The sequence below is a fragment of the Haemaphysalis longicornis genome, unplaced genomic scaffold (genome assembly GCF_048455015.1).
Source record: "Haemaphysalis longicornis isolate Haplotype H1 unplaced genomic scaffold, Haemaphysalis longicornis Haplotype H1 scaffold_10, whole genome shotgun sequence".
Taxonomy (NCBI): Eukaryota; Metazoa; Arthropoda; class Arachnida; order Ixodida; family Ixodidae; genus Haemaphysalis; species Haemaphysalis longicornis.
In genome coordinates this window covers 59,681,084-59,825,262 of record NW_027526204.1, presented here as the reverse complement: position 1 = coordinate 59,825,262, position 144,179 = coordinate 59,681,084, and the positions used below count along the sequence as shown (strand labels likewise).

The 144,179-nt window shown below is 46.9% G+C and overlaps 2 protein-coding genes and 8 non-coding genes across 10 annotated transcripts; 8 read left to right on the top strand and 2 right to left on the bottom strand.

The window, feature by feature from the left end:
• Positions 1-72,471: 72,471 nt before the first annotated feature.
• Positions 72,472-94,592, bottom strand: LOC144159864 (uncharacterized). Its single transcript, XM_077691527.1, has 5 exons — positions 94,549-94,592; positions 92,523-92,646; positions 88,509-88,679; positions 82,632-82,745; positions 72,472-72,924 (listed from the first exon to the last, which is right to left on the bottom strand). The coding sequence occupies exons 1-5, from the start codon at positions 94,590-94,592 to the stop codon at positions 72,703-72,705; spliced, it is 675 nt and encodes a 224-aa protein (XP_077547653.1). The 3' UTR covers positions 72,472-72,702.
• Positions 94,593-95,205: 613 nt separating this feature from the next.
• LOC144159863 (uncharacterized) lies at positions 95,206-123,716 on the bottom strand. The gene is made up of 6 exons (XM_077691526.1): positions 123,623-123,716; positions 122,317-122,445; positions 111,689-111,742; positions 101,646-101,868; positions 98,959-99,115; positions 95,206-95,358 (listed from the first exon to the last, which is right to left on the bottom strand). Exons 1-6 carry the CDS (start codon positions 123,693-123,695, stop codon positions 95,206-95,208), a joined length of 789 nt encoding a protein of 262 aa, XP_077547652.1. The 5' UTR covers positions 123,696-123,716.
• Trnat-ggu (transfer RNA threonine (anticodon GGU)) lies at positions 116,365-116,437 on the top strand. The gene has a single exon. It is a non-coding gene; the product is annotated as a tRNA-Thr (tRNA).
• On the top strand, positions 116,829-116,901 carry Trnat-ggu (transfer RNA threonine (anticodon GGU)). Its single transcript has one exon. It is a non-coding gene; the product is annotated as a tRNA-Thr (tRNA).
• On the top strand, positions 117,757-117,829 carry Trnat-ggu (transfer RNA threonine (anticodon GGU)). Its single transcript has one exon. It is a non-coding gene; the product is annotated as a tRNA-Thr (tRNA).
• Trnat-ggu (transfer RNA threonine (anticodon GGU)) lies at positions 118,221-118,293 on the top strand. Its single transcript has one exon. It is a non-coding gene; the product is annotated as a tRNA-Thr (tRNA).
• On the top strand, positions 118,685-118,757 carry Trnat-ggu (transfer RNA threonine (anticodon GGU)). Its single transcript has one exon. It is a non-coding gene; the product is annotated as a tRNA-Thr (tRNA).
• Positions 120,077-120,149, top strand: Trnat-ggu (transfer RNA threonine (anticodon GGU)). The gene has a single exon. It is a non-coding gene; the product is annotated as a tRNA-Thr (tRNA).
• On the top strand, positions 121,005-121,077 carry Trnat-ggu (transfer RNA threonine (anticodon GGU)). Its single transcript has one exon. It is a non-coding gene; the product is annotated as a tRNA-Thr (tRNA).
• Trnat-ggu (transfer RNA threonine (anticodon GGU)) lies at positions 121,933-122,005 on the top strand. The gene has a single exon. It is a non-coding gene; the product is annotated as a tRNA-Thr (tRNA).
• Positions 123,717-144,179: the final 20,463 nt, after the last annotated feature.

The window sequence follows — 144,179 nt, the reverse complement described above, 5'->3', positions numbered from 1 at the left end:
ATTTGTAGCTATTTACCGCTCAGGAATGGCTGATATAAGGCATAAAATACTGGGAATCAACAATAATGACGACCTTTTCATTTCACTCGAATGAGTGAGACCACGTTTTAGCAAAAGCTGCATGAAAGCCGGGAGCTTGACAGATGCACTTGGTCCTTTCTACAACGTACACTATCAGCAGGCAAACCTAAAGGGATGAAACAGTATAAAGTGACCAATGTGTTATGTAAAGTGGCGATTGTCAAAAGCATGATAGAGATGAATCAAATATTGGCAACACGTATCACAATTTTTGCGTTGAGCATTTTCTTTTCTTGCTACACGCAATGTACAGGACATTAGATGTTCGGAACGAGCAGCTTTGTGGAGTTTTTATGTAGGTGAGAGGGCGAAGGTATTTAAGAAAATTGAGGGAATGCAGCAAGAAAGGAATGAACGAAGGAAGGAAGGAAAGAAAGAAAGAAAAAAGAAGGAAGAAAGGAAGGATGGAAGGGAGCAAGGAAGGGAGGGAGGGAGGAAGGGAGGGAGTGAGGGAAAGAAAAAGGAGGGAAGCAAGGAAGGAAGGAGTAAACAAAAATGAAGGAAGCAAGAAAAGAACAAAGGAAAGAAGCAAACAGGCAGGGAGGACGGAAGGCAAGATGGAAGGAACAAAGAAGGAAGACACTAGTCATGACAGAAAGGACGAACAGCAGGAGAGAAGGCGGGAAAAAGGAAAGAATGCAGGAAGAAAGGAAGGAAGGAAACAATGAACGAAGGCAGGCAAGAAAGAAAGAAGGAAAGAAGAATGGAAGGAAATAAAAAAGAGAGACCCTGTTATGCAAATGTTTTACACCCGTTCCAGCATGCTCAGGTGTCACGCGGCTTGTGCTTCTACACCTTCAACGTTTTTAATTCATAGTTTTATGAATCTTGTTCAGTTGCCCATTGCCCCTCAATGCTCCGGATTCCGGCCGAATCCCCCAAGTGTGTGCCAAGAAAAAAGGAACGACAGCTTTTGTTCTACACTGCTCTATGACACCGTTTGTAGAGCATTGTGCTGCTGCTGTGCCACCTGCGATTTATATAACCATCACATCAAACATGCGTTTTAATGACCATATAGCAGCAAAAAGTTTCCTTGCTGGATTAGTACAGCACTCAACTACAACAACGGCGGTTTTTCGCAGAATGCAGCACTTAGGGCTATCGCGTTAAAGCGCGTATTCGCTGCACTCACAGGAAATCGAAGGATAGGGCAAACTGGTCTTTCGTTTGCTTCCGGGCGTGTCTAATGAAGTGATCGCAGTCTTTTTCGTAAGGGCCGTCGAATGGGTTGCGGCCATCCTTGTACAGCGAGTCCAAGATGGTCATGTCGCACATGCCCTCGTACGGAAATTGAAGCGACTCGTCGAAGCCCGTCCCGTACACGCATATCACCGCCTCTTTGTCGAAGTGAAAGTCTGGAACAAAAAAGAGCCGGCCGCCCGTCAATCCCGCGAAAGTTTGATCGTATGAACACTGCAGCGGTCTTTTTAGGACCCTTTTTGTTGCTGATGCACATTACAGACGTTCCTAATTGTGTTCTCTTTTAACCTTTAAATGGAAGAGTGAATTTCAATATTCAATTTTTGTGTTATAAATTATTTAATTATAAAAGGATTCGGTTGACTTCTTTCCTAAATAGGTATGACCTAAAACGTATCTTCGGTGCCGTAATTGCAATTACAACTCAACCCCCATAAATTTGGTTTAGGCATTCTTTGTCTTCAAACGCGTTTATGTATCTTAGAGCACTGCACGGGCCTGATTTTAAGGCTCGCGCCCGGCCCGAGTCCGCTTCGCGAAGCCCGAGCCCAACCCGGGCCCGTAACACCTAGCCAGAGCCCGGTCCGGGTCCGGGCATTCATAAGTGAGCCTGGCCTGAGCCCGGCCCGGTAATTTATTTTTTTGGCCTAGGAATGGCCTGCACGTGTGTGACCAGGCCCGATCTTTGACGCTGAAGCAAGTTTGTTTATTATATTCCGGGCGATCAGACGGAGCATCTAGTCTGTACAAGCACGTCATAAACTGAAACGCAACAAATAAGGGTTTAAAAGTGCACGTAGTTTAGCTTTCACCGTCCGCAGTTCACGCCATATCGGCGTAATAATAGCTCGTATTCTTGCACGAGAGACATTATCACCATTGATTACCAGACTCTTGGCAACTTCACGTGGTTGTCTACGCCACAAGTTGGTATTGCTGAAATTTCTTGATCCGCGTTTGAATCAGCGAGTATGTACGCACATTGAAATACATCACCTGCAGTGGTTGTTAAGCGGTGGTGTTTCTCTGGCACGCGAGTTTGATTCCCGGCCACGGCAGCCGCATTTTGTTTGGTGCGACATCTAAAACACACGTGCACATACATAGACATAGGTTCAAAGCTCCAGGATATCGGAATTAATTCATTCCCCTACTGGGCATTCCTTGTAATCGTATCTTTGGTATGTTATACACCAAAATACAAAATCTTGATGCAGTACAAGAAATGTCATTAAAATTGCAGTATAGTGACCATCAGACCTAGCAAAACACGTTTTTAAAACAATGCATACAAATAACAGCAAGAAGCGCGTAACAATAAACCAAGAATATTCATTTTGATGCTCGTTTCTACACTTCACGTCTGACCTATTAACGGCCATGCCTATGAATTCAAGCCCGAGCCCGGCCCGGGCCCGCGGCATTGAGACCAGGCCCGGCCCGGCCCGCGGGCCGGGTCGCGCTTGGGCTTTCGGGCCGGCCCGGGCCCGTGCAGTGATGTATCTTAGCGATACACCTTTACACTCAGCGGGCTGTTGTAACCACCTTTGGACTAAAATTTCTGACAAACCTATTGGCCTAAATACGTTGAGTTTTTTAATATTGCCACTAATCGGGCCCATCATTCGCGAAGTAACTTTTTTCAGTGACCATTTCGCTCTAATAGCATCCTTACAAATGCCAGTTTAATCAAAGCTTTGGACGTACGTGACATTCCAAACCCTTGTGGTCACAGTCACTCTTACTCTTGAATTCGCTAACCATCGCGCAGATCACTTTATTCCCTGTAATTTTTGGCATCTAGGTTGTATTACAACCATGGAAGCCAATCTCTGAAATTAAATGACTTCGTTCCTCCTTCCACAAGGACCGTCGTGGCCCAACTATGCCACATAAGAGCTCAGCTACCCTGAGGCTGTGCTCCACTGTTCTTTTTACGGTATTTATATGAATTTCAATAGATCGTAAGCGCAATCAGGTTCGGTGAAAGTCTCGATGGTGGGATCAGGTACGAAAACGTGGTGGAAATTGGTGTACTGAGGTAGCACTCGATAAACACAGAAAGAGATCGTTGGGGGACGCATTTGTCTGCAGTGGACACAACAAGAATGATGATGATGATGAATTGTCTCCTGCGGTTGAGGGTGCCTCTTTATGTGTGGGCATGCCCATATGTACGTGCGTTTTTATGTTTGTCTGCCTCTGCATGTCTGTCTGTCTGGCCCTAGATATAAGAATTTCGAGCGAAGCTTTTAGATTCAGAACGATTCCTAAATACGAAATCTTGTTAACCCTCCATGGCAGCCAACATTGTTCAGAAAACAAAACAGGAGACATAAATCAGACACAACATAAATAAATAATTAATACTAGCAGTGATTGTGTATGTACAACGAGATGTTAGGACAATGTTTTTTGACAGTTAATAAAAATTGCGTTGAAACAATATTAAAACTACAAAAGACAAAGCCTCTAGCTCGTGACTGGAGCGTAGTCTTGCGTAGTCTTGCTACAGTGACTTGCCGCGTAGTCTTGATACAGTGACTTTCCGCGGTGACCAGTGATTGACACAAAATGGCGGTGTGAACGTATGTGTGTCTCCACCCTTGCGGTGGACGCGCGTGACTTGAGGCACTCTACCAAAGAAGGTAGAGAGTGATCATGCGGTTTTGAAAAATGCTGATGGGCCGAGAGCAGAGATGTAGGCAGAGATAGCATCGTGACTGGAAGAAACTTGGATCGAACGGGCGGGGAAAGCGGGAGTTCAGTCATCCCCGTGGGGTTGCTTCGTATGTGTGTTTGCGCTCGTGAGCCGCTCGACGGGAGCTTCAAGTGCTTGGTACGCCTGCCACATGACCTTCGACTTCTTAGGTTGAGGTGGTGGTGTACATCTACCGCATGGGGCCGTCGCAGGTTAACTCCCGATCAACAGAAGAACATTTTCACCACTGGACAAAAGCCTCACTAAAGAAGAAGAGCACATTCTCAGGAGATTACAGACAGACACATTACCCACACTGGCTAGACTACACTGCTGGTACCCCACGTTATATTCACGTTCTTGCCCGCACTGCCGGTAGAGAGCGGACGCGTGCCACACACTGTGGGCATGCCAGTACATACCAACAGTACACCCATTCACAAACACGTCAAGGGAGCATTGGGAGGTCACCCTGCTTAGCGATGGCCCTGCCTGCCAGCGATGGCTGGTAGAGAGATCCATAGCGGCGATGGAGGCCAGTGGAATTCCCGAATCGGGATAACCACCTTCGTTCCTCCCTCTTTTTTCTTTTCTTTTGAATAAAGATATTTTCAATCAATTAACTCGTGATCACGAGAACCCACCTGCTTGCATGCGTCTGTTCAACAAGTGGTGTGGGACGCCTACAGGGCTTTGCCCATCAAGCAGCGTCAAACGGGGGTTAAGAATAGGGAAGGTCGGTAGGAGGTGGCGAGTGGAGTAAAATATGGGGAAAATACCGGTTTATCTGTCCCAGGGTCAGTCGATAAATCGGACATATATATATATGTATATATATATATATGTATATATATATATAAATATATATATATATATTTATATATATATATATATATATATATATATATATATATATATATATATATATATATATATAGAGAGAGAGAGAGAGAGAGAGAGAGAGCGCGAATCAGAATAGGAAATGAGGGGCTCGTAGAAATAACACAGAAATAAGGGTTGGCAGTCAAGAAAACCTCGGAAAGCAAAGGGGAGGTTGTGGTAGGTCACTGAAAGAGATGACGATATATATATATATATATATATATGTATATATATATATATATATATATATATATATATATATATATTGTCACGAAGACAAGGACGATGCAGTTGTGTTGAATGAGAAACACGTCTATTGGAGCGAACTTGTGCTCCCCTAACAACTCAAAAGAATACAGAGGCGGCGAAGCAGCGGTCAACAAAGTGACTTGCACAGGCGAGTGTCGTCGAATCGAATGCCCCGGCGTCCGCACTGCAGGCTTTTTATCTTTTGGCGCGCGTGGTTCTCGAAACGTCGATTCGCATCGAGAACATAGTATATCCAAGAAGATTATTCTGGGCTGTTCACGTTAGATCGGAATGCTCTCTTTATCACAACAGATAACACATGCGGCACAGAAAGAAAGAATGGAACACGCGCTTCCCTTGGCGCAGAGATAACACAGACCGGCGCAGCCGGGCGGTAAAAGCAAAACACAAATAAACAAACCCAATGTATGGTTCGCGGCATTACCCCCCCCCCCCTCTAAGAGTGCATCGACCCGATGCTAACATAAGCGACAGTCCGAACAAATGAAAATAAAAGTTCGTCATCGTCCGTAGAAACGTTTTAAGCGAACCACGTGGACGACTTCAGGCCGCGTGCGTCGTCGTGATGTGCCGGAGTCACCATCGGGGATCACTTCGTAGGTAAGTTGGCCAACACGTCGTAGAATCTGGTAGGGTCCGAAATACCGTCGCAGGAGCTTCTCACTGAGTCCGCGTCGTCGGATGGGAGTCCAAACCCACACACGATCCCCTGGTTGGTACTCGGCGTCTCGGCGTCGGAGGTTGTAGCGGCCCGCATCCACCAGCTGCTGGTCCGTTATACGAACTCGAGCGAGCTGGCGGGCCTCCTCCGCACGTTGAAGATATCCGTGGACGTCGGCGTTGAGGTCGTCGTCTTCTACGTGCGGAAGCATGGCGTCGAGCATCGTAGTCGGCCTTCTACCGTAGACAAGCTCGAACGGCGCCAGCTGTGTCGTCTCCTGGATAGCCGTGTTGTACGCAAACGTGACATACGGGAGCACTTCGTCCCAAGTCTTATGTTCAACGTCAACGTACATTGACAGCATATCTGCTATTGTCTTGTTCAGACGTTCTGTTAGTCCGTTCGTTTGGGGGTGGTACGCCGTCGTTCTTCGGTGATCCGTGTTGCTGTAGCGTAATACTCCTTGCATCAGCTCCGCAGTTAATGCCGTTCCGCGGTCTGTGATTAGGACTTCCGGGGCTCCATGTCGCAGCACAACTTATCTTATAAAGAACTTCGCCACTTCTTGTGCAGTCCCCCTCGGAAGAGCGGCGGTCTCTGCGTAGCGCGTCATGTAGTCTGTCGCTACGACAATCCACTTGTTCTGTGATCGTGACATAGGGAACGGGCCTAAAAGGTCCATTCCAATCTGTTGAAATGGTCTCGATGAAGTCAAGCGGGTCTTGTCGGCGGCGTTTTTCGTCGCTGGCATTCACGGCAGCTCCGGACGTAGTGGGTGACGTCAGAGGTAAGGCCGGGCCAGTAGTACCTCGCCTTGATTTTTCCAATAGTGCGGGCTGTGCCCAGATGTCCGGAAGACGAGTCGTCGTGGCACGCTTCCAAAATTTCGTCACGAAGGTCCGCGGGGATGACGAGTAGGTAATTCGCTCTTGTTCCGGGGCTGAAATTCTTCACAAGGATGGAGTTTCTCAGGCTGAATGCTGGTAAGCTGCGTTTGAAGGTCCTAGGAACGGCAACGTTGCATCCCTCGAGGTACTCGATTATGACGCGTAAGTCAGGGTCGGCACGCTGCTGGGCGGCTAGGTCGCTCTCCGTCACGATCCCGAAGAACGCGCTGTCTTCATCAGAGTCTTGTGGTGGTGGGTCGACGGGGGCGCGGGACAGGCAGTCGGCGTCGGAGTGTTTCCTGCCGGATTTATAAACGACTGTAACGTCGAACTCCTGCAGGCGCAAGCTCCACCGCCCAAGACGGCCAGAGGGGTCCTTCAAATTGGCGAGCCAACACAGCGCATGATGGTCTGTTACAACCTTGAATGGCCTTCCATAAACGTATGGGCGAAATTTTGAAATCGCCCATATATTAGCCAGGCACTCTTTCTCAGAGGCAGAATAGTTTTTCTCCTCCTTCGACAGACCACGGCTAGCATAGGCGATTACCCTTTCGCAGCCGCTTTGCTTTTGGACAAGGACGGCACCCAAGCCTATATCACTGGCGTCCGTATGCATTTCCGTTTCGGCATTTCCGTCGAAATGAGCGAGCACGGGCGGGCTTTGCAGGCGTTTTTGCAGCTCGCCGAATGCTTTTTCTTGGTCGTTTTCCCAGCTGAAAGGGGTGCCATCTTTCGTCAAGCGCGTGAGTGGCTCTGCAATGCGTGCGAAGTTTGCGACGAAGCGCCGGTAGTATGCGCACAGCCCGAGAAATCTCCGCACGCCCTTCTTGTCTTTCGGCCTTGGGAAGTTCGCAATGGCTGAAGTTTTTGCCGGGTCAGGTAGGACTCCCGCGGCGTTGACGACGTGGCCCAAGAACTTGAGTTCCCCGTATGCGAAACGGCACTTTTCAGGCTTCAGCGTCAACCCCGACGTACGAATGGCCTCGAGTACAGACTCCAACCTTGCAAGGTGTTCGTCGAAAGTCCGGGCGAATACCACTACGTCGTCGAGGTACACGAGGCAAGTGTGCCACTTCAGGCCAGCTAGCACAGTGTCCATGACTCTCTGAAACGTCGCTGGTGCTGTGCACAGCCCAAACGGCATCACCTTGAACTCGTATAGGCCGTCTGGGGTTATAAATGCAGTCTTCTCTCGGTCTCTCTCGTCCACTTCAATTTGCCAGTAGCCGGTCTTCAGGTCCATCGATGAGAAGTACTTCACGTGGTAGAGGTGGTCGAGGGCGTCGTCGATTCGGGGGAGGGGGTACACGTCCTTTTTCGTGATTTTGTTCAGTCGCCGGTAGTCAACGCAAAACCTTAATGTGCCGTCTTTTTTCTTTACGAGTACGACGGGCGCAGCCCAGGGGCTTTTCGATGGCTGTATAATGTCATCGCTCAGCATGTCGTCGACTTGAGTCCGGATGGCTTCCCGTTCGTGTGAAGAGACGCGGTACGGTTACTGTCGGGTAGGTCGGGCTCCATCTTCGGTTATTATTCGGTGCTTCGCTAGAGGGGTCTGACGTAGTTTTGCGCTCGACGAAAAACATTCGCTATAGCGACGCAGCAAAGCCAATAATTTTTTCCGTTGTTCTTGCGGTAGCGCCGGATTCACGTCGAATGGCTGCGGGAGCTTGAATGTTTGTACGGGTGTGCGTTCAAAGTCGGCGACTGCGATCACATCACTTGCTTCTTGCGTTTCTTCGAGGAATGCAATTGCAGCTCCCTTGTTTAAATGCTGGTACTCTTCGGTGAAATTAGTGTCCAAAACGTGAGATTGGCGTTGCTTAAAGTGCGCAATGCCTCTTGCGACGGTGACACCGCGGTCGAGAAGCAACCTTCGATCACTCTCTACGATAGCGTCGATGTCAGAAGCAGCATCCTCACAGTAGACGGCGATCATCAAGCTTGCGCGGGGTGGCAGGGTGATGTGATCGTCGGCGGTCCTGACAGCAGCACGGTGATCGGGGTTCGGCTGCGGCGTCGTGGAGTGATTGGAGGAAAATGTTGTCGACTTGGTCTGCAGATCAATTATTGCGCCGTTGTCCGTCAAAAAGTCCATTCCGAGAATCACGTCGCGGGCGCAGTTAGGCAGAACGACGAACGCCGCAGGGTACGTTGTGCCGTCTATGGTGACGCGCGATGTGCACGTTCCACTTGGCGTCACGAGGTGGCCTCCTGCTGTGCGTATGTGCGGACCGTCCCATCTGGTCATAACTTTCTTCAGTTTAGACGCAAATGGTCCGCTCATTACCGAATAGTCAGCTCCCGTGTCTACGAGGGCGACTACGTCAAAGCCGTCGATGGACACCTTGACGTCAGATGCAGTCGTCCTCGAGTTCCGGGTTCGTCGGGGCGTCGTATCTCTGCTTGTACGTGTTGATGGTCGGGCACTGTGCATCGTCGTTGTCGTCGTCTTCTCAACGGACGTCTCGGTCAGGTCGAGTACGCGTCGCGCCGTGTAGCTGTCGTCGTGTACGGGAGTCTCGTCAGGGTTAGGTCGGGTCGTCGGGTTGAGGGCATGTCGTGAATCACTGTCTTCAGCGCGTCCTTGCGTCGTTGGAGGGTTTCTAGTTTTTCGCTGTAGAGCAACTTCACCTCCAGAAGTTGCCGCCTTTAGTTTCCCCCGCGTGGGCTGGGGGACCTTCCACGGGCGAAGTCAGCGTTGCTACGGCGGTTCGGCGATTGGTAGGGGTAGGGCGACGGCGAACGGTTGAAACGCGCTGGGCCACGGCTGGTTTCAGATAGATACTCGTCGATCTCACGTGGCCGTTTGCCAGGGAGAGGGCGAGGTGCGTCGACGGAGAAACCACGCAGTCCGAGTCTCTTGTATGGGCAGCGACGGTAAATGTGGTCGGCCTCTCCGCAGTGGTAGCACAGAGGACGGTTATCGGGAGTTCGCCATACGTCCGTCTTCCTCGGCGTCTGGTTTCGGGCTACCGGGGGTCGGGCGGGTGACAGTGGGCGGCGGTACGGCGGGGCCTCTTGACGGCGTGTTGGAGCAGGGCGGGGTCGACGAACAGCCGCGGAGTATGTCATAGCTTGTGGCTCTCGGGGTACCTCGGATGGCGTTGAAGTTCCAAACGCTTGTTGCACTTCTTCTCTAATCACGTCGGTGAGGGAAGCGACTTGGGGCTGCGGCGGCGTTGGGAGAAGTTTCCGCAGCTCCTCTCTCACAATTGCGCGGATAGTCTCGCGTAGGCTGTCGGCCGGGATCCGCGTGCTGCCAAAGTCGTTCGCATTGGCCGCGCCAACAAAGTTGCGGTCATACTGCTTAGCACGCATTTCGAGGGCTTTCTGAATGGTGCTGGCTTCGGTCACGAATTCGGCGACGGTTTTGGGCGGATTTCGGACAAGTCCAGCAAACAGTTCCTCCTTCACTCCGCGCATTAAGAAGCGCAACTTCTTTTCTTCCGCCATTTCGGGGTCCGCGCGGCGAAATAGCTGCTTCATCTCCTCAACGAAGATCACGACACCTTCGTTGGGGTGTTGCGTGCGCGTTTCCAACAAAAGGGCGGCTCTTTCTTTCCGCACGACGGTAGTGAAGGTCTTAGTAAACTCGCTTTTGAACTGAGCCCAGTTTGTCAAGCAGCTCTCGTGGTTCTCGAACCAAGTGCGAGCCGAATCTTCCAAGTAAAAGAAAACGTGCCGGAACGTTTCTGCGTCGTCCCACCTGTTGAATTTCCGGACGCGCTCCAGTTTCTCCAACCATTCTTCTGGGTCTTCTGCGGGGGCTCCTCGGAACGATGGCGGTTCCCGGGGCTGCTGCAGGACGATTGGCGACGTTGTTTCTTGCACCATGGTGTTGGTTGCAGCGTTCCTTTTCTTGGGCCCTTCTGGCATCAAACCGAACTCGGGCGGTAAATATAGCAGGCGGGGGCTGGCTCTTGTTGGACTGGCTTGGCGGCTTTTCGAGGTTGTAGTGGGCATGAAGGGTGCGTACCCAGCACCTTCACCAGATGTCACGAAGACAAGGACGATGCAGTTGTGTTGAATGAGAAACACGTTTTTTGGAGCGAACTTGTGCTCCCCTAACAACTCAAAAGAATACACAGGCGGCGAAGCAGTGGTCAACAAAGTGACTTGCACAGGCGAGTGTCGTCGAATCGAATGCCCCGGCGTCCGCACTGCAGGCTTTTTATCTTTTGGCGCGCGTGGTTCTCGAAACGTCGATTCGCATCGAGAACATAGTAGATCCAAGAAGATTATTCTGGGCTGTTCACGTTAGATCGGAATGCTCTCCCTATCACAACAGATAACACATGCGGCACAGAAAGAAAGAATGGAACACGCGCTTCCCTTGGCGCAGAGATAACACAGACCGTCGCCGCCGGGCGGTAAAAGCAAAACACAAATAAACAAACCCAATGTATGGTTCGCGGCAATATATATATATATATATATATATATATATATATATATATATATATATGACGAGACAGTAGTTCAGCAGAGATAGACATCCCGCCAGTAACGACCGAAGAAGTGCGGAAGGCTTTGAAAGAAATGAAAGGAGGCAAAGCACCTGGTGAGGATCAGATAACAGCGGACCTCTTGAAGGATGGCGGAGAAATTGTACTTGAAAAACTGGCAAACCTGTATACGCAATGCCTAATGACCGCAATGGTACCGGAATCTTGGAAGAACGCGAACATCATCCTAATCCATAAGAAAGGCGACATGAAGGACTTGAAAAATCACAGACCGATCAGCTTACTGTCAGTCGTCTACAAGGTATTTACCAAGGTAATCGCTAACCGAATCTCTGGAACCTTAGATTTCAGTCAACCTAAAGAACAAGCAGGGTTCCGTAAAGGTTATTCAACAATGGACCATATTCACACGATCAATCAGGTGATAGAGAAGTGCGCTGAGTATACTGAACCCCTATATATAGCCTTCATAGATTATGAGAAAGCATTTGACTAGGTCGAAACCCTAGCAGTCATTGAGGCATTACGGAACCAGGGGGTAGATGAGCACTATGTAAGAATACTAGAGGATATCTACAATGGGTCTAACGCTACCATCATCTCCCATAGGGAGAGCAGTAAAATACCTATAAGGAAGGGTGTCAGACAAGGAGACACAATCTCTCCAATGTTATTCACAGCATGCTTACAAGAAGTATTCAGAACGTTGGATTGGGAACAGGTGGGAGTAAGGGTTAATGGAGAATACCTCAGTAACCCCAGATTTGCTGATGACGTTGCCTTGCTAAGTAACTCGGGGGACGAATTGCAAAGCATGCTTTCCGCACTGGGCGAACAGGGTAGAACCGTGGGCCTGAAAATAATTATGCAGAAAACTAAAGTAATGATCAATAACCTCGGGGCAGCACAGCAGTTTGAGATAGGTGGCGAGGCAGTGGAAGTGGTAAGCGAATATATCTACTTAGGCCAAGTTGTGACCCCAGATCCCAACCATGAGGCAGAGATAATTAGAAGGATCAGAATGGGGTGGTGTGCAAATGGCAGACATTCTTAGATAATGAATAGCAGCATACCATTGTCGCTGAAGAAGAAAGTGTATGACAGCTGCATCTTACCGGTACTGACCTACGGGGCAGAAAATTGGAGGCTCACTAAGAGGGTTCAACTTAAATTGAGAACGACTCAGCGGGCAATGGAGCGGAAATAGATAGGTGTAACATTAAGGGACAAGAAGAGAGCGGAGTGGGTCAGGGAGAAAACTGGTGTTAAAGACATATTAGTAGAAATTAAGACGAAGAAATGGGCGTGGGCAGGGCATGTAATGCGAAGGCAAGATAACCGCTGGTCATTAAGGGTAACAGAGTGGATCCCTAGAGAAGGCAAGCGTTGCAGGGGGCGGCAGAAAGTTAGATGGGCAGATGAGATCAAGAAGTTTGCGGGGATAAATTGGTCACAGTTGGCACAGGACCGAGGCAATGGGAGAATAATGGGAGAGGCCTTTGCCCTGCAGTGGGCGTAGATAGGCTGATGATGATGATGATATAATAATGCATGTATGTATGCATGCGCGTATGCATGTATATGTATATAATTATATATATTGTAGTAAGCATGTTGCGCCCATGAGAACTGTGATGAGCATCAGCCACAACGGGCAAATCCCCCTACGTGGATATGCTGCGCCGGATGCCGCTTGAGGAAGAGGACGCGCTCGCTCAGGGTCAGTCTCGCGAGAAGCTGGTCGTTTCGGCTCACCCCGTCTGCATCGACGCCTCGTTCGTGAATAAACAAGTCCAGCCTTCTACCGGAACGCCGACTATCTCCTTTACAATGTTTGGTGGAGGTTGCGGTGCTGCTCGGGTCCCCATTTATCTACCCTGGAGCTGCGCAGCCGGACACTTCCCTCGAGGATGTCTCAAGGTACCCACCACGAGTCTCTACCTCCTGTGGCGCCCATCATCTGCCCTGGCACGGTCCGTTCACGGGATCCCCCCTTCTTCAACGGCACTGATGACCAGGATGCTGAGGACTGGCTCACAACCTTCGAACAGGTGAGCACCCATAACAACTGGGACGATAAACTCAAACAGAACAACGTCAGTCTCTCGTTAACCGGTGTCGCAGAGACCTGGTATAAGAACCACGGGTCTGATCTACGCACGTGGTCGGAATTCAAGACCGAATTTATCAAAGTGTTCGGCCGCCCCGCTGTTCGGAAACTGCGCGCTGAACAGTGTTTGCGCGAACGCGCTCAGCGCACGAATGAAACCTGTACCTCTTACATCGAGGACATCCTTGACTTGTGCAAGCGGGCAAACAACGCTATGACCGAAGAGGGCTAAACGCTTGCCAAGAGTTCGATGAACTTCGCAGAGAGCGGGCTCTCACTCGTAAGCCCATGGAACACGACCCTTCCCTTTGCAGCTTGGCATCTGAGGATAGGGGTGTTCTCTTGACCCAGATTCAACAGTTTGTGCGCGAAGAGGTGGCTCGTCAGCTTTCTCTCGTTAGCGACGTAGCGAAGTCGCCTCAGTCGGATTTAGTCTTAACCCTCAGGAGCGTTATACGACAACAAGTGGCTGACGCACTTCCAAGCACTCGACCGCCCAATTCCGCGGTAGCTCCAGTGGTATACGCCGACGTAACGCCGCATACTACGATGGCAGCTCCTTTGACCTTCGTCGACCCAGTGCCACAAAGGCCTTTCACCTATGCCGAGACCATGGCACAACCTTTTACTGGAACCATGCCGGGACCCTTCTTTGCGCCTGCTGCAAGCCCTGGGAGTCATGTCGGGGTTCAACGCGTCCGGTCCATGCGTGTCGCTCCGCATCCACCGTCTACATTCGCGAATCCTTGGCGCACGGTGGATAATCGGCCTATCTGCTATTCCTGTGGGATTGCCGGACATGTGGCCCGCTACTGCCGTCGTGGCATGACGGGCGCGCGCAACGCATCGTGGCCCTTACCCTACACACAAGCACCACCAATGGAGCACGCTCCGACCCGGCTGCCGACGACTGCTCCGTCTGATAACCGCGACTTCGTTAGCCTTCGTTCTCTTTCCCCACGACGTCACTCACTCTCCCCGATGCGCCGTCGTTCTTCCAATGTTGACCCGGAAAACTAGACGCCGCAGTTTCGGAGGCACAAACTGCGTCAACGTCGAAATGCCTAAGTCCTCATTGTTCGCCGTCCAATGTAATCGAAGTGTTTGTTGATGATGTTGCTACCCTGGCGCTTATTGACACTGGAGCTGCGGTGTCTGTTATTGACGCGAAACTTTGCCGAATGCTACGGAAAGTGACGACACCTGTAGGTGGTGTTACTCTCCGAACCGCTAGTGCACAACCGTTGGAGCCGCTGGCCGCATGCACTGCTCGAGTCACAATTCAAGGGGTTGTATATGTAGTCGAGTTCATCGTTTTGTCGGCGTGCTCTCACAACATGATTCTCGGATGGGACTTTTTGCCGCGCCACCACGCCATCATTGACTGTGATCGCGCTGAAGTTGAGCTGTTTCCGGAGGTAGAAAACCCGCAGGACGAGACAACCGCCAAGTTGCGTGTCAACGACGATACGGACGTTCCTCCTGGCTCATCTGTGCTTGTGCCGTTGTCGTGCAACAGCATTCCTGACGCTACAGTCGTCTTCGCGACATCCGGTCTTATTTGTGCTCGCAAAGGGTTGTCGCTGTCGTTCGCCGTTCTTGATATTGCAACTGGTGCCGGCACAATGGTTATTTCGAACCCGACGTCGTTCCCTGTTACACTTTTCCGAGGCGAATGCCTTGGCGTTGTAGAAGAAGTGCATGCCGGTCTAGTTTTCGGTGTATTCGAGGAATCGACGCCCGTTGGCATCACCGCGCTTGGTCTTCAGTCTACACCTGATGACACCCTTTTGAGAAGCGCCATTGACGACGACCTTTCTTCGGCCGAACGTGACGAGCTACTTACTCTTTTACACCGCTTCACTTCATCCTTCGACTGTTACGACACTGCTTTGGGCCGCACGTCGACTGTGTGTCATGAGATCGACACCGGCACGCACGCACCGTTGCGACAGCGACCCTGTCGCGTGTCCTCCACCGAACGGCGTGTCATTGATGAGCAAGTCGCGGACATGCTGAAACGCAACGTCATTCGACCATCCGAGAGTCCTTGGGCTTCTCCTGTGGTACTCCTTAAAAAAGGACGGTTCTATTCGATTCTGTGTGGATTATCGCCGCCTGAACAAAATCACGCGCAAGGACGTTTACCCGGTGCCTCGCATAGACGACGCGCTCGACTGCCTGCAGGGAGCCGAGTTTTTCTCGTCATTAGACTTGAAATCCGGCTACTGGCAAGTGCCCATGGCCGACGCTGATCGTTCAAAGACGGCATTTACGACACCCGATGGCCTTTACGAGTTCAACGTCATGCCGTTCGGACTCTGTAATGCGCCGGCCACATTCGAACGAATGATGGACAACGTACTGCGGGGCTTGAAATGGAAAACGTGTCTCTGCTATTTAGACGACATAGTCGTGTTTTCGCATGATTTTGCAACCCATCTCACACGCCTCAAACAAGTGCTAACATGCCTTGCCTCCGCTGGTCTGCAGCTGAACCTTAAGAAGTGCCGATTCGCTGCTCGAAAACTCACCATTTTAGGACACGTTGTCTCAAAAGACGGTGTCCTTCCGGACCAGGGAAAACTTCGTGCCGTGTCGGAGTTTCCGAAGCCAACCACGCTGAAGGACCTACGAAGCTTCATCGGCCTCTGTTCGTACTTCCGCCGCTTTGTACGAAACTTTGCCTCCATCATTGCGCCTCTCACACAGCTTCTCGGTGGCAGTAAAGACATTGCCGAATGGTCCCCCGAGTGTGAGAGCGCTTTCTTAACGTTACGGCGGGTCCTTACGTCACCACCGATACTGCGGCACTTTGACCCGAACGCGCCCACTGAGATCCACACTGATGCCAGTGGTGTTGGCTTAGGTGCTGTGCTCGCTCAACGAAAAGACGGATTTGACGAATATGTCACCCTTTGCCTTAATTTAGGGTGCACTGTCAGAAGATATGGGGAGTCGACTCAAGAGAGCCAACAAACCCCACCGAATCTACAGGGCACAGGTGACAAAGGGGGTGGCCGTCTGATGTGCGGCTTTCGCCGAACAGAGCGGCAAGAATGAGCAAGAGCCTTGATCGGAAAACAGCACAAACACTTATATTTAGACAGGCAAGTAATAAATACAAGCACGAGGTAGCAGATCGATAATGACAGACAACTTAGATGGAATTCAAATACAGGAAACAGTACAATTAGACAAAATGATACAAACAGGAGCGTTAACAAATGAAGATTACGAATCGGGGCAGTTAACTAAAAGAAAATGAACAGTTCGATGCTTATGAGAGACAGAGTCCCAGAATATTCACCGACCGGGCCGGACGATGCACCGCTGTCGGAGGCGAGTCGGCTACCTGGGAAGCGTGGCTTCACTGTAGGCCAGGCCATCCGAGACGATCACGGTCATTCGAGGCCCGGGAGCACGTTGGAGTCCTCCAGGGCGCGGGTCGCCGATGGTGTGATGTACAAACTGGCAGGTGCCGTTGTCAATCACGACGTCCAAACGCAGCTGGTTTGCTTAGGCGCGGCTTCTCTTTTTATAGGCGCGCCGGTGTGGAGAGGGAGAGCCCAACACACAACGCGCCCGCTGCCGTCAGCGAATAACTTCACTCTTCTCCCTTCTAGAATCATCGACGCTCTTTAGAACTGGCAAGGCCACGCGCACCTCCTCGAAAGTACTGGAAGCTTCGACGAAAGCGGAGCGGCGGCGGTTTTATTTTTGTTGTTTTCTTGCCGGCGTGCCGGCGGGTGATCGTATTACCGCCTCTTCGTTCGCGAAAGTTCCAGCCTTGTCTCGGGGCGAATAGAACTGCACTGAATGAATCGGACGAGTGTAAGAAGAATTAGGCGCTGCACAATAAATGAAAAATTTATACGGTACGTTTAGACGTCGTACGCTCGAGTTTGTGACACAGCCCCCCAGTTTCAGAATATTATGCAATAATATTCCCAAAACTCACAAAGTCGTGCGTACTCGTCGTTCACACGACGTTAGTGAACCAAAGAGGCTGTGCCTATTAACACAGAATGGAGTACAGCCCAATGTTCTTCAGAAGCATAATGACAGGTACAGAATTCGCGTACAAAACAGCGGTTTGGCGCAGATTTCTCAACAAATACACTTCCTAGGGACAACTCATAATTTTGAGCACAATAAAGCTCTAGCAGTCGACAACTGCAACGTTTACGAATGCCACCACTAGTAACGCCAACAATACACGGCCTGTGTACTGAGAACAGTGAAAGTAAAATTTACGCAAAACGCAACTAGTACGTGAATATACACTGTACAGCCAGAGTGACAAAATAAGTACAAGTTTCGCGTACAGTACGACAGAGAAACAATGCATACAACGTTCAAGTATACAGTACTCGACGTGAAAATACAACTCTGTCTTACACAATTCCACTGATATCCCACGTGCATACCTAAAGTTGCATTGTTCATGTTTAGCCCGTGTCTATCAGGCGCTTGCATAATTGCGCTTGCGGAATTCTTCTCTTCGGAGAAGTTCCTTCCCAAATGTCGCGCGAAGCGACAAACTCTTTCGTGACCGCCGTGATACCGGGTCCACAAAATTTCTTCAGTGTCTGGGCCTTCGTCTGACGAACGTCGAAGCGTCTAGGGACTTGGCCTTCCTTCGCCTTTCCTCGTGCAGTAACTGACCGGTGTTTCTTTACACCTGCTCGATGTGTGCAATGCCGGCGCACACGTTTGCTCCTAAGCTTGCGCCCAAACCTGCACTCTTTGTTTCGGCAGCCCGGCTGTTTTCCGAGTTTCTGAGGGCCGGTTTTCAAACGTTTGTTCTTTCCACGACCTTCGGCGCTTCTTTTATTTCTGTGCGGCTCCGTCCCAGGGGCCGCAGATTTTGAGTGCCGGAACCATGCTGGCTTCGCTTTTGCCGGTGCTCGCGTTACGACGAGCACGGCTTCGCCTCGATCCGAGGCATCGAATCGGGGTTCTTTCGAAACAGCGGGTGGCTTCTCTCCCACCGCTGAAGTCACAGGATCGTCGCCGACGCTTATGTACGGCGCGTTCCCTCCGCGGAGTGCGGCTCCACTTCGCACAGGGACCTTAACCTTGACCGAAGTGTCGGTCTCTTTGCTCCTCGAACTGTCAGCTACGCTCACGGCGCTAGTTTGCCCAGCGAGTTCGCTTTCTCGAACTGGGTCTTCCTGCACAATGAGCGTGCAATTACACGTGTCTTTCGGAAAGACAACGGTTTCCTCGGGCACTCTCCCCGCCATATCGGGTACCCTTTCGTCTAGAGGGTTCGGCCCCGACGTCGTGATGGCATCCACAACCGGGATGTTATCTCCATCCTCAAGCTCCTTATCACCTGTAGGATCATCGTCCTTCCAGGTCTGAAGCGGTGCGCTTTCGCACAATTCTGGAGGTATTTCCTCTTTGCTGATTGCGGATACTTCCGCCTCTTCGCTTCTAGAGATATCCTGGCGTTCCTTTAATGTTTCAGGGTTAGCACTTAGGTCACTATACCCTTCTCTCGCATTTTCCTCATCTGATGAGGATTCCGCTTTCAACCATCGTATCTCGAGTCGCTTTTTTAGAATCTCGAGTTCAGCTTTGCGTACTTTCTCTTCGCGCTCCGCTTTAACTCGCTCCCTTTCGGCCTCTGCCTGGCGGGCTTTCTCTTCTCGCTGCGCTTTCTCTCGCTCCAACTGAAGTTGCCTCTGAAATTCTTTCTCTCTTTCTCTTTCAGCCCTCTCGGCCTCTTCTCGTGCTGTTTGTCTTGCTCTCTCAGCCTCTTCTTGTGCTGCCTGTCTTGCTCTCTTAACTTTCTCGTTTTCTTCTTTTTCTTTCTCAGCTACCCACTTTCGTAGTTCGGCCCCTGACAGGCCCAGCTGACAGCCCAACGCTACGATTTTCTCTAAATCCATGATTTCAAATGTATCGCAATCTAGCCACAATACTCTAGCCTCTAGCTAGGTATTTCTACTCAGAGAAAGTTTACAAGAGCACCAACTTATGAAGGCAGTAGCAACCTATGCCAAAAAAGTTCCAGGCTCTTTCTCCTCCCTACCGCTCACATCCGACGTCCTGTCGCGGACGCCAGCAATTGTCACCCGCTTCCTTAAATTAGGGTGCACTGCCAGAAGATATGGGGAGTCGACTCATGAGAGCCAACAAACCCCACCGAATCCACAGGGCACAGGTGACAAAGGGGGTGGCCGTCTGATGTGCGGCTTTCGCCGACCAGAGCGGCAAGAATGAGCAAGAGCCTTGAACGAAAAACAGCACAAACACTTATATTTAGACAGGCAAGTCACAAATACAAGCACGAGGTAGCAGATCGATAATTACAGACAACTTAGATGGAATTCAAATACAAGAAACAGTCCAATTAGACAAAATGATACAAACAGGAGCGTTAACAAATGAAGATTACGAATCAGGGCAGTTAACTAAAAGAAAACGAACAGTTCGATGCTTATGAGAGACAAAGTCCCAGCATATTCACGGACCGGGCCGGACGATGCACCGCTGTCGGAGGCGAGTCGGCTACCTGGGAAGCGTGGCTTCACTGTAGGCCAGGCCGTCCGAGACGATCACGGTCATTCGTGGCCCGGGAGCACGTTGGAGTCCTCCAGGGCGCGGGTCGCCGATGGTGTGATGTACAAACTGGCAGGTGCCGTTGTCAATCACGACGTCCAAACGTAGCTGGTTTGCTTAGGCGCGGCTTCTCTTTTTATAGGCGCGCCGGTGCGGAGAGGGAGAGCACAACACACAACGCGCCCGCCGCCGTCAGCGAATAACTTCACTCTTCTCCCTTCTAGAATCATCGACGCTCTTTAGAACTGGCAAGGCCACGCGCACCTCCTCGAAAGTACTGGAAGCTTCGACGAAACCGGAGCGGCGGGGGTTTTATTTTTGTTGTTTTCTTGCCGGCGAGCCGGCGGGTGATCGTATTACCGCCTCTTCGTTCGTGAAAGTTCCAGCCTTGTCTCGGGGCGAATAGAACTGGACTGAATGAATAGGACGAGTGTAAGAAGAATTAGGCGCTGCACAATAAATGAAAAATTTATACGGTACGTTTAGACGTCGTACGCTCGAGTTTGTGACAGAATACGTGGTGAGTTACGCGAGCCGTACACTGACGAAGGCCGAAGTCAACTACTCCGTAACAGAGAAAGAATCTTTGGCTATTGTATGGGCGATCAGCAAATTTCGTCTTTACCTGTACGGTCGCCCTTTCGACGTCGTAACGGATCACCATGCTCTGTGTTGGTTATCGTCGCTGAAGGATCCCGCCGGCCGTCTTGGCCGCTGGGCACTCCGCCTTCAAGAGTACGATATCCGTGTTGTGTACCGATCCGGACGGAAGCATACCGACGCCGACGCTCTTTCTCGATCCCCGCTTGCGTCGGATATAGATAGCTTGGTCGCGGCAGACCACAGCCTGACCTCTCTCGCCATGACGGACATGGTTGCTGAGCAGCGCAAAGACCCTTGGGTCTCTTCGATCCTCGAATATTTGTTGCACTCACGGGCAGCTCCTGTGCCTCGATCGCTGCGCCGTCAGGCTGCCCACTGCTCTATTCATGACCAGCCCCTATATCGCCGGAACTACTTCCCCGAAGGTCGAAAATGGCTACTAGTGATTCCTCGCCACTTGCGCAAGCACGTTTGTACTACGTTTCACACCGATGCGCAAAGTGCTCACGCTGGAATACTCAAAACCTACGAGTGACTCCGACTCCGCTACTAGTGGCGCGGGATGTATACCTGTGTCGCCAAGCTTGTTCGATCTTGCCCAGACTGCCAACGTCGCAAGTCACCACCACAGCACGTCAGTGGCCCACTCCAGCCGCTGCCCTGCCCGGCGCGGCCTTTCGACCGGGTAGGCATCGATTTCTACGGCCCACTCCCAAGCACAGCCGCCGGTAACCGCTGGATCATCGTCGCCATTGATCACTTAACTCGGTATGCCGAAAAAGCTGCGCTACCGGCCGCCTCGGCTCGGGACGTTGCGACTTTCCTTCTACGCCGTTTTGTTCTTCGGCATGGTGCTCCTCGCGAACTACTGAGCGACAGGGGCCGCGTCTTTCTATCCGAAGTCGTGGAGGCCCTTCTAGCCAAGTGCCACGTGGTCCACCGTAAGAGCACGTCCTACCACCCCCAGACTAATGGCCTGACGGAAAGGTTTAACCGCAGACTTGGCGATATGATCGCCATGTACGTATCCTAGGACCACTCTAACTGGGACCTCGTTCTTCCTTTCGTGACGTATGCTAATAATACGGCCACGAAGGCGACCACAGGATTCTCGCCGTTCTTTTTGCTCTATGGTCGTGAGCCGTCCTGCATGCTGGATACAGTACTTCCGTACCGACCTGACGCCTCCGAGTACGCCCCACTGTCTGATATCGCTCGACACGCCGAGGAATGTCGCCAGTTAGCCCGACGATTTACATCGGAAGAGCAGCAACGCCAAAAGGCGCGTCACGATGACTCCATTACAGCTCCAACATTTACGAAAGGATCACTGGTCATGCTTTCAGTACCGTGCCCGGCTCTCGGTCTTTCGTCGAAATTTCTTTCTCAATACCAAGGGCCTTACCGAGTACTGGAACAAACATCACCTGTGAACTATGTTGTTGAACCCGTAACGTCCACCTCGGACCGCCGACGTCGTGGTCGCGAGACGGTTCACGTCCAGAGGCTGAAGCCATACTATGACCCGCTCGTCTTGTGTTCCCCGTAGGTCGCCAGGATGGCTCCTCTTTCCGCCGGGGGTATTGTAGTAAGCATGTTGCGCCCATGAGAACTGTGATGAGCATCAGCCACAACGGGCAAATCCCCCTACGTGGATATGCTGCGACGGATGCCGCTTGAGGAAGAGGACGCGCTCGATCAGGGTCAGTCTCGCGAGAAGCTGGTCGTTTCGGCTCACCCCGTCTGCATCGACGCCTCGTTCGTGAATAAACAAGTCCAGCCTTCTACCAGAACGCCGACTATCTCCTTTACAATATATATATATATATATATATATATATATATATATATAGATATATATATATATATATATATATATAGATATATATATATATATATATATATATATATACATTGCAGAACAGAAAAATACGGGACTCGGTAAAGACACATATCAAGGTTCCAGTCGCCATTGCCAGAGCTATTCAGCTTTTCCCGAAATATTTACTAGTGCCGAATGACGTGTGTCTGTCATGTTTTTTTGATACATTGATAAATAAGCGAAAATAGAAGTGGAGAAAAAATCCCCCGGTTTTTCCAGAAGCGGGAGTCGAACCCACATCTCCGCATAACGCGTGCGGTGCACTGACCATTATGCTATTCCGGCAGGCCTCAGAGCAGTTGTAAATGTTGTCACGGGCTCTTGCGTGCACATTGGCAATCCAGGTGTTCAGTTATGGCCAACCTCTCCTCCAGGGATACGCGCCACTGCCAAGCTGGTACACGGCCTTGTGAGAGAGACGACGACGACGCTGAGAGCCTTGCGCACGTGCGCGCTGTTCCTTCAACATTGGAGCTGCTTTACCTACCGGCTTGTATTTGTCTGTCAATACATTTTATTCGCAGAATAGCATAACGGTGAGTGCCCTGCATGCGTTATGCGGAGACGTGGGTTCGGCTCCGGCTTTCGGAAAAAACGGCGGATTTTTTCTCAACTGCTATTTCTCAAAATCTATATATATATATATATATATATATATATATGCGGGACGTTTTTAGATGGCATGTCGTAGGAAAGAAATCACTTCACTTACGACGGTTTCGGGCCTGAGATGATGACGGCTTCCTGCTCCAGTTGGGAAGAGCGATGTATTGTTCCGGAATATAGGAAGTGCCATCACCGCCTCCCCCGGTGGTGTCTTCTTCCGTGGGGTCTTCTTCCGTGCCTTTGCCTACGCAAACCGTGCGGTATGCACATCATCGATCAGTGGTCTGGGCGACTTTCGCGCCGTACATGCATCAACATTTGCACCTGTCAACAGATGAACAGTTCCCACCCAGCCTAGAAAAAAAATTGCTCAAGGCGGTGCCCCGGGGCACTGATTTGAACTTTAAGCGGTTAGCACATGTGCGGAGCGACGGGTTTCCGCACGCGCTTTCTCTTTCCTGACTCCGGTCTGTCAACGGACAGTAACACACATGACAGGCACAGGACCGATTTAGGAGAGGGTAAAAAACGCATGCCTGGTTTGCCGCACTTGTGTTGTGCCCTTTATTCTGGAGCGACAAAAGAATACAAATAATGTCACGCACACTCCACGCCTACACAAGATTCCGTTTTCCTGTCGTTCGACCATGACTGCTGCTTCGGTAGAAAGAAAAGCACAGAAGGAACACCGTCAAAGGAATATAGCATTCCGAAGCTGGCTATACTGCCGTAATGTTTCTTATGCTATCGCATGTGATGGTATATGCGTATCTCAAGAAACGATACGGAGGTGTGCTTTGATAGTGCGACTTATACAAGCTAGGAAGAGCCCTGTGGTGGCACCGCGCAACACGTGTACAGAAGTTTTAAACACACTTTTTTAGTACATGTACTCTTAGCGAAAAGACAGCCTTTTAAGGCTTCTATTCATTCTGAAATGATGTTTCGCAGCAATTCTTTCTGCCACAAAGATAACCGATTTACTCATTCGTCCTTCTTCGTATGGCATCCGTTGGGTATGAGTGAAACAGATTTTTTGCTGAGAACGCGTGGTGCATACCATCCTTGTCTTCGTCATCACAATCTTTAAAAAATATTCGCACGAAAGCACTGCTTTACCGTCGAAGCAGCAGGCTGTGCAGATGAATTTATTATTTTATTATTATTTTATTTGTAATTCCAAAAAAAAGTAGTACACTAGTAGTACTGTGTGTGTTGTTTTCCAAAGATTATTTTATTTTGTGAAGGCGTTTTTTTTTCTCCGGCGAGATTCTTGCCATCAAACTGTCGGAGTCAAATTTCCGCTCAATATGTGCTCAGTCCACACCTTAACCGCCTAGAGAAATAGGAAATCAAATGAAGGTGATGAGGTCAGTGTGCACCAGTGTATATTATTAATAAAATTCTAGCTTTAAATGCTATTTCCGCATGTAGGCTATAAGATCAGCCATTCTTTTGAAACTGTTAAAGCCCCTTTCAGCTGATTTCTGTAGCGATTGTTCTCAAGGCACTCTGCAAAGCCCGCCGGCAAAACTTTCACATTCATAGGTGACCGGTTGAAACGACAAAAGACTACAAATTTTGTCAACGCGCTAGCTGTAAGAGAGCGGCATCTTGTGTCTTGTAGAATTTCCTACTTTCCCTGCTCTGTGTACCGCGAAGCAACTAGCCTGAACCTCGACCCCAATAGGCTTTGTCTTTATTTCGCAGAGTTCGTGTGAAAAGTGCAACTCACTCTTTACAATACCAAGGAGAATGATCCCAATCACGAGGCATAAGAATAGTACCACAGTGCCGCCGATGATGATGGCGCGGATGGGGCAGCCACTGTCCCTGGGAAAATGATAAGAGAAGAAAATTGGCCGCGTACCTGCTTTCTTCACTATAAATTTGCCGCGAGGTCCACCACTGGAAAGTTCGGCGCTGCGAACGTTTTAACGTCACTTGTAGGATCACCGTTCCTATCTTGCTGTGTGGTTATGGCTTGCAGCACGTGGTTCTTTTAAACGCGCGTTCTAAAAGTATTTCGGGATTAATTTCCGTCGTTTGAAGTTATTTCTGAGTATGTCAAGGTCAGTGTTACCTCATGGGGACTTTATTAGCGTATCAACGGTGGTACATTATCCGCAAACAACCTGTGCGTTCGGTATAACAACCAAATCCGGTATAAGTGTACACTGCGGCTCGTTTCCCCAATCAACAAAGTAGACTACGACGATCGCCGAGTTAGGTTACTAGATTCCCTTTGTTTGCAGTACTGTATACAGCAGGAGCTTATCAAGCGTGTATTTCTCGTAGAAACGTTCCGCACACGCACCCGCCGTGCCTGCCCGCACGGTGGACAGAGCAGCTCGAACCGACGCACGTCGCGACAGTAACAACTTGTGGCCGCTTTTTAAAATCACAAAAGCCGTCGAAAAGAAGTTCTATATTGGTGAAAGTGGAAGTTAGTGTGGTGAGAAATTGTGCTAGGAAGTGTCATCAGGTGTGGCTTTTAAAACGTTGCTCAAATATCTGCCGCAATTTACGCTGAGTGGCCGCGGAGGTCGTCAGCGCAGTGTGGCGAGTGGCCGAAGGGTGGCGATACCTGCTCGCAAGAATCGGCCGAGTCGTTGGCAGGCATCTTGATCATCGATCGATATAAACGGTAATTACGGCGGATACAGAGTTCCACATAAAAAGGGGGGTGACAGTGCGTTATAAGTAGTGTTAGGGACTGTCATTCGCAACTGTAACGATAGCGTCGATGAAATATCTGCCGCGACGCTAAGCCTAAAGTTGCCAACATTCGATTACGTGCATACGGAGCCGGCTGCGAGCGGTTGAAGATCCCTCTCGTCGCGCGCGTCCGTGTTGCATTTGGGTTCCCTTAACTTCTTGGGGGCCCCCAACGCTCGGTTTGCCTACTCTAAAACTCGCCATTACCCCAGATCATTAAGAGCGTGTTTTGCCTTGCACACAGCCTCGCCTTCTGTGAGCACTCGCGAGTTTTGAAATTGATGCCAGAGAAAGGCAGGCTCAATTCCCAGACGGAGGTCCTAATGAAAACTAAACACAGCCATGCCAAAACCCGCTGCGAGGTGTTGAAAACTCGCGTTCATACCATTCATACATTTAGAAAAAGTTGTAGCGAAAAATAGACATAGCCGTGCGAGTACAGGCTACGGCAGTGATCGTTAATCAAGTACGGGCTCAACTATAAAAATATTGTAGGGGAGATAGGAACTGTTAAGCCGAACTGCAGATCATAGCAGCACTTTACAGGTGCGGCGAAGCAATCCGATCCCCGTTCTCGCGTAGTCATTCATTTACCAGGCAATTCGAGCAGTACGCACGCGGTGAGGTCACATGTGATCGACGCGTTTCCGGCGCTGTTACAAGGTGTTTCCCCGCCCGCACAGTCTCATACAAGTCCCGTCACAAGTATTTCACAATAAAATTACCGCGTACTTTTTTCGGCATCACGTGCATTGTCCTTGGAGTTAGCTGGCTACGCACGAGCTGTGGGTCGCGATGGTAGCAACTACCTAAAAGCGACAGTGTCGCCGGGAACACGCGAGTCGCTGATTGCTTGCCCAGATTGTTCGGTCTGCAGACCACTTTTTTGCGTAATTCCCATCAAATCCTCAAGAAGGGGGGAAACGGTGGCCACAACAAAAGAGCACATTGTCGCATTCGCACAGGAAATGTGTTGTAGCAGACAACACGACCAGGCGTCCTACATGTGACGTCACTTATAGGTGGCGCCACGGCATGTCCTCGAGGCCAATATCATCCAAAAATAATAGGCGTCTGCCATCTCTGCACGTGACCTGTTGTCCGCTTTTTGCTCACAACCGTCGCGCTAATCTCCCCCTCTCCCGCTTCTCTCGTGAAGAATTCAATGTATATTTGGTTATATAACGCACTTCACTTTTTCTGCCTTCGCACTGCTCGTGCATCAGTTTCTTAAGCTTTTGTTTCCTTTCTGCATTAAACCCCATAAGCGAAAGCTGCGTACCTATTGCGCTTGCCTTGCGCGCGCACCGTGCTGCGTCGGTCGTGTCCCACGAGTGCTGGCTAACACCACAAACTGGTGCGGAAAGGACACTCAGCTCCCTATGGAGTTTCGCTTGTCAGCCTGCCATATGGGGCCCACAATTAATCCCCGCAACGTTTCCTTGCTCCATCACACTTAATAAAATATTCTACACTACATATCTCGAGCGAGCGCCATTTTAACGCTTAGCCGCGTTGTTTTTTTCTTGTTATAGTTAAAACCAATACGACGTATATCCTTAAGTGATAAATGCGGGAACCACCTGTTAGGTACGTTCATTTTGCCTCAAAGGTGCCTGATGTTTTCTTTGCGGTAAATGATGGGGAAATGTATAACTTGTGCAGCACATTTTGCACTTTGGAACGGGTCACATATGTAAACTCATTGTTGAATCTTTGCAGCTTTCGTCTGGGAGGCTGAATCCAGAGACAGTCAAAGAGAGCGAAAGACCAAAAGTTTCGCTTTTGCGTAGCCCAAAATAAGCTATCGTGTCTGAAATCTCGTAGGTGGTTTCCTACATTTACGACCATTTTATAAGCGTTCTGAATCGATTTCTCTCCTCCTGCGGACAACGGTCTCGTGCCTTGACTTCAACCCACTGCTATATTACCGAAACAGGACCTTCCAAGTTACCTCATGCAAAACATCCAGTTTCATTTCTGCCTCTTGAGGCATCTCAATTCGTTCATTGCTTTCCACCCTCCTGCAAAGTTTTTTAAATTTTAAATATTTTTAATCGTGATATAGTCATAGCTCATTGAATGTAATGGTATTATGTTGCACCCCTTTCCAGAGCTGTGAGCAAACAAAGCTGGCCTCACATGGTTGTTATTTATAGGGACATTTTAATGGTATTACGAGTAAAGTAAGTTGAATGAAGGCGGGTATAAAGTATATAATTTGGCACGATACATATTTCACACAACCAGAACCACACTCGTGCCGCAGACCTTACCGCGCGGAAATCACTGACTGATAGCCTGTACATTTTGTTATCGGAAACCACGGCAATTTGGGTTGGATTGGTGTCATGGGACTTGCAAAAAGACTGGTTCTTGCAACAGAACAAGTATACAGGTTGTTTTCGAATTCGGGTTTAGGTTTACATTCATTGTGGGAATTTTGTTTCGTGAGTGGCAGCAAAGTACGGAGTGATCCCTGCTCCGTTTTGATGCATGCATCTTCAGTAATACTGGTCCATACTGGACCTTATAGACCTGAGGTCTAAAGGGGAGGTAGTGTCGTATCGGCCTCAAGGAACGTTAGGACAGCTGCCACAAGAATGAGTCCCCCATGATAGGTTCGCTTAGGGCCAACAGGTGCACAATAAATTTTTGCCAATCGACCAGGTGGTTTCAGAGGGCACGGAAACATTTGACACCAACAACTTACGTCTTCAGATCAGCAACTGCAAAACAAACAGAACTTGGATTAGCTGCCACTCAATACCAGCCTTGCGGACGGGCAATGAAATTGGCTACTTTAGTGAACGTCATACGGTTATAGTGAGATGGACTGAGTGCAGAGTATAGCCTTCAGAGATACAGTTGTAAAAGCGGCAAAAATATGACCTTACAGGTCGCCTCAATGTACGTATCAATGACCGTGTAATCTTCGTGTTGGATTGGGATGACTGGGTTGTCACGTAATTCAGAACAGTGCTGGGAATTGCGGTCCTGGTCACGGAGAAAGTCCCTGGGCAAGAGTGGTGGATCTATCCCATGGGGTCAAGCGAAACCGTGTTAGGTCCGCACCAGTAGGATATTTGTACTTTTTACATTAACAGTGCAACATGGGCTCTGAGATTGCGTGAAAATACACTGGAAGCCCAGCGACTGCCGGTCTAGTCTTCTGACTCCAAACTGGAAACGACAATGTTGTATCTAATAATGGCACCACTATGTTTCTTCGACTGGAAGGGAGCAGTCGTAACTACCCTTATTCTGGAATGCAGCATTGACGTACCTTATGGAGATTCATAATGCTAATGATGTTAACAATCCGAACAAAGCGGTTCTCAGAGAAATGTTTGTCTTACATTAGCCAAGGCTGTAAACCACTATCTGTAGTTTTTGGTTGGGGAAATCACATGTTTCTTCATCTAACCAGCCACAGCGGGCGGGCTACAGCGTGGGCTAATGTCAGAAGCATTTCCCTGAGAACCGCCATATTTGTTAGGATTGTTGATATCGTATATATTTTAGGTGGGGAAACCAGACGGCTCGCCTTCGTTACTGCTGGCATGTTGAAACAGTTCATAGCAGCCGGGGCGTTTACAGTGCGTCGAAAAGTGAGACGGGGGCATACCCTTACAAGTGTTCCGATGCTCCCACAGGCGAACATTATTCCATCGCCCCCATCTGTCCAACACACATCTCATAACAGGACAGCGAATTCAGGTATGCGACATTCTTTCAGCAAACACTAACCGAGCCTGTTCTGCGCCACAGCATTTCTCTTGTGGGGCAACCTTTCAACATAGACTATTTTCCAATTTAGGTATAAGTCTTTTTGACTCACTGTTTGGCAAAATAACGCATCAACCCCAAACCTGCCCGATATCTTTATGTCCTATGCGAAATGGCATGACGATATGCTGTTACAGCGGAATGTTTGCGTTTTTCTTTGTCTTGCTGCTGCTTCCTGGATACCTGTTTTATTTAATTTCTTCATGGCCATAAGAGCAAAGAAATGGTCGTGGAAACCTGCTTGGTTTATTGTATGTGGCCAGCTAGGCTCCTAACCCAGCTGTTGAAACAAGTCTGTATAACTCAAGAAATCCCCATGTGTACATTAATTTCTATTTTTACTACTTTTGAATTGCGTGTCAAATAACTCAACAGGGGCTTGCTGGACCTCAAAGCGTACGTACAGCATTAAGGACTCCTAAGTAAATGAAGGATATAAATTAAGGACACCTTAATACAAATTAAGGACACAAATTAAGGACACCTTACAAATAATTAATTATTTAACAATTAGGGACACCTAATACAAATTAAGGACACATTAAAAGCACAATTGTGGCTCTAAAATCATTCAGCTGCCTCAGCCAAGAAAGAAATCTTTACCAGCGCTAGTTGGTTGAACATACTGAATAATTTGATGCCCTGACTAAACTTTGTTTAGTTGGAGGTAAAATACACTGCTTTTACGTCAAAAAAACGTCAAACCAACAACGTTTGCGAACACTCACGTGTCCGTCTAAGAACTCCAGTTCTTTGAGGGATAATATGACCACCATAGTACTGATGCACTTGTTTCCCGTATTATGAATGAGGTATGCCTCAACAATCTCTCTTTTTGTCTGGTTTTGACCACTCTCAAAAACATGGCCTGTTTGATGAGCGGAGTGCAGTTTGCACCTTGGAGAGTGCAAGTTTTGCAGAGCTCAGATATATCGCCACCACCGTAGTTCTTTACTGCCCAACAGTTCTCGCCCGCTCGCCCTGCCGTTGAAACACCGGGCTATTTGGCCAATTTAAGACGTTACAACTCATGGGAATCTCATAGAGAAGTCCGATGGTGCATTATGCCTAAAATTCTCCGTGCTTCTTGAAGCACGTTTGCGGCTTCCTTTACGTCACAGGAATGCACGGGTAGCACACGTTGTTGGTTTAACGTTTTCATGACGTAAAAAGAGTATTTAACACAGGTTTTCACTAATAAAGTTTAGTTGGAAGTGCCGCCTTTTCTTTGTCTGCGTGTTTTCCTGGTCGCCACTGTTCAGCGCCTAAAATTATTCAGTGTGAGCCAAGATCTCTGTTCCCTCATTGACTGCATTGTGGTCACACGTTTTTTGCCCTTTGCGTATTCAGAAAGGTAGATTCTAGATGTGCTGTGGTGAGGTGCTTTTGTGTGTCTTAGTACACTACGTTTCGTGTGTTTATTGCTAAGAACTTCCAGTAAGTCAACCCAAGTGGCTTCTGTCTGTCTGGTTCTCAGTTTATTACGAGAGTGTTCAGACATTAACTTAGTGTTTCCGAAGGTACCGTAAGCGGTGTCCGCGTAAGTTCTATTTATTCATGAACTTTGCCTGAAACATGTCAGCGGAAAAGTATATCACAACTACTCGGACATTTTTACTGCATCCCTATAAAACACAGTGATGTCATCTTCATAGAACGCCGTGACGTATGTACTTACATTCTTCAATCGTTTGAGGCCACTCGACTGCAAGAAAATTGCTAATTACACAAAAACAAAAACACGAAAAGTTGGGCATGCAGGTTGCGTACAAGACCTTATGAAAGTTAAAATATGGGTAGTTTTTTAGGGCGCTTACTAATTTACGGGCATTGTTGAGCAGCTTCTCACACCCAAATACAGCGAAGTAGCACATTTTATCTGAAGAGTAGTATCCAAAGTTCGAGTTACAGTGCTTTTAAAGGAGTAGCTACAGCTATCTCCTGTGGGCGGAGTGTTCATCACGTTTTAAATGACGAGTGAGCGCACTATAAATACTGTCCCAAAGTTTGAATTTTAACGCTGCAGGTCAGCTAATTAGAGCTCTGACTGTGCGCTCAACACACAACTTCAATCGAAGCTGGAGAGAAAGCTTCAATTGCCCTCTCTGCAACGACCAGCGAGAACTTCATCAGTATACTGACTCACTCACAAGTGGCATGCCGGAGTGATCAGTGGGGACGCATGACTACACCAGGAAACTTTCTCAAAACCATTGCAAAGCTGCCTAAGATGCTCATCGCCGGGGTTCCTGGGTATGAATCTCCCGCTTCGCTTCTTTCGCAGACATACACCCAACCATGATCGGACTTTTGATATTTTCTGCTGCCATCAACACGAAATCACATCTTCGGTATTCAGACATGCTTGCACATTATAGCGCTGGCTGAAGGAAACTCCCGTCACTTCATCCTCTGTAAACCAGACGAGAAGCCACCACTCTCAGGCGATTACAGGCACATCCCTATCCCCACAGCACCATCCTCCATTCTACCAAATACAGTCAGTATCCTTCCCTTAAAATTTCTGTCCCATGCCCGGCACCGTGTGCCATCAGGTCTGTCATTGCCGACGAACTCAAAACCAACCCAGTATCCCCTCCCGCTCTTATGGGCAGTGCATTACTTGTCTGGCCAATCTTGAGCTTGGACACCAGCAATTGGCCAAAAGGGCCTGAAATCACGTTGCAGCCCGTTTTTCTTAGAGGCCGAACGAGCTTGACCTTTCAATTGAACGTTTTATCATAATGAATTTTCATTCTCCTGGCTCTTGCACGCAGCAGCCTTAATTGAATAAGCAAATAAGTCATTCGGAGTAGATGGCCATTCGCCAATGCCCATTGCCAAGATTCAGTAGATTCATTCCAACTGTTTTGTTAAAAATTCAATTTTCTTCCACTTCAGACCATTCCCGAGATACTCAGCCAGTTTCAGAGGCCACAGCAAACGTGAACAATATTATCAGCAAAATGATCTTCTGCTAACCAGTGCCAAGCATTTGGCAGATAGGGATGGTGCTAGGAAACCTGTGCCAACCATCTTCTGATTGATAAGTATTGACTAGAACAAGTTATTCTGCGATTACCAAATTAAGCGCGGGCTTGCTGAAGCAAAAATACATAGGTGTTTGAAGTGTCATCCACTTCTTGACAAGGACTTGAAGGACAAGGAATCTGACAGCATTATACATGGGTAAAGAGTTAGAAATCATGGACACCACAACAACTGCCAAAGCACCCGTGTTCTACGAGCTCCAGCTTGCCGGTGTGGCTTCTGAAATTCGATGTACTTATACAAGTCTGTATATCTGCCACACAAAGGGCACACGGATTTCCCGTTTCCAAGGGAACGGGGCAGAACTCCAGCATTACGCATATTAATCCATGGTTTTATAAAGCAAGGGAGCTCAGGGGCGCGTTACAGGCGCTGTAGCAGCAAAACGGCTCATAAATCTCTCGTTGCCTACTGGCTACAGTTGGCACATATTCACAGGGGTGAATTGGCCAACGCTCAACCCCGTGAATCATTTCCCTGGGAAACCATGATGACACAGTGTGAAAGTTTGCGAAACAGTGACAATTGTGGCCAAAATCCTGTGGTTCAATTGTTCCCGCCTTTTCACACACGCACGTGGACACAAGCGCATGGACACGCACCAGTCGTATCTAGAGACACAAGAGTTTAAAACTGCTTCGCATGTACATTGGCCTTCCAGGTGACATTGCCCGCACACCGTCAGTTGTAAATAAGGGAAGAGGAACGCCAACGTATTAGAGAGCATAGCTACGAGCCGCATACGTGTTTCCAGAAGCAAGCTTTCAGATCTGTGGTATAAAGAGATAATAAATAGGCAGCAACAAAAATGCTAGTTACTATGTTTTTGATTAGTGGGCGCCTAGCTGAAGACATGCCGTGTAGAGGAATTTCTTTTACTGCCCTCAGTTTCTTTTGATTCTTTTGGTTATCATTAATGTGTCTGTACATTACAGGAGGAACGAAGGTATTCGCCTTTGAAGCTACTTGTATGACTCAAACGCTGTTGCCACAGGATATTTGGGATAGCTTAAGGCATATACTATAGCTTGGTTTAACGTATACGGCTGTCCTGTAAATAAAGATAACGATTGGTTAGATGCTTCAGCATCACAACTCCTGAATGAACAGCGTTTACCCAAAATAAAAAAAGCTGCAACATTGACAATCGCCATCACGAATGACTCAAACGCTGTTGCCCCAGTTTATTTGGGATAGCTTAAGGCATATACTATACCTTGGCTGATGGTATGCGTCTGTGCTTTAAATCAAAATAATTATTGGGCGGACGTTTCAGCCCCACGACCCCTAATTGGATAGAGTGCGGTTAAAAAGTCAAAAGCAACAACCTAGACAGTTGTGATCTCGCATGACTGAAACGCTCTTTCCCCATGATATTTGGGGTAGTTTAATGCATACACTATACCTTGGGGCACAGTATACTGCTGTCCTGCAAATAACAATAACTATTGATCCCATTTTTCAACCCCAGAACCACTAAATGAAGAGCGTGTACCCAAAATGGCAAAAGCCACAACCTAACAGTTGTGCTACGCATGACTCAAACACTGTTCCCTCATGTTAGTATGGACAGCCTAATGCATATACTATACCTGGTGTGATGGGATACTGCTGACCTGTGAACAAAAATAACTTTCGGTTAGGAGTTTCAGCCACAGAACCCCAAAACGAAAACTGCGTGTACTCAAAATGGCGAAATCCACAACCTAGACAGTTGTGCTCATGCATGACTCAAATGCTGTGGCCCCATATTATGTGGGATAGCTTCATGGCTATACTATACCTGGGGTGACGGGATACTGCTGACCTGTAAATAAAAATAACTTTTGGTTAGGAGTTTCAGCCACAGAACCCCAAAACGAAAACAGCGTGTACTCAAAATGGCAAAATCCACAACCTAGACAGTTGTGCTCACGCATGACTCAAATGCTGTGGCCCCATATTATGTGGGATAGCTTCATGGCTATACTATACCTGGGGTGACGGGATACTGCTGACCTGTAAATAAAAATAACATTTGGTTAGGCGTATCAGCCCCAGAACCCAAAAACGAAAACACCGTGTACTCAAAATGGCAAAATCCACAACCTAGAGTTGTGCTCACGCATGACTCAAATGCTGTTGCACCATATTATTTGGGATAGCTTCATGGCTATACTATACCTGGGGTGATGGGGTACTGCTGACCTGTGAATAAAATACCTTTTGGTTAGACGTTTCAGCCCCAGAACCCCAAAACGAAAACCACGTGTACTCAAAATGGCAAAATCCACAACCTAGACGGTTGTGCTCACGCATGATTCAAATGCTGTTTCACCATATTATTTGGGATAGCTTCATGGCTATAATATACCTGGGGTGATGGGATACTGCTGACCTGTGAACAAAAATAACTTTCGGTTTGGAGTTTCAGCCACAGAACCCCAAAACGAAAACAGCGTGTACTCAAAATGGCGAAATCCACAACCTAGACAGTTGTGCTCACGCATGACTCAAATGCTGTGGCCCCATATTATGTGGGATAGCTTCATGGCTATACTATACCTGGGGTGACGGGATACTGCTGACCTGTGAATAAAAATAACTTTTGGTTAGGCGTTTCAGCCCCAGAACCCAAAAACGAAAACACCGTGTACTTAAAATGGCAAAATCCACAACCTAGAGTTGTGCTCACGCATGACTCAAATGCTGTTGCACCGTATTATTTGGGATAGCTTCATGGCTATACTATACCTGGGGTGATGGGGTACTGCTGACCTGTGAATAAAATACCTTTTGGTTAGACGTTTCAGCCCCAGAAGCCCAAAATAACTGCGTGTACCCGAAATGTCAGAAGCAACAGCATAGACCGTTGTGCCCACGCATGACTCAAATGCTGTTGCACCATACTATTTCTGATAGCTTCACGGCTATACTATACCTGGGCTCACGATATACTGCTGTGCTATAAATAAAAATAACCATGGGTTAGAAGGTTCGTCACCAGAACCCATAAATGAAAAGCGTGTAGCCAAACTGTTAAAAGTAACAACCTAGACAGTTTTGCTCACGCATGGCTCAAACCCTGTTGCCTTATGTTATTTGCTGAGGCCTAATGTGTATACTATATCGGTGCTTCTAGTACACTGCTTTCTTGTAAATAGAAATAACTATTTATTAGATGCTTCACCCCCACAAGCCCTAAATGATGATGGTTGGATTTTTTGGCGCAAGGCCAGCTGGGGCAATGAGCACCAAACAAAGTATATAACAGAAATAGTGGCTACCGAAGACAGAAGAACAATTACCGGCAATGGTGATGGCTGGTGTACAGTGCCAGTTTTTATTACGCATTATTAGAAATGAGGTTTAAAAGGTCAACGATAGATAAATATTTAAAAACACCTTGTACAGAAACCATGGCATTGTCACCCAAAAACGAGGAAGCGTGTAGCGGAATCTGTTGTCTGTATAGTTCCTTGAAGTGTCCGTGTTTTGTGGTGTCGAGTGCCGTGCATGTGATTAGGAGGTAGGCTATGGATAGGCTCTCCCTACACCTGCTAAACAGGGGTCTTGGAGAGCTAATGAGCAGGTGTGAGTGCGTCGCATACGTGTGGCCCATCCGTAACCTGGCGAAGGAGACTTCCGTGTGTCTGTTGCCTGTGTCCGTAGTGTATGGTCCCAAGTGTGGTTTTATTAGGTGTAATTTGTTGTCTGCCTGCGTATTTCAGTCTACTTGCCATGTATTGCGAAGGTGCTTCGTGATGCGTGGTTTGAGGAGAGTGTAGGGTACTGTTGCTATGTGCAGTTTATTTGTAAGTACAGCAGCAGCAGCCATCGGAACCGCGGTCTCATTACCGGCTATCCCAGAGTGGCCAGGCACCCAACACATAGTCAGTTTAAGATTCGAGGCATATGCAGAGATAATTGTCTTTAGGACGACATTGATCACATAGTTTTTGGATGACTTTGTTATGATAATGAGACAGAGAGAGCGCATTGCACACAGCTGTTGGTGAGAAGAACAGAGGAAAGTTTGCGCATGCGCAGGTGGTGTGCAGACGCCGCGACAACGACGACAACTTAGGGACATACCCGAGAGCAAGAGATGCGTCGCATGTAAAAAAACGTCGGCAACGAAGAAACCTCAAAGAACACCAAAGGCAGCAGGAGAAGGCGATGTGTTCAGCGGGCTCCTTCCCGCGGCTTCAAAGTGTAGGTGTCGTGACGACAATAATCGGGAGTAGCGGGCAGTGTGCATCGCGTTATGAGTCGCAACACCTGCGGTCAAGGACACGCGTTGTGTCCCGCGAGTTTATTCGCGGACACAATGGCGGTGGCCAGCAGCAGCACAGCTCCGCGCGGGGATGAGCTGGGCGGCCGCAGCGCAGGACAACGGCAAGACAGCGGCGAACGAATAAAATAGCAACGGCAACGGCGAGATTTACGGGCAACTACGGAGGACAGACGAGCAACTAAGAGTCACCCATGAAAAACAAAGGGCGGCCATCGTAGCGATGGCGAAGAGGCAGGAGGAGGTCGAAAGAAGACTTAAGTACGTACACTCGCAACCGCACCAGCACCAGCAATGGCATCAAGGAGAGGCAAGGCCATAGGATACCTGGTGGCAGATCCGGTGCAGCAGAAAAGAAGGTACAACAATAACAGAAGAAACAGTAATAATGGCGGAGAAAAGCAGAGCAGCGTCAAGAAAACGGTGTGGCATCGCAACAGCTTGCGGTAGAGGTAGCCAGTGACGAATAGGAAGAAAATGAGGCATCTTAGGCGCATAAAAGAAACCGCTCAAGAAAAAAAGGTTAGCCTCGAAGCACCGCTCGGGAAATTAGACTGCGGTCGGTAACATCACGGAGGTGATGGAGCAGAAGTTGGAGGCAATACAGAAAAGGTTCTCAATATTTGAGGACACGTTACTGCAATGCGGGTTGATAGAGAACTTGAGCTCGATGTGAGAACTCGTTGAGCAAACGCTAAAGCCCATAGCAATAATCCTGGTGTTTGCGGTGCAGCTCGTCAACCACCCATATCTATAACACTAAGTGCAGCAACCATGTCATGACGGTCCCCTCGCAGAGTAAATTCGTGGGCGGCGACCCCATTGCGCACGATATTAAAATAAAATGGTCAAAGCCTTAACAACAAGACAGCTTTCTTCCAGCAGCATGTGTCAGGCACGGAAACGAAGCCAGACATCGTCATGTTACAAGAAAGGGTGGTAAAAGACCCGACCTTGCCTGGGTACAGGACCCACGCTGACATGTCCGTTGGGCGAGGGGTGTGTACACTGTGAAGGAAGGGCTTAACCGCCATTGCGTCATTAAGCATCAATTAAACAAGGGGAGAACAGCAATTGCGAGCAAGTGTGTGTGAGATCGCGCCGGGTAAATGCTGAAAACGCGGCGTGTTCGTGGTGAACGTACGCACGAACCTGAAGGACCACACTCACAACTTCAGGACCGTGATGAGAGTGGCGAGTAACCAAGACAAGGGACGCTGGTGGTGGCGGGCCACTTCAATGTCTTCCATCAAGAATGATACGGCCAAGGGCCATGACCATGATGTACGAAGGGAATCGCATGGCTCGGGCCATGCACAAGGCCGAAGAGATATTCCGCAGGGATAAGCTTGTAAGTGGCTGAGTTCCAAGTATCTAGCCGAAACGGGCGCCGAGCAAAACCCGGCGTGCGCGGGAGTTATGTAGTCGGTTTTCTGGAGATAGATCTACCTGATGCTGTCTCAATGTGCTTTTAGCAAATTCCTGCAAAAATACCATAGCATTTTTACATCAGGGTTTATTTGAAGGCTAGAGCAAGGCATTCAACACAGAATTTGATAAACAGCTTAAGTGGAGCGCGGAAGAAGCAAATCGGCTGGAATTGTGTACTTAAACCTTGGTGATGGTCGTGAAGGTTGCGTACAGCTTCGGTACTTTCAGGTCTTATGTGTTAGAGTGAGCGTCTTTCATTTTGTTTATATTTTTTAACTGCCGAGCGGTCGCCGCAATCTTGGCCAATCTCCTTAGTGCGTATGCGTGGCTTCAGAATCGTGCGCAGGGAACGCCTGGCGGTCGTTGCGAGGTATGTGCACACGAGCGATAGGAAGTTTCTTTTGTAACTACCCTACCGGGCACTCCCGACGATTCCGGGCGCTTATACACCATGAAAAACAGGCACACCCACTATCAGCTATCTACTCCGATATCTTAGCACACTATCGCCGCACCCACTGAGAATGCCCTCCTCCACAATCTGCACTCAACAATGAAGCATCTCGAATTTGGCGACGTCGCCAAACAAATATGTCGTACAACGTCACCAATATGTCTCATATCTCCCAAAGCCGTTTCACCTACAACTGCTCTGACTGCCGCACCCCAGCCACAACCCCCCACCTCGTATTCTTCTGACAACACCACCTGTCCCCACTCCACTCAGCTACTCCTGAGCAGTGGGAATGCGCGCCGACCGGCTCGGACCTGCAAGACCAGCAAAGTCTGATCCAGCGAGCCACCCGTGCAGCGGCAGCACGCGGCTACCTGGACTAAGGCGGCCCCCCACCTTGTATAAGTCTGTAAAGGAAATGTTTGTTTCTTCTCCATATAAACTGCCGAGTGTTTGCCGCGATGCCCGCGCCAACTTGCGTGCGCTCGGCTCTTTCTTGGTATTTCTGACTCCGCACAAAAAGTACAAATGGCTGAACAGATGAGCTGCTGAAGATCTCTTCGTGGTCACTAATCAATTTGAGAACACTGATACTTCTCCACCGCGAACGCCGTCCGCATGAGTGTTCTGTAGTGGGTGTTCTCCCCATAGATCTACTAATACTGCTTTAATGAGGTTTTAAGAAATTCATACGAATTTCTTAAACCATTGCATTTTTAAATCAGAGTTCATTTAAACGCTAGAGTAAGGCATTTATTACAGAATTTGACAAACTGCTAAATTTGAGGATAATATGTTTCTACGAAAAAGCATAGGCAATTCTGACAAATGTGATTGCAGTTGTGTTGAGTGAATGAAACCGAAAGCAGTTTATTTGTTGTCACCTTTTGTGCAGCGCGATGTTCCCAAATTTCTAAAATGACGCACGCTCCATGAAAAGACCAATACGGTGGCTATTTATCTCCGCATATCTTCGGAATAACGTATACAATTGCTACTTTAGCTCCGCAGGAAATGTCAACGCATGCCCACGCTGCAACTCTTTCAGCACATGCCAAATTTTTAAAATGTTTTTAAAAATTTTTAAAAACCTTTCAAAATGCTTTCAAAACAACTAGCACCTTAACGAATACTAGTCGACCCGCCATAACCTCTCTCACCGCGCGAGGAGTATCAGAGAAGAACTGGTAGAACTTAAGGTTAAACCAGCTTCGTCCTTGTGCAAAATATGCTCAAAACAGGGGAGGTCAGGTCCTTTTGTGTTGTCTCAAACCCAACCTGAGGCGTGCAAGACAACGGCAGCTCCACCCCCACTCAAATTTTAGGGCCTGCACAAAAAAATCGGCAGCCACACTTCATCAGCGCGACGCTACCTTCCTTCTTCCTCTAGCGGGAGGGAAAAGAACTCGCCCGGCGATACCACAGCGCCCTCTAGTGGTGAGCTTTTGAAACACCGGTGAGAATCACTCAAATGATTTTGCCCCGGGTTATTCGGAATAGCTTAAGCAATATACCATACCTTCCATCATGACATACTGCTGATCTGTAAATAAAAACCAAGATTGGTTAGATGTTTCAGCCTCACAACCCCTTAATGAAGAGAGTGTAACCAAAATGCCAAAAGGAACAACATAGACGAATGTGCTCACGCATTAAAGCTAACCATGCACAGCATGAGTATTTAGTGCTGTTTTGGAATGAAAAGCGCTATTATCACTGAATTGTTGGCCAAGCCAACACGCGGAGACATATAGAAACGTTCAAGGTACAGCCATTACAATAAAGCAGTTTCGAAGACAACCAATACAGGCCCTCGACAGAGGCCACCAGCGGGTCTTGGAACCAGGTTCGACCGCTGCGTGAGACGAGACCAAGTGCAGATGGATGAAACAGCTCCACTTACACCAGGTCCGCTGTTAAAAATATTTCCTGGTGGATTGCGGTTATGCAAGGGTTGTCGACGTCGGTTTCAGCGCCGAGAGCGCGCAGTGAACGCGAATACCCTTGCACCGCAAGACAAAACGCAGCCGCCGTCTTGAGCAGCCGGCGCTGTAGACTTTCCGCTTATCGTCCTCTTTGCACCTGCCCCTTGAAACGAACTAGTCATTAGGCGCTTGAATTCGCAAGCCGCAGAAGGCGCTGGCTTCACGTTGGCTGAGCTCGAAGGTAAGATACGGAAGCGGTAGAAGCGCAAAGGCTCATGGGTACGGCGTCTGCTTCCATCACTTCCGGTATGAGAGCTCCCCTGACCTCCCATCCACAGGCGGCTTTGACGTGTTTGGGTGCATGCTGTTCATTTCTCGGAAAGTGCTTGCTCTTAGGATAAGCCCCTGCTAGAATCCATCCCGGTCATTGGTGGAAGGCACGGTGCATGAGTGTTTTTGTTTCGGTGGAAACAGATATACAACACGCACGCACTCACATGTAAGGGGCTAGTGTACGGGAGGGAAGGGTAATTCTCGAACCAAAAGTTGTATAAATAGACGACGTACACGCTAGCCTTTTCGGTTATATAGCTTAGGTATTGCGGGTGAGACCAATTAACAGAATCAGCCGCTTTATGGGTCGCACCTGGAGTATTTGATTTTTCACTCGAAAAAGTTATCATTCAAGTCTGTGAATGCCGATGTCCAACGAAGCTGCATAATTACTTATTACGCACATGGGTAGGTAATGTGCTCGCATTTATTTTGCGCATCGTTTGGTAATGATAGGTACTCTTTGTCATTACCTATAATGAAACTTGGAAAAGGTGGAGTTTCATCATAGCAGAACAACTTGAGGCTATCCAATCCCCTCGCGTAGAAACCTATCTATTGAAAACAGACCATAATTCTGAACTTTTAACGCGCACCATTCTTTGAGAGTGTCCCCACAGCCTGGACCGGGTAACGCCCTGCATTTCTATAAAAATTCAGCTTTGGCGGAAGTTCCACGTTTATTCTTTATAGTAGTGGAATTGTAGATGATTGATGGGGCAGAATTTCGATAAAACAAAAAATAAAAAAGTAGAAAAAATAAAATTTAACAATATGTTCTGATAAGTTTAAAAATATGCATCTGATACATTTCCTGCAAAAGGCGAAGAATAAAAGAACAAAAGTTCTCATAAGCACGCTCAAAATGCGGAGCAAGAAATAAGGACTCCTCGGACCGTGCAATGCCCTGCATTTCTACAAAAATGCATGCTTGGCGGAAGTTTCACGTTTGATAGTTAATATAGAGAGTTTAAAATAACGTCCTCAGCCGTCCGCAAACACTTGGCGAACGCTATTTCTTTGAGTCGTTCGCACTGCCCATGCGCCGTACGCTAAGCCGGTTTTGCGTTTAGCCGACACAAGACAAGCGGATGCTATTTCAGCAAAATAGCGTGCGTACGCGAGGCCGCTTAAGTTTCCAACATGGCAGCAAGTAGCAAGACAACTATTCACGGTTCCGTAATGCTCCTTTGCATCTCCGCCCATTTTCGGTAGCGTTTTGTATGAAGTCACAAAAAAATGGCTTGGCTTGACTGCGCTACTGCACGGCTCGCCGACCTTCCGACAGAGTCAGTTGGCCCAGCGTTTAGTCTGCCGGCCACCGACGGGTCCTCACAATTTGTAGGCTCAGTTGAAACCAAGCCATGACACGTTTGTGAACGGAAGAATGTTCCTTTATTTAGTTTGTTAGTTCGTACACTGTATCAAGTATCCAAGTTCACGTTGCTCCACACAAGCGCTGCACAAGCGCACGTGCGACGCTTCGCTGACTGGTACGCTAGTAGGAAAATCGAAGGCCACTTGAAGGCGGGAGAAGAGTCAGCGAGGTCAATATATGTACTAAGGTAATAAAAACTGAAACTTTTAGCCTACAGCGCAAAAAAAGGGAGCAGGAAGCACTTTTTTGCGCTGCTTTAACAAGCAGAGCGTTCAGTAGCACGACCACACATCTGCGAACACTTTTGCGTCTTATAAATGCTGTTGCTAGACATGAGATATTCTGCAAATTTTGGGGACGCTTACTTTACAAGTGCTATGCAACCAAAAGGCATCTAAGCTTCTTGAAATGCTACAAAAAATAAAATTTCAGCTGGTTATACATAAACAGTATATATTTTCAACACCGCCAGCTCTGTCGCATGGCCGAGTTGTCTGGAGGGCTACGAATGTGTTTTTGGAAGTTGCAAGTGCGAATCCCCGTGCCATCCTTTTTCTTGGAAATTGATTTCTTCGTTTTCGGCTGATGTTTTATTTACTAAATTCACCATTTTTGCGCAGTAACGTTCATTGCTCCATTAGCGAGTTCGCATAACGCGCGCAGATTGACACTGACACGTTAGCGAGTTCTCGTTGGCGTGCTGTTGCCATTAGCACCAACTGCTTGCGGGCAGTTGGAATAGGCCGCAATTAGCAGACCCTTGGCCTGGTGGGAACGCACCTTTTACGATACAGGCATGAGTGAGGCAAGCACCAAAAACGCGGGAAAAGAGAAAAGCGCGTTGAATTTCAGTGTCTGCTGTTACGCGGAGGGCGTTCATCCACTGCGTAGGCCTCTACTAGTGATTACTAAGATTCCAAGTGGTCCTGGTAGGCTTATCTGACGCATCTTACAGCCGACAACATGGCGGAAGGGCGGTATGGCGATTTGTGAGATATCGAGAACGCTCATCCAACGATAAGTTCGGATGCCAAGCAGGTTGCTTTGCATAACTGAACCCGAAACTTGTTTGAGTGTTATTCTTGGACATCGTCGAATCACGTAGCACTCTTACCTGACGTCAGCACGGTTTGTTGCTGCAGCCGCCGAAAACCGTTATGATAGTTTTTCTTCTTTCAGGCTTTACAAAATAAATACCACCTTATCACCCACATTAACGGAGATATCTCTGTTAATTTGAGCCAGTCTATGCAGTGCAAGCATAAGCGGGATCGTGATTAATTCACTTCAGTGTCCATTTAAGTGACTGGCTGGTCGTCCCCGCAAACCGGAGAGGTCAGTGCCAAATTTAAAACTGGCACGAGGAGGCAACCGGTTGCCAGTCAATCGCAACTCAGACTTGTAGCACATGTCAAGACGTTGTGTTAGTTCGGATCACAGCTCTAGATTGCTTTGAAGTCGAGTAAGAAATATGCATCAAACCAGGACATCTGGTTTTGGGCATTCTGGGTGATTGCACTTAAGAAGTGCCACCTGGCTCCAATGCTTTACTGGCGGAACGTACGCGGGTGAGATAAAATTCATATAACATTACGGACGTGTTCAATTCGCTACTAAAAGGAAAGCGTTTGTATGCACTAGTTTTGTTAGTCGTAAAACGACCAGGCGCTCGGGAACTCCGCTGGCAGATCAGCCGGCGAGTATTTTCCAAAACATTCGATAGATGCCGCCGTAAGCATTAGCATGTCGCTACGCAGAACTGATGATATGCTCTACTAAACCCCCCCTCGCGGTGTTTACGTAGCGTTAATCAAAAATTTAGTGTTTAGCGAACGCAAAGGCCACAAAACGCTGTGCTAAAACTCCCAAATAGCGTAAGTAAACAAAATTTGTTTGAAAAAGTTTTGAAAAACAAAGAAATAGAAAAAAATACAAAAATCAAATTTTAACGAAACTGAGCTGACAAAATCGAAAATATACAGTTCATACATCGCCCCCAAAACGGAAAGATGAACAAAGACGGTGGGAGAAAAAACGTTCAAAATTCGAAATAAAGTAACAAAAGAAGGGAAAAACCGTGTAACGCTAGCATTTCCTCAAAAAATGCAAATTTGGCATAAATTTTACCTTTAATTGTTGTAATAGAGGAAAAAGAGATTATTGGTCGGCAGAATAAACAGAACCAACAATAAGGAAAAAAAGCCATAAATAAAAATTACCAAATATTATCTGACGAAATAAAAAAAGCATTCGCCTTACACATCTGCCCCCAAAAGCCAAGAATAAATAAAAAGACCGCCAAGAACATCGAAAATACGAGTAAAAATTTATGTATATGAACCAACTCTTCAGTACGTCCTGTGTATTCTAAAAAAAACTTATTGCGGAAGCAAATGCACTCACTCGCTATAATGATATAAATTTGAGTGATTGGCGATAAGGAACAAAAAAAAAACATAGGACTAATAAAAATATACACTATATTTTGCTACTCATAGCCATATTTGGCTGCAAAGAACTCACACCCTTGACAAGCGGCTTAAGAATGCTACCGATTCGGAGGCAATTGTCTTAATTTCTTCATTTCTTCATATTTGTATAACTTTATCGCATCGCTGTGATTTAAATCCGACTAGTAAATAAAATTGCCATATATAAACAATCGCCTAAGTGCATAACTCTAACATAATTTTTTTAGAAGGTTCTGAAAAACCAGGAGTTACAATTATTTTCCTTAACCACACCATGCACCCGTAAAACTCCATGCATTGACAGTAAATTGGAAATGTAACATTTGCTACATCAGTGTCACTTAATTATGACCACTTAACAAACGCGGTGTAATGAAACGTGTCTTAACATTCATTTGTTTTGCAACCGTTTCTGAGAAAGCTTTCATAATACAATAATTAAACCAGCTTTGTGCTGAGCATATACTAAAACTTTGGCTTCGCCGAAAGTGTTGTCGTTCGCGCTATAAAAATTTGTACGGAAACCTATTGTTAAACTTTGCTTTTACAAAGGTTCCCGTCAAGAAGCCCAAATTACAACGGGCATCTCCACAGAACCTGGCATCAATTTCATAAGCAATGCAACGCCTCCGGATGGCGAATGCGCAGGCTTTCTTCAGCTACAGGCGAAGATAACGGTAATGATTGATTGATCCTATGGTTTCGCATTCCGAAGCTACACATCGGCTACGAGGCGCGCCGTAGCAAAGAATTCCGGCTTAATTTTGGCCACCTGGGAGTCCTCAACGTCTCTGACTGCAAAGATATGTTCCTACAGCGCAGAATCTTCCACGATGTTGAGCCCATAGTGGATTGTCTCTCGGAAAGACCAAGACAATAAAATCGCTGCCAATGTGCGTTACACGTGCGCTGATAAGCAGGACAGGGCCGCGGTCACATTTGGATAGTAGCCTCAAAAGACGCTGTGCCTCCTCCATGAAGTCTCCGAGCATTGAGTACGGGTAAACGTCCACGCCAGGAGTGCCGGCGACGAAAGAATCTTTGATAGGGCATCACTCACCCATGATGAAGCAGGTATAACAGTGGGAAGGGAACAATCAGTGAAGCGGTTCTGCCGAACGCAAAGAATACGGGGGTGATAATGATAGTTATGACGACTATGACGACGACCATGATGGCGGTGATAATTGCCGCTCAAAATGTACGCGAAAATATCTTGCGAGATAAGTAAAAGTCAGACACTTGTGGTGCAACGCCAAACAACATTTAAAGATGCCTAAAAGCCGCGGGTCGCCTCTATTCTTTCCTTAAAAGTAGCAATTTTTTTAGAAAACGAAACCGTTGAATTGAGCCAATAGAACGTGTTACGTTATAACTATTTTATGGGTCTGGTAATTCGGCTACTGAAGCTGAACAGCGGCGATCCTTTAGGCGCTGCTCAATCAAATACAAGTATTTCTCTTGTTCGAACTGGGGAACTAGGGGGCACTGGGTGCGTACAAAAAGTGGCAGAGCGGAGTCTCACAAATATGCCCATGGTACCTTTAATGTATTCGGCAAGCTTGGCCGCTTATACGCACTCCACGCTTCCCTCCCTTTCGCGTCCTACTAGAAGAATAGAAGAAGTAATGAATGCGTTGTGCATCTAAACTAACCTAGAAGATACCGAACTATCATAATTTTTTGAATAAGAAGGAGTATAATTGAACTAAGAGCAAAAGAGTGCAAGAGGCAAAAGGGGGTTCGCTTTCTGAATTTTAGCCTCAAACTGAGTGAAACTGAGAACATGTTGCTCTTAAAAGGATAGTCGATCTTATACTCACGGCAAAGACGTGAACTGAATTATGAACTACCAGTGGCAAAGCATTGTATGGTGCGTCAAGAAGTTCTATTAGGCTCATGGCCTGATAACGGTCACAATCAGGGTGTCCGATATTTAACAGCATTCCTTACTCAACAGCTATCACCCCAAAATATTCACCGACAGTGTGAGCCTTCCGCTGCGAATCCGCGAAAACGGACCCAGCAGGAAATTATACGGACACCATTTAGACTCATGAACTTGGTCGTAAACTTCCGATCTCTGTAACCTCATCCATGACACTTCATTTGGCGAAATGGAGTGGTCGTGGGCACAGTGGCTTCCAACCTCTCCACTGAATAAACCAGTGACCCTACGTACAGTCACCAGCAAACAGAGAGAGAGAGACAGAGAAAAAAAATATTTTTATTTCTCCAGCAGAGGCTTATGTGTGGGCGTCACCCCGTGGAAGGCATCCCTAGTCCGGGATGTCTTGACTTCGGCTGGCCGTCCGTGCTCGGGTCACCAAGTAAAGCTGGATATCCGGGTCCGGGCTGGCCAGGCAAGCCCTCCACTGCTCGAAGGTGGGGTTGGAAAAGGGGGGCAAGTGTGGAGTTCGTTGGCACTCCTACACTATAAATTTGGCGGGATGTGCAGCGCCTGGCCGAGCGGCGCAAAACTAGGGAGCCTACATGCGCCGCGCCAAACGACGAAGGCGCGGCGTATGTAGGCTCCCTACGCAAAACTGCTTTGCTGCGCCATCTGGAGCCAGAGAGCGCCGGGTTGAGGCTCGAGGGACTGGCGTGCTAGGTGTGCTTTGCGCAGGCCTGCCCTTTATTTATTAACGGGCGTCTCCGATCACTCGCTTGCCCGTGATATGCTTTCGATATTCGCGGCAGCCCCTGGGGCGCCACGTGACCATCGCAGTCGTTCTGCTATCAATGGCGCTACAAAATACGCAGCCTGCGGCTGTCGTTGCCCCGTCCGGACAGTTCAATAAATTTTATCTTCCAAGTGATGTAATGGTAATCGACTAAATTTTTATATGATCTATTCAGGTTACCTGTCGTAAAGTGCGTCCGTCGTTGGGGAGCATAAAAAACATTCGCGTCGCCAAATTGTATCTGGCGGCAAAGCAAACTTTCCGGTGAATGATCTATCTCCCAGTCTAATGTAGGTATCGTGTAAAAATATCACACTGAAATTGGCCGCGAGGACGACTTCAGCATTACGCCGAATCACATTTCATTTTCATTTTATTTCATTTCATTTCATTTTACTTGATTTTCAATTCCAACATGATAGTTCAAAAAACTGCTTGGACCCATAGCCATAGGCTGGGCATAGTTAGTTTCTAGGGAAGCTCTAAACGACACAAAATTCCCGTGTGCTGTGGATACACCACACTCCAAGGAGTAGGTATGGTTACAGAAAAAAGCTGTAACTCTTGTTTTGTCGGACGTATATCCCAAAACAAATTCTGGTGCTGATTAGCCGCTGAGACGACTACAACGTTTTGCAAGCTAGTGTCAGCCCCGTTTTTGTCCTGTAGAATAAGCCATTATTCCGTATTACTTCCATTCCGCTGAATAACTAGGAAGTGAGCGCAACTCTTACACACAACCTGCATCCTTCGTGAACTTCTTAGATTCCACCCGGCTCGGCTTGCCTTCCTTTATCACAGACTGGAAGGGTTGGGAATTTTCTTCCATTTATTTTCAATTGAACATATGTGTTTGCCCCACCTCCTACAACCGGTGCAACCTCCTGGTGCTCACAGGAAAAACTTTGCGCACGAACTGCAGCATCGTTCTGCCCTCAACAGTTCTGAGTGTGTTTTCTGTTATGGCGGAAGCCCGTCGATGTGCTTCGCATTCATATTTGTCTGTAATTTACGGCCACTTGCTCTCACGGTACGGAACACAATTCTTTTCATGTTCCCCAAACATAAAAATGCGACCGCTACCACCGTAATTTATTGTGCCGTCGTGCTTACCTGTTGAATGAAGAATGTTCACGGAATCGGGCGTCCATGGCGGCGCCAAACGTGAGATTACGAAGAAAAGGGTCATTTTGTAGGCAAAGCATTACCAAGGCATTAGCAGATGTAAACAAGAACAAACAACAGATTATGAAGAAAAAAATATATTTACAATGAGTTCCGTGCTCAAACAAATTTCATAGGCTGACAACCTTGTGTGCAAATTAATAATCGGCGAAGTTGCCTTGTGCAGAGGTCACTTCGGCTATTCTCTGCGGCATAGACTCGGACAGACGGCTCATAGTTTCACGCTCAGCGCTCAAGGCCGCGCAAACGGTGGCCGCTGGCTACGTATTTTGTAGCACCAGTGATAGCAGAACGACAGCGACTGTCACGCAGCGCCACAGCGGCTGTCACGAAAATCGAAAGTATAACACGGACAAGCGAGTGATCAGAGATGCCCGGTAACAAATAAAGGACAGGCATGCGCAAAGCGCACCTAGCACGCCCGTTCCTTGAGCCTCGACCCGGCGCTCGCTGGCTCCAGATGGCGCAGCAAAGCAGTTTTGCGCCGTTCGGCCACGCGCTGCACATCCCGTAAACTTTTGCTGGCGACTGTACATAATGCGAAGGAAAAATAAGTTATTTGGGCTCGAACCCACGCGTTCCGCGTGCAAACTCCTGACTCTTTCTTGAGGCCTAATAGGCAGAACAGTAAAGCCTGAATGGCAATTGCTCAAGACAATAGAACCAATAGATGGCTCTAGGGGGTGCACCTGGAAGGCCAGGCTTGTTTCTCACGCTACCCGCTTTGGGAGGCGACATTTCTTTCCCAAATAGGTACAACCCCAACAGTTTCTGTACGCACCCTGCCCAATCGAGTGATTCGTTTGAAATACTCCAGCTATTAAGATTGAGAAATAGAGCGCGAGTTCGACAACGAGGCAAACGAAGAACGACAGGACAAGCTTTTTCCATCGTTCTTCCTTTGTTTCGTTCGTACTCGCGCTCTATTTTTCAATCATAATGCACCAACATGGCCAACAGCTTTGTTTAAGTAGCCCAGGGTGTAAGGGGGCGGGTGTTTTACTAACGACGTAGACGTAAACCCTACCAGTGCTGCTTTAGTCTGAAAACCACGCAGCTTTTGCTGTACCTCATGCTCTTCCCTCCTTTGCTAGTTTTATTTTCACAATTAAGGGTGGCTCAGTATCTTTCCCATACCTTTATGTGCGGGACGCGGCATATTACACGTTGAATCCCCTTCCGCGTTTAACAGGCAGTATATTTTTCTCATTACGTAATATCGCGTCAGGGAGATGGTTCAACCGTTTTACTATCCGAAATGAGAGCATAAAATGTAATGCACCCACAGACCTAACGGGGTACTTTAGAAGTCTACGAAAAGGCATTTGTAAAACACTTAACGTAACAAAGGATACATGAAATGTAAGGAAATTTCACGTATCCCAGCAGCGCCTTTGCGAAAACAGCCACCTTGACCCACCCACCCGCGCCTATTTTCCGCATTACAATGAAATCGTAGAGGTAATAAATGTGTTGGTAGGCTAACCCAACATAAAATATACCAAACTAGCCTTATTCGTGATAAGAACGCGTGGAATTGATCTAAGAGAACATGTCGCAGTTAAGAAATATTGCAAGTCATTGGGAAACTGTTCGCAATCACTGGGACTCGAGCCCAATCTGTTAGCGTGGAAACCCACTACGCTATCCTTAGGCATAGTGAGGACGAACAGCGCCCCTGCCTTAGGTGGTCCCGATGAGGGAGAAGATGACGGCGTGTCTGCTTCTTCGCTGAAACCGTCGTCGGCCGCACCTGCCACATAAATGCGACTATTCTCATTCGCGCCAACCTCTCACCCTCTTTCCCACCCATCAAGCTCCTCCCGCGATAAACACGGTGGAGGTTTCCTCATGTCAATTCAATTTTACCGCATTCAATGCTCGTGGCGTATCTACTGGCACTGTGAAAACTTTACTATCGTCAGCGCTCCACCAATCAGATTATCATCAGTGGAGCCCGTCATTCTGCGGGAGCAGCTCTAGGTAGAGCTGGTTCGTCTATCTCTCATCGCGATCTTGTAAATAGAACAACATTGTGTCATAGGAATTTCGCGTTCCTCGGTCTCCTCTTCTTTTAAATTTAGTGCTGATAAACCCGGCAAGAAGGAGCTCTCTACCATTCGCAGTCACCGGAAATTTGGCCTATTTGAAGAAGGGTTCCTCGATGCCGACGACGGACTGTTTTGATGGGCAGATTGACGATGGTACTACCCTAGGCCGACCGACGCGTTGTGCAGAGGAATGGACGAGGCATCGTCACCTCCGATGATTTTCTTCGATGGATACTGAAAGCGATTCTGCGAAAGATGATGGGGAGGCCTCAGCTGATTGCGCAATGAAAAAACGGACTACCTTCGATGCCCGAACAGGATGTTAGTAAATCTACAATGCGCCTAATGTACTGAAGGCGAAAATAGAAAAAGCATGGTTGACCGCTTATTGACTTTGATAAAACGTAGAATCCGCATTAGGTTTAACCGTAATGACGAATGTTGTGTGTGACATGTTCATCTGCTAAATGCACAAATTATGGAAACCTGAAATTTCATTGAGATAGCTGAACGAAGGAATTGAACCGTGTGTTCACACGAAGCACACGAAATGGGCTTTCTCAGTCATGATCCGTGTATGCTATGAATTGAAATACAAGAAATACGATACCGAAGAACACTTCCTGATCGACGAAATAATAACCTCCTCAGCAAATTTCAACGAGTTTTATACCTAGAAAGAGGAATTCTATGGCCCGCGTGATTTCGTGAACTCCGAAGAAGATTCTATGTAAGAAACTTCGAATGCGTCAGTCGTGTGAGGTAGTTTGGATACCAATTTATTTTTATTCTGTAGTATTTCCAGTTTTTATTGAGTGCAATGCACTTCTTAAGAGACCCTGAACCTGTGTCCACCGGCGATGTCCGCGCACGTGGAGATGGGCGCGCGCAGCCTGGCCGCTGACATAGCACATACCCACGTGGGGGATTGGGCAGGAATCTCCTCGTCTTCCTTGGCAACGGGGGGAGATGGGCGCGCGCTGCCTGGCCGCTGACATGGCACATACTCACGTCGGGAATTGGCCAAGAATCGGGCGTGAGGAGGGCTAATGCACCTGCTTAAAGGAGTACTGACACGAAATTTCAAAGCTGAGATCCGCTCTAGCGATCAAGTACAACGACAACACAAATAGGTGTCTGTGAATAAATGCTTCTTTCTTTCTTTGTAGTTGTGTGTGTGTGTGTGTGATCTCTCTTTCGCGAACATTACCGAACCGCGCAAATTCAACTCGTGCATTCGCACTTTCACATTCTTCCCCTCGGGGAAATGCGGGGAATTTTTTGTTCTTCACTCACCCACCTTTTTTACTGGCGGTTTATGTGTCAGCAGCTGATGTATTTCAATGCGGCCTTCTTTTCCCCTCTCAATGCGCCAGCATGAAGGCTTCGACTGTTCCTGGGCACTTTAATAAGGCAGTGGCTATTTTGCCGGCAACCGGCAGATTAGCCTGGGAGAAAAGTTGCCGGCAGTTCCTTCCTATTGGCTGGACCAGACCACGTGATTATTCTGCCGGCACTTTTCCGCGGGGGCTATTGTGCCGGCTGCCGGCACATTTCCGCGCGGGCTATTTTGCCAGCTGCCGGCACATTTCCGTGCGGGCTATTTTGCCGGCTGCCGGCAGATTAGCCCGGGGGGAAAGTCGCCGGCAATTCCCCGGCAATGCTGCCTCTGGGCGCCAATGCTCCGGCAGCAGGAGATGTCAACTTTAACGTTGGTGACAAGTTTCCGAGCTTTGCCGAGGTACTGAAATACGTAAAGATATAAAGAAGCGAGTCGGCAAGATTGCGGAGGGCATGTCGAACTGGCTCAGCCCGCCGCAAACTTTGAGACTTTGATTATAGACAGTGAATGTTCCTTGGTGTTTCCTTTGTAGAATCTGAAGCAAAGTCGTGCAATAAAGAAATGATCAGTCAAAAAACCAAGATTGCATGACTAGAATTCACCACTGTTTATTTCAATGATGAAATTTTAAACACGAACTTCAGTGAAAACAATATTATTTAATTGAATCATGCAAAATATGCAGACGTCCAGAAAACGTCCTAAACACAATCAGAGAGATTAAAAACAGCGACTCATTCGCAATCACTACATTGCCAAACTTTAGCTTGTGTCTTCTTGCTGAGTTGCACACACGGCAAGTAGTACCAGTGTAAGCACCAATCACACATGACCGAGTCATGTGTGGGGAGATCATTTTTACACGTGTTACACTCCCACTGCTGCAATTGTTGTTTATATGTCAGGGCACTCTCCACTGCCACCCAAGCATCTTCTATAAAATAAGTTCGCACAGCGTTCACGTATAATTTCATGGAGAAATAATTTTTGCATAATTTCATGCAGAAATAATTTTTACTGAAGTTCGTGTTTAAAATTTCATCATTGAAATAAACAATGGCGAATTCTAGACATGCAATGTTGGTTTTTTGACTGATCATTTGTTTATTGTGCGACTTTGCTTGAAATTCTGCAAACAAAACAGGAAGGAACATTCACTGTCTGTAATCAAATTGTCAAAGTTTACGGCCAGCTGAGTCAGTTCGACCTGCCCTCAGAAATCTTGCCGACTCGTTTTTTCTATATCTTGACGTAATTCAGTACCTCGGCAAAGCTCGAAAACTTGTCACCAACGTTAAAGTTGACATCTCCGGCTGCCGGAGCATTGTCGCCCAGAGGCAGCATTGCAGGGGAATTGCCGGCAACTTTTCTCCCGGGCTAATCTGCCGGCAGCCGGCAAAATAGCCCGAGCGGAAATGTGCAGGCAACCGGCAAAATAGCCTCCGCGAAAAAGTGCCGGCAGAATAATCACGTGGTCTGGGCAAGCCAATGGGAAGGAACTGCCGGTAACATTTCTCCCAGGCTAATCTACCGGCTGCCGGCAAAATAGCCACTGCCCTTTAATAAAGATTGATTGATTGATTGATTGATTGATTGACTTATTATTAACTCTTCATACATATTTTTAAGGGGCTCAGACAGGCCAGAGTAACAAATGTTTCCATAAATTGTCATTTTCTGTGAATAGTTATTAATATTTCCTTTGTTTTGTTTCATGCATTTTTGGGCAATTGATATTTCATCCTATTGCTATGGTTCTTGTACGATGCGTTTTTGCAATTTACCATAATAGACAGTCTCTCCTATTCGTGTAATGTAGATTGGATACCACTTTTAATTTTATTCTCGGTAGTATTCGGAGTTTTTTATTGTTCTTCACTAACCCACCTTTTGACTGGCTGTTTATGTGTCAGCCGCTGGTGTATTTCAATGCGGCCTTTTTTTGCTCTCTAAGTGTGCCAGCACGAAGGCTTCGGCTGTTCCTGGGCAATTTATTAAAGGTTCATTTATTTATTTATTTTGTAAGGAGGATTTATTCCAAGGCCAAAGGACTGGTCAGCTCAAAGTCAGCTCTAGGAGTCAGGAGCACGAAGTCCGCTCTGCAGTGTTGGCCGAGAGCAAAAGCGAGAGGCAGCTTCTTCTTCCTTCCAAGCGTTCGCGATGCGGCTGCCGTCTATTGTTGTCACTTGACTGCGATGATCATGCTCTGTTTCGGCACGTACCCTCTCATGGCGAGTGGACAGTGCTTCCTATACTCGGGTTGCTCCTTCATGAATTGCGCTGGCGACGGGCATCCTTACAATTGCACCCGGGGAAAAAGAGCCATCCTGGCGATCAGGGAGTCGAAATGGTGAGGGGCTCAACGTAAGGCTTGAGGCGCTGGACATGTACTATATCACGGCCGCGGCGTCGGTGGTCGGGTGATGGGGCAACAGGCTCGACAATGTAATTGACAGGGGAGGTGCGTTTGATGACACGGTAGGGACCATCGTATCGCGAAATGAGCTTACTGCTCAATCCAGGAGCAGTCGTTGGCACCCACAGCCAAACAAATGATCCGGGTAAGAAGCTTGGTCCAGAGGTCTTTTCGTCATGCTGTGTCTTCTGTCGTTGTTGGTCTTCCTTGGTTAGTGAACGTGCCAGTTGGCGGCATTCTTCGGCGTGTTTCGCAAGGTATGAGATGGGCGTGCACTCTGAGTCATCAGGGCTATAAGGAAGTATTGTGTCCAGCGTACAAGAGGGCTCGCGTCCATACAAAAGGAAAAACGGAGAGAAGCCAGTCGTGGCTTGCTTGGCGGTGTTATACGCATATGTAACAAATGGAAGGATGGTGTCCCAATTAGAATGATCAGATGCCACGTACATTGCGAGCATATCCCCTAGCGTCCGGTTGAAACGTTCGGTGAGACCATTGGTCTGTGGGTGGTACGCTGTTGTGGTGCGATGGATGGTTCGGCAGGCTGTGAGGAGGGCTTCTATAACTTCAGACAGAAAAACCCTTCCTCTGTCACTGAGTAGTTCTCTAGGCGCTCCATGTCGTAGAATGAAGTGCCGAAGGAGGAAAGAGGCAACTCCAGGCGCATTTGCAGCCGGCAGTGCTGCCGTCTCTGCATATCGGGTCAGGTGGTCAACAGCCACAACAACCCACCTGTTTCCAGCTGCCGTGCAAGGGAGAGGCCCATAGATGTCGATGCCGACGCGGTCGAAGTGTCGTTCTGGACATGGTAAAGGTTGTCGAGGTCCAATTCCTTGGCGAGGCGGAGATTTGCGGCGTTGGCAGTGAAGACAGGAACGAACGAACTGACGAACAAAACGGTACATGCCGCGCCAGTAGTACCGCAGGCGCAAACGTTGGTAGGTTTTGGGTACACCAGCATGGGCGCAGTGCGGCTCGTCGTGAAAATATGCGCATATTTGTGCACGTAGGTGGCGTGGAATTACTAGGAGCCACTTGCGACCTTCGGGTTGGTAGTTGCGTCGAAACAGCAGACCGTCACGAATGGCAAAGTGCGACGCTTGCCGGCGTAGATTTCGAGATGCACCTTTCGCCGATGAGCCTGACAGGAGTTTGAAGATGGAGGAAATCCAGGCGTCTTTCTTTTGCTCGGATGACATGGACTGTATCTCCAGTGGTGAGAGGTAACAATCGGTAGTTGAGAGTCGCTCACTTTCATGCGGCAATGGGGAGCGAGAAAGGGCATCAGCGTCATGGTGCTTCCGGCCTGACCTATAGGTAACGCGAATATCATATTCCTGGAGTCGCAAAGCCCAGCGTGCTAGGCGACCGGACGGATCTTTTAGTGAGGACAGCCAGCAAAGCGAGTGGTGGTCCGTAACAACCTCGACAGGGCGGCCGTAGAGATACGGGCGGAACTTTGCAAGCGCCCAAACAACAGCTAAGCATTCTCGCTCTGTCACAGAATAGTTGGTCTCGGCTTTTGTTAGCGTACGACTTGCGTAGGAGACCACATACTCGTCATAACCTGCCTTCCGTTGTGCGAGAACTGCCCCCAAACCGACTCCGCTCGCATCGGTGTGAATCTCGGTAGGGGCGTCGGGATCGAAATGGCGCAGGATTGGCGGAGATGTGAGGAGATGACGCAGTTTAGCAAAAGCGTCGTCGCAAGCCGTTGACCACTCAGAGATACTGCCTTCCTCGCTGAGGAGCTGTGTCAGTGGCGCGATGAGGGATGCAAAGTTCCGTACGAAGCGGCGAAAATACGAACACAGCCCAATGAAGCTGCGAAGGGCCTTCACTGATGTCGGCTTCGGGAACTCTGCCACAGCACGCAACTTGGCAGGATCCGGCAGCACCCCCGCTTTAGAGACAACGTGGCCGAGGATGGTCAGCTGTCGGGCAGCAAAACGGCACTTCTTGAGGTTTAGCTGCAGTCCTGCGGTAGTTAAGCACGTCAAAATTTGCTCAAGTCGGATAAGATGTGTTGAAAAATCTGGAGAAAAGACCACAATATTATCCAGGTAACAAAGGCATTTCTGCCATTTGAGTCCACGGAGAATGTTGTCCATCATTCGCTCGAAGGTCGCAGGCGCATTGCAGAGGCCAAACGGCATGACGTTAAACTCATAGAGGCCATCTGGAGTAACAAAGGCCGTTTTTGCACGATCAGCCTCCGCCATGGGGACCTGCCAATATCCTGAGCGTAAGTCAATTGAAAAAAAAAAAACTCTGCGCCTTGAAGACAATCGAGGGCGTCATCGATTCTTGGCAAAGGATATACGTCTTTGCGGGTTATCTTGTTAAGCCGTCGGTAATCGACGCAAAACCGAATAGAACCGTCCTTCTTCTTGACAAGCACTACCGGTGACGCCCATGGACTCGTGGATGGTCGAATCACACCACGTTGGAGCATGTCCTCGACTTGTTCATCAATTACGCGGCGTTCAGTAGGAGAAACACGGTAGAGACGTTGTCGTAAGGGTGCGTGACTCCCAGTGTCGATGGTGTGTTCAACAGTGGTGGTACGCCCCAGGCCAGTCTGGACAGAATCAAAAGACGTCCGAAATCGGTGCAGCAATGCAAGAAGTTGGTCTCGTTCGGACGACGAAAGCTTGTCATCAACGGCGCGAAGAAAGACATCTGCAGACGGTTGGGGTGTCGCTGCTGCAGGAGCGCAGAGTCCACTGACGTCAAGGGTTGTTAAATCATCTGGAAAATCCACAGCCACAACAGAAGCTACGGTCTCGACGTGGCCGACGCACTCTCCGCGTTGCAAGGTGCAGGGACATGAGCCGTAGTTAGAAAGGAGAAGTGTAGCTTCGCTGTTGCGGATTGGAAGCAGGGAGAAAGGAAGCGGAAGATTGCGGCGCTGGTAGAACAGGGTAGAAGGCGTAAAGAGTACTGTCGCATTGGACAGAGAGGGGCACGATAAAGAAGCAAGGACGGCGGAATGAGGAGGAATGCTAACTTCTTCCGCGAGGACCAGTTTTACGGCAGAACAAGCGGGCGGGTCATCAGCGGTAGGATCTATGGACGGGAAGAGCTCTACTTCGGCACGGCCACAGTCGATTACAGCTCCATGTTGGGAAAGGAAGTCCCACCCCAGTATTACATCGTGGGAGCACGAAGGCAGGACAACGAACTCGATAACGTATAGGACGTCTCGAATAACGGCACGGGCAGTGCACACGCCGAGTGGATCTATGGGATGAGCCGTAGCAGTCCGCAATAAGAACCCGAGGTGCGGCGTCGTGACCTTCTTTAAGCGGCGGCAGAGTTTGGCGTCCATGACAGAAACGGCGGCTCCAGTGTCGACAAGGGCTAAGATTTCGGCGCCATCTATGACAATACTAATGATGTTTGCGGGAGAGGGAGGAGGTCTTGGGCAGATCGACGACGACGCAGTTCTTGCCTCCGGAACTGCGGCGCCTAGTTTTCCGCTTGCGTTGGGGTAGGACGACGACGCATGGGCGACAGCGAGCGTCGTCGCGGGGACGAAGATCGGCGGCCGGCGAAGTCACGGCTTTCGGAGGGCATAGATGTCACCGGCGAATACGCGGCGCCCTCCTGAATGAGTTGCGATGGGGCGTAGGAATAAGCCGTGGCAGGGTTGCGTCCAGTTGTCATACTGCGGCGGCAATAGCGGGCCACATGGCCAGGAGCCCTGCATGCAAAGCAAATTGGACGATTGTCCAGCGTCCTCCAAGGGTCAGTGAGTTGCGGACCAGAGCATACCGGGGGGCGTACAGGTACGCGGGGCTGCAGAAAGACGGGGCTTTGATGTATGTACCTGGCTGCGACTTCAGCATAAGGTCGCCGTGGGACAGAGTCAAGAAAGGTCGGTGGAGCGGCCATCGGCATGGAGGGTATAGAATCGGCATAAGCCAGAGTTGTGGTGACTGGGGCTGTCGGCGTAGCGTCGGAATAGGGCACGGGGGCGACAACAACAGGAGTTGACTGCAGTGCAGTTGGAACGGACTGAGCAACTTGTTGTTGGACAATGGTCCGGAGGTCAGGGCTGAGGGAAGATTTACGCTCCGGAACGTTTGGCATTAGGGACAATTGACGAGCCACTTCCTCGCGCACAAACTGCTGGATTCACTGAAATAATGTACCATCACTGTCGTTAGCAGCCAAGCTAGACATAAACTGATCTTGTACGACGGGTCGCCGAGTGAGAGCACGCTGCCTACGCAGCTCGTCGAAACTCTGGCAAATGGTAACGACCTCTGCCACAGTTTGGGGGTTTTTCGCGAGGAGCATTTGGAAGGCATCGTCTTCGATGCCTTTCAGGATGTGCTTGATCTTGTCCGTTTCGGGCATGGCGCTGTCGATCCTCCTGCACAGATCTACGACGTCCTCGATGTACGAAATGAAGTTTTGACCACTTTTCTGTGCACGCTCGCGCAAACGCTGCTCCGACCGGAATTTTCGTACAGCGGGGCGTCCAAATACTGCTTGGAAGTCGGCTTTAAATTCTGGCCACGTTTCAAGACGGGCTGCGTTGTTCAGGAACCATTTCTCCGCGAGCCCAGTCAAAGAATATTCCACGTTATTGAGCTTGAGGCGGTTGTCCCAATTGTTACGAGTGCTCACCCGTTCAAACGCGGCAAGCCAGTCGTCGACGTCCTGCTCATCGGTGCCGTTGTACTTGGGAGGGTCCCGCTCACGGATCGCACTAGAGCAGACGATGGGTGTTGGCGTAGGCGGCGGGTTATCGTCGCGAGGCATTGTAGGAGGTTGAAGTGTCCGATTGCGGAGCTCCAGGGTAAGAAAACGACTGCCGACGCGGGTCACGCCCTCTCGACGATTGTGCGAAGGGCGATGAGGTGGGAAGCTGGGGCCAGGACGGGGAGGAACCCGCACACTCCACCAAAATTGTAAGGAGGATTTATTCCAAGGCCAAAGGACTGGTCAGCTCAAAGTCAGCTCTAGGAGTCAGGAGCACGAAGTCCGCTCTGCAGTGTTGGCCGAGAGCAAAAGCGAGAGGCAACTTCTTCTTCCTTCCAAGCGTTCGCGATGCGGCTGCCGTCTATTGTTGTCACTTGACTGCGATGATCATGCTCTGTTTCGGCACGTACCCTCTCATGGCGAGTGGACAGTGCTTCCTATACTCGGGTTGCTCCTTCGTGAATTGCGCTGGCGACGGGCATCCTTACAGTTTGTTTATTTATTATTATTATTATCATTGATATTCTTCTTCTTCTTCTTCTTCTTATTATTATTATTATTTTTATTATTGTTGTTATTATTATTATTATTATTCACAGAAGTCACCACTTCGGTGTTCTATGCTCTTGTGCTTTTTTCGAGAAACAAAAGTTTTTTCGCTGTGCGTCGTGCCAAAAACGTGTGCACGCGAAGTGCGTTGTGTGGCCGGACAAGGAGCTGCAGCTTTTGAAGTCGGGTGCTCGGTGATTTAGGTGCAATTTGTGCGAAACCGCTGATGCGCCCCCTAAGCCCACCGAATCTTTGTCGGCGAGCAACGACACCGGCCCGCCGTCCCGCACGCATTCTTCACCCTGCACCCGCCGACAGTCGGCGGCCGCCTGGACCCCCGCGCCGCCGTCCCAACCGGTCGACCTTCGGACCGAAGTTGCCTCTCTCCACGCCCTCCTCACCGACGCGCTGGAGGGAATCTCTTTTCTGAGCGACCAAGTGTCCCGGCTTCATGAGGAAAACGAACAGGTCCGTCTTGAGAGCATGCACGGCTTTGCTCGGAAGGCCGATGTTGTTGTCTCCCTCCAGGAGGAAATTCGCTGCCTGCGTGGGGAACTCACTCGACGGCCTGCTGCCCCGCGCACCCAGCCCTGCTCCCCGGAATCGAAGTCGCTATTCCCTGCGGTTGTGACGGCTCCGACGCTGCCTGCCCCTGCCGCATCCCCCTCGCCGACATCAGCCACTGCCGGGGGTGTGCAGGGTAATGTAGTTGCAGTTGTCCCTACCCCGGTCACTGGGATTGTGCAGCCGAAGGGACGCCCATCTCACCTTCAACCGTCTTATGGCACTTCCGAACCGGGATCAATCACGGTGTTTCACCGACATTAGCACACTCGGCTGAAAAACAACCGACACGTGACGTATCTCGGCGGCTACCTGCTATGTTCGTTTCTAGGCTGTCACCGGACACTACTAGTGAAGCCTTGTCCTCCCACCTCACTAGTTTGAACGCCCCTCGTGTGACCTGCAAACGACTAAAAACAAGGTTCACCAACTATGCGTCGTTTCATGTCGTGTTCTCCGATGAGTACATCGAACGCTTGCAAGACCCACCGTTGTGGCCGAACGGGTGCCTCTTTAAACGGTTTCTAGGTCCTCTTCATGAATCCATGCTACACACGTCTGAAACATCTAATAATAATCCACCCGGATGCGCCTGAACATTCTCTATCAAAACGTTCGTGGCCTACGGACAAAGGTTAGTGAGTTTTTTTATTCTGTATGTTCATCTGATTTGCATATTATTATTCTTACGGAAACATGGCTTGAACCAGATATTGCCTCCGGGGACTATTTTACCGAAAATTTTAATGTTTACCGCAGTGACTGGGACTGTACAAAAGTAAAAGGTTTGGTGGGGGTGTTCTCATAGCTGTGGATCGTTCTATTACTTCCTTGAGGCGCAGTGATATCGAAACTGTGGATGAATCTCTCTGGGTTGAATTATGCTGCCCAGGTAAGCGGAATATATTACTTTCTACATTTTACTTTTCTCCAAATCTTCATCCACATGAGTATGAGTCAGGCATTTCGGCCATCGAAAACGTCGTCCCCTCAAATCCCCGTCATGACTTCTGTATCGCTGGCGATTATAACGCACCTGGTATCGACTGGTTGATGGTACCGTCCAGCATCAATACCACTATGCCATACGAAAAGGCACCTGCCTTCTCGACTTAATTTCTTTTACTGTCCTCCAGCAAAAAAATGATGCGAAAAACTGCAACGGAAACACGGTTGACCTTTCCTTGTCCAATCTTCATTCTCTCAGTGTTTCCAAGTCCCACTTTCATCTTGTGTGTCCTGACAAGTATAATCCCTCTTGCATCTTTCTTTACCGTGTTCCCCTCAGTTCATTCGCTCCTGTCCATCTGCCCGTCCTGCCTTTAACTTTGCCGCTGGCGGCTACGTAGGTTTTTATAATTATCTGTCGGAGTTTGATTGGTCTGAGGTATTGAACGCTGGAAAAGTTGACGAGCAAGTTCAGCAATTTTCTTCTATTATGCAAGAAGGTATGCGCAGATTCATCCTTCGTAAGCGGCCCAGGAACTCTAAATTCCCCGCTTGGTTTTCAGGTGAGCTCCGCGTGGTCTTAAAACATAAGAAGCGTGCCCATCGGAAGGCACGGCGGACAAATAGTGAGTCATGGCAACAGCAATTTGTCTATTACAGGTCTTTGTGCAGAGTGCTCTATAAGCGGGATCGGTTACTGTACATCTCTGCTGTTGAAAATGATGCTACGCGGAGTTCCAAATGCTTCTGGCAGTACGTCCGTTTTCGCTCCGGCACGCAGAGCCACGAACACATCAGCCTTCTCGATGAAAACGGAAATAATATCGCTTCTGTTGCCGATGCATTTGCTGAGCACTTCAGTTTAGTATTTGGACCCAATACCCTCTCCGGCGCCCGCGAACTGTCTTCTTCGAATTTCTGTATCCCCCTTATAGGCGAAGAAGACGTTCTCAAGGCACTCAAACAGCTAAAGCCATCTCTTTCCTCTGGTCTGGATGGAATTCCCTCCGCACTACTTAAAGCTTACGGGGTCACACTAGCTACGATTCTCGCTTCTATATTTAACAACTGTATAAAATCATCTACCTTTTCGCGCCTTTGGAAAGTCGCGCGTATTGTTCCTGTGTTTAAGTCTGGTGTGAAAACAGAGGTAGAAAACTACAGGCCAATTTCTATCCTCTGCTCGGCAAGCAAACTGTTCGAATCAATTTTGCACGTAATTTTGTCGAGTAGTGTCAAAAACATCTTTCTTCCAGAACAACACGGTTTTTTATCTGGCCGTTAAACTACTACAAACCTTGTGTCTTTTATGTCCTTTGCCTCGGAAGCTGTGCATGGACGGGGTCAGCTCGATACCGTGTACTGTGACCTCAGCAAATCGTTTGACGTAGTTGACCATTCCTTGCTTCTGCATAAAATTTCCCGTTTGCTTCGTGGAGTTACTCAGCAGCTATCTTAATAATAGGTCATGTTTTGTCTCTGTTAATGATAAAGAATCTGGTGCCTACGGTGCTTCCAGTGGTGTACCTCAGGGATCTGTTCTGGGGCCCCTTTTGTTTTCGTTGTTTGTTAATGACGTCTCAGACTCTATAAATCACTCTTGTTTTCTGTTATATGCTGATGGCATCAAAATATTTAAAGAAGTTACTAGCGCTGAAGATTGCATAGCTCTTCAATCTGATGTGGATGCTTTTAGCAACTGGTGCTCCGCGAACTAACTTGCCCTTAGTGGCACTAAAACGAAGGTTATGTCCTACACTCGTAAAACACACCCCTTACTTTATCCGTACGCTGTGAAAAGTGTGCCACTACCGTGTGTGTTGAAAATGTGTGACCTTGGAGTGGTATTTGACAGTGCGCTAAACTTTTCTGCTCGTGTGGATTCTATTTCTAAGCGCGCCCTTCGCCGCTTGGGGTTTGTCTGTCGAATATCAAGAGAATTCAGCAACCCTGTCTCACTACTAAAGCTTTTTTTGTCTGTTGTCCGCCCTATTTTAGAATATGCCTCAGTTGTTTGGAACGGCACGTGCCAGTAGAACAGTAATATACTCGACAAAGTGCAAAATACGTTCATATCTATCCACAAACATCGTTTCTCCCGCCACAGTGGCAATGGTTCAGACTTTTTTACTTCTAATCCTCTCCAAAGTTTGAAGTCAAGACGAATCAATGCTGACCAAATTTTTTATTTAAACTTGTACACGGGACTATTTCTTGTTCGGAGTTGCTTGCAAATGTAAATCTTAGAGTACAGTCGAAACTTACCCGTAAGTCTCCTATACTTCATACCCGTAAGACATGCAATAGACACTGCACATTGTATCGCCTTCAAGAAACATACAATCTCTACTCCCATAATATTGACCTGTTTCATACACCCCTTCGGTCTTACATGTGCGACCTTTTGACTTCTGTCTCTCCCTGACTTGGTTCCGACCAGTTTTAATTCTATTTTCATTGCCCTATTTCAGTTTATGTTGCTCGCCTTTGTTACTGTTCCTACTCATATATACCTGTATCTGCCCGCTTGTATTGTCAAATTTTTATGACACTGTGTTTTATCGGTTCGTGGTTGTTCAAACTTCAATTTGCCGAAATCATTGATTTTGTGAAATGACCTTTATTCTTCATTCTAGTTTTTTCTTCGCTTGTATTTTGTTGTTCTTATCACGCGTGGATGTATTTGTGTCGTCGTCTGTCTTTTTCTTAAGCGCGCCAGAACAAAGGCTACGGCAGTACCTGGGCAATATAATAAAGAGATTGATTGATTGATTATTGATTATTGATTATTATTATTATTATTAATATTAGGGATCTTGTTCTGGTTATAGTAAGTTCTTTTTACCTGCTCGCCTTACTATATGGATAGTATGCTGTTTATATGACTTTTTTGTTGTTTTCCATTTTGTGGATTGCTGTTATAACGTTACACGATTGTCTGTAGTGGGCAGATCTTCTGTTTCATCTGTACGATGTAATTACGAATTCTGTTGTATCCTGTCAGTTTTGTTTGTGTTATGTAGTGTATACGCTATCTACGTTTTGTAGTGGTTTGTGCGGTATACTTTCTAATATACATTGTAAAAGTTATTTTTTTACTGATTTATCTTATACGTTGTCAAAGTGTTCTTTCCTTTCACTTTTTTCCCTTTTTTTCACTTGTATCCATATGTGTGCCAGCACCAAGGCCTCACAGCTGTTCCTGGGCGCAATAAATATACATGATTGATTGATTGAATGATTGATTGATTCAAGCGCAATATCGGTGAAACGGCTAAGGTGGCGGGTTGGCCTAGCGAAGCCAGCGACGACATCGGCCCGTCCGCAAGCAAGGCTTTTTCCCCCTGCCCAATGCTCGATCCCGGTCACTCTGTAACGGCTAACAACCACCGACTCACAAACTCACAAAAATAATCCAGGCAATCTTCTGCAACTAACCAAGAACTTCTAGAACGCCTCCAAGCCCCATATATAACCCAGGGGAGCACGATATTGCTTCCAGCTTAACGAGGAATGGACAACTAGGAGCTCGATCAAGATATAACCGAAGCAGAGGTGAGGGCGGCCCTCCCTACCATTCGACCTGGGTCACCACAAGGTAAGAATGGAATAACAAACAAAATGCTCCGCAACCTTTATGGCAACAACATCGCAGTATTGACCCATTACTATAATTACTACTGGACCAATGGAATCCTACCTCCTACGTGGAAACACGCCGATGTTTTCATGATACCTAAGTCTTCAAAACTGCTCAGCCTGGAACACCGCCCAATTTCTCTTACGTTATGTATGTGAAAAGTAATGGAGCACGTTGTACACGTGCGTCTGGTGAAATATCGTTTCCGTACTTGGGCATTTCCGAATACTATGATGAGATTCCGGCATTGGTTATCTACACAAGGCATACTTCTACAACTACAACACGAGGTCAACAAACCTCCATTCAAAGTGGACGCGGCAGCCATTCTTGCACTTGATCTCAAGAAAGCTTAAGACCGAGTATCCCACACAACCATACTCCAAAATTTAGAATCGATAGCTCCAGGCGAACGCACGTACAACTATGTGAAGTGCTTCCTTATCGCCTGCACAGCAGTGCTACAAATTGGGGATATTGTAACCAACACCATACCCCTCCCATCGTAGGTACTCCTCAAGGGGCTGTACTCTCACCCCTGCTTTTTAACTAAGCCTTTGTCAATCTCCCTCAGGATCTTGCTCGGATTTGTCATGTTCGACATAGTATTTACTGCTGACGACATAACCTTTTGGACGTCTGGCGGAGGCAGCGACGCACAGATAGAAGATGTTCTTCAAACCGGGGCTGACATAGTCATTATAGAAGCCACTAAGGCAGCCCCTCAATGCTCCCAAGGAAAGTCCGAACTTCGTGTTCTTCCAGCGAAACGTAGTGCTCAGTCAACCACGTCAATAAAAATCCATATGAGCCACACAAACGTACCATCAGTACGAAGCATAAAAATCCTAGGGCTCAATATACAGAATAACCGTGCCAACACTCGTTACATAGCCCAGCTCACCTCCCAGGTAAACCAAATGATTGGCCACATACGCCGCATTACTGTCCGCAACAATGGGGTAAAGGAAGCCGAGTGAATACAGTTAATTCAAGCTTTTGTAATTAGCTGCATTACTTACTTTGCCATACCTTAATCCCTCTCCATGTTAATTATCTAAAATCAATTGTCTGATTCGCAAAATTTATAAAACTGCTCTCCAGACACCTCAAAATACTTCTACTTCGCGACTGGAACAGGTCGGCGTCTATAATACCGCGGAAGAGCTAATCTAAGCTCACGTGATTAACCAGTGCTCTCGCCTGTCGGAAACACCTACCGGCCGACATATCATGAACAGGCTAGGCAAATGCCCCAGTAATAAGTGGCGCGCGCACCCCCATTCCCCCCAAAATTCATGGGTTGCTACGAGTGCACCCACTCCCACGCAATATGCATCTAGTGCACAATCAGAAGCGAAGAGAACAGCGTTTACGGGCATTGGCTAAAAAGTACCCCATCAGACCAAATATGGTATATTTAGACACTGCTAGTTACAGACATCACGAAGCATATGCAGTGAAAGTTTTAATATATGACCCCATGGCACCCCCATAAATTCCCTCACCAAACGTACGCGCCACGCCGCATCGGCGGAAGAACCCAGCCATTATGCTGGCTATATCACATCGGCCGACCCCGGCAATTACAATTTCTTATTCGAAAACGGCCATCAAAAACTTCGCCAAGGTGATTATTTCTCCCCTGGCGCTCAGACTTCTTCAGAAACCTCCAACCTCCCAGGTGGAGCAGATCTGGACTCCTGCCCACACAGGGCTGAGGGGCAATGAAGTGGTCAACACAGCAGCTCGAGAGCTACCATCCGAGCAGGACCTAGTCTTGTCCCCTTCCATGAAGCCCAGTCGGCTCGCGAAAGCCTAATGAGCTTCCACGAAATCCCTGCGCATTACCGCCTGTACCCGCCGTCGATACCCGCCTGTTCACCCGGAACTCACTAACGCCGAGGAGCGACTGGGGCGCCTCATGCAAACTAATACACTACCGTGTCGTGCCAGGCTGAATTTATCCTACTGTGTACCCCTCACCCAATTGCCCTGCATGTGGTGCACAAGGCACCAAACTCATCTCATGTGGAATTGCCCAAAAGACCCTTTTCTCTTAATACCCACTGGCGAGCACTGGTAGGAGGCGCTGGGCAGCTCAGATCTGCAGGTTCAGAAGAATCTAACAGAACGCGCGGCCTAGGTCACCGGAAACATGCAGCTGTCGGTCACCACACCTCAGTAACCCAGAATGTACAAAATAAAGTTTTCCCTCTCTCACTCTCCCTGCTCCCTTCGGTGAGACTCACTGGCCGTCGTTGAGAAGGCCCCGGTGCCGCCGTCCCAACCGGTTGACCTTAGCGCCGAAGCTGCCGGTCTTCACGCACTAATTGACGCGCTGGACGGCATTTCCTTCCTCAGCAACCAATTTCCCGGCTGCGGGAGGACAACGACCTCCTGCGCCAGGAAAACGCGCCGGCTTTCGACCGCCCCGTCAGGAGAGGGAGCAAGAGCGCGCCATTATGTGAAGGTGGTTGCTTCGCTGAGAGCGGAGGTGTGCTCCTTGCAAGCCCACACCGCAGCCTTCACCACCCCTCCACCGTGCAGGAAGGAGCAACGTATCTATGAACGTTGGGAAGGAGTGCGTCCCAGCTCGGGAAAGCTTTCTTTCACCCAATCTGTTAACAAGGAAGTGTCGCCGTCGGCTAGGTCGGCTCCGCTGCAGTCGGTGTTTTCGGCTTCTCCTGCACTGCCTCCAACTCGGTCCCCACTTTTCCTGGGTGCATTCTGTGCCTGTGCTTGACTCTCACCCTCCTACTATTGAAAAGAAGCGCCGAAGACGAGCATGTGTAGGCGCATCAGACACATGTGGACTCGTCATCGTTCTGCAGCCCAAGCGTCCCGAAGCTATGTTCGTTTCAAAGCTTTCTCGGTCCACCACCTCTGCTAGTCGTAATGCCCATCTGTCAACCTTAGGTGTCTCGCCCTTGAGCTTCCAACGACTGAAGACTAAATTTCTACGTACGCATCCTTTTATACTTCACTGAGTCAAAAGCTTTTGAGCGCTTAAATGATCCCACTGTTTGGCCGAAAGACTGCCTCTGTAAGGAGTATGGAAGCATGTTTCGCGAAGGCATGCTTCACAGCTGTGAGCGCATCACATAAAAAAATATATTATGGCTAGTTTACATATGTTTTATCAGAATGTGCTAGGTCTTCGTACTAAGGCAACTGACTTCTGCATCACATAAGGAAAACTATGATGACTACTTTACATAGGTTTTATCAAAATGTGGGAGGTCTTTGTACTAAGGCAACGGACTTCTTTGGTAACGTTCTGGCTTTTTGTTTTCCGTTAATAGCTATTTCTGAAACTTGGCTGCGCCCTAATATCCTGTCCAGTGATTGTTTCCCTCAAAATTACCATATATATCATTCCCAGCTAACCTGTTCCCACTATAACCACCATGTTGAACAGAAGGGTAATAGATTACTAGATTTTGCGTCTTTCACTTCCATGACACAGCGTAATCACGTACAAAGCTGTAGTGGAAACATTCTGGACTTTTGTTTTTCAAACTTTGATGGCGTTAGTGTGTCGCGCTCTGATTGTTCTTTAGTAATGCCCCACAGATTTCATCCTCCTCTCTATTTCGTGTTGCCTTCCTACAATGCTCCACCATTCCGGAAGTTCCAGCAATACGCAACCTCACGGCGCTTTCGTCCGGGGAAATTACGTTGGGCTGTATGGCTACTTTTCTGCTGCCCCTTGGTCAACAGTCATTGACCACTCTGATGTCAATGAAGAAGTTGACCGTTTTACTGCGATTGTGCTTTTGCGTATGAGGAAATACATCTCGCAACGTTTACCAGAGAGGTTCAAGTTCCCACACTGGTTTTCTTCTGAATTGCGGGATACCCTGAAACTCAAAAAACGTGCGATAAGAAAGATGAAGCGCTCTGGTGCGAACCAGTTCGCTCAGGAGTTCCGGCGCCTACGTGCCCTATGCAAAATATTGCACAAGCGTGATCATGCTTTGTACCTGACGTCAGTTGAAGCTAAAGCAACTCATCAGCCGGGAGCCTTCTGGAAGTACATTCATTCTAGATCTAGTACAACGAAATAATCTATTCGTCTACTGGATTCCAACGGCGATGAGGTTGCAGATGCGGCCGACTGCTTTGCTCGTCAGTTTTCTTCTTTGTTTGGGCTTAGCGGCGGTAGTGATGACGGCAGCGTCTCTTGTCACCACGACGGTAACTCCGCTTGTTTCCAATTGGATGAGAACTTCGTGCGGACCAGCATCAAGCGGCTAAAGCCTTCGTTTTCTTCTGAGCCAGATGGTATTCCTGCTGCAATTATAAAAACGTATGCAAATATATTCGTTCCTGTGTTCACCACAATATTTAATAACTGTCTCCGGTCTGGCACGTAGCCTCGCTCATGGGAAATCTCTCGTGTATTCCCTGTTTTCAAGTCAGGCCCAAAAACTGACCCCATTAACTATAGGCCAGTGTCGCTCCTTTGTTCTGCCTCTAAAATATTCGAGTTATCTCTTCATACGGTCTTGTCTTTCTCACTTAAACACGTCCTCATTCCTAATCAACATGGCTTCATGCGTGGTCGCTCAACTTCCACAAACCTGACATCCTTCATGGAGCTGGCTGTCCCAGCAGTCGTTGGTAGAAGCCAGCTTGATGCTGTCTACTGTGACATGAGCAAGGCCTTTGATGTAGTCAACCACTCGTTATTGCTTGTCAAGCTCATTCTGTTAGACGTTCACGCTTCTTTGGTGGGTCTTATACGTTGCAATCTCCTGGAGCGATATGCTATGTAAGTTTTAACGGTCAAAGATCATTTAGGTACAAAGCAATAAGTGGTGTACCCCAGGGCTCCGTTGTCGGCCCCCTTCTTTTTTTCATTTTGATTAACGATGTGGCTTCTGTCATTCAGAATTCTTTTTTGTCGTATGCTGATGATATGAAAATCTTTAGAGAAGTGCGTAATGTTCAGGACTGTAATTCTCTTCAGGCTGATATCCTGTCATTCCATCGTTGGTGCACCAAAAACGCCTGAATTTTGAACGCCTCAAAAACGAAAGTTGTTTCCTATAGTAGGAAAACTCAACAGCTGCAATACTCCTATAAAATAGCAAGCATTGCACTGCCGATGGTGACGGAAATTCGGGACTTGGGACTACTATTTGATTCTTCTCTGACTTTCTCTTCCCACGTTACACAAATTACCGGACGCTCTCTTCGATGTCTGGGTGCTGTTTGCAGGTATTCTAGAGAGTTTAAAAGTCCTCTTGTGCGGCTCTCGTATTCGGCTCTCTGCTTACCTCTTCTCGAATACGGTTCTGTTGTTTGGAATGGAACTTGCACGTCCAATAGTGACTGCATCGAAACGGTTCAAAATAAGTTCCTTTCTATCTTTAAGCACCGTTTCCGTCATGTACAAGAAGACGCAAACGGCAGCATGTCTTGTCTCAAAAGTATTCCTTCCCTTTGGTGTTGACAAATGAGAGCTGATATTATCTTTCTTTATAAACTTCTTCATGGTGATATTTTGTGTGATGACTTGGTTGCACTTATCAATGTCAACTTGCCAAACAAACTTTTCCGAAGATTTAGAACTTTCAGAACAGATGCTTTAAGTAGACGACGCTCGTCCATCTGCAGAATACAATGTGCATATAATGAATATTCCGATCGGCTTGACATATTCCAGAGCTCTTTGTCTTTGTTCTCTAATGTATTGAAAACAGTTGTAGCTTAAGTGCCTTTATCTCATTTATGTGCCGTATTTATGTTCTGTATTTATTTTATGCAAATCATCTTCCTGCTTGTTTGTTTTTTCCTTTTCCTGGTTTTGTGTTGCTTGAACTTCTGTAGGTATGAGTGTCAGTGCTTGTAACACTGAACTTCGTTTTTCTATTTGAAAACTTCCTAACATTTTGTTACAAAACCTTCGTTTTATGTGTATAATCTATCTCCGTCATGTTCATTGAGTATTTGCTTGTGTATTTTCAATTTTTCACGTGCCTTCAACGTTTTTCTGGCCGGGTGTCATGACTTCTAACACTAGGCTTCCTTTTTTTGCTGTTTTGCTTTCTGGGATCTCTGTAACTATTTTTACTTGTTTATTTCATACATATGGTTTTCTGTGTTGTGTTGTCTTGATTTTAGCTTGTTTTTATGAATGTTTGTATATTGTGTACTAGTACCAAGACCCTAGTGTTGTTCCTGGGCACCGAAAATAAAGGTTGATTGATTGATTGATTGATTATTATTATATTACTATTATCTGGTAACAAGCGCGAACTTCCCCGGTCTAGTGCTCTGAATAATGGACGATTATACGAGGAACCATGACACCAAATTCTTTTGCAATAATTACACGTTTGGTTTTGAAAAAGTCAGACAATAGCAAAATTGTGTAGAGAGAATTATACACCTTTTATTGTTTAGGTTATACGATTTTGCTTATATTGCGCGCAAGAATTTAAAAGCACGTAATGTACGCTTCGGTATTGCTTTTCCGAAGAAAAGCACGTTTTGAAAATATTGGCGTGTTTGCGGCTTCGATGCTATCCCTCGGCGCAGCTTACGTTGCAGGGTGTCAGAGTAATTTAAACCTCCGGGGAATATTTAACGTGCCCCATCCCCCCTTCGCATTCGTCTTCCGTTGTGTTTAACAACCGAGTTGTTGTGGCAGGCCGTAATCTGTGCGGCGTCGTTAAATAAAACCTTAATTGTAGTTACACCAGCAGTTCACAGCACGCATGAGCACGTGAACTCAAGGGTAAACTGTCGCGGGGGAGGCCGATCAAACCCTGGTCAGCAGCAAACGGCTTAGCCCCTGAAAAACTCATGCTGGTCACACTTGTCAAGTATATAAACTTTTCAGGCGCGCAACATTCCTAAACCAATTGTTAAATGCACAAAGTTTGCACACTTCGGAGGTGTGCCTTCTCCGTTGCGCAGTGGAGCTCTCTTGCAGCCTGATTGCTCCTACGAAGTCGCAGTAAGGGAAGGCGAAATCATTTCAGATTCCCTGCCAACTGCCGCGGGTGACATTTTGTTTGGTCAGGCTTGCACTCCGGTCACGCTAACACCAGCAAAATACAATTGCTACATTGGTGGCATTCATTTTCTCTGTTGCGACTGCGAAGGGAACGTTGTTGGGGTTTGTTTTGTCTGGAAGGGGGAAGGCATGAGAGGATACAAAGCTGATGGGCTGTTAAAAAAAGTCCCGAATGTCATTGACTGTGCGTCGTCAACAAGTATGGAGGAACCGTTTCTTTGTGAACCAGCAACCATTATTTTTTCCGGTTCAGGTCTGTTTCGGGGTCGACATGCTGAAAACACGGTTCGGCTTCGGGTTCAGCACCTGCAAAAATCGCGGTCGCTTTCGGTTTTTGTTCCGGTTCAGTTCCGTTATGGATAATTTACGTGCAGTTAAACGCAAGCTGTGATTACTAATTTATATAACACAAAAAGGATTCTCAAATTTCTTTTTTTCTACGACACTTACTTCACTTATCCTGAAGGTATGCATGAACTCCTCCTACTTGTATTTTCAAATTCTTTGAAGAAATAAATACAAAAGATGCGCGCCGACTGGAACTGAATCCTGCGTCCAGCGCCAGCAGTCCTGATAAATCATCTTTCATCACGGCGATATAAAAGCTGTTAAACTTTACTCTTTCGATGACCTTTTTGGTACTGAGATTTTGAAATAAATAAATGGGTGAAAAACAATTACACGGCACGACAGTATAGCGCTAGGCGTTTGCGTTTTAAGCAAACATCAGTTATACTTTGAAGAAAGGAGATATTCATTAAAGTACTAATACAAAAGTAGCGGACCACACACAAAACCAACTCAAGGTTCTCATTTAAATTTTTGATCATCGCAGAAAATTCGGCCCCTTGGGGTCGTGAAGTTCCAGGCAGTTTTTGAGGTCTGACTCGAATTTAAATTTGGTTTTGAAGTACGTGGTGAGGTTCCCGGCCATTTCAATGCGGCTGAATTTGGGGAAGCCACACTGTGGAGTTGCGGGTTCGTACTGTAGATCGAACACTGCAATGCCGTACTTCACACCGGTCATGGCGCTCTTGAGGCTGCAAAGCTGCAAATGAATAAAACACAAATCAGCTATTTCTTAACTGCGCATGTCGCAGTACCTAACTATTCAAGTTATGCGTTTTCCACAAAAAGGCATTGTTTGCTCGCGCTATAGGTCATAAGGCGTTCATTTAATATTCAGGGTGCTTTGTTGACGAAAATCAACATACTCATCCAAGGGCAAACTTTCCAAGCCTACACACCCTAATCGCCGTATCTGCGTCTGTACTCCACTTCATGTGTTTCCTTAGCTGTGCGAAGTGAAGGATTCCGGCATGCTTTTACATGCGAAAATCACTTCAGGGATCTCCTCGACTGGAGGCTCGACTGGAGCACGGATAAGACAGGCCGAAATTGCAAGATGTACTGCCGTTGACTCAGGTCATGTGAAGGTGCAAATTTCAAAAGTATTAGGCCACCTATACATTAGTACATATTGTTATCTAGCATTGTGACTGCTGATAACGAAGTGCTTGCATACGAATGATTGAAGTAAGTTGCTGTCATATACGGGAACGTGACTAGCACTATAGGTTGTTGATGACAGAATATAAGACGCATCCTGCTTGCCGCGGTCAAAGAAGCCTGCTCATATTTGCAGACGCGGACACATTCTCGGGCCGGTGCTGTGGTGTGACGTCAGACATACGAACTCCTTGATTGAAAATGGCCCCCTTGATTGAAAAAGCCGGGCGGGTAATGCTTCCAGTGCTTACACGTGACAAATATTATTTGGCGGCTACTCACGGAAGCACGATTGTTTGCACAGCCAGTTTAAATTCTATGAGGGGACTATTATTAAGGACATCAAGGAGGATATTAGGCTAAGAGAAACTATTTATTTGAGTGCAACATGTGGTCAGGCAGAAATACAGCTGTCGAACCACACATTGAAAGCATGCCGAGTGCCGAGCTATGAAACGAAGAACAGATTTGGCGCATGTGAAGGCGAGCTTACGTAAAGATGGTGTGGGGGGAATTATCCGCAAATGAGAGCAATGAAAGCTTTGCACAAATCATTGCACTCTTTCTTAGTACACGAACACAGGCACAACATCGAACTATTTATTTCATATGAAGCGTATGAAGCACCACCTTCCTTTCTTCCCCATGCGGAACGACGCGTCCACCTTCTGTAACAAAGTTTCGTTATGTTATGTCATATGAAGCAAGCGGTTTACCGGGAAATCTTTGGAACACGATACACGTAAACAAAGCTGCTGAAATGTGAGTTGTTAAGGCGTTTGTGTGCATGTTCACAAAGCCCCTGGTAAATTCACGTCGCTGCGAAGCTTTCCCGCGCCTCGCACTAATTACATACGAAGGAGTGCGCAGTATTAGGTAATACCCGGGCATCCGCTCTGGTTGCGGCGAATTCTATCCGGCATGCTCGGAATTCTTGTGAGCTCACCACACATGGCGAGCATTCCTCTGGAAACTGCACCTTGTGTGGTGCCCTCGTGCCCGTCAGCACGTGCCTCGCCTAAATTTAAACTCAACACTGGAAAACATAACTCGCATCGTGAAACTCAAGGCAGCACTCAGCATGGTTGGATTATTTTAATTTTTGCCTAAAGGGCACTGGTCAGACGTGCCCAGTTGTCATCTGAGCTTTTCACTTGACAATGTGCTTGTATTCCTAGATGCACAACGAACCGTGTTCGTTTATGATATCGGTAGGCTGGAAAAGCACGTAAGTGGTGTCAAGAGGCGTGTCTGATGATGATGCTCGGATGTGCATGACGCAAGGCCAACTAGGGCAAAAAGCGCCAAACAGTGTTTATGTATGAGGGGTGAAGACGAACTAAAATCACTCAACAAAAAACAGAAGTAAAATCAGTAAGAGGCAATGATGATGGCTGGTGTAAAGGCCAGGTGGTGATTGTGCATGGTTTTAAATTAGGTCCAAACAAATATGCGTGATAGGAAGTGAGGTGTAAAAATTTGGTTTAACAAAGAAACTAAAAGTGCGTTGTAGAGCAATTATGGGATCATCCGCTAGAAACAATGGTGGGTATAGTGGAATGTGTTGTCGGCACAGTTGAGAGAAGTGTTTGCGTCTTGTTGTGTGGAGTGCTTTGCGTGTAATTAGAAAGTCCCTAACGGATAGGATCTCCCCCCACCTGCTACACAAGGGTCTTGGCGATCCAGTGAGAAGATGGGAGTGTGTCACGTGTGTGTGGCCCATCCGTAATCTACCTAGGGCTACTCGGATGAGCTCGGATGTGCGTCAGTAGTGTATGGTACTAGGTGTGGTTTTATTAGGTATAACTTGTTGTCTGTGAACTCCAGTCGACTTGCCACGGTCTGCGAAGGTGTTGTCTTTTGTGTAGCTTGAGATCAGTGAAGGATATTTTCGTAATGTCCACTGTGTTCATCTGTGCCGCAGCGGCGGCCATTTGGTCCGTGGTCTCATTTCCTGCAATCCCACAGTGAACCGGTACCCAACATAAAATCACTTCAAGATTTTTGGAATACGTTCATACTAATTTCTGAAAAACTAGATTTCTGACGTAATTTAGGAACGCTTTTTAGATGACAATATACGTACAACGCTCATTGAATCTGTGTAGATGATAGACTTTTAAATGTGATGCTTAACAGTATGACCAGCAACAAAAAATGCCATACCCTTCCGCCATCAAGGTGCTCGTATTTACATGCATTCAGGTAGAGGCCTCAAAGTTGAGTCCGTGCGCAGCACAAGATACCGCGATGTAAGCTTTCGGTGCATCGCTAAAAAATTCTGCAGCCTGGTATTTTTGCTGCACATACCGAGAATGCTGCGAAATCGCTATTTGTGGTACCCTGTTTTTCGGTAAGTGTGTAAACGACAGGTCACACTATACACGGCGAATTTGCCAAGTGGCTGTAAAGTCATTGGTACATGTTTGACAATGGTAGATGTTTCGAACGTGCCCAAAAAGGCGATTGCCCTTTCAGAAGCGTTCCCTCTCACCATAAGTGAGAAAGTCACTTAAAGAAATGGGCGCTATAAAAACAGCCGTGATGTGGATGTATCCATAAAAACAGGTTTAAAAGGATGGTTATCGATTGATGAGATTTTTCAAGCATATGATACATCAACATAAGTTCGCTGGTACTCTAAGCACCATTTGTCGCATACCGAATACAGTGTTTCGCAAGGGCTTGTACGGAAAGCAACACACGAAAGGCGAAGCCCATAAATGCAGCACTGGGTCGAGCATTTTTAGCGCTGTTTTTGTGGCCGACCCGTGGACCACACCTTCGTAATCCAATCGAGACCCTACCAAAGCGGTATTGAGGCGCAGCAGCAGTTGTTTATCTGCAACGTATTTTTGGTGAGATAGTACTTTCAGAATATCCAGTGTTTTTAGACATTTTTTCAGTTGTTTGATGTGAGAGATCAATGTGAGTTTTTTGTTCATCACCACACTCAAAAACTTGTGTTTCTTTTTAACAGAAATTGGGTCACCACTGAGATTTATTTCAGGGTTGGGCCTTTCTCCACGTCTCCTTCAGAATACCACACAGGTACTTTTCGCAGGATTAGGTTTGAAACCATTTTCGGTTCCTTAGCGAGAACGTTTGTTTACCCAAGCTGGACCTGACGTTCACATATGGACATATCACAAGATTTAAAAAGATATTGCTACATGATCCACATAGACTGATCCATATAGATTGATGGAGGCAATGCTTTTTGATGAGTGTTAATCTTGCAAATAAACAACGTGCAGCTCAAAACTCCGCCTTGAGGAACGCCATTCTCTTGAATATGAACTTTTGAAAAGCCGACCCGACTCTGACACGAAATGTTCGCCCGGACAAGTAACTATAAAGAGTGTTTAACCTGTAACCTGTTACACCCTAGGTTTTTAGGTCTGCAAGAATGCCGTATCGCCATGCCATATCATAAGCTTTCTCGTTATCAAAAATACGGTCATGCTGTACTGCTTGTGTATAAAGGCATCTTTTACGTAAGATTCTAAACCAACCAGCTCATCATTGTTGGAGCGACGCGACCTGAATCTGGCCTGGCGGCCCTCGAAAAGACTGTTGTACTCCAAAAAGTACACGAGCCTACGGTTTAACATCTTCTCCAGGAGCTTGAACCGGCAGCTTGTCAGGGGAAGGGGTCTATAGGGTTTTTGCCATTCTTCAGAAAGGCCACAACTATAGTTTCCCTCCAAGACCTTGGTAGCTGTCCCGAAAGCCATTTCTAGATGTATAGGTATAGGAGTGTTCCAAGTGTGTCTCCATCTAGATGTTGCATCATAGTGTATGCTGTCTGTCCCTGGAGCTACAGGCTTACTAGTGTCAAGAGCAGTCTTCAGCTCATGAAGTGTGAATTCATAGTTGCAAGCAGAATTTTACTTGTTCTTGTTACGTAAGGGCTTCTTTTCTGCGGAGGTTTTGTGAAGCATGAAAGGTCGTGTAGTCTGCTGAACCGGACTCGTGTTGCAAGTGTTGTACAAGTGTGTAGCCTGGTCTACGAGTGTGTCCTGTGTAGTACTTATAAGGGGCATGCTATGTGCCTGTGGGCATTTTAGTTTTCGTATTTGTGTCCAGATTTTATATGTGTCTGTGTATGAGTTGATGGAAGTGGGAAAGGTGCGCCAACGCTCCCTTTTCACCTCACGACGCACACGCTTCCAAAACCCCTTTGGCCGTTTAAAAGACATGAGATTAAACAACGTGAGGTACCGGCAAAGGGAACCTGACGCTTTGTTCTGGACCTCTCGCGCTTGCCTGAAGTCCTATTTACAGCAGGGCCTCCTTGGGTTGCGCGACAAACTGGAGGCCTAGGGAATGGACTTTCGGCAACCTTCGAGGATATGCGCCGTGTGGAGGTGGCTGGTTTCATCGACGTGTAAGTGTGCATGGCTGGATGCTGTAGTTAAGATGCCTCTGTAAATGAATTCCAGTTTTCTCTTCCTTGATTGAACCACTTATGGGAAGATGGACTGCTTGGGCCTGTGGCTGTATATGTTAGTGAAGTGAGGTAATGGTCGTTATCATATGGGTCTGTGTCAACGCTCCACTCAAGATAAGCAAGGCAAACTCCGGAACCAATGACCAAGTCAAGATAAGATTATGTTTTGTATCCTATGTTATAGTATGTAGGTTTTCTTGATGAAAAGGCACGCTCCCGACGATGGTAAGAATTTCTCAATAAGGCAGTCTCGGGCACCCGTGCGAGCAGAGCCCGAAAGAGAATTGTGTGCATTCAGGTCGCCCATAGGAATGAAAGGTTCGGGTAACTGATCTACCAGAACCTCGATATCTGAGCTCGAGAGCTCGTAGTCAGGAGGGATTTAAAGATAGCATTGTGTTAAAAGTCAATTAAAGATGTTGGGTTGGAACGGCCGCAACCTTTGGGTTCGAACAGCCGGAGCAAATGGACAGTGTGGCACGCCAAAGATTTTCGGCCAATGATGGCTATACCACCTAAAGATGTGCCACCACCATTCGTGCCCTTCCTGAATACCATATAATTATTCAAGAAATTTGTGTGCCTGGAGTGTAAATGGCTTTCTTGGAGACGCATCACACTTGGCTCATTGGATTGCAATAACTAACAAGAATTATCAAGATTTTTAAGAACGCCTCTGCAGTTGCATTATATTATGTTTTCTTTTCCTATCATAAAGTGTTGATAGCTACTGGAGTGTGTTGTTTATGTATCGTCTGTTGGGGCTTGAACTCTGGGGTGGGGGAGGTTCGGCCTCTCTGGAAGTTTGGAGGAAGGGACCCGCTCCTTCCGGTGTGAAGCATACATGAAAGGTCCCACATCCATCTCCTCATCCGATTCGGGGTGTACCCGAAGAACTGGACGCCCTACATTTTGCACCCTTCCTGGTACCCTTCCTTTCAGGCATCACCGCCGCGGGTGTTGCGAGTGCCTTGAGTGGCGCAGTTGGTACGGGATGGTGAGAAACGCTGAGGGTCCCTCGATTTCCATCCCCACGGTGCCCACAGATCTACAAAGAACGGGGGAAGCAAAGACGGGAGGAGCGGTCTCTTCGCGGCTTGTTGGCACCGCAACCGCTAAGGGCTGGCCTTGCGGTATGGTGGCGGGTTTTTAAACAGCCGGAGGAAATCCAGGGGTGGGGCGGGACCAGGTCTGACTCACAGTACTGGGTCCCCGCCAAGACCAGACGCCGCTCCACCCCCGCCCGAGGTCCGTCGGCGTACTTCCCCAGAGGGAAAGAGGCGAACCTCTTTCGCGCCTCTAGGAAGGTGATGTTCTCATTAACCTTCAAGGTAACTATCTGCTGTTCTTCTTAAACGTGTCACATCTTCTAGAGTAGGCAGCGTGCAGTCCATGGCAGTTCGAACAAGTGAAGCTCTGGGATTGACGTCAGTTTTGCACACGTCAATTTACCACGGCAAGAGGTTGGGCCGTGCCCAAACCACTGACACTTGAAGCAGCGGCGTGGGTTTGGCACGTAGGGCCGGACTGGACATCTCATAAAGCCTGCGTTGACCGACTAAGCAACTGTTGAGCGTTCAAACGTAAAGATTATGTGTTTGGTTGCTACTATTTCGTCGTTCGGGCGTATAGTTATTCGCCTGACTGCCGTCACGCCCTGATCACAAACGCCCTCGATCAGATCGGCTTTAGTCTCACCTATTAGATCCCGATCAGAGATCACGCCCTGGCACCTTACGATGGGGCGTGATCTTGATGTCAACATCTACCATGCGTGTTTGCTTGAGCAGGTTGTAGGACTGCTGTTGGTTTTCTACTTCAATCATGACTTCTCCCTTTGTGAGTTTCTTAGCCTTCTACGACTTACCGATAAGGCTTTCAAGAAACTTGAAAATCAAAAAGACACACTAGGAGGTAATGAGCTTTGACTTGCCAAGGGCTGCCATATTCAGAATGAGCGAGAAATTATCCGGCATTGGCAGCGAGATCGAAGGCGATGGAGGAGAAGAGACTTCGCTGCGGCCCCTTTTCAGGGACTGATCACATTTGGGGGGAGAGGTTTAGAAAATACCATTTGCTATAGTTAAAGCAGGGGACGGGGGTACTTTCTTCGCTCGGGTTACCATGATACCGATAGAAGTCTCCGAGCTCCCTGCCTGGTAAACAGACAAGGAGCCCATCCGCCGGAGCTTGACCTGGGCTTCGACGACCACCATTTGAGGTTGCTACCCTTCACCTTAAAACACATCGCCACGGTTGGTTCCAGCTTATGTTTGGGGGCTCAAGGTCCATGGTGTCGCCAATACCGTCACCAATATTACTCAAGGTGCCCCGTCCGGGAACGAGGCCTGTCTCTTATTAGTTCTGCAGCATCAATCATATTTGCTGTACCGGCCAATTTTCTCCAATGCTTCAAAAACATTTCAGTTATTCTCAGATGAGAAGGAACAATAAGCACCACAGCACGTCCCCAAAGCGTCTGTTTCAAACTTGCTGTGAAATGCTACTAACCTGGTTAGCAAACTGGAGCACAACAGTTCAATCGCTCGTGTAATCCATGTACTCTGTTTTTTTACTGTGCGTGGTACAATACCCTCCGCCGAGAGCGAACCACGCTACTGCCTTTAACAGCGGAGCTGTTATTGCTGCGTTAATGAGTGGGCATCGTTAGAAAACCTTGAGTTCCAGTTACACCAGCCGCTTAACGCGAACGTGAGCACGTGCCATACGATGACCCCCGGCGTCATCCAGGCGAGTGAGTGGCTAAGAAAAAGTTACAAGAAAGACTTCCAAATATCAAGAAAACAGTTCACGTGCTTCCATGGGTTAAAGGAGGAGCACAAGGCTGTGGCTCGCGCTACGGACGTCGAGTTCGCGAAGCCGTTTGCCGTCGGTTCTAGGGCGCGCAGACACTTTACTTTGGGAGGAATGTCAAAGCCTGCGGGAAGACGATCCGCGCCCGCCAGTTATGCATAAGGAAGGTAGATGGACATGACCATGCCTACGTCTACCACAGTGAACAGCAGCGACTGAATACCTAAATGAACAACTTCATAATATAGCGTGGTGGTGTGTCATTCAGTGCTTTCAGTCATTCAGTGTCACAGTGCTAGAAAGAAATCATCCAGGTTCGCTATGGTTCAAGCCTTGAGCTACTTAGTGAAAGCTGCACCAGTTTTGTAACGCAAAAACATATCTTTTTGGGTCAAGTCAATATTCAGCTTCTTGGAGCGCAGACCGGTAGCTACCGGCGAAAAATATTCTTATACGGAAAACTAGAAGTCCTTCATAGCACGAGTTTAAACTAGGCAGTACAGGAAGGTGTCTTCACCCAGTACACCGCAGTCGACAGTCGAATTTTTATCATTCTTGTGAGAGAAGGTTTCCGGTACAATATAGTTTACCCCAAAATGCATTCCTAATAGTCATAGTCATTGATAAGTGCTGGAGGTATCTTTGAAATATGAGTGGAATAGGAGATACAGACAAATGATGAGTAACTTATCTAGTCAATGTTGTTCATGACATGCCTGGAAGAATTATTCAGAAATTTCGGCTGGAAAAAGGCAGCCTTTCGTGTAAACGGGAAATGCTTGGGCCACTTGAGGTATGCGGACGACGTAGTCATGTTCAGTTGTTCTACAGAACACCTGGAACAAGCGCTTGAAGTCCCACAATGACAAAGCTTAGCTGCAAGGTTGAAGATAAACGCAAATAATATTTAAGTAATCCTAAGGAAACATGTCGAAAGCGATGGCTTAGGTAACAAAATGCTAGAGGAAGTAGAAGAACAGAACTACCTTCGACAGGTTTTCAGTGCTAACCTCAACCACAAAAAGAAATACAGCACAGAATAGGGGTGAGCTGGGGCGCAGTGCACTCCCAAAAATTGAAACGTAACGTATACGCATCAGTAAAAATTTTAAAGAACCAATGCGTACATAGAGCGGGTGATTATATAGGGCAGAAACGTGGCGCCTTACTAAAGAAAACGGGTTACAAATCTTCGGCGTACTCAACCTGCTATGAATGAAAGATGGCAGCCGTAACGTTTGGCACAGTAAACGGGCTTTCTTGGTGAGGAGACATACTGCAGTGGAAGATATCGTATAAATAAAATGGGGGAGGTAGTTGGGCTGGTCTTGCAGAGAGAGATACATACGGCCAACGCTTGAGCCACAGGGTAACAGATTGGCCACCGGGACGAAGAGAAGAAATAAGAACATTAGGGGGCAAACAATGGACTGGGGCAGCGGAGAACGGGAGTGATGGGAGGTTATTGAAAGGGGACTCTGTTCCCCAGTGAACCAAAATGAGTCCATGATGATTTTCGAATCAGTGTGCACATCGATATTGTCACCCGTCCGTGTCGCTGAGCAACGACGACAAAGACAATGGACAATGTTGAGCGCTGGCACACAATGTAAACCTCTTGTGTTCCTCCTTTTTTCATCCCAGTATCAATATAGCAGTTTCCAGCCAAGTAGTCACGTGATGATTAAGAAGAAAGATATGCCGGCGGTGGCGGTGCATGTTGAAAAGGGGAACGTGAGACGAAATTAATCATGTGCCGATATTTCATCGGCACTCAAGCTGTCGCCCTCAGGTAGTCATAGGGACAGCATAAAAAACGCTGGGAAGTTTCTCAACACCCCTAAAAGCTCAACGACACCAGTGTTTCTGTGGGTGCAAGGCGGTGCGTTGTTCTGCATAGCACAAATGGTATGACAATAGCATGTCGTCGCATTCCCCCCCCCCGGGCTGGGTTGTCCCCAAGACCCATGCGTACGTACCTTGAAAGCCATCGTTTTTGGGTTGTCGTATAACATCGTGATGCGCTCGTGAAGTCTGAAAGAGTACATCGTCTGGAAGTGGAGTTCGCGGACGTGGCGGAATTCCCCACATACCTGCATTGGAAAAGAACTCGTTATTACGTAAAAGTTCAGATTAGAAGCAACCAACGAAGCCCTATAACATCGTAGTGGCTTTCTTGGAGACGAAACACACCGCTGCTTACGAGGTATGTTTCTCTATCTTAATCTCAATTCTGACGGCGGCTCCGGCGATCTCGCCTGCTTTGAGTCGTAGCTCCGATGTGACGCTGAGCATCATAGACTCCGAATCATATATTTTCTAAACATAACAGTGACTGAATTTTTATCGTCGTCGGAATCATTGGTGGTTGCACATTTTTTCAGCTAATGGCAAGACCGTACATAGTGAAACAGGTCTGTTTTGAGGCTGCGCATAGTGCATAGGTTTGAATAGAGATCTGGATAATAACGGTGTAGAGAAATGAGACACGTAAGGGCCGCTTATCTGGCAATGGCGTGCCGGTTTCTTGAGTATTTGTATGTGGCTTACTTGTCACGGTATAATATATCCTTATATGTGACTGCCCTGTTCTTGCGCGACCTGATAACCTGGGGTTTTTTCGGTCTTCTCGTTCTGTCTGGTATGGGGACGATAGTAATTGTTGTGGTCGGGTCGTTGGTGACACAGCTCGGTTGGCGAGAGCTCAAGCAGTTGTGTGGGCCAGTTCATTAGGCCGGGGTAAATATTAAAGAAATCTCTTTTAGTTGCGGGTCCAAGTTTTATATTTTTTTAATCGAGCTGATTTGAAGTATATCGTGTTCGTGTGCAGCCCACGCAAACTTTCTACACGCAAAACCTCTGCAACCTTTAACAAGAAGTTAAATTTAGCTATTGCTAGTGCGTGAAAACAAAAATAATTGTAAGGAGGCCTTACATTTTTTCGTGAAAGCAATTTCAGCTCGAAGTTTCATTGTTGAGCTGTGCTGCATTTTGCAGTCAGGTAATTTGGCGACAAGATCTAGGTCGAAATTCGCCATTAGGAGACGCGCGCAGCTTAGATTTGAGTATTTCGCATTTTTGGATTGATTCCAGCCTGATGCTTTGACTTAGAGGATCAATACTTAGACTATGTGCATCAGTAATTCGAAGTAAAACTTAGTTTTTTTTGTTTCCCAAGCTACAGCCAATAATGCGGCACCCAGCTCCGCATGCGGAAATCCGACGTCGTCGCCTGTTGCGAGCTGAACTGGCTTCTAGACTCAAACCGAGCATACAGATAATAAGCATGACAATCAGGTCCCAAACACGCCGGGTTGAGGTATGCGGACCCGTAAGAAGGGAGCAGCTTTAGTCGCTCGGTCCACCTAAAAAAAACCCCTGCAGATATGGTTAGTAAATAATCAATGCCGGCCCAGTTCGCACGCGATGATCGGTCTTGGGAGCCCACAGCATGGCGTTTCTCGCATGCCCCTTCGCCACCACGCCATCTGTGCGTTGCGTTCGAACCGTAGTAGTGGTCGTGCTTGCTAGCTTCAGTATTGGCTGTTAGTCGTTTATTCTTTCTCCACCAGTAATATAATTTTGTCGCCGGCATTCCCATTCTATTCTCCTCTGCCACCTACTCCGCTGTGCACTATTTTCGCATCTTATTTTAGAGCGCTTGCAAGAGCTGATGGGACACTTCATGACGCCGGGTGACGGGTATGACAGAGAGAGGCATTGGTGCGAACCCAGTGCGGTCACTGCTAATGCTGCTAACATATATGTTCTTAGCTTGAAGTCCCCCCTCCGCACGTGCTCTTAGTTCTAGGTGTTTTCTACTGCTCTGTTGTGCCCGCGAATCCACGGCGCACATTTCTGCCCACAGGCCAAATCTATAGCTCAAACATTAAAACTTGCAACGTGTGGATGTCATGTAGCCCATTAGCATGTTATGAAAAACTGAAGGAACAAGTTGATTGAAGAACGAATGAACGAACGAACGAACGAACGAACGAACGAACGAATAAATGAATGAATGAATGAATGAATGAATGAATGAATGAATGAATGAATGAATGAAATGCTTAATTATCGTTAATTTGGAAGTATACCTCAGGGCGGGGGGGTTACTAGGAAAATGTGAGAGGAAGCCAAGGCACAAGAAAAGTCTTGTTACCACAACTTCAGCACTGCGTGTTATTCCGCTTGACCGCCCTAACATGGTGGCAGACAGTTGGGAAAAAAGCATTGAAATGAACAATGCAAGTGATTAATTTTGATGCACTCTAGAAGAGTAGCACGGAAGCCCAGTAGCCCCTGGTGCGCCGTATTGAGTGTGGTGGAGGGTTGAAGGCTAGCCGCTGTGCTCAACTGCTTTCGAATGTCGCAAGTCACCATACCAGGTGAAACGAACTACGAAGGCTGTTATCAGTTCAGCAGAAATTCCATGGACTGAATTTAAAGGAGAGGCGTTATGATACCGTTTAAGAACGATGTCTGGAGCGTAGGCTGCATCTGTGAGGACTTTGTTGTCAGAAATTCTAACCGTTCTGAGGACGTAATATTGATCTAGTAAGACAGCCTGTGGACCAGCGCTGGTTCAGTGGCTAAGTGGCGGTCTACTTCTCAGCGCGAGGACGCTGGCCTGATTCCCGGCTGAAGTGGCCACTTTTCTATTGGAAGCGAAAAAGAAAAGCCCCGTGTGTACTGGGCGCAGGTTAAAGATTCCCCAGTTGTCAAAATCGCTTGCGTCAAACGGGCCTCATCGCTTGCGTTGCGTCGGCGCGTTAAATTATACAATACATAAATAAATAAGTAAATAAATAAATAAATAAATACAGCCTGAGGGGGTATTTTTCGGGAGCTGCTGCTGGGTTTTTTGCTGCAAATTTCTGCCTCCTAATTGAACGCTAAAAATGCAGGAAACACGTGGTGTTCCACTGGCGCAGTAGACAGGGAAGAAGTTGGGAAGAGGGAGTCAAGAGCAGCGTTGTGCGTTTGGTTGTTTTCAGTACCTGCAGCGGTACCCCCGACATTCTAGACAGTCGGATACGTCTACCCTCTGCGGGGAACAATTTTATTATTCTTGCGATGAGAATGGCACTTCCATTAGGATTACGCGCCTTCCTGATTTCAGTTGCAGGTTGAATTCTGTGCAGGTTGATGGAAGGCCTGATTTTGTTGGAGGGTTTCAAGTGAAGGCGGTAACTCGACATTATCAGTACGAACGTAAGTCCGCCGATGTGCGGGAATTTTGTTAGAGTTGTGTATTCAGGACAAGTACAAGCGACTTTTTCCCTCCCGCCGCTAATAGCTAGCATCTAAAATTATGTAACTACTGGATGCTCCTCTTGTTGCAGGCCGATTTACAGCGACATGCTTCTGTACAGCTTGACATGCTGAGTTATGGTCATAGGGCAATAATAGGGCCCATTTTGGGGTAACCATGCCGGTCGAAGAAGCTGCACGTGGGAGATGTTTTTGCTGCTGTTTTGATGGTCTTGTTGTCGAAGAGCTTATTCCTGACGGGTTAAGAGAGGGTGTCGTTGGTTTCTGAGTTTACTCTTATTGTAGGGGATGAACGGATGTGAAAGTGATGTGGCTTTCCCGTAAACATCGGTTCTGGTCGCTTTGGGACGGCCGTGATGCTACTGGTCCTGGCACAAACCAAAACACAGATACCCTTCACATGTCTTTTCCCGAAATTATAGCTGGAAAGCAGTAGGCAATTTGACCTATTTTTATGGATCGAGCAAAAGTAAGGCAGGCTCGTAGTTGGGTCCCCAAATCTTGTTGGATTCAACAACTGATATTTCTCCTTTGCGTTCGCCCAAAGCAAAGTAAAACGCATCTTTTGTCGAACGTACTCACACCGGCAACCTTCCATACGGCGGATCATCTTGACTTGAGCGACCTACCTTCACAAAACACTACTAATAGTGACGCAACTCAATTTCTGGCATTCATATTTCGCCTATTTTTTATTTCGGATGCCCTGTACTTTATTTTGCTGTCTACACTTTAAATGGCCATCGCTCGTTTTACTGATTCAGTCTGTGCTGAATTATAGTGCTCGAATTTTTCGCTTCTTTCTCTTCGCTTCCTTTGTAATCTTGTTTGTGTCTGTATTGCTTGTTTAAAACACCTCAATGTACGAGCACTCTGGTAATGTTTGAAGACGCCCCCCCCCCAAATAATACCATGTTACGAGGTTCTTTACGGGTATCATCAACGAAACAAAAAAAATCCTCCATCAGAACCAAGGTATCTTGACAGGTCGTCCTATGTGGACGACGCCATGCATCCCTAAAACGGGTGGCGCCGTTCTGGGAAAACTTTTTACTGTCGTCATGTAAGGCAGGAAATTCTGGAGCGCATCCGAGGCTCGGTGGCCATCAGCGCTAAAAAAATTCTGTTTTGGTTAGGTGCAATGGCAAGTTGACATCTGTAAGGAATCTACGACGTCTGAGCGGAGCGGTTCGGAGCTCAGCCGGGAAGCGCGTCCACAATTTTTGTAAAATGTCAGTCTAACTGCAGAAAACCTGTTGCCACGTTATGCCAGGTAGGTCACGTAAAAAACCACAAATTCACAACTGGTAGAAAAACATACCTAGTCCCGCCAGATATGCAATTTTCCCCGAAATGACTCGAGGCATTCCTTTTGTCCGCAAGTTTTCTTCATGGTCCATGAAGCATTTTGCCATGCCGCGTAAATTAACTATTAAGGTGTTAGCAGGGTGAACCCATAGTTAATTCCTTACTCGAATCAATTAGCCTTTTGCAGAAAACTATAAATAATACTTAAGTAGCAGAACTTTATGTTAGGTCCCTATTTGTGAGCAGAAACTTCCCAGGATGAACAGACTGCCCGCATGCCTCTTCCAATGTATTTGATTGTGATGGGTTCTGTAATCTTATCACTTTGTGGTCTCTCTCCCACGTACACTTAACCTGTCACCTCCATAGGCTTAAAAGACCACAGTTTTCTTGCCTTCGATTTATTTCCGTCGATATCAGCCATATTTACTTGCCAAAGAGATATTTTTTCACCTGCCGGTTTAGCAAGGGGCCGTAAGAAAGGACACTGAATTTGTTTGAATGTTGCACTAATGTCTACCCAGGACATGGTCTGTCAATAGGAAAAGCTCAATTTAGGTCATTATGGTGGCGCTACAACCTTCTACTGCCCACAAGGATGGAATTTTGCTTTCCTAGTCTTTATAACTCTTCCTAGAAACCATGCAACGTACTAAAACTGAGTGTAGAGGTATTCGTGCGCGCTCAGTGAGTAAGACATCCATCTTTCGGAAGCCGTTGGCTTTAAGGTGAACAGAAAACGGAATTGTACAGCAGTAGAGGTTAGCAAAAGATGGTTAAAATGTTTGTGGAGAAACAGCAGAGAAGAATCTTGGAAGGCCTGCAAACATTCAGACAAACAGAAAAATTCCATAAAGGCTTCTTTCTTCTTTTTTGTCGCGGGGATTGCAAAGTCGCGTGAAGACTAAGGTCGCTGTGCAACGCCACGCCATTACAAAGGGGACGCCGCTAAGCATCATAATCATAGTCACCATGTCTTATGCAGACCTTTTATTAGTTACTGGAAATGTTTTTCTTTGAAGGAAAAAGCCGTCTGCCGTAACCTTCCAGCATGAGGATGAAGTGGTAGTGCAAAGTGACCAAAAAGTGCAAAGCAACAGCAACAAAAAACAAAAGCTCTCGATGATATTCAGTATTAACGGAAAGAAAAAAAAATATTTACTTTATAAATCAACACAGCAAACAGTATCTGGCCTCCGATTGAATTTTTGAATGTGCCTTGCATAGTCACAGAGGTATAGATGAGGACAAAATTTGTCAGGAATGAAAACACATACCTCAGAGATGGAGCCAAGCTGTTCCTTGTCCTCGGGAAGGCGCTGACAGTCTCTGAACGGGGGAAAGTCATTCACCGGTCTGTTCCACCGCCCTGCCGCAGACAGTGACACCGCAAAGGCACACTCCCCGCAGTCAGGGGCCAGTTGTTTAAGGGCGTTATGGGCATCTTGCTGCGAAGAGAGCGTGGTTCGGTCAGCTCGCGCATTTGGCATCTGCAGGAACTATTTTGTTTGTTGCAGAAGAATTTGTTGCTAGTTGAGCGCTTTCTCGCAGTTTGGCACATTCATTCTCAAGCTCACTCTCTCGTCTTCGTTCGTACTTGCATATAGTCGCCAATAGCTGTTTCTACTCAAAGCCTTCTGCCTTTTCCAATCACTCGCAATAAGACGCATTCATTCGCCGTGCATTTGCAGCTGGCGCACATTCAGGAGCCTTTGCTAAGCAGCGCAGGTTTCTGAGGAACAATGCTCAAACCGATATTTTTATAGAAAAGGGTAATTGACTTTGCTAGCTAATGTAAATTTATTTCTCTCTGCCGTTTGACAAAGACAAAAGTTACTGCGCGAGGAATAGCAAGATGTGATGGGGGCTCGATTACTGAGAGAAACTGCCGAGTATAGCGCAAAAAAATACGCCAAACACCAGGTAGGCAACAAATTTAACCCCTTTTCTCAGTTGTCCTCCTTAGCTCGGTTGTCCTCTTTCATCTTTCGTGTAATATTTCGCGCTTCACTCGTCAGCCATGCCGCACTAATAGCCCAGAATTCAGCATCACTGAGACAACCTCATGCACCCCACCGTCTAAAGTGGATGATGGTTGAACAAGAAGCATTCTCGTGAAAGAGTCCTTGGTAGTCGTATGAGTTTGGACTTTGTCTTGTTAAAGCTCTGACTTCAATGCGCACGTAGTTTGTATGTTTGATCGCAGTGACTTTGACTATGAAGCTTCACAATTTGATTTCGCACAAAGAAAGCCTCGCGTTCAACCATCGTCACGCTTAGACGGAGGGGTGCAGGTTTCTTCTGCATAATTTTGCCCGTCCATTCACCACTCTCCAAGTCTGACCCCTTTCCATGAACCCCTTGACTGCCTGGGCCGTGTCAGAGTGGCACAATGGGAGAGATGTCGGATTCATACGCCAGGGATACAGGTTTTACTTCACCCATGGTCCCCATGGAGTCATGGTCTATGGAGGCATGGTTTACTGGCTTCTCGAATAAACAATTACACCACAGATCCAAGCTTCCTCTCATGGCCCTCGTGTTCACAAGGATCTCGGCAAAGATTCAAATTTTCGTCCGGAAATTTGCCCTGTAAGTTCGGAACCTTTCGCACTCCCCTTTCATATCATTCTACAGCATCTTTATACCAAATTGTTACCCCCAGTACCAATAATGTAGTAGATATAAGCGTTCTGTTCTTTCTGCGTGCGCTTGGACGCGTCGAGTTAGGTGTCGGGGCAAAGAAAATAAACCTAGATAACTTCCGCGACAGGGTGGCCTCTTAAATGCCATACTCACGTTATGGCGGGGCTGCTCCAATGGTATGGCAGGTTAAATCAGATCGCTAGGCTGCGCTTTCTGAACTGGTGAATAGTGATTTGAATGTAATAACGGGTATTACAAAAGGCGAAAACAGCAACTGATTCTGATAAATAACGATTACAAAAGGTTCCTCAGCTTTCTCGCAATTCCCAATCTGACTAAAGTAAGTAGTTTAAATCGGCTGAAATGGGAATCACTAAGCTCACATGCCGAATTCTTTCGGTGTGTGCGCTTGTGTCGCACAGTGGTGTAGCAGCGAGCTTGCACATCAGGATGGCAAGGTTGGCTTCGTCACCTTTCGAAAGACGCTCCTCTCCGTTTTCTTTCTTCTGACGTAGGGCCGAGCTACAGCGGTGACATCCGCCGCTCTAACTAGGCGGTGGCGTACGCTGCTGTGGTTGGGAAGCCGCACCGTAATTTGCAGGTAATGGCTGGGAGAATCTCTGATTTCACTCTTTGTAGAGCTATGTGTGTGGATTCAAGCGACGTGGCATAGGCAATTTTTGTGGGTGTCACCTAAATCTCGGCTTTCGAATCACCTTCGCAGCGTGGATTGGAGCCAATTTTTGTAACTCTCAACAGCCCGTCCTGCTAATCTCTTTTTACACTTACGTTCCGAATATGTGTACACTCCACGCCACCCTCCGCGATCTGTACTGTAACAATCACCATTTACGTGTTTTTATCTCAGCAATAGCACATCCCAATCAGCTATTTTCACACCTGGTTTTTGAATTTGTGCATTCCTCCCCCGGCCCTTCGCGATCAGCATTGTATGTCGTGATCAAAACTGTAGGAGTATGTAATAATAAAGTTAGTAATTCAAGCAGTTCCATCTATTAAATATCTAGGCATTTTATGCCACTTTGATCTAACCCGGACTAGTCAAGTGTGATACATTTCCGCAAAAGCATTAAGGACACCTGGTCTTCTTAAATGCCGCCTTAAACTTGCGACCTTAGACACTAAGATTCATGCATATAATACGGTAATCATACGTACCCTAGATTATGCTTCAATAGTATAGCACCCTCACACAGCAATCCTAACTGATATGCTCGAATCTGTTCTAAACAAAGCCACGGGGCGTATTTTGTCATGTTATTCTCGGTATGGAAGTGTGTCATTCATTACGAAATATTTAAATCTCGCACCACTTGCCTTGGGCACAAAATATTTTCGTTTATCCTTCTACAAATTATATCACAGTGGCTCCCCCTTCCGCCGTATGTTCATTCACTCTGCTTCGTACGTATCCACACGCGTCGAGCATGACCATAAGATAGAACCTATATTTTCTCGTACAAGGAAACACCAAAATTCCCCCCCTCATTTTGTCGATAAACGGATGGAATTATCTGTCTGCTAGCATTCTAACACATACACAGCAATCAGCTTTCCAGACCGCATTATTTGAGTTTCTTGAATGTGATAGACAATATTAGCCATTGACATTTTTTGCTGCTGTATCACTAGTGTGAGCTTTTTCAATGCGCTACTCTGTCGAAACCTTGCTGTGTCCTTTTCTGCTTATTTTGGTTGACCGACTGTGAATCCTGCGCATGTTTTCTTCTGTTCTTGTTTTCTTGCAAATATAATTTCCATCGTCATTAAATACTGTATGAAACCCCCCTAATGTAGATTCATCGAGGCCCTTAAGAATTCAAAATGAAATAAAGAAATAACTAAGACCATTTACTTGTTTCTGCTCAGGAATGGAACATCCAGCTCAGCTATTTCCCCGCCCGATTTTAGTTTGTGTACTCCTCAAGCCACCCTTTGCGATTTGTAGTGAAACTACGACCGTTTACTACTTTTTAGCTGAGCAACAGGATACCCTCCTCAGTTACGCCTTTAGACTGAATTCTGCTTCATTTTCATGTGATCCTCTATCGTCCAGTTTGTGAAACTGGCGTGCAATTTTTGCTGTGAAAGGTGTCAGTCAATTGACCTGCTGGCCAAAAAATTACTCAAATATCCAGGGTACTAATGAACACATTTACGAAATATTTGCGCTGGTAGGTTTTTTCTGTCAAAATTTGAACCAGACCTTTTTCTTCCCGCTTCGAGCCCCGGAGTAGACACATTGGTTTTCTATGAAAAGACAGTTCGTCCTTCCCGGAGAAACTTAGCTGATAGCTGCACGATACGTGAGCAACGTCATCACCATCAAAATCATGACCAGCCTATCTACGCCCACTGTATGGCAATGGCCTCTACCATTATTCTCTAATTACCTCGGCCGTGTTCTAACTGCGACCAATTTGTCCCCGCAAACTTCTTGATCTTATCATTCCCCCTAACTTTCTGCCGCCCGCTGCCACGCTTGCATTCTCTAGGAATGTGCAACGGAGTTGATAATTAAGTAGAATAACTAACATCTCATTCCTGTTCCTTTTGGAGGGGAATTGGAAAGGGGACACGGCTCTGTGTTCGACGCTGTCAGAGTACAACACCGCAACGCTTACCATAGAAACCTTGAACCCATTCCTGTGCTTGTAGATGTTGGGTGGTGCCATCTTGCAGGATGGTTGGTCGTGGTTCTTCAAGGTGTAGTGGCCGCGGAACACGAATATGTCAGGCTTGACGTGTCTGCACCACCCAATGCCAAGACCAACAAGTGTAAACTAGCCCAACTCAGAAGAGAAGGGACGGCGAGCTTGAAAAATAGTTCGACTATATACAGGAGGCGGTGAAACAACACAGGACCAAAATTTTGTTCACAATTAGGATACTCCCTCAAAATTTGTGCGCAGGGCTAAATACTGTCTAATGGGTGACGGCGGGTAATTGCTGCGTCTCATGGAGTACTTTCCGCATCAGCGAACGCACGATGGTGTGCTATACACTCTGGCGTTGTCTCATATAGCGTGTCATCCCGAGGGCCGATGTCTCGAGCATTTCGCCATAGTTTCATCTCCCAAATTCCTGCTCGTTCTATCTCACGTGGCCACTTTTTTCTCATGCATACATCGAATAGTGTCCCCGTTTGAGAGAATGTCTCGCTTCGTATCGGCATACCACTCTCCCTCTGCACTTTCGCTAATCTTTATCGCTCCGCTTTCCTGCTCGTTCTAACTCGTCGGTCTTCGGTGCCCCCGTTGTCCCCTTGGTTAAAACGAGGGTCGACGGTGCCGGGCAACCAAAGGAGCGGCCGCAAAAGTGTTCCGCTCCCGCATGAAACCAAGCATACCCTGCCGGGGCAGATTGAGAAACTATGGTGATGGTAAATGGCGACGTCACGCACCCCTATCCCAACTTTACTTATGCTGTTAGGGATTTGGCAATTACTTTAAATCAGCGAACGGGGTGCGTAGCCTACGCTGCCACCGAGGCCTGGTCAAGATCCCCTGGATGGACTCCCTGTCTAAACACCTCGTGGGGAGCACGGCGGCTTGCTGAGCACGAGGGCGATCTTAGTCGACTATGTGCATGTATGTAGCTATGTACGAATGCATACATATATGTATGTGTGTATGTATGTAAGCACGCATGCATGTATGTATGTATGCATGTACGTATGCATGTATGTATATTGCACACATGCATGTATGTATGGATGCAAGTACGTATGTATGTAGGCATGCATGTATGTATGTGTGCATGTATGCATGTATGTATGTATGTATGTATGTATGTATATAGGTATACAGGTATGTATTGATGTATGTACGGATGTATGTAAGTATGTACGCATGTATGTATGTATGTATGTTTGTATGTATGTATGTACGCATGTACGTATGTAATTATGTATGTATGCAAATATGTATGTATATCTTTATATTTGTATCTATGTATGCATGAATGTAGGTATGCATGTATGTATGCATTTATGAATGTGTGTATGTATGTATGTATCTATGTATGCATGTATGTATGCAAATATGCAAATGCAACTGTGCATTTGCAAATGTATGTATATATGTATCTATGAATGCATGCATGCATGTATGTTTGCATGTATGCATGCATATATGTATTTATGTATGTATGCATGTACGGATGTATGTATGTATGTTTGTATGTATGTGTGTGTATGTATGTATGTATATATGTATGTATGTATGTATGTATGTATGTACGCATGTACGTATGTAAATATGTATGCATGCAAATATGTATGTATGTATTTATGTCTGTATGTACGTATGATTAATGTAGGTATGCATGCATGTATGTATACATGCATGTAGGTATGTGTGTGTATGTATGTATGTATGTATGTATGTATGTATGTACGTATGTATGCATGCACGCATGTATGTATGTATGTGCAAATGTATGTATGTATGTATGTATGCATGTCTGTATGTTGTATTTATGTATGAATGCGAATATGCAAATGCAAATGTGCATTTGCAAATGTATGTATATATGTATGTCTTTTATAAAGTTATCCTGACCAAAACGCCATCCCATTTGCACTCAAGCTTTACACAATAGAATTTTGCGGCCCCATTATTTACCCTAAAGACCATTATCGGCACTTACCTGCCTGTCCGCAGTGATGAAGCCCGTGCCCATTGAAACTTCATTCCGGGAATTGTATTGTGCTCGTTTGTAAATTAAACACAAATGTGTTTTGCTTCGTGCACTCCGTCGAGAGAGTGCAGCTTCGCAGGTTACCCGTTTCCACAGAGTGGAAGCGCACTAATTTTTTATGGTGCCCTTTACAAAGCTACAAAGCGGTTGGCAAACCTGCCTGGTGGATGATTTAGTCGAACCAGAACTAAACCGTAAAGAAATGAATATACAAGACCCCGCACCGTGGTCGAAGCGCGGTATTTTCTGTGCTTCGACAGCCTGATGTGTATATGTGTGTGTGTGCGTGCGTGAGCGCGCTTGCATCAATGTGCGTGCGCCTACTTGTGTGCATGTAATCTTCTGTATGCTTGTGGCCGTGTGGTTGCGTGCGTGCGTGTTTGTGCGCATGTGTGTAGATGGGTTGTACGCATGCGTGTTGGCGGATGTGTCTGCGTGAGTGAGTGTGTGGCCGTTTCTGTGCGCGTGTGTGGTCTGTCTATGCTTGTGCGTGTGCATGGGTGTGTGCGTTCGCGTTCGGGTGCGCGTGCGCACGCGCATGTGAAGGTGTACAGTTAGTGTGTGTTTGATAATATGCGTGGGGGTACTTACGGACTACACACGGTCTTAATCAGCAAAAACTACGACATGAATAACTTGCCTTAGCATGGCTGAAATATATTGATTCCACTGATTGGTGATTGGCGAGAATCCCAAGGCGATGAAGGCGTCCGTGTCGTTAGTCTTATCGGCCTGAGCTTGCAGCAGTCCTCGCAGTTTCTGGAACGAGGAATGTTCCATCTTTATGAAAGGACACTCAACGAAGCGTACCATGGAAAGCGCTTTTTGTGCACTACGCAAACGCAAGTATAAAATAAACCTTTAAAATCTAATATATTGTTGAATGTTTTGCTAATGGCGGAACACATGCCCTGATTCATCGCCAGCGCGTATTTTCATTATTGTGCTCACTCCGTTGCATAACCCCAGGTCTTTTAAGAACAGGGACCGCGTACCCGAACCGTTTCGCGTTATCCGGGGAACCATTCATTGAGGGACAATAAAGAGAGTTGGTCGACTAATGTTTGTATTTCTATTGCACACACCGGCCTAAATAATAATACTCGGTTCTTTTTCCGGTCGCGAAGGCAGTATTTAGCTTGAAAAACAAGAAAAGAAATACCCGGTGCTACACCTGCAGCTGCCGAAAGAACTGCAGAAATGACGCACAGCGATTCTTAGTTTTCGTATAGTGTATTGGACAAAGTATATTTTTCAAATTCGTGCCTACACATTTGGGCTTGAGTAAACTGTTTTTTTTTCAGCAGAAACAAACTCTCGTTCTTTTGCGAGCCACACCCGTGCCGCGAGTAGTTGTCCTGGATTTTTTTAGCCGGGATAACTATGTGCTTTAACAAGATAACAAGGTGGATAAGTTGTCCACATAAGCTTTGGTTTCACTTCTCTAGAACAACATGCTTGGAGTACGACGTTATTGTTGGTCGCGTATAATCGAAACCTGGGGAGTCGGTATGTCGATATTCTTTAATGCTGCCGCCTATAGAATGGGTGCATAATTCTGCTTCGACGACTGCGTATGGTGCATTCAGCGCCAAAGGACGAGCCGAGGCATATGCTCTCGCGAACGCCTTTCGCACCGTCACAGATGCTCAACTGGGAGGCATTTTTTGCGCACCTCTATCCCCCGCTTAGCTCATCTGTCTCGTGCCAGCAGAACTAGTAATAAAACGGTGGTGGTGGACGGCCGACTAATCGTCAATTAGGAAAAAAAACCCGGCCTAGGATGCCAACCCACTTAGTGAGATGCTAGTCGGGTAGGGATCATACGACTGAGCTACGGGAATACTCAGAAATAACAGGTGTACAACGCCTTGGCCTACCCCGTTATTTTGTATATTGGTGGTTGCCAGTTAAATTGCAACTACCGGGGTTCTAAGCTGAACACGTCCTAAATAACGGCGGAGCAGTACATTTTATTTACCTCCCAATAATACATGATCACCAGCGACTAGGCTCGTTAACCAGAAAAGAGATCGCCAATGTGTGGTGACACTGCAGGCCAGTAACCTAATTCCGCCTCCCAAAAAATCCCTTGTAGTATCTTGGTCTTATGGTTCGCAACTTTTAATATTTCTTTGATATCTAGTTGGAGATTGCTCATTATTCCCAGGAAAATAATGGACCTTGGATTTTCTAGAAGAGTACTAGTGGAGCGCATAGCTTAGAACATCGGTTGAGCAAAGTCAGTCTGGAGATATTTTGACTTGGTGGAGTTCATTGAGCGCAATACGGTCTACAAACTAACCAAACGGATTCATTTTGTTCGTGGCGAAAACTTTGTTCGTGGCGTGGCCGCTCTGTTTTCACTTTACCATCAACTTCTGGCGACTACGCAGTTCTCGGGCCGCGCTGTCGGCGCAACCGAACCAATCAGGAAGAGTGCTGCTTACAAAAAACTGATGAGAATCCGATAAATGAGATGCATAAAGGGTAACAGAACTTTATATTTCATTTCTCTACTAAACACATCCTCGTCCATCCTAAACACAAACTCGCGAGTGTTGTGGAAACATTGCCTAGGGACTCCAGAATTTAATCCGCGGACGTTTCCTTCAGCGGAGAAGATAAAACGATCTTTAGCGGAGCAGTTGCGGGCAACGTAAACGAACTTATCGGAGTTGTTGGTGTGTGTGGAGACGCATTAGTTTATTTTGGTTAGTTAATGCACTGGGCGCCACTTTAGGCCGGGCCAGTCTCAAGGTTTTATCACCCTTTGTATATATTTTTTCCACGGTGTTCTTAACATCGATTTTTTTTTCATTTTAGTCCAAACGAGCTCGGCGTGCATTATTCTATTCAGTGGCTCTTTATCGTGTTCTCGTGCCTTTTGATTTCGGCTTTTCTGTGAGACACACAATGAAAGAAAAAAAACGCGCCACCTGTCGCCTTCTCTTCCTCACCTGTTAGGCAATCAGCGTCAACCATCCATCAACGTTTTGCCCACCGGTCCCCTTCGCCTTTCCACGCGTTAACCTTGTCTCTCACCCCTTAATCAATGTTTTGCTACAACTTTGTAATCGAAGCTTCTATGGCCAGGATCCCGGATTTTATGGCGTTCGCGCGGACGCGGAAAAACGTAATGAGGGAAAGCCAGCTTCTAAAGCCATTATCGTGAACACAAACGCACATCACCTACCGCGCATGCGCTTTGTATCTCTGTGAATGTATGACGCAGTGCTTGACGCAGTGAATGTCTCACAAGGCGACCAAGCGCTCTGCTCTTAGAACACAGTCCCCGCTAAGGTCGCACGCGGTTTAAAACATCCTCTGGGCCTCACGTTTAAACGTCTCTTTTATCGAATATGTATTTGAATAAAACATTTTTATTGATAACAGGCACCCTCTGCAAGATAAATATATCGAAACCGAAGTGTGTGCGTCTAATAACCCAGTGGTTATTTGAACAACACAACATCAACATTCAGATTCTTGTAGAAGTATCCCATCTCCTACTAGCTTCATTTTTAGATAAATCCTGGTCGCACTTTCTTAGTCAAATTATCAGGTTGAATTATCAGGAATTATCAGTAACTATCACTAAGCAGAACAGGTAGAACTAGTAAACGAGATCAACATTGTTCCCCAAAACCGCACCGACTACTTTATACAGTTACATAGTTACAACACGCCTGTAGTGCTTAACCGATTGCACTGACATACTGCTAAATGTGACAGGATTAGTCACGAAGAATTCCATTGTATAATGTTAACTTCAAACTAGAATGACAGCCGTATAAGGAATGTTTGTCATGCTCACCTCAGGAATGTTGTTTTCAGTAATGTGTTTGACGCTTTCAAAATATAATATTTTTATGAATTTAGAGTATGGTGGAATATTATTCATTGTATTGTAAAATTGTTTCTGTGTAATTATTTTTTTGCGACAAGCGAATAAGTGCATTTTGTTATTTCCCGCCAAACTTACAGCAGCTGCTACTGCGCTCTGGGACTCGTCCAGCTGTTTTTACATGCTTTTTTTTTCCGAGTGACTTTCAATAATTTCGCCACTGTACATGTGCTAATAAATAAAACTTGATTTGTTTTGATTTGATGAATGTATGTTTCGTTCTTAGGGATAACCGCCATGAATGCTCAAGAGGACTATCGTTCCCTCTTACATTTCAATAAAAATATGAAGCAATAAATTATGTGCACAAAGTTTTATTGCTTCACGTTTCGATACCACCTAATCTTGAAAACCTCGTCAAGGAATTTTTGTGACTAAATGCTTCTTTTGTATTCTCCGGTGTGGTATCGCGCTTAGGTTATATTTTAAAGCACACCAATTTGCCTTCTTACCTTCATCGTGGTAATTGCGGCCGTCACTTCTGACTCGGACAGTTCGTAGGGCGAGATGTCGATCATCGCATAGTGGAAGATGCGGTCACTCCATCTTTCCTGGATTAGTTCGGGTACTTGGTTTGCGGCCATGAGATCATCCAGTTTCTTGTAGTTTCTAGAAAACAACAAGTTTAAGAGCCTTGGTTTACTCATTGCAAAGCTTGTGCTCCGAGACATTAAGACTATACTTTACAACGAGGCAGGTATGCCTTGCACTTAAAGCGGATTCTGATGTTGTGGGAAACAAGTAACAATATTAAGCTTTCTTTCAGCAACCTGCATTAGCAAGGCGTTGGCGTTCCAAAGAAGATTACGCTTTCTCTCAGCTAACTGACTTAGCGAAGCGTTCGCGTTTCATAAAATCGACCTAATCTTTGTATTATCCCTACAAGAATTCCCTTGCCTGACCAACCAATATTTCATGTAAAAAGCTCTGCGCGAAAAGTAGTGCAAGTCCATTTGCATGTACACGTCCACAGAATTCGTAGCTATTTAATGCTCATGATTAGCTGATAACATAGCACAGAAATTTTGGGGAAACAATATAATGACGACCTTTTCATTTCACTCTAATGATGAAGGAGAACACGTTTTAGCAAAAGCTGCATGAAAGATGGGAGCTTGACAGATGCATGTGGTCCTTTCCACAAGGCACACTAGCAACAGGCAAACCAAACGGGATGAAACAATAGAATGACAAATGTGTAACACAAAGTGTCGGTTGTCATAAGCATGATAGAGATGAATCAATTAGTTGACAGCACGTATATTTTTGCGTTGAGTATTTTTCTTTCTTGCTACACGCGATGTAGAGCACATTATAGCCCAAAAACGAGCAGCTTTGCGGAGCTTTGCTGTAGGAGAGAGGGCGACAGAATTTAAGAAAATTGAGGCAAAGAAGCCAGGAACGAACGGGGGAAGAAAGGAGGATGGGGGGAGTAAAGACAAAATGAAGGAAGCAAGAACAGAACGAAGAAAACAAGAAAGTAACCAGGGAGGAAAAAAGGCAAGACGGAAAAAACAAAAAAAGGAGAAAAAAAGGACGAAAAGGAGAGAAAGCAGAGAAAAGGAAAGAATGAAGGAAGAAAGGAAGTAAGAAAGGAATTAATGAAGGCAGGCAAGAAGGAAGGAAGGAAAGAAGAATGGAAGGAAGAAAAGAAGAAAGAGGCTGTTGTGGAACCGTTTAACACCTGTTCCAGCATTCTCAGGGGTCACGCGGAATGGGCTTGTGCAACTTCAACGTTTCTAATTCATAGTTTTGTGAATTTGGCTTAGCGGGCACATTGCCCCTCGACTCTCCCTATTCCTGCCGTCTCCCCCAAGTGTGTGCCACGAAAAAAGGAACGACAACTTTTTTTTTTACACTGCTCTATGACAACATAAGTAAAGCACTATGCTGCTACAGTGGCACCTACAATTTACATAAGCATCACATCAAACATGCGTTTCAATTACTCTGTAACGGCAGACATTTTCCTTACCGGATTACTACAGCACTCGACTACAACAAGGGCGGTTGTTCACAGAATACGGCAATTAAAGGGATCCTGCAACACTCACCATCGACTACTCGGAATGTATTTTGGGGTAAAGTCTATTGTGCCAGCAATCTACTCCCGCAAGAAAAATAAAAATCCGTTCACTGTCACCGAAACTACGCGCGATTAAAAATCGCGCATAAATGTTCCTTCTCAACTCAACCGCGGCCAACGCGACGAAAGCTGCGCCCTCTCTCCCAGAGATGGGGACGGCGCGCGGCGTTCTGTTAGGCGGCCTTCGATATGTCAGAGGCCGGGGAGTTTGGTCCTTTTCCTCGCAACATAGAATGGTCTATTTCCGGTGTGGTGCCACAAAAAAGCAGGCATGGCGGCCTGCTCGCAAGCAAGCGCTCAGGCTGGTAGGGCATTTTTGGAGCAATAAACGTTTGTTGTAGAATGGGCTCGTTGAAAGTGGAATATTTAGTTCGTCATTCAAACTCCGCGTACACTCAAAACAAAAGAAGCACCAAAAGCATGCGGACAAATTCAGACATAAAAGAGGTTCATACACTGCGCCGACGACGGCTGATCGTCACAGGAAATGCCAGAATTTAGCGGCGAAGTTGACCGGCGACAGCCAATAGGACAGTCAGGACAGCCATGGCCCGATTGACGTCGTAGACGCCATGCCAGGAGAATTGATAATGAGGAGAATTGAAGAGAGAGCGGTTGGTTTTTCCACGTCTTCCACGGCGATTTGCTCGCTTACCGCTTAACGTACATGTAATATTTGGCTCAGGTGTTCCTGGAAATCTAATCTAAACGTCGATTCGATTCGATTGTATTGTTTAACGCGCCGACGCAACACAGGAGATGAGGCACGCCGTAGTGAAGGGCTCAGGATTAATTTTGACCACCTGGGGATCTTTAACGTGCGCCGAAATCTCGTACACACGGGCGTTTTTGCTTTTCACCTCCATCAGAAAAGCGGCCGCCGCGGCCGGGAATCGAACCCGTGACCTCGTGCTCAGCAGCGCAACGCCTTAGCCACTGAGCCACCGCGGTGGGTCTAATCTAAACATGGCGCAGGTTTACTTGCAGTGCACGAAGAGTGTTGCAGGGTCCCTTTAAGGCTTTAGCCTAAAATCGCGTCTTCCCTGTACTCACGGGAAATCGAAAGATAGGCCAAACTGGTCTTTCGTTTGCTCCCGGGCGTGTCTAATGAAGTGATCGTAGTCGTTTTCATAAGGGCCCTCGAACGGGTTGCGGCCATCCTTGTACAGTGAGTCCAGGATGGTCATGTCGCACATGCCCTCCTCCGGAAATTGAAGCCACTCGTCGAAGCCCGTCCCGTACACGCATATCACCGCCTCTTTCTCGAAGTGGAAGTCTGGAACAAAAAAGAGCCCGCCGCCAGTCAATGCCGCGAAAGTTTGATCCTGTGACCTAACATTACGGAGAGCTTTTTTAGGACCCGTTTTGTGATTGCTGTTCATGAACTACGTTCCTAATTATGTTCCCTTTTAACTTTCGGATTTAAGAGTGAATTTCAATATTGAATTACTGTGCTATAAATTAAGAAGGGATTCGGTTGAGTTCACCTAAATTTGATATAACCTAAAAACGTATCTTTGGTCCTGTGATTGCAATTACAACTAAACCGCCATAAATAAAGTAGGTTTAGACATTCTTCGTCTTCAAACGCGTGTGAGTATCTTAACGGTACCCCTTTAGACTCATCGAGCTGTTGTAACCACCTTTGGCCTAAAATTGCCGACATTAGTCGCTAAAATACGTTGAATTTGTAAATGTTAACACTAATCAGAACCCATTATTCGCGAAGTAACTTTTCTTCAGAGCCCATTTTACTCAAATTGCGCCCTTACAAATACCACTTTAATCCAAGTTTTGGACGTATGTGCCTTCCGAAATCCTTCTGGTCACAGTCACTCTCACCCTCGAACTCGCTGACCATCGCGCAGCTCATTTTATCTTTCATTGTTGGCATCATTTTCGCATTACAACCATAAAAGCAAATCTCTAAAATTAAAAGGATAATCGTTCCGCCATATTACGCTTGTCACAAGGACAGTCGTGGCGCGACGATGCCCCATAACAGCTAGACTACCATGAGGCTGTTCGCCCTTCTACTTTTTACGGTATTTATGTGAAAGTCAATAGACAGTAAACGCAATGGGGGTCGGCCTTCAGCTCGATGGTGGGATCAAGTACGAAAACGTGGTGGGAATAGGTGAACAGCACTGGATAGACATGACAGGAGGTCCTTAGGGGACGCCTTTATCTGCAGTGGACACAATAAGAATGATGATGATGATGACGACGATGACGATGAATTGTTTCCTGCGGTTGCGGGTGCGTATGTATGTGTATGGGCGCACCCGTACGTACGTGCGTTTTTGTGTCTGTGTCTGTATGTTTTTCTGTCTAGCCCTAGATTCCGCGAGCAGGCCGAAATATAATTTCCAGCGAAGTTATTACATTCAAAACATTCCCTAAAAAATCTTGTATTGCACCATAGTAGTCAACATTGTTCAGAAAAAAAAAACATTAGACATAAATAAGACATAACCAAAATAAATAACTGATACTAGCGTGTCTGTTTATGTAAAATGAGATTTCAGGCCTATGTTTTGTGACGAACAAAAATCGCATTGAAACAATATTTTTACTACAAAACACAAAGCCTGTAGCTCGTGGCTGGAACGTAGCTCCAACAGTAACAAAAGCTCCGACAGGTGGCACGCAAGCAGTGCGATCGCAAAAAAAAAAAAATAAACGGTATTCAGCAAATCTGGATTCCGTTCATCAACGGAAAAGCAATTCATCGGGGAAGAGCGTGAGATGACAGCGATGGAGAGAGGAAAAGCGGTTACATGGAAGGGGTGGCAGAGAGAAATCGTCTTAAAGGGAGCACATATTATATCCCCTGGAAATTTGGCTAGCGTGCCGTGCGAGGCCTTCAGAGGGGTCCTTTCGGGGACGAAAGCTTCTGGCTACGGCACACCGATCGACTGCAACGCACTGTCAGTAAAGGACACTTTTTGCTACTGAGCCACTTGTCATCAAAATACTAAATTACTTTTTTTATACCCTTTCCTGGCAATATTATTTATTTCCAGCCTTTTCTAGTCCAAAGAAATTCGCTTGGGACTTTTTAAATTGTGAACAGTAGTCTTGACGCCTGTGATCGTTCGCTCACCACAGAGTGCAGACGAACACAGTCCAAAGCATATATACTGGTTAAAAGAGGCGTACAAGCCGACGACACTGACATCACTTTTGTTGCCAAAAATTAACTTAGGCGAGAAAATTAGGCTAACGAATAATCGTTAAAAAAATTATTAGAGCAGAACTTTATTCTTGAATATACCGTAAGGGCAAACGCGGTGAGTGCGCTGCAAGGTGCACTGAGAGTGCGCCACGGTCGACCGGGGCGCTGTTTTGCGCGCGCTTTCACCACTGCAGCAACACACCGTTTTAATGCAAAACTGGCACGGACGGGACACTAGAAAAACGTCTATAGACTATACACATACGGGGCGAACTTGATTTAATGCTGCCGAGAGGGCAATTGACCGGTATGCGTGACAGGAAGTGCTATCGGGTGGTGTTGCATAGAAACCCAGCCGCGCGCGGGTTCATGGGCACAGCTGCAGAGACTGCAAAATCGGGTTCGCAGGCAAAGAGATCTTTACCATACAAAAACGTAGACCCGTATCTGCTCAGTTCTCTGCAAATGTCGACGAATTACGATAGACGCCTTCCTCTGCCACTTAAAATGCTCCCCTTCTCTTCCCCACGAACTCTCATGTTCTCCTTCTCTCTTTCGATGTTCCCGCGAAAGAATAAGGGGGCAGACAACCGATTTTTGTCGCGTATATGTTCGCTAGCTCGTATGAAAGCGAGCGTTTTATATAGCCTGGTAAGCACAACCAATTTCTAAACAAATTGGCGAAAAAAATTTTAATTTGGCAGCAAACTTCCTGAAATCGGAAAGGTGCCGGTTTGTAGTGTCGAACCTTGATGTTACAATATGTGTCCCTGTCACGTGACCTGCAAACCTGGCAGCTACAGCAACTGCTGAAACGTTTATTTACGTATTGAACACCTTTCAACACAATATTTACACAAGGGTACATCGTATATGTAATACTAAACATTATTTTGAAAATTTAAAGACACGCCGCCCGCCGTCGCTGGGTGGCTCTCATTGTGGCTAATTGAGCCTTCATGCCCATAATCACCGGCAGCGTTCAGTAAACAGACCCAGTGAAGGAGCTTTGACGATTCTTCCTGAGTCAGGGTCATCTGTTCTGGCAAAATATTTGATTTCAGTTTTAAAATACGCCAACGGCAGCTTAAAAAGAACGTCACATCGGAGAGAATCGAACTTCCCGCCTCTACAACGTGAGGCCAGATTCTACCTATCGTCTATCCCGACAGATGGCGCATTCGGGAAAATAGACCGTTGCATTAAAAACACATAAAAGAACAGGAAAGCCTGCGATTCAAACTTTTTTAGCTGGGCGCAAGTTTTTAAACATCGTTTTTCATTTCATTTTGCCGAGCTACTCTATGTCATGGTTGCCAGCATTATTTTTGGGAGGGACACCTACGGCTCGTAGATCTAAAAATTTCGATTTAAAAATTTTTAGGGCGTCATCAGCAAACCGTTTCTCGTCCAGGCGCTTTAATTGATGCCCTTTCATTTGGGATGGAGAATATATACTCGGCAAAAATCGGTTGTCCATCCCTTTAAGGAGGTATTCTAAGCGATTCTTTGTTCCCCTGTTCCACTGCTCATTCCATGTGCTGTAATGTTTTGTGTTTGGTGAACGTTAAATACCGCCATTTCCAGGAGCTCTTGCGGTATTCCTGGTAAAAATGTTAATTTCAAAGCCGACCAGTTACTTGGTTTTGCAAATATGAAGCACAGATTTATGTTTAATAAAAGATCTTTGCGAGTCCCAATTGTGCACTATTGTTTTGATTAATAATAATAATAATAATAATAATAATAATAATAATAATAATAATAATAATAATAATAATAATAATAGTCATCATCATCATCATCCTGTCTACGTCCACTCCAGTAGATGCCAAGGCCTCTCCCATACATCTCCAATTATCGCGGTGCTGTGTTAACTGTGGCCAATTTCTCCCCGCAATCTTCTTGATCTTATCTGCCCATCTAACTTTCTGCAGCCCCTGACACGCTTGCCTACTCTAGGGATCCATTCCGTTACCCTTTTTGACAACAGTTATCTTTCATTCGTATTACATGCCCTGCCCATACTCATTTATTATTCTTAGTTTCCACTAATATGTCCTTAACCCGCGTTTGTTCACTGACCCACTCCACCCTCTTCTTGTCCCGCAATGTTAAGCTATCATCTTCCTTTCCATTGCTCGCTGAGGTGTCCTGAATTTAGGTTGAACCCTCTCCGTGAGCGTCCAAGTTTCTGCCCCGTAGTTGAGTACCGGTAAGTTGCAGCCGTTATTCACTTCCTTCTTCAGGGACAATGGTAAGGCTGCTATTCATTATCTAAGAATGCCTGCCGAATGAACTTCAGCCCAATATTATCCTTCTAAGTTTCCCTGCATCATGGTTTGGATCCCGAGTCACTACTTCGCCTAAGTAGATAAATTCTCTGACCACTTCCACTGCCGCGCCACCTACCTCCAACCACTGCGCTCTCCCGAGATTATTACGCATTACTTCAGTTTTCTGCATATTCATTTTCCGGCCCATGGTTCCGCTCTGCTTGTCCAGTGCGGTAATCATGCCTTGTAATTCCTCCCCCACGTTACTTGACCAGACAACTTCATAAGTAAATGTGAGGTTACTGAGGCTTTATCCATCACCCATTACGACCACCATTTCAAAATCCAATGTTCTGAATGCCTGCTCTAAACACTCTGAGAATAAAATAAAAGAGATTCGGTTCAGTGAAACAGCATGCTTGGCACCCGACGTTATCATTGGATGGCCATTCTCGATACGCGAGTAATCGGTATAGCGCAATTCTGCCATGTTGTGGGCTGTAAAACGCGTCAAATAAGCCTACCAGCATGGCTTGGAGTAGTAACAATGACTAGCCAAGGCGTGCGCAGGGCATGAACGCCCTCCGCGTCACTGCAGACGCTCAAATGCGATGGGCTGTTCCCCGTCCCGTCTTTGGAGCTTGCCTGGCTCGTGCCTCTATCGTTAGAAGCCTGTTCGCACCTCGACAAGGGTCGGATGATTCGGGGCTGTGCCAGCAAGCAGTCGGTGCTTATGGCCACACTACGCTAACAAGAACTCGCCAGTGCGTTCGTGTCAGTCGGCACGTGTTGTGCGAACTCGCTCGTGGAGCAATGAACGATTAAGCGCAAAAATGGTGAATTCACTATAAAAAACATCGCCCAAAAACAAATAAATCAACGTAAAAGAATGCACAATCGCGGATTCGGGCTTGCGACTCGTAAACAGTAGACCTAGTGCTCCAGACCAATTGGTTACAAGCCAGGATGCCAGGCGCGGAAGTATAAAATATACAATGTATACCCAGTGTACATTTTTTATAGTTTTAGCATTTCAAGCAGCTTAGATGAATATTTCTTGTTTAGTGCTCGTGCAGTAAGCGTCTACCCAATTCCCACAACATCTCATCTCTAGCGACTGCATTTTTAGATGGAAAAGTGACCGCGAATGCCTTATCATGGTGCTGACCGCTGCGCTAATTCACCGAGCAGAGAAAAGGGCTTCCCGCACAATAGAAGTTTTGGTTGAATTTATTTCTTTAGCATTGATATTTATTTCGCTAGCTGTTCTCCCGCCTATACTTGGCCATATTTCTACCATCGCACCAGTCAGCGAGGCATGGCACGGGCGCTTGTGTGGAGCGACTAACTTGGGGTCTTGGTACAGTACACAAACTAACAAACTGAAGGCACATACTTGCTGGCACAAACGTTCCGGGGGTTAGTTTCAACTGAGCGAATGAATCGTGATGACCTGACGGTGGCCGGCTGAATAAATGCTGGGTCGACTGATTCTGTTGGAGGGTCTGTGAGCCGTGCAGTAGCGCCCTCGAGCCAATCCCTCTTTTTTTACGTCATACGAAACATACTCGGAAATCAGCGAGGAGGATGCAGAGAGGAATACGGCGTTTTCGAACTGATTTTTTCACTGAATAAAGTCGCGTAAACCCAGCGAGAGTAGTCGAAACATGGCCTAGAGACTCCAGACAACAACTTGCGCTTGGAATTCCGCCATGTGTATAAACCACTTCAGTGTCTCCTTAAGGGCGTGACAGGTGGACGGGCTAGAGAAGGTAGGGATTTATGAGGAGGATATGGCACCACACTTGTTTTTCGAGGAAATTTGCTGCGAAGTGTGCAGATGTGCAGCCATTTTCTTTGTCAAACGAGAAATGTGATTACTCTTTGGTAGTACTTTTACGAAGAAGAGTTCTCACGTTTTTCGCGTCGCCTGCGCATTTTTTTTAACGCGTGAATCAAGGCATACTGTTCCCTAGGCTGTTGTATTTTGCCTCACACTCCGGTGGTGTCTACAGTCAAGGTAGTTGACATTGTAGCCTACAGTGTTCGTAACAGAGCCTTCAGTAACTGCAGCAGAAATAAGATAGGGGTAGCTGAACGCCCTCATATAGAGGGCCCGCCTACTCTTGATCTTGCGCCCCAAAGCTTTCTTGCACTGTCAATCTACCTGTCACTGCTGTTGCTCTGTGCTGGGGAAATTGAAGACAATCCTGGCCTTGAAGGAGATTATGTGTATGGCCTACTGAAACAATGCATCGAAGAAACAAAAAGAACTTTGACGCCACTACATCTTTGTTGAAAGAAATACAGCGAGACGTTGCTGATATTGGGTTTTTGTTTGCGCCACTGAAAAAAAACAAATCTACCTACGGTACCCCAAATAGGCACTGGCGTCAAAGCAGTCAATGACACACTTGAAGTTAAAATGACGGTGTCGTGCTATAATGGTGGCCTATAAGGTGTTGTCGACGATTTGAATAATCGGTCACGAAGAAACAACTTTTAATGAAAGGCTTTGTGGAAGTCGACAAAGAGGACTACGAGGCTAGCGAGAAATTAGTTAGGGATTTCAATTCCATACAACTAAAAAAAACTTTGCAAACAGGTGACATTGAGCGGGAGCATCGAATCAGACAGCCTCGCCCTGATTTGACGCGCCCATTAATAATAGGGCTCTTAATATTAAAGGCGAAGAATTCCCATCTTCGAAATGCGCATAAACAAACCAGACATTAAACCTAAAATATGGCTCCTAGAAGATTTTCTCCTAAAATGCCGTTCACAAGGGAAATGTTCGGTGACTTTTCTGAAGAAAACAAAGAGAAGGATGAGCGCTTCAAGCATGCGATATAATAAACTGAAGCTTAAACGACGCATATACTACTATGACGTCGTTTCTGCACGAGTTAATCAGGCAGACCAACAAAAATGGGAAGTACGGATTGACAAACCATTCGGATCGAGCCTAGAAAAACTAGAGTATATAATTTATCTGTTACTCTCACTAACCTCCCTAAGATTATAAATAAGGTTTACTCGTTGCTTTCAATGAGCCCCGCATGCTCCGCTGATATAATTCTAGGCAGTGAAACGAGGCTCCAAAAAAGTAAAAGCAAAGCAAAAAGCAAATTACAAATAAAGCAGGTTGTGAAAAAATTAGCTGCAGGTTAACTACGATTTCGAGGTCCTTTTCAAGCGAATTTAATAATCGCAGCACTAATGAAAATTGAATAGTGTTTCATGACTTCCTTAAGAAAATTGAAAATACGTGCGTTCCTCTGGTTTCCTTCGCATTACAAGCAAGTTCGTCCTGATTCACCAGAAAGGTTAAATTTTGCATAAAGAACAGAAAAGAGCGGACAAAAATGCTAGCAAAGCAACACTGACTGCAATTGGAATAGGTACAGAAAATTAGCTCGGGAGTCAGAATAAGCTATTCAAGAAGCTAAGGACTGTTATTTCCTTAATACGCTGCCGAATTTGCTAAAATGTCATCCAAAAAAGGTTTGGTGTGTAATTAAACCTAAAGATACAGACTGCGCAATAACACAAAGGACGAAATAGGTTCCATTGTACACGCCACAGAATGTGCTCACTTTTGTAACCAATGTTTCTAGTCAAGTTTTTGCCGACGAACCCCATTGACGAGTGCTGTACCGTCGCACCTACTACAAAAACTTACCCAAACTAGCCCATCATCGTTACTGAAGTAGCTGTGCCCCGTGCCATTGCTTTGGCTCACGCCTCGCTCCGGCCAGGGACCTGACAGCATCAGCTCAAAACTGATAAAATTCTTTTCCTCCGTATCGACGTTTTCACTTTCCTTAATTTTTCAGCAAACGCTTTATTCCGGGTGCTTTCCTTGACGATTAGAAATCTGGTCATGTGAAACCAATTTATAAATCTTGTGAATCCGCATGTCAGAAAAATTACCGTCCTGTTTCACTCCCACCAGTTTGTTCTGAAGACCTTGAACACATACTTTACTCCTACATAATGCCACACCTCGATACAAATAAACACCTATTCAATAAGCACCATTGGTGTTGGTATCGCGATCCAAAAATCACGATTGTTTGAAATAACCGCTGATTTACATGACTGTTCGCACGAGTTGCTTTATACAGATGCAGTATTTAGCGATTTCTTTAAAGGCTTAGACCGCGTAAACCACAAACGGGTTATTCAAAAAATAAACTGCCTAATGTTAGACGTGAAAACTACCCACTCGATTAATAAATTTTTATCTGGTCGCTCTCCAAAAGCAAATAATAATAGTAATGTATCCACGTCCTGTTGTGTTACGTCAGTACCTCAGGTATCAATATTAGGGCTTTCATTATTTCTTATTTATAATAATGAAATTGCGACCAGTATATCTTTACCAAACGGCTGTTTGCTGATGACTGCGCGATTTATAGGCAGCTTACCATCTCCGATGACACAGCAATTTTGAAAAGAGATTTAAACATCCTCGGGGAATGGAGTCACGTGTGGAAAATGAAAAATAGAGAAAAAAGCGAAAGGTTATGCCATTTTCTCCGAAGCTAAATAATCCATTTATTCCATACACGTTTTGAAGTTCGATAACGAACGAACCTGTTCTTTCAAGTATCTAGGTGTGATATTTATTCCTTATTTAAACTGGGCCATCCATATTTAACACATCAACAAGGCACTAAAAAAACCTGGCTTCCTAAAGCGCCATTTATATCTCGCCAATCATGGTACTAGTCTTCACGCATACATTTGCCTCATCCGTGCAACCTTCGATTATGCTTCAATGATTTAGAACCGTCACACAGGTATTCTGTCTGACTGTATCGAATCCACTAAAAATAAGGATTCCCGCTGCATACTGAACTCGTACTCACCATGGCAATGTGTATCGGCATTAGGCAGATTTTCAATCTTCCAGAGCTTAGCACCCGTCGTAAATTCTTGTTTTACTTTTTTTTCTCCCTTTATTATGGTGCTACATCTTTTTCTCGTGCTCATATTTTTCCATGCCATTATGTGTGCAATAGCCCTGACCGTGAACGTAATGTGTCACCCATATTCTCAAACACCAAAAATAGCAAAATTCCACTTTTTTGTTATCGGTTAACGTGTGCAACGAGCTACCAACAGGATCATAACGATAAATGACCTGTCTGCATTCCAATATGGACTGAGCATATTTCTCGATGTGTAAAACTTCAACTGATACTTCTTGTAAGAAGTGTTACATGTTGTTTACCAGTGTAAGGTTGAAACCCGACTGCCATGTGTGCTTCTTAGAACGGAACTATGTTCTGCAAATGTGAAATCCGTTGTGTATTTTCTTCCTGTCGTTTATATTTAGCTTTTTTTTCTAAATATATGTTTTTCCCAGTTCTGCCTGACTGCTGTGTGCGGTCTTTTTTGCACCTATTGAGGTATACCTTGTATGAATAGTATTTCGCCTTATCAGATGAATCCACGGCCCTTTAGAGTACTCAAAATAATAAATAAAAATTCCGTGGCTTTGTACCAACCCTACTTCGCAAGTTAGGAGTTTTATTTGCGCGTGGAAGTTGAGCATCTCTCGAACTATCGACGTTTATCGTGACAATGGCTCAAATTTATTTCGCGTAAGCACTACAGTCAGTTTCGCAACTTACTTCGTTTATGACCCGCAGTCTTGGCAGTCCTTGGCTTTTCGGTTGCGCTCGTAGCTGCGTCAGTCATTTAAAAAAACAGCGCATGGATAGATCAGTGGGACAGAAGTACACATTTTTTGTTCTGACACTTGTGTATATATTATAACTAAAATTGTTGCTTTCACATGTTCAAATGCATGACCGGGACCTTAGACATGTCTTGACAGGGGCAAATAGGGGCAACATTTTGCATGAGAGCGACCATTATTGAATCGTAATCGGAAGGGCGTTTCAGTTTGTCCGATATATTGCGGCCTACAAACAGTGCACTCTAAAAGCTGTATGACATTAGCAGAGTCATAGTTGAAGTTACATTTATATTTACGTAGTAGCCTCAAGCCCTGCTGGTGGCACGCTGTGTAGTGGTCATGTGTGGGCATACTTTACATCAAGGTTTATTACAGGGCATGCAACCAGTAGTTTCTGGTCGGCTGCTACGAGAGTTATAACTTGGAATTCTTGCGATATTCACAAGGAATACAGTGTTAGGTATTGTCTTCCATATACCTTATCCAAATACTATGACCCCTCCCTCTGCTCCTTACTTGGTAACCTAATTCCTTTTGTTTTCATTCCTTTGCTTCGAGTTTAGTGCGCGCCCGCATCCCTCCAACCTTTTCTTTGGAATTCCATTTTATTTCTTCTTTTCGTGTCTTTTTTGCTCGGCTTTGTGTTATGCCCTGAACTTTATCTTTTCGATTTTGAGTTTCAGGACAGGTCTGTTCCAGGAATGTTGGTGTTGGCGACATGTGCCGTTTCAGTTGTGGGGTTATTGCTTTTTCTTTTGTGTTTGTGTTTGTGTGGTTGTCCTCCCTGTTTTTCTTTTTTCCTGGACCTAGTTATTTCCCCCTTCTCTTCCTTTTCTTTTGAACTGAGGCTGGCAGATAGTTTCTGATAAGCATTCCTCTCACCGCCTGTTCTACTTCCGGCGTTTCTGAGAACATTTTGGTATGCCGCGTGGCGGGGCAACAAACACCCTCTCATCCTTTCTCTCCAAGACTTTTCCGGAATATCAACCCCCGGCTGACTTCCCTCTTACCTATTTCGCGCCTCAAACTATACAACCTTCTTTCCCCCCCCCCCCCCAATATCTCCCCCGAAATACTTCTAAACCAATCCGCTTTCTCAATTACACTTCCCTTTCTCTTCTCACCTGCGGACCAACCCCTATATAAAGCGTGCCAGCCAGGAGAGAGGTTACCCTGACGAAGGAAAGTCTCTTTGCTGAAACGTTGGCAACAATCGTGGTTTCTGCATTGTTCGAAGTTGTCTTTTCTTATACATACACACACACACACATAATATATATATATATATATATATATATATATATATATATATATATATATAATATATATATAATATATATATATATATATAAGGAAGAAAGAAAGAAAGAAAAACACGCGCCCAGAGTGGGGACCGAACCGAACCCATAGATATATATATATATATATATATATATATATATATATATATGGGTTCGGTTCGGTCCCCACTCTGGGCGCGTGTTTTTCTTTCTTTCTTTCTTCCTTACATTAAAAAAATCTTAACTTCATTAACCATAGTAAAAAATAGAGCCTAACAACACCCCTATGGCTCCTTTGGCGTTGTAGACTGCCGACCTATGTATCTGTATATATATCTATATATATAGCGAATCGGAGTAGGAAATGAGGGGCTCGTAGAAATAACACAGAAATAAGGGTTGGCAGTCAAGAAAACCTCAGAAAGCAAAGGGGAGGTTGTGCTAGGTCATTGAAACAGATAAAGTATTTGGAAAGAAGGAAAGAAAGCGGAGAAAAAATGCCCGCCAATTGGGATCCGAACCCACGACCTCCAGAATACCGGTCTGGTGCGATATCGCATCCGACCGGTATTCTGGAGGTCGTGGGTTCGGATCCCACCTGGTGGGCTTTTTTTCTCCACTTTCTTGCTTTCGTTCCAAATTCTTTATCTGTTTCAATGACTTACCACAACCTCCCCTTTGCTCTGTGAGGTTTTCTTGACTGCCAACCCTTATTTCTACATATATATACATATTTATATATATATATATATATATATATATATATATATATATATATTGTGCGCACAGGAGTGATCGTTCTCTCGTAACTGTTAGTCGACAGGCCAATCCCACCTAGCAACTCATCATCAGTGTGGCGCACGCGATCACCACACCATCTTCTTCATCTTTGATCCTCGCGCCTTCTTGACGATCGCTTCTCGCAACGGCCTCTCGGCGAGGTTGCGTCGTCATTAAACGAGTCCTTCGAGCCTCCCGTGTCCGAGTCTTGCAATATATATATATATATATATAAGACAGAAATAAGAATTGGCAGTCAAGACAACCTCGGAAAGCAAAGGGGAGGATGTAGTACGTCAAGATAAAGAATTTGGAAAATAAGAAAGTGGAGAAAAAATGCCCGCCAGGTGGGATCCGAACCCACGACCTCCAGAATACCGGTCTGGTGCGATAACCACTACGCTACCGGCGGGGCTACTTTTAGCCTCCACTTTCTGGGGTATTTATGTTCACGTGTTTTTGTTTCCTGCGCTTGGGGGTGGTAGCCAGCGCCACTCGGACTACTCGGGGTGAAGGGAACCTTCTTTTTAACCCCCGGGCCGTGACTCAAGCGTCTACGACATGTCGAGAGTGGTCGAAGAGCGTTGAACCCTCTTAAGCTAACCTTGGCACCAAGACTGCCAGAACAGAGGCCCTCGCTATGCATGTAGCGAATCAGAATAGGAAATGAGGGGCTCGTTGAAAATAAGACAGAAATAAGAATTGGCAGTCAAGACAACCTCGGAAAGCAAAGGGGAGGATGTAGTACGTCAAGATAAAGAATTTGGAAAATAAGAAAGTGGAGAAAAAATGCCCGCCAGGTGGGATCCGAACCCACGACCTCCAGAATACCGGTCTGGTGCGATAACCACTACGCTACCGGCGGGGCTACTTTTAGCCTCCACTTTCTGGGGTATTTATGTTCACGTGTTTTTGTTTCCTGCGCTTGGGGGTGGTAGCCAGCGCCACTCGGACTACTCGGGGTGAAGGGAACCTTCTTTTTAACCCCCGGGCCGTGACTCAAGCGTCTACGACATGTCGAGAGTGGTCGACCAGCGTTGAACCCTCTTAAGCTAACCTTGGCACCAAGACTGCCAGAACAGAGGCCCTCGCTATGCATGTAGCGAATCAGAATAGGAAATGAGGGGCTCGTTGAAAATAAGACAGAAATAAGAATTGGCAGTCAAGACAACCTCGGAAAGCAAAGGGGAGGATGTAGTACGTCAAGATAAAGAATTTGGAAAATAAGAAAGTGGAGAAAAAATGCCCGCCAGGTGGGATCCGAACCCACGACCTCCAGAATACCGGTCTGGTGCGATAACCACTACGCTACCGGCGGGGCTACTTTTAGCCTCCACTTTCTGGGGTATTTATGTTCACGTGTTTTTGTTTCCTGCGCTTGGGGGTGGTAGCCAGCGCCACTCGGACTACTCGGGGTGAAGGGAACCTTCTTTTTAACCCCCGGGCCGTGACTCAAGCGTCTACGACATGTCGAGAGTGGTCGACCAGCGTTGAACCCTCTTAAGCTAACCTTGGCACCAAGACTGCCAGAACAGAGGCCCTCGCTATGCATGTAGCGAATAAGAATAGGAAATGAGGGGCTCGTTGAAAATAAGACAGAAATAAGAATTGGCAGTCAAGACAACCTCGGAAAGCAAAGGGGAGGATGTAGTACGTCAAGATAAAGAATTTGGAAAATAAGAAAGTGGAGAAAAAATGCCCGCCAGGTGGGATCCGAACCCACGACCTCCAGAATACCGGTCTGGTGCGATAACCACTACGCTACCGGCGGGGCTACTGTTAGCCTCCACTTTCTGGGGTATTTATGTTCACGTGTTTTTGTTTCCTGCGCTTGGGGGTGGTAGCCAGCGCCACTCGGACTACTCGGGGTGAAGGGAACCTTCTTTTTAACCCCCGGGCCGTGACTCAAGCGTCTACGACATGTCGAGAGTGGTCGACCAGCGTTGAACCCTCTTAAGCTAACCTTGGCACCAAGACTGCCAGAACAGAGGCCCTCGCTATGCATGTAAGCTTGAAGCTCCAAAGATTGAAGCTCCAAAGCTTCAATCTATATATATATATATATATATATATATATATATATATATATATATATATGTTTGAAAATAGGGGTTGGCAGTCAAGAAAACCTCGGAAAGCCGGATCCCACCCGGCGGGCATTTTTTCACCACTTTCTTTTCGACTCAAAAAATTCTTCATCTCTTTCTTGGACCCACCACAACCTCCCCTTTGCTTTCCGAGGTTTTCTTGACTGCCAACCCCTCTTTTCAATCTTATTTCACGGAGCCCCTCATTTCCCATTTTCTGATTCGCTACATGCTTAGCGAGGGCCTCTGTTCTGGCAGTCTTGGTGCCAAAGGGAGCTTAAGAGGGTTCAACACTGGACGACCACTCTCGACATGTCGTAGACACTCGAGTCACGGCCCAGGGGTTAAAAAGAAGGTCCCCTTCACCCCGAGTAGTCCGAGTGGCGCTGGCTACCACCCCCAAGTGCAGGAAACAAAAATACCTTAACATAAATACCCGAGAAAGTGCTGGGGAAACAGCCCCGCCGGTAGCGTAGTGGTTATCGCACCAGACCGGTATTCTGGAGGTCGTGGGTTCGGATCCCACCCGGCGGGCATTTTTTCACCACTTTCTTTTCGACTCAAAAAATTCTTCATCTTTTTCTATGACCCACCACAACCTCCCCTTTGCTTTCCGACGTTTTCTTGACTGCCAACCCCTATTTTCAATCTTATTTCATGGAGCCCCTCATTTCCCATTTTCTGATTCGCTACATGCTTAGCGAGGGCCTCTTTTCTGGCAGTCTTGGTGCCAAAGGGAGCTTAAGAGGGTTCAACGCTGGACGACCACTCTCGACATGTCGTAGACACTCGAGTCACGGTCCAGGGGTTAAAAAGAAGGTCCCCTTCACCCCGAGTAGTCCGAGTGGCGCTGGCTACCACCCCCAAGTGCAGGAAACAAAAATACCTTAACATAAATACCCGAGAAAGTGCTGGGGAAACAGCCCCGCCGGTAGCGTAGTGGTTATCGCACCAGACCGGTATTCTGGAGGTCGTGGGTTCGGATCCCACCCGGCGGGCATTTTTTCACCACTTTCTTTTCGACTCAAAAAATTCTTCATCTCTTTCTATGACCCACCACAACCTCCCCTTTGCTTTCCGAGGTTTTCTTGACTGCCAACCCCTATTTTCAATCTGATTTCACGGAGCCCCTCATTTCCCATTTTCTGATTCGCTACATGCTTAGCGAGGGCCTCTGTTCTGGCAGTCTTGGTGCCAAAGGGAGCTTAAGAGGGTTCAACACTGGACGACCACTCTCGACATGTCGTAGACACTCGAGTCACGGCCCAGGGGTTAAAAAGAAGGTCCCCTTCACCCCGAGTAGTCCGAGTGGCGCTGGCTACCACCCCCAAGTGCAGGAAACAAAAATACCTTAACATAAATACCCGAGAAAGTGCTGGGGAAACAGCCCCGCCGGTAGCGTAGTGGTTATCGCACCAGACCGGTATTCTGGAGGTCGTGGGTTTGGATCCCACCCGGCGGGCATTTTTTCACTACTTTCTTTTCGACTCAAAAAATTCTTCATCTCTTTCTATGACCCACCACAACCTCCCCTTTGCTTTCCGAGGTTTTCTTGACTGCCAACCCCTATTTTCAATCTTATTTCACGGAGCCCCTCATTTCCCATTTTCTGATTCGCTACATGCTTAGCGAGGGCCTCTGTTCTGGCAGTCTTGGTGCCAAAGGGAGCTTAAGAGGGTTCAACGCTGGACGACCACTCTCGACATGTCGTAGACACTCGAGTCACGGCCCAGGGGTTAAAAAGAAGGTCCCCTTCACCCCGAGTAGTCCGAGTGGCGCTGGCTACCACCCCCAAGTGCAGGAAACAAAAATACCTTAACATAAATACCCGAGAAAGTGCTGGGGAAACAGCCCCGCCGGTAGCGTAGTGGTTATCGCACCAGACCGGTATTCTGGAGGTCGTGGGTTCGGATCCCACCCGGCGGGCATTTTTTCACCACTTTCTTTTCGACTCAAAAAATTCTTCATCTCTTTCTATGACCCACCACAACCTCCCCTTTGCTTTCCGAGGTTTTCTTGACTGCCAACCCCTATTTTCAATCTTATTTCACGGAGCCCCTCATTTCCCATTTTCTGATTCGCTACATGCTTAGCGAGGGCCTCTGTTCTGGCAGTCTTGGTGCCAAAGGGGGCTTAAGAGGGTTCAACACTGGACGACCACTCTCGACATGTCGTAGACACTCGAGTCACGGCCCAGGGGTTAAAAAGAAGGTCCCCTTCACCCCGAGTAGTCCGAGTGGCGCTGGCTACAACCCCCAAGTGCAGGAAACAAAAATACCTTAACATAAATACCCGAGAAAGTGCTGGGGAAACAGCCCCGCCGGTAGCGTAGTGGTTATCGCACCAGACCGGTATTCTGGAGGTCGTGGGTTCGGATCCCACCCGGCGGGCATTTTTTCACCACTTTCTTTTCGACTCAAAAAATTCTTCATCTCTTTCTATGACCCACCACAACCTCCCCTTTGCTTTCTGAGGTTTTCTTGACTGCCAACCCCTATTTTCAATCTTATTTCACGGAGCCCCTCATTTCCCATTTTCTGATTCGCTACATGCTTAGCGAGGGCCTCTGTTCTGGCAGTCTTGGTGCCAAAGGGAGCTTAAGAGGGTTCAACGCTGGACGACCACTCTCGACATGTCGTAGACACTCGAGTCACGGCCCAGGGGTTAAAAAGAAGGTCCCCTTCACCCCGAGTAGTCCGAGTGGCGCTGGCTACCACCCCCAAGTGCAGGAAACAAAAATACCTTAACATAAATACCCGAGAAAGTGCTGGGGAAACAGCCCCGCCGGTAGCGTAGTGGTTATCGCACCAGACCGGTATTCTGGAGGTCGTGGGTTCGGATCCCACCCGGCGGGCATTTTTTCACCACTTTCTTTTCGACTAAAAAAATTCTTCATCTCTTTCTATGACCCACCACAACCTCCCCTTTGCTTTCCGAGGTTTTCTTGACTGCCAACCCGTATTTTCAATCTTATTTCACGGAGCCCCTCATTTCCCATTTTCTGATTCGCTACATGCTTAGCGAGGGCCTCTGTTCTGGCAGTCTTGGTACCAAAGGGGGCTTAAGAGGGTTCAACGCTGGACGACCACTCTCGACATGTCGTAGACACTCGAGTCACGGCCCAGGGGTTAAAAAGAAGGTCCCCTTCACCCCGAGTAGTCCGAGTGGCGCTGGCTACCACCCCCAAGTGCAGGAAACAAAAATACCTTAACATAAATACCCGAGAAAGTGCTGGGGAAACAGCCCCGCCGGTAGCGTAGTGGTTATCGCACCAGACCTGTATTCTGGAGGTCGTGGGTTCGGATCCCACCCGGCGGGCATTTTTTCACCACTTTCTTTTCGACTCAAAAAATTCTTCATCTCTTTCTATGACCCACCACAACCTCCCCTTTGCTTTCCGAGGTTTTCTTGACTGCCAACCCCTATTTTCAATCTTATTTCACGGAGCCCTTCATTTCCCATTTTCTGATTCGCTACATGCTTAGCGAGGGCCTCTGTTCTGGCAGTCTCGGTGCCAAAGGGAGCTTAAGAGGGTTCAACGCTGGACGACCACTCTCGACATGTCGTAGACACTCGAGTCACGGCCCAGGGGTTAAAAAGAAGGTCCCCTTCACCCCGAGTAGTCCGAGTGGCGCTGGCTACCACCCCCAAGTGCAGGAAACAAAAATACCTTAACATAAATACCCGAGAAAGTGCTGGGGAAACAGCCCCGCCGGTAGCGTAGTGGTTATCGCACCAGACCGGTATTCTGGAGGTCGTGGGTTTGGATCCCACCCGGCGGGCATTTTTTCACTACTTTCTTTTCGACTCAAAAAATTCTTCATCTCTTTCTATGACCCACCACAACCTCCCCTTTGCTTTCCGAGGTTTTCTTGACTGCCAACCCCTATTTTCAATCTTATTTCACGGAGCCCCTCATTTCCCATTTTCTGATTCGCTACATGCTTAGCGAGGGCCTCTGTTCTGGCAGTCTTGGTGCCAAAGGGAGCTTAAGAGGGTTCAACGCTGGACGACCACTCTCGACATGTCGTAGACACTCGAGTCACGGCCCAGGGGTTAAAAAGAAGGTCCCCTTCACCCCGAGTAGTCCGAGTGGCGCTGGCTACCACCCCCAAGTGCAGGAAACAAAAATACCTTAACATAAATACCCGAGAAAGTGCTGGGGAAACAGCCCCGCCGGTAGCGTAGTGGTTATCGCACCAGACCGGTATTCTGGAGGTCGTGGGTTCGGATCCCACCCGGCGGGCATTTTTTCACCACTTTCTTTTCGACTCAAAAAATTCTTCATCTCTTTCTATGACCCACCACAACCTCCCCTTTGCTTTCCGAGGTTTTCTTGACTGCCAACCCCTATTTTCAATCTTATTTCACGGAGCCCCTCATTTCCCATTTTCTGATTCGCTACATGCTTAGCGAGGGCCTCTGTTCTGGCAGTCTTGGTGCCAAAGGGGGCTTAAGAGGGTTCAACACTGGACGACCACTCTCGACATGTCGTAGACACTCGAGTCACGGCCCAGGGGTTAAAAAGAAGGTCCCCTTCACCCCGAGTAGTCCGAGTGGCGCTGGCTACAACCCCCAAGTGCAGGAAACAAAAATACCTTAACATAAATACCCGAGAAAGTGCTGGGGAAACAGCCCCGCCGGTAGCGTAGTGGTTATCGCACCAGAACGGTATTCTGGAGGTCGTGGGTTCGGATCCCACCCGGCGGGCATTTTTTCACCACTTTCTTTTCGACTCAAAAAATTCTTCATCTCTTTCTATGACCCACCACAACCTCCCCTTTGCTTTCTGAGGTTTTCTTGACTGCCAACCCCTATTTTCAATCTTATTTCACGGAGCCCCTCATTTCCCATTTTCTGATTCGCTACATGCTTAGCGAGGGCCTCTGTTCTGGCAGTCTTGGTGCCAAAGGGAGCTTAAGAGGGTTCAACGCTGGACGACCACTCTCGACATGTCGTAGACACTCGAGTCACGGCCCAGGGGTTAAAAAGAAGGTCCCCTTCACCCCGAGTAGTCCGAGTGGCGCTGGCTACCACCCCCAAGTGCAGGAAACAAAAATACCTTAACATAAATACCCGAGAAAGTGCTGGGGAAACAGCCCCGCCGGTAGCGTAGTGGTTATCGCACCAGACCGGTATTCTGGAGGTCGTGGGTTCGGATCCCACCCGGCGGGCATTTTTTCACCACTTTCTTTTCGACTAAAAAAATTCTTCATCTCTTTCTATGACCCACCACAACCTCCCCTTTGCTTTCCGAGGTTTTCTTGACTGCCAACCCGTATTTTCAATCTTATTTCACGGAGCCCCTCATTTCCCATTTTCTGATTCGCTACATGCTTAGCGAGGGCCTCTGTTCTGGCAGTCTTGGTACCAAAGGGGGCTTAAGAGGGTTCAACGCTGGACGACCACTCTCGACATGTCGTAGACACTCGAGTCACGGCCCAGGGGTTAAAAAGAAGGTCCCCTTCACCCCGAGTAGTCCGAGTGGCGCTGGCTACCACCCCCAAGTGCAGGAAACAAAAATACCTTAACATAAATACCCGAGAAAGTGCTGGGGAAACAGCCCCGCCGGTAGCGTAGTGGTTATCGCACCAGACCTGTATTCTGGAGGTCGTGGGTTCGGATCCCACCCGGCGGGCATTTTTTCACCACTTTCTTTTCGACTCAAAAAATTCTTCATCTCTTTCTATGACCCACCACAACCTCCCCTTTGCTTTCCGAGGTTTTCTTGACTGCCAACCCCTATTTTCAATCTTATTTCACGGAGCCCTTCATTTCCCATTTTCTGATTCGCTACATGCTTAGCGAGGGCCTCTGTTCTGGCAGTCTCGGTGCCAAAGGGAGCTTAAGAGGGTTCAACGCTGGACGACCACTCTCGACATGTCGTAGACACTCGAGTCACGGCCCAGGGGTTAAAAAGAAGGTCCCCTTCACCCCGAGTAGTCCGAGTGGCGCTGGCTACCACCCCCATGTGCAGGAAACAAAAATACCTTAACATAAATACCCGAGAAAGTGCTGGGGAAACAGCCCCGCCGGTAGCGTAGTGGTTATCGCACCAGACCGGTATTCTGGAGGTCGTGGGTTCGGATCCCACCCGGCGGGCATTTTTTCACCACTTTCTTTTCGACTCAAAAAATTCTTCATCTCTTTCTATGACCCACCACAACCTCCCCTTTGCTTTCCGAGGTTTTCTTGACTGCCAACCCCTATTTTCAATCTTATTTCACGGAGCCCCTCATTTCCCATGTTCTGATTCGCTACATATATATATATATATATATATATATATATATATATATATATATATATATATATATATATATATATATATATATATATATATATATATATATTCCCGTATATGTATACGCACGACTTTATAGATGACAAGTTTTCGGAAAGAAATCACTTACGACGGTGTGGGGCCTCCGACGACGACGGCTTCTTGGTCCAGCTGGGAATCAAGATGTATTCTTGCGAACTACCATCAGTGCCGTCACCGCCTCGCCCAGTACTGTCTTCTTCCGTGCCACTACCTTTGCCTACGCAAACCGTACGGTATGCACAGGATCGATCAGTGGTCTGAGCGACTTTCGCGCAGTACATGCATCAACGTTCGTCTCTCTCAAACACGTGTACAGTTCCCACCCAGACGAGAAAAAAATGGTGGAGGCGGTGCCCCGGGGCACTGGTTTGAAATTTAAAGGAATAACACATGTGCGGAGAGCGACGGGTTTCATTCAGCACGCGCTTTCTCTCTCCGAACTCCGGCCGACACCAGAGAGGAACACACATAAAGCGCGCAGGACTGGTTTAAGAGAGGGTGAACAACGTGCACCTCTCTTGCCGCACTTGCGTTGTGCCCTGTATGCTCGAGCGACACAGCAATTCAAAGAAAGTCACGCAGACTCCATGCCTACGCAAGTTTCCGTTTTCCTGTTGTTGGACCATGACTGCTTCTTTGGTAAAGAGAAAATGCAAAATGAACTCCGTCAAAAGAATTTAGCGTTCCGAAACTCGCTATACTGCCGTAATGTTTCTTATGCTATCGCATCTTATAGTAATCGCTGGTTTATCCTCCAAGCAGCCATCTGTGCAGATGAGTTCGTTATTTCACTATTAGTTTATTTCTCAGTCCAAAAAGTAGTACAGTAATAGTATTGCGTGTGTCTTGTTTTCCGCCAAATATTTTTGTGGCAGTGTTTTTCTTTCCGCGGCAAGATTCTAATTTACAAGACAAGATCTAAATCTAAATATACAAGACAAGAAGTATATGTTCCTTTCAATATGTGCTAAATGCACATCTTAACAGTCTAGAGAAATAAGGAAACAAATGCAGGCTATTAGGTCATTGCGAATCGGTGTGTGTTATTAATAAAATTCTCGCCTTAAATGCTATTTCCGCATGTAGGCTCTAAGGTTATGCAGCATTCTGATACTGTTATTTTACAAAGCCCTTTTCAGCCGATTTATATACCCATTGCTCTCAAGGCAGTCTGCGAAGCCCGGCTGTAAAACTTTCGCGTTTAGAGGTGACCGGTTCAAAAAAGAAAAGACAGCAAATTCTGTCAACGCACTAGTTGTAAGAGCATGGCATCTTGTGTCTTATAAAATTTTCTTCTGTTCCTGTTTTGTGTGCCCCGAAGCAACTAGCCTGAGCCTCCACCCCAATGAGCTTTGTCTTTATTTCGCGGAGTTGGTGTGGAAAGTGCAACTCACTGTTGACGAAAGCAACGAGAACGATCCCAGTCCCGAGGCATAAGAGTAGTAGAAGCATGCCGCCGATGATCATGCAGTGGGTGTTAGAGCCACTGTCCCTGGAAAATAAGAAAAAATGTCTCCGCATCTGTTTTCTTCAGTGTAAATATCGTTTAAAAACGATAGTCATCTGCCATCTCGGCACGTGACCCCTTGTCCGCTTTCTGTTCCCACCCGTCGCGCTATTCTCATCCCTCTCGTGCTCCTCTCGTGAAGAATTCAGCAAATTTGGTTATTTACGCACTTCACTCTGCCTTCGCACTCCTCGTTCATCTTTCCTTAAGCTTTTGTTTCCTGTCTGCATTAAACCCCATGAGTGAAAGCTGCGTACCTATTGCGCTTGCTTTTCGCGCGCACCGCACTGCGTCGGTCGTGTCCTACGAGTACTGGCTATCGCCACCAACTCGTGCGGAAAGGACTCTCAGCTTCCTACGGAGTTTCGCTTGTCAGCCTACCTAATGTGGCCCACGCTTAATCCCCCCAACGTTCCCTCATGCAATCCCAGTTAATAAATTATTCTACATAAATCGTACGAGCGCCATTTGAACGCTCTAACGCGTTGTTCTTCACTTGCTATAGTGCAAACCAACCCAACGTATATCCTTAAGTGATAAATACCGGAACCGCTTGTTAAGTACTTACATTTTGCCTCAAATGTACTGAGGTTTTCTTTGTGCTAAATGATGGGGAAATTAATGACTTGTGCCAGTACATTTAGTACTTTGGATCGGTTCTGCACATGCAAACTTATTGTTGACGAATCTTTGCAGCTTTCTTCTGGGAGGCTGAATCCAGAGACAGTCAAAGAGGGAGACAGACGAAAATTTTCGCATTTACGTAGCCCAAAATAGACTATCCTCTCTAAGATCTCTTTTGTGGTTTCCTACATTGACGACCTTTTTATAAGCGTTCTGACTCGCTTTCTCTCCTCCTGCGGACAACGGTCTCATGCCTTGACGTCAACCCACTGCTACATTCCGGAAACAGGACCTTCCAAGTTTTTTATGCAAAACATTCAGTTTGAATTCTGCCTCTTGCGATGTTTAAAGTCGCTCCTCACTTTCCACTCTCCTGCAAGGTTTTATAAATATAAATTATTTCACCCTGGTGATATAGTCTTAGCTCATTGAATGTAATGATATTATGTTCCACCCCTTTCCGGGGCTGTGAGCGAACAAAATTGGACTCACATGGTCGTTATTGTTAGGGATACTTTAATGGTAGTAGGGTAAAGTAATGTGAATGATTCCGGGTAAAAAGTACTCAATTTTGCACGATACATATATTACACAACCAGAACCACACTGGTGCCGCAGACCTTTCCGCGTGGAACGCGGTGATAGCCTGGGCATGTTTTTGTCGGAAACTATTACAGTTTGGGTAGGAATGGTGTCATGGTATTTACAAAAAGACTGGTTTTTGCAATAGAAACAAGTGTAGAGGTTGTCTTCGAAGGCGGTTTTAGGTTGGCATCCAATGTGGAAATTTTGTTTTAGGAGTGGCAGCAAAGTAAGGAATGTTCCCTCCTCTGTTCTGACGTACAGTGAAGCATGCATCCTCAGTTATAATGGTCCGTACTCGTCCTTATGAGCCTGACGTCTGAAAAGAAAGTGGTGTCGTATCGCCCTCGCTTTCATCAAAGGATGTTTGCGCAACTGACTCAAGAATGAGTCCCCCATGGTAGGTTCACTTAAGCCCAAAAGGTGCACAATACATTAACAGGAATCGAATAGGTGGTGTCAGAGCCCACATAAACACTTGACACAAACAACTTACATCTTTGTGTCACCCACTGCAAAACAAAAAAAAAATTGGATTAGCTGCCACTCAATACCAGCTTTGCGTACGGGCAATAAAATCGACTACTTTACTGAACGTCATACGGGTTTAATGAGGTGGACTGAGTTTACAGCATAGCCTTCAGAGATAAAACCGCCAAAAATATGACCATGCAGGTCTCCTTAATGCACGTATCAATGACAGTCTAACCTGCGTATTGGGTTGGAATGACTGGGTTGTCGCGAATTCAGGACGGTGCTGGGAATTACGATCCTGGTAACGGAGAAAGATCCTGGGCAATAGTGTTGGATCTGTCTCAATCTGGTCAAGCAAAGCCGTGTTAGCTCTGCACCCGTGGGATATTCGTACTTTTCCATGAACAGTGCAATACTGGCTCTGAAATTGCGTGAAAATGCCTTTGTAGCTCAGCAAATGCAGTGCCAGTCCTCTGACTCCAAACTGGAAACGACACTGTTGTATCAAATAAAGGTACAATTAGGTTGCTTGGACTAGAAGGGAGCAGTTGTAACTGCCCTACATCTTGGATGCAGCATTGACGTATTTATGGAGATCCACAATGCTGTCAGCAATCCGAACAAACATACCGGTTCTCAGTGACATTCTTGTCTTACGTTATCCAAGGCTGTAGACCGCTATATGTAGTTTTTGGTTGGAGAAATCACGTTTCTTCATCTAAGCAGCCACAGTGCGTGGCCTATACAGCGTGGGCTAATGTCAGACAAGCATTTTACTGAGAACCATCATACTTGTTAAGATTGTTGATATCGTATATATTTTAGATGGGGAAGCCATACGGGTCCCCATCTGCACTGCTGGCATGTTGAAACAGCTGATAGCAGCCGCAGCATTTGCATTGGGTTGACAAGTGTGACGGGGCTTGCCCTTACGGGTGTTACGATGCGCCCGCAGGTGCACATTATTCCATCGCCCCCTTTGCCCAACATACATCTCTTAACAGGACACAGGAATCAGATATGCCGCATTGCTTCGGCAATCAACTAACCAAGCCTATTTTGCGCCACCGCGATTCTCTTGTGGTCCTTCCTTTGTACATAGCCTATTGCCAAATTTAGGTATAAGTCTTTGTAACTACCTGTACGCTAAAATAACGCATAAACACCAAGCGTGCCCCATATCTTTATGTCCTATGCGAAAAGGAGTGACGATATGCTGCAAAAGCGCAACGTTAGCGTTTTTCTTTGTCTTGCTACTGCTTCCTGGGTACCTGTTTTATTTAATGTCTTCGTGGCCATAAGAGCAAAGAATTGGTCGTAAAAACCTGCTTGGTTTATTGTATGCGGCGAGCAAAGCTCCCCGCCCAGCTGTTGCACAAGGCTTTATAAGTGAAGAAATCCTCATGTTGACAATACTTACTAATTTACTACGTTTGAATGGTGTGAAAAATAACACAACCTGGGCTTGTTAGACATGAAAGCGTACGTGCAGCGCATATGCTTACACCGAAATGACAATAAAAAGTCCCGAAACTGAATCATACCCTCATGGGGAACGTCACTTTGTAAAGCCAAACGATGACCATGTTTTTCAAACACCCTCACAAGGTTTCCTAATTGTTGCTCAAAGGCAGTTTACTGACAAATCTAGAGGTAGTCGTGACCTTAATTATGTTTGACTCTCTTTTGCTACCTGCCTAAAAATCGCTCTTATAGGTATAACGTTTGCAAGCGTGGGTGAACAACTCTTTAAAAAGTTACTCTTCCACATAGTCGGCGTTCTATTCAATTATAGGAGGGTATATAATCTGGACTTCTGGATAAGTCATTCGGAGTAGATGGCCATTCGCCGTTGCCGATTGCAAGATTCAGTAGATTCATTGAAACCGTTGTCTGGAAAATTATTTTTTTCCCACTGGAGACCGTTCCCGCCGTTCTCAGCCAGTTTCGGAGGCCACAGCAAACGTGAACAGTAGTATCAACGAAACCATTACCTGCCAACCAGTGTGAAGAATTTGGCAGATAGGGATGGGGCTAGGATGCCTGCGACAACCATCGTGTGATTGATAAATCTCGACGACAAGAAGTTATTCTACAAGTACCAAGGCAAGCGCGGGCTTGCCGAAGCAAAAAATATAAGTGTGTGAAGTGTCGTCTGCTGCTTCACCAGGACTTGAAGAAAAAATATTCTGACCGCATTATACACGGGTAAGGAGTTAGTCAGAGTAGAGACCACATTAACCGCCACAGCAACGGTGTGCTACAAGCTCCAGCTTGCCGGTGCGGCTTCTGAGAATCGATGTCCCTATATAAGCCTGAATATCTTCCACATACAGGGCGCATGCATTTCCCGTTTCCGAGGGAACCGGACAGAACGCCAGTCAACGCGTAATAATCAATGGTTTCATAGTGTAAGGGAGCTCATTGGCGGGATTATAGGCTCTGTAGTAGCAAAACGGCTCCTAATCTCCCGTTGGCTACTGGCTCCCGTTGGAAGATATCCACTGGGGAGAATTGGCCAACGCTCAACCCCGTTATTCATTTTCCGTCGGAATCATGATGAGAGAACGTGAAACTTTGCTAACAGGTTGGCCGCGCCAATAGTGACAATTGTCGCCCAAATCCCGTGGTTCAATTGTTCCCGTCTTTTCCCACATGCACGTACACAAATGCACAAACACACGCACCAGTTGTACTTGCATACAGACGAGCTTAAAACTGGTTCGCAAGTACATTGGCATTCCACACGACATTGCCCACATACCGTCAGTTGTAAATAAAGGCAGTTGAACGCCACCGTATTAGAGAGCATAGCTTCGAGCCTCATACGTGTTACCAGAAGCAAGTTTGCAGATTCACGGTCGTTTGGGTGATAGCTGGCTCTGTTCCTCTAATATAAACAGGTAATAAATAAGGAGCAACAAAACTTGCAGTTACTATGTTTTTGATTAGTGACTACCCAGCTGAAGGCATGCCACATAGAGTAATTTCTTCTACTGCCCTCAGTTCCTTTTGATTCTTTTGATTATGATTAATGTGCCTGTACATTACAGGAGGACCGAAGACGTTCGCCTTGAGGGTACATGCGTCACTGAAACCCTGTTGCCACAGGATACTATACCTTGGCTCATGGTATACGTCTGTCCTGTAAAAAAATAATGATTGGTTAGATGCTTCTACCTTACAACCTCTAAATGAACAGCGTTTACCCAAAATGTCAGCAGCTGCAACGTTGACGATTGTCATCACGCATGACTCAAACGCTGTTTCCCCAGTTTATTTGGGGTAGCTTAAGGTATATACTGTACGTTGGCTGATGGTATGCTGCTGGGCTTTAAATTAAAATAATGATTGGTCGGATGTTTCCGCCCCAAAACCCCTAGATGGATAGAAGGTGCTGAAAATGTCAAAAGCAACAACCTAGGCAGTTGCGCTCTCGCATGACTCAAACGCTGTTGCCCAATGTTATTTGTGGTAGCGTTATGCATATACTATACCTTGGGTCATAGTATACTGGTCTCCTGTAAATAAAAATAACTATTGGTCACATGTTTTAAGCCCAGAACCCCTAAATAAACCCAACATGTCAAAAGCCACAACTTAGACAGTTGTGCTCATGCATGACTCGAATGCTGTTACCCAATGATATTTGGGATAGCTTCACGCGTATACTATACCTGGGCTGATGGTATACAGCTGTCCTGTGAATAAAAATAACGTTTGTTTAGATGTTTCAGCCCCAGAACCCCAAAATCAACAGCGTGTACCCAAAATTCCTTAGGCAACAGCATAGACAGTTGTGCTCATGCATGACTCAAACACTGTTGCACCATATTATTTGGGATAGCTTCATGGCTATACTATACCTGGGCTCATGGTATACTGCGACGCTGTAAATAAAAATTACTATGGGTCAGATGTTTCATCCCCAGAACTCCTAAATGAAAAGCGTGTACCCAAGCTGTTAAAAGTAACAACCTAGAGAGTTTTGCTGACGCATGATTGAAACCATATTGCCCTATGGTATTTTCTAAGACCTAATTCATATACTATAACTGTGCTTGCTGTACACTGCTGTCTTGTAACTAGAAGTAACTATTGATTAGATGTTTCACCCCCAGAACCCTTAAATGAGCAGCGTATAGCCAAAATAAAAAGGCAGCAACATAGACAGTTTTCATTACGCATGGAAACCAATTATGCGCAACGTGAGTATTTAAGGGTAGCCCATGAATGAAAGTGCAATTATCCGTAAATTGTTGTCAAAGCAACCACATGGAGACATACAAACGTTTAATGTGCAGCCAATAAGTTAAAGCAGTAGCGCTTCAAGATTACAATACTTTAAATCTATCATGTTGTAAGACTCACCGATTTGGTTTGCGTGGATTCTAGCAGTCCAGAGCAGCCATAGTAATCAGCCGCGCTCATTAGGTGTTTGTGGATGGGCAAAATAAGCACAAAACGGACACGGAGACACCACAGCGATAAACAGCCACGTTTATAAAACTGAAACCAGGCTAAGTGACATGAACGTGTGGAGAGGGGGAAGCATGCCTGTAGGTTTTTCGATAACGATACTGCGGTGAGGTAAGGTTCCGTGAATTGAACGGGCCATGAGGACAAAACACAAGTTTGTTTTATTCCAAAGATTTTGTGTTTTACAGTGCCCTCAGCATTTCTCCGCCAGCAAACGATGCGATATTCCCCGAGAAAAAATGAAGAATTGTTGTTCAAATTGTGATTCTCTTGCCAAACCGTGTGTTTTCATGACGTCTACCATAAAGCAATGAGGGCGGACATTCAAACGTACTTCTAGTGCGTCATTCGTCTCTGCAGCCTTGCTTGCTGTCAGTCTTCCCTGATAGCGCTAGATAGTCAACCGCGTTATGGCCTTAGGCAGCGACCGTTGTCCGACGTAGCTTTGCTTTTGCACCTGGCTTGTTTTTGTTACGGTAGAATGCAATCGTTTTATGAAACATGAGGTAATACGACAAACAGCGTCACGTAAGAGAATGTCGCTTACGCCGATCGGCGAGTGTCGTATAAGTGTCAGTATGATTATGACGACACAATCTTTCGAATGAAACGAGCTTGTGTTTCCTCTGTATGGCACCTTTAGGCAAGCACCACGCCTGCATGATGAAGTTCTCCTGCCATCGGTGGTAGCAGTGATGAGTGACCTTCTCCGCCACCAGCGATCATTGATGCGGTAGGAAGAAGGGGCATAATCCCTGACTCATGGGGTGGATAATATTCGGCATTGCGGTACGTGTAAAAAAGAAGCTTTCGAGCACGGAGGTTTAAAATGGCTTTGATATAAACTCGCTCTCGAGGGTGCTGCGGTTGCCGAGGAGTGCGAAGGTGTCCACGTCGATGCTGCTAATAATGTCTAATTATGCACTGTTAATGATATTCATCCATGAAGATGTTTGTACCATCGTGTGCGAGAAGGTGTGGATTCTCGACTGACACAAGATTTTCGGGAAAAGGTGCACTTTTCACCAATTTATGGCACTTTGCATTTTCGCTGCCTGCGTGGCAGGGCTAAGCCTAACACGCTAAACTAAGGGTAGGCCTAACTGACGGTGCCTCCTCGGGTAGGATCGATGGAACCTCGTCTACAACGCCAGCACTGGCGGAGCTTGTTATCTAGATGTTCGTGCTAGTTGAGGGAGAAGATATTATGCCAGGGAAGTTCCACAACCCCAGCGAATGGCTTAGCACCGGAGGGAGCCCAAGGTATCGAGACGGCGGGGAGACCCAGGCGAGAAGAACGACTTTCCCGGCATTGAAAGTTCGCCGCTTGACAACAAGAAGGACAGCGGAAAGTGTTATAGGAAAGGGGTCATTCGAGCGGCCCTCATGCCAATTATGCCTGCAGACGATCGGGAGTTTGTTGTGCGACACCGCGGGGGGTGAGACAAGACAAAGAGTAACCCGGCGCGTGTGGCGGATGCCTTCATGGCGGCTGCTGGCATTACCGGGAAAGTGGAGATGAAGGAAGGCATAATGTGTCCTAATGTTCTGCAAAGCAGCCTGGTTGTCAGCACGCCAAGCATAGCGCGAGCGAAGAAGTACTTCCAAGTAGGAGAGATAGAAGTACTAGGCAAGAAGCATGAATCAACGCACACGGAACGACCAAATATGGCAGCGTCAAGGGAGTAATCATGGGTGTCACGGCAGAAGATTCCGACAGCGAGGTCACTGGACATATCGTGACAAAATACAACCCGACTGCAATACGGGGCCAAGTGCATTAGTACGTCGAGGACGGTTATTGTCACCATCAAGAGTGAGAAGGTTCCAAGGTTTGGGAGCTGCGAGATTACCACTGCAGCCTACACAGGAAGCAAACTAAGGTATGTAGGTGCTGCGGCACAGTTGGACACCGCGGCGACGTAGGCCCGACTCCGAGCGCGAAGGTTTCCCTGCCGTATGGGGCCAGTAAACGAAAGAAAGACCATAGATATGAACCCAAATGCCAGTTTTGTGGCAATGGCTACCCAACAGGCGACCAAACCTGTAAATCAAGAAACAAGATTACGTGGGCAACGAAGAAACACCGAAGAAACACAAAGGCAGCAGCGGCAGCGGATATCTTCTTCGGGCTCCTTCCCACGGCTTGGAAGTGAAGGTGTCATGACGACACATCGTGTAGGCGGCGGACGGTGTGCCTCTAGTTACGAGTCAGTCAGAACACCTGCGGTCAAGGACACGCGATGTGTCACGCCAGTTTATTCGCGGAAACAATAGCGACGGCCAGCAGCATCAGGAGCTCCGCGCGAATATGAGCTTGGCGGCCACCGCGCAGGGCAAGGGCAAGACAGCGGCCAACGAATACAAGAACAACAGCAACGACCAGGGTTACGAGGAACTACGGAGGACACACGAACAACTAAGAGTAACCCACGAAAATCAAAGGGCGGACATCGAAGCGCTGGCGCAGAGGCAGGCGGAGATCGAGAAAAGACTCAGGTACCAACACTCCCAACCGCATGAGCAGCAGCAATGGCATCAAGGGAATGCAAGGCCAGCGGGTACCGGGTGGCAGATCCGGAGCACCAGAAGAAGGCACACAAACAGCAGAAACAGCAACAATGGCCGAGACAAGCAGAGCAGCGTCAAGAAAAAGGAGTGGCATCACCACAGCTTGTGATAGAGGTAGCCAGGGACAAAGAGGAAGACGAGGCATCCGAGGCGCCTAAAAGAAGCCACGCAAGTAAACAAAGGTTAACCTCGAAGCGCCGCTCGAGAAACTAACGACCACGGTCGCTAACTGGTGATGGAGCAGAAGTTGGAGGCAATAGAGAAAAAGTTCGCAATATTTGAGGGCATCATTACTGCAATGCGCGTTGATATAGAACTTGAGCTGGAGGTTAAAGCTCGTTGAGCAAACGCTAAAGCCCATAGAAAGAATGTTGGTGTTTGCGGCGCAGCTCGTAAACCACTCATATCTACAAGATTAAGTGCAGCAACCATGTCATGACGGTCCCGTCGCAGAGTAAATTCCGTGGCGGCGACCCCGTTGCTCACGATATTACAATGGAAATGTCTAACCCTAACAACAAGCCAGGTTTGTTCAAGCAGCATGTGCCAGGCACAGAAAAGAAGCGATACATAGTCATGTTACTGGAAACGGTGGCAAAGGCCCCACGATGGCATGACTGGTCGGCGGGGGGTGTGTACGCTGTTAAAGAAGGGCTTACCCGTCATTGCGCCATTAAGTATCAACTGAACTAGGGGAGAAGAGCAAGTGCGAGCAAGTGTGTGTCGGAAGGCTAGAAGCGCGGCGTGTTCGTGGTGAACGTACGCACCAAACCGAAAGACCACACTCACAAGTTCAGGACCTTGATGAGGGTGGCAAGTAACCAAGACAAGGGACGCTGGTGGTGGCGGGCCACCTCAATGTCTCGCATCAAGCATGGGGTACAAGAATGATACGGCCAAGGGCCATGACCTGATGTACGATACAACCGAGCAGGGGTTCACCCTGATCACTAACCCCAAGCAACCCACGCGGACGCGCAGCTCTTCTACCCAACAGGACTCCACGCCGGCACTGCCCTTCGTCAAGAACGGGGGAGAGCTGACGTGGCGTAACACCGGGGAGTGCCTGGAGAGTGACCACTACATCTTGGAGATTGAGCTGGTCGGCGGCGGAGGCCTTCTTGTCGAGCACAAGTGGACCGATCGGTCCGCTTTTCGCAATCTGAGGCGAGATGACCCGGAGGCGGCGAGATTTTGTTAACACCGAAGACTGGACGGCGGCCATCAGTGAGAAAGTTAAGCAAGCTACCAAGACAATCGAGACTCACGATGGCATCAGAAGTGTCCACAGCAAGCAGGGGCACTTGATGAAGGGAAGAAATCGATCAAGGAGTGATCGAAGAAGCCGAAGTGGAACAAGAAGCTGCAGAAGATGGTGATGAACTGAAATGAGCCATTGGGAGGCACAGCGTGTTACTCTTCATACAGCCATGGGGCGAGCCGTGCAACCGCATCAATGGTAGCTTGCATCAAGGCAAGGCCTGGTCGTTGATCCGGCGTTTATTGCACGAGACGAAGACCAATTCGTTCCAGCGGAATCGCATGGGTCGCGTCGTGCGCAAGGCCGAAAAGTTGCTCGGCAGCGACGAGCTGGTAAGCGCTTGAGTGCCAAGTATCTACCCGGAACTGGGGCCGAGCAAAACCCTGAGTACGGGGGTGTTCTGTAGTCGGTTTTCTGGAGATAGATCTACCTTATCACTGCCTTACCGCGTTTTAATAAATTCATACAAAAAATAACATAACATTTGTACACCAGGGTTTCATTGGAGGCTAGAGCAAGAATTTCAATACAGAATTTCATAAACAGCTTAAAGGAGCCATGAAGAGAAAACACAAGTTTGGTTCATTCAAAAGATTGTCTCGTTAGAATCATACTGACACCACTTTTAACGTAAACTTCGCTCAAATAAGCTACATAATTAGGAAAAACGGGAATGGTCATGCGACCCACCAGCTCATTTCCCGCAACAGAACCTGTGATGTCACATGGGCTAAGCTCTGCGATTGGCGGAGGCTGGCAGAAGCAGACGCAAATTAGGTAGAGATTACAAACTAGACGAACGAGCGATTTGCGCTTAAATTTAGGGCACATTCTTTACAAAGCAATAAGAATGATGGGACAAACAGTGGAAGTTACGAAAGCACATGTAAACATAGAAGTACTGATGCGTTCTGCTGTTCGTACTGCGCACAGCATGCTTTGGTTTAGCTGCACAGCACTACGGGGCTTGGGGTTGTCTCAGACGACACTGGCCGATTGACGCAAGCAACGGTGTCTTACGTGACCCCATTTGTCGAGCGAGCACTGTTTCAGGGAACGAATATTTTCTCCCAGAATAAAAACAAGCCAGGTTTAAATGCGGGCAAAAACAAACCAAACGCTTGCCACGGTATGGTGGCGCCATCTAGGTTACGGAACGTAAAGAAACGCGGGAACAAACCAACACCGCTACAGGGTGGAGACAACCTTTGAACGGTCCCGTGCCGCCGCAATTGGGCCAACGGGCTCAATGCGTTATTCTTTTCGTTTCCCACGAGACCTAGCAACGCGAAACAGACAATATGATTCAAACTTCTTCAGTAAACCGCGTTGCGGCGATAATTTTAGCGCGGTTTTGACACAATGACTTGCTTCGGCGGCGAGCGAGCAACCGAACATGGCGGCGCCAGCGTTACGTGTCTCTACACTGTACGGCGGATGCGTGAATGAAGGTACTCAAGGCTGCAGAGCGGTCGGTTCCCGTGATGTCACTTGGGACCACGAAAACGCACGATTGAGCGGGAAAATCAAAATTTTAACCTAAATTGTTTAATTTCTCAGTGAATAAAGCACCGTTTGTATCCGGACAAGCGCTGGGGGCACTATAAAACACGAAATCTTTCGAATAAAACCAACTTGCATTTTCTCTTCATGGCTCCTCTAAGAGAGGCACCGAAAAAGGAAATCGGCTGGAATTGTGTTCTTAAACCGTGGTGATGGTTGTGAAGGTACATTGAAGTCTTATGTGTTAGAATGAGCTTCTTTCATTTTGTTTATATTTTTTAACTGCCCAGCAGTTACCACAATCTTGGCCAATCTTCCTAAGTGGGTATGCGTGGCTTCAGAAGCATGCGTAGAAAACGCCAGGCGGCCTTCTCGAGGCACTGACACACGAGCGCTAGGACTTTTTTTGTAACTCCACTACCCGGCACTCCTGAGGAGGCCAGGCGACTTGGCCACCATGAAAAACAGGCTACACCCACTACCAGCCACCCACTCCGATATCTTAGCAACTTTCGGCACACCCGCCGAGAAAACCCTCCTCCGCACCCGGCACTCACCAACGAAGAATCTCGCATCTGGCGACGTCTCCAAACAAATATATTCTACAACGGCGCCATTTTGTCTCATATCTCCCCAAGCCGTTTCACCTACAAGTGCCCTGACTGCCACATCCAAGCCACAACCCCGCACCTCGTATTCTTCTGCCCACACGACCTGTCCCAACTCCCCTCCCCTACTCCTGAGCAGTGAAAATGCGCGCTGACCACGTCGGACATGCAAGACCACCAAACCCTGACCCAGCGGGCCACCCGAGCAGCGGCAGCATGCGGCTGCGTGGACTAAGTCCACCGCTCATCTGCTATAAATCTGTAAACTATGCTTGTTCCTGCCCCTTATAAACTGTCGAGCGTTCGCTGAGAGGCCCGCGGCCACGAGCACGCGCTCGGCTGTTTATTGGTATTTTTAACTCCGCGCACAAAAACATACAATTTACTGAACAGCTTGGGAGCAAAAAGGGATCATTTTATGGTAGCAGAGCCATTTTAAAACAGTGCTACTTCTCCACCGCGAACGCCATCCGCATGAGTGTTCTGTAAACGGTTTTCTCCCAATAGATCTACTTGATACTGCCTCAATGCGTTTTTAACAAATTCATACTAATAAGACCATAGCATTTCTACACCAGAGTTTTTTTTAAAGGCTAGAGCGGGGCCTTCAATACAGAATTTCACAAACAGCTAAACTCGAGGCTGATATGTTTCTACGGCAAAGCAGAAGCCATTGCGACAGATGTGATTACAATAGTGTTTAGTGAATGAAACCGAAAGCAGTTTGTCTGTTGTTACCTTTTGTGTAGCACAATGTTCAAGTTTTCTAAAATGACGCACCTACCATGAAAAGACCTATACGGTCGCTATTAATCTGCGCATATCGTTGGAATGACGTATACAAGTGCTACTTGTGCGGTGCATGAAACCTCACCGCATGCCCACGGGGCAATTTTCTGAACACATGCCACAATTTTTAAAAGGTTCAGGTGTAAGGGCAAACGTTGACAAAAAAAAGTACGTGCGCCTTTATTATTTGTGAGCGCTTGTATTACTGCATCAAACTTTCAAAATGCTTTGAAGCCAACTAGCACCTCAACGAATCCCAGTCGACCCGCCATAACCTCTCTCGCCGCGCGAGGAGGAGCGGAGAAGAATTGATAGAACGCTTGTATTACTGCATCAACCTTTCAAAATGCTTTGAAGCCAACTAGCACCTCAACGAATCCCAGTCGATCCGCCATAACCTCTCTCGCCGCGCGAGGAGGAGCGGAGAAGAATTGATAGAAATAGGTGTTAAATACACTTTCATCCTGCGTGAAATATGCCAAAAACAGCGGAGGCCAGGTTCTCTTGTGCCGTCTCAAAACTAAACGGGGGCACTCAAGAGAATGACAGCGCCATCCCGGCGGAAATAGTAAGGCTTGCATAAATAAATCGGCATCCAAACGTCATCGGCGCGAGGCTCCCTACCCTTTCCTTCCCCCAGCGGGAGGGAAAAGAACTCGCCCGGTGAGACTACACCGCCCTCTATCGGTAGGCTTTTGAAACACCGATGAGCATGACTCAAAAGCTGTTGCCCCGGGTTATTCGAGATAGCTTAAGGAATATACCATACCTTCGATCATGACATACTGCTCATCTGTAAATAAAAACCACGATTGGTTAGATATTTCAGCCTCAAAACCGCTTAATGAAGAGAGTGTACTCAAAATCGTCAAAGCAAGAACAGAAACAATAGTGCTCACGCATTAAAACTAACCATTCACATCATGAGCATGTAGTGCTATTTTTGAATTTAAACGCCATTATTACTGATTTCTTGGCCAGGCCACCACATGGAGACATATACACATATACAAACGCTCAAGGCACAGCCATTAGAATTAAGCAGTCTCGGAGACAACCAATGCAGGCCCATCGACAGAGGCCACCAGCGGGTCTGGCAACCAGCTTCTACCACTGCGTGAGACGAGCCCAACAGCAGACGGACGAAACGGCTCCACTTACACCAGGTCCGCTGTTAAAATGTTTTTGTTGTGGATTGCCGTTATGCCAGGTTTGTCGGGCTCGGTTTTAGCGCCGAGAGCGCACAGTGAACGCAAACACATTTGCAACGCACGACAAAACGCAGCCGCCGTTCTGAGCAACCGGCGCTGTAGGTATTCCCCTTTTCGTCCTCTTTGCACCTGCCCCTTGAAACGAAGTAGTCATTAGGCACTTGAATTAGCAAGCCGCAGGAGGCGCTGACTTCAAGTTGGCTGACCTCAAAGGTAAGACACGGGAGTGGTAGAAGCGCAGAGGCTCATTAGTACGGCGTTTGCTTCCGCCACTTCCGGTATGAGAGCTCCCCTGGCCTCCTGCCCACAGCCGGCTTCCACATGTTTGGGTGCGTGTTGTTTATTTCTCGCAAAGTGCTTGCCCTTCGGATAAGCCCCTGTTAGCATCCATCGCTTTCATTGGTCCAGAGTCCTTCAATGTAAAGCATTGAATGACTCTGAGCATTTTCGTTTCGCTGGAAAAAGATAAACAACAAGAACGCACTCATGTGTAAGGGGCAGTGAACGGGAGGGAAGGGTAATTCTCGAGCCAAAAGTTGTACAAGGAGACGACGTACACGCCAGCCTTTGGCGTTCTATGGCTTAGGTATTGAGGCTGAGAGGAATTGACAGAATCACGCGTTTTATGAATTCGTACCTGGAGTATTAAAGCTTTCATTATAAAAATTTTGAATGATTCCTCACTGTGAATGCCTCTGACCGGCGAAGCTGTATAATATACTAGTTACGCACAGGGGTAGATAATGTGCTCTCATTTATTTTCCGCATAATTTGGTAATGGCAGTTGGAAAAGGTTGAATGAAACTTGGAAAAGGTTGATTTTTACCATAGCAGAACAACGTGAGGGTATCCGCACCCCTGGCGTAGAAACCCATGTATTGACGACCGACGATAACTGACGAAAGTTTTAATGCGCATCATTCTTTGCAGAGCACCCACACAGCCAGAACCGTGTAACGCGCTGCATTTCCATAAAACTGCAGCTTCGGCGGAAGTTCGACGTTTATTTTTTATAGTAGACAAAATGTAGATGATTGATCGGACAGAATTTTGACAAAAGAAATAAAAACTAAAAAAAGTCAACAAAAACGATCTGACCAATTCAAAAATATGCATCTGATAGATTCCCTGCAAAAAGCAAAGAATACACGAACAAAAGTTCTCAAAACCACGCTCAAAATGCGGAGCAAGAAATACTAAAACTGCAAACCGTGCAATGCCCTGAATTTCTACAAAAATGCAGATTTCGCGGAAGTTTCACATTTCGTCGTTATTGTAGAGAGTTTTAGAATAACGTACTCAGCAGTCCGCAAACACTTAGCGACCGCTATTTCTTTATGTTTTTCGCACTGCGCATTCACCGTACGCTAAGGTGGTTTGGCATTTACTGGACGGAAGACAAGCGGACGATATATCAGCAAAATAGCGCGCGTACGCGACGCCGCTTACGTTTCCAACATGGCGGCAAGTAGCGAGACAACCAGCCACGGTTCCGCAATGTTCCGCTCTTCTGTGAAGAGTAATTTGCTTCGAGATGGACCAAGTTCTTTGGTACTGTGTTTTCAAACACGTCGCGTGGTTAGCACGTCGACCTCGCGCAGCTCTGTATTGTCGTGACATCGCTGACTGCCCGAACAAAGCTCTGTAGCCAGGCCAGTGACCAAAGGTGTGTATGTTGTGGCGGCGTTCGCTTCGCGTTGAAATGCGACGTTGTCCTTTGGCGTCTGGACAGTGCTTCCCAAGCTTTGACATAACTTTCTCGAGCGAGGTTGGGCTCAACCTCGCATAGGTTATGTACCCTGTGCGTGGCCTAAAGCCTTCTGGCATTGCGCGAAGATTTAACGGTAATTTATTCGCCACAAAAATCAATGCGAAAATCCTTTCCTCCCGTCTGCATCCTCGCCTACTGTCGGTTGCGTTTTGTGGACATCAGAATAAAATGTCTTGGCGAGACTGGGCTACTGTACTGCTCGCCGACCTTCCGGCCGAGTCAGTCGGCCGAGCGTTCCGTCCGCTGGTTGCCGACAGGTCGTTCCAATTTTTTGGCTCAGTTGGAACTAAGGCATGACACGTTTGTGTACGGAAGAGTGTTCCTTTCTTTAGTTTGTTAGTTAGTGCACTGTATCAAGCTCCAAATCTGTACTGCGTCACACAAGCGCTGCACAAGCGCACATGGAACGCTTCGCTGAGTGGTACGCTAATAGGAAAATGGAAGGCCAATTGAAGGCGGGAGAAGAGGCAACGAAGTTAATATAAGCGCTAAAAAATCACCTGATAAGTTAACCGTACAGCGCAAGCGTACGGTGCAGTGATAAGTTAATCGTACAGCGCAAACGTACGGTGTAGGAAGCACTTTTCCGGGCTGGGAGAACCAGCACGGCGATCAGCAGCACGATCACATAACTAGGAACGCTTTGCCGTCTAAGAAATGCCGTTGCCAGACATGAGATATTCTGGAAATTTGGGGGACACTTAGTGCACGAGCGCAATGCAACAAACAGTCACCTGCTTGAAATGCTACAAATAAATGAAAATATCAACTGGTTATCCATTAAACACTTTATATTTCCAACACCGGCCGTGCTGCCTCGTGCCCGAGTAGTGTGGAGCGCTAGGAATGTTATTTTGCAAGCTGCAAGTGCGAATCCCATTGTCATCCTTTTTTGTGAGTTGTTTACTTCGTTTTTCGCTCGTGTTTTCTATACTAAATTCACCATTTTTGCTCTTTAACATTCATTGCTTCACTAGCAAGTTCGCCGAACGCACGCAGATCGACACTGCTACGTTAGCGAGCTCTCGTTGGCGTGCTGTTGCCATAAGCACCGACTGATTGCGGGCAGTGGGCATAGGCCAGAATTAGCAGACCCTTGGCCTGGTGTAAACACGCATTTTACAATACAGGCAGGAGTGGGGCAAGTTCCAAAGATGGCGGAAAAGCGCGTGGCATTTCATCATCTGCTGTTATGTGGAGGGCGTTCACGCACTGCGTAAGCTTCTGCTAGTTATTGCTATGCTTCCAAGCCGTCCTGGTAGGCATATCTGACGCATTTTACAGCCGACAACATGGCAGAAGCGCGGTATGGCGATTAGTGAGATATCAAGAATGCACATCCGATGATAACGTCGGATGCCGAGCATGTTGTTTTATAGAACCGAAACCGAAACTTGTTTGAATGCTAATCTTGGACGTCGTCCAATCACGAGGCACCTTTACCGGACGTCAGCATGGTCAATGCGTGCCGCCGTCGCAAACCGCGCATGATAGTAGGGGCGAAGCTCCTAAAGCCATGGGTCTGTCCATCCTTTGCGTCTCGTGGTATGTGACCGCCGCATGCTTTCGGAGATGTCGCAAAGTGGGCCGCGTTGCACGCGCAAGAACCGGCTGCAACCGGCAGCGCAAACTCGGCACCGGGAGCGCGAGCTTGTCTGTGTTCGCCAACGGAGGCGCGAGCGCACGTGCACTGCGAGGGGGAGATCACACAAGAGATCACGCCACGAACGCAGGCAGTCGTTCTCGGAGATCGAACGAGACGGAAGGACCTTTGCTCGTTTCTTCTCGTCTTGTTCGGGCACAAGTTCGCCCTAAATATCTCGTCTAGAAAGTCGCGCTTAAACCGCGCGTCGGCAGCTTCGGGCTGAGCTCGCTTGATGCGTTTTGCAGCCGCCTCGCGAGCTCTGACTGCATCGGGGTTTGCCTCCCGATACGAGCGCTTGCTTGCAGCCTCACGAACTCTACAACAACAACAGCAAACGAACAAGAACAAAATAAAAGAACAAAATAAAAGTTGATTTGTACAATGTACGCACACAGTCTTACGTCTTTCTTAATGATGTAATGGGCGAACTTTCACGGGAGAGTTACGGTTACCGATGATCTCCCCCTCTCGAGCTTCGCCCCACTTATCATCATTCATTCCGTGGATATGGCGTGATTTTTCTTTTGTCAGGCTTTATAAAATAAATACCGCCTTATCACCCGTATACACGATGAAATGTGTATTAATTTGAGCCAGTCTATGCAGTGCAAGCAAAAACGAGAGCTTGACAAATTTACTTCAGTGTCCCTGTAAGTGACTGGCTGTTGGTCCCCGCAAACCGCGAGAGGTGAGTGCCGAACTTACAACTGGCTGGAGGAGGCAACCGATTGCCAGTCAATCGCGGTTCAGACTTGCAACGCTTTTCGAAAAGCATCTCTGAATTGCTTTGAAATTGAATAAAAGGTATGTAAAATGTATGAATCAAACCCGGACATTTGGTTCAGGGCGTTATCCGCGATTGAACAAAAGAAGTGCCACCTGGCTCCAATGCTTTCCTAATCGAACGTACTCGGGTAATATAATAGAGAGTTTTAGCTGACCATTTTTGACGGTCTGCTCCTGTAGCGGCGTCCTGCTCAGCGCAACCGGAGACAACGCCGTTCGCCGCCGAACGCACCACGCCTCCGCAGTGGCGCTCGCGCTTGCTATCGGAGAGGAGGGAGCGTGAAAAACATTAAGCTAAAACTCCCTAATATTAATATCTTACGGACGTGTTCCATTCACTACTAAGGGGTGAGGGTTTGTATGCATTGGTTTTGGAAGTCGTGAAATGGCCAGGCACTCCGGCAGTCCGCTGGCAGATCAGTCGGCGAGTCATTTCCCAAAACATTCGAAAGGTGGTGAATTAGCATGTGGCGACGCTCTACTAAAACACCTTCGTGGTGTTTACGTAGAGTGACGCAAACACGGAGCGTCTAGCGTATGCAAAGGCACATACGCCGTGCGAACACTCTTGAATAGCGTAAGGAGATGTACCGTAATTACCCGATTCTAACGCGCCCCCGATTCTAAGGCGCACCCGATTTTCCCGGCAAAAAAAAACGAAAAACCTTGCACCTCCGATTGTAACGCGCACGAACTTTGTGAGCAAGAAAAACGAATGCGAGAGAAACGGGCGATTTATTTCTCGAAGTAATGGCTCTCATCTCACTCCTCGTCGCTCTCCGCTGACCATACATCTCGTCCTTGGTGGCGTCAAGCGTGTTCGCGATGCCACATTTCATAACGGACGTTCAACCATGGTCGATAGGATCGTGGCCCACACCTCGCACGCCCATCCTGCGAGCTTCTCCAGAGGCGCATGCTTCAGCCGACCGCTCGTTTTGAACGCGTGAGAGCCGCTGCTGTCACTGCTGTTATCTAGCGCGCAAGTGGAACGATTTGACGGTTTGTGTGAACGCCGATATAAAAGCCTAGGCGCCTATGCTTCTTGCGTCCGAAAAATCGTTGCTAAAAGCTTTGGCGCCATCTAGAGATGGCGATGGCGATGGGCGGGTCGAAATTTCCGTTGTTTCGGCAGTTTCGGTTTCGTATCCGATTCTAACGCGCATGCGATTTTTCGACCTACTTTTCCGGAAAAAAGTGCGCGTTAGAATCGGGTAATTACGGTAATTGATTGAGAAGAAATGTAAAAAAAGAGAAATAAGAAAAAAATACGAAAATCAGCTGACAAAATCAAAAACATGCATTTTTTATATATACCCCAAAACCGAAAAATGAACGAAGAAGGTCTGCGGAAAAACTCTAAAATTCGAAATAAAATAACGAAAGAAGAGAAAAACCGTGTGACGCCATGCCTTGCATTTTCGAAAAAAAATTAAAATTTTGGGGAAGTTCAACTTTAATTGCTATAATAGTGGAAATAGAGATCATTGGTCGGCAGAATTAAAAAGAACCAGCAATAAGAAAAAAAGGCAATAAATGAAGACTTAGCAAAAATCAACTCACGAAATAAAAAAAAAACATTCGCCCCATACATCTGCCCCCAAAACGAAGTATAAATAAAAAGTCTGCCAAGAACATTGGAAACACGAATAAAAAATATCGTAAATGAACCAACCCTGCAGTACACCCTACGTATTCTAATTAACTTATTAGGTAAGTAAATGCCCTCACTCGCGATAATGCTAATTTGCGTGATTGGCGAAGCGAAACAAAAGGAAACATAGGAATAATAAAACAACACAATATAGTTTTCTGCTCATTGGCATATTTGGCTGCAAAGAACTCACGCTCTAGACAAGCGGCCTAAGAATGTTACGCATTATTTTACAATTGTCTTACTTTCTGCATATTTTGATAACTTTATCGCATCCCCGTGATTTAAATCTGACTAGTAAATAAAACTGCCACAAGTACGTAATCGTCTGAGCGGATAACTATTAAATATTCGGTTTTAGTAGGGTTCCCATAAACAAGAGTTACAGCGATTTTTGTTAACCACACGCCTTTCATAGAAAGTTATCCATTGACAGCAAATGGGAAATCTAATATTTGCGACATCAGTGTCACTTAATTATGACCA

What these genes read in the sequence shown, in the direction of transcription:
- LOC144159863 (XM_077691526.1), bottom strand. Translation starts at nt 123,695, where the DNA reads ATGATCATCGGCGGCATGCTTCTACTACTCTTATGCCTCGGGACTGGG. An exon ending in TCTCGTTGCTTTCGTCAACA is followed by an intron (nt 122,446 to 123,622) that starts GTGAGTTGCACT and finishes CGGTTTGCGTAG; the next exon opens with GCAAAGGTAGTGGCACGGAA. An exon ending in GACTGCGGGTCATAAACGAA is followed by an intron (nt 101,869 to 111,688) that starts GTAAGTTGCGAA and finishes TTTTTGTTCCAG; the next exon opens with ACTTCCACTTCGAGAAAGAG.
- LOC144159864 (XM_077691527.1), bottom strand. Translation starts at nt 94,592, where the DNA reads ATGAAGTTTCAATGGGCACGGGCTTCATCACTGCGGACAGGCAG. An exon ending in TCATCACTGCGGACAGGCAG is followed by an intron (nt 92,647 to 94,548) that starts GTAAGTGCCGAT and finishes TGGGTGGTGCAG; the next exon opens with ACACGTCAAGCCTGACATAT. An exon ending in CAAAAACGATGGCTTTCAAG is followed by an intron (nt 72,925 to 82,631) that starts GTACGTACGCAT and finishes ATTCATTTGCAG; the next exon opens with CTTTGCAGCCTCAAGAGCGC.